This window comes from Callospermophilus lateralis, chromosome 11 (assembly GCF_048772815.1).
Source record: "Callospermophilus lateralis isolate mCalLat2 chromosome 11, mCalLat2.hap1, whole genome shotgun sequence".
In the NCBI taxonomy this organism is placed as follows: domain Eukaryota; kingdom Metazoa; phylum Chordata; class Mammalia; order Rodentia; family Sciuridae; genus Callospermophilus; species Callospermophilus lateralis.
Window position 1 is genome coordinate 44,742,726 of NC_135315.1, and position 103,107 is coordinate 44,845,832.

The following is a 103,107-nucleotide window of genomic DNA, read 5'->3' on the forward strand; positions in this document are numbered from 1 at the left end:
TAAGACTTAGAGGTAGCCGCTCTCATACAAGAATTGGCGTAGAGTAGGTGGATGAGGCCCCAGGGCATGAGTTCTCGGCAAGGCTCCCAGATAAATTGTGTTCTTTCTGCAGGTTCGTTTGACTTCCTCTAGGCCAGCTAAAGTTCTTGTTTTCACTGATTCATTCAGCAGTTATTGACATTGTATTTGCCTTGTGGCTGCAAATTCCGAATTCACAGACCAGTGGGAGGAACCAGGACACAATGACGAAGGAATGACAAATGTTGTGATGGGAAGCTGACAAGGATACTGAGAAGCCCCCTAATCCAAAAAGGCTTTCCAAAAGAGGTGGCTCAAGTTGAATGTCATAGGCAACCTGGGAAGGGTAGTCAAGGCAAAGGGAACAAAGTGTGCGGGGGCCAGGTAGAAGAATGAAGTTTTTCACTCTATTGCGGCTCTCGGGTCACCTATCCAGACTCCTGTAAGCCTTAAAACGTGCCATAGGTATCTCCTACCCTCATTGCCTTCTGCTTTCATGACCATCTCTTGACTATATTTCTGTGAACAGCCTACCTGCTGTTGCTCTTTAGTCTGGCTTCCCCTAATTACAATGCACACAGCTGTCAATGAGAGTTATCAAAAATATAAATCTGTTGTTACCCTGCATAAAACTTTTAATAGCCTTCAGGTGTTAAAATTCCCAGTTTGGCTCACAGCATAGAAATGGGTCACAATCTCATCTTAACTGCTCCTACATGAGCCCTGTGTTTCTTTTTCCTGGGATGCTCTTCCATCCCCTTTAGGATCCCACATTCAATTGTCTTCCCTTTCCTAACCACCCTATCATACCCTCTCTGTACCCGCAGTACTATGTCTTACCCTTTGCAAAAGAATTTTTTCATTTATAAGCTAGAGTTCTTCAAAGGCCAAGCATCTAACCAGGTGTGTGCTGGCACAGACTCACTTGAGACCCGGAGTTAGAGGCCAGCCTGGGCAATGTAACCAGATCCTATGTTTGAAAAAAAAAAAAAAAAAAGAAAAGAGAAAGAAAGAAAAGAAAAGAAAAAGCCAAGAATCTAATCTAAGAGGTGCTTCATAAATGTTTCATAACATTGTTATAAATTGTTGCATAACAGCAACAATTTATTCATGGATTACTAGGGCCAAGCATAAAGCTAACTGCCTTCTATGCATTATCTCATTTAACTCTTCACAATATTATGAGCCAGCATTTTATAATTATCCCTGTTTCACAGATGAAGAAACTGAAGTTCAAAGAGTTTAAGTAACTTGTCTGGAGATACACAGTTGCAGAATGAGGAGTTCACATTCAAATCCTGGAAGAAGAGAGCTCTGATCACTCTACTATGTCCTCAAATTTCTGGGATTAGCAAGGGTGACAGAAATCTACATTAAAAAGTAAGTCATTTCTGGATTATGATCTAATGAATAACAGATCTTCAGAACCCACCTCCCACACCCCTGAACCTGCTCTGGGAAATGGGGGCAGGGAAAAAGGCACCTTCCCTTCTGTAGATGACTCATCCTCACCCTGGTTTAGTCACAGGGTGTCACAGGAGCAGAAGCCATCCCAATATGAATTCTTGTTCTTTGGGAAATAGGAGTGCCTGACTTCATTTCCCAGGTTCAAGACAAGACCTCATCCAGAGGCTGCCTGTGAAGTTCCAGGCCCCCTCCTTAGAACAAGGACAAGACAAAATATTATGAAAAGATAGCTCACGTCTGTAATCCCAGTGGCTCAGGAGTCTGAGATAGGAGGATCGTGAGTTCAAAGCCAGCCTCAGCAATGGTGAGGCGCTTAGCAATTCAGTGAGACCCTGTCTCTACAAAAAAGAGGGCTGGGGATGTGGTTCAATGGTTGAGTGCCCCTGAGTTCAATCCCTGGTGCCAAAAAGAAAAAAGGTATGGGGATGTGACTCAGTGGTTAAGCGTTCCTAGGTTCAATCCCTAGTATCAAAAAAATAAATAAAAAGGAAGAAGCCAGGCATGGTGGCACATACCTATAATCCCAGAGACCTGGGAGGCTGAGCCAGGAGAATTATAAGTTCAAGGCCAGGCTCAGCAATTTAGTGAGGCCCTAAGCAACTTAGTGAGACCATGTTTCAAAATAAAAAATAGAAAGGGCTGGGATGTACCCAAGGGGTAAAGGACCCCTGAGTTCAATCCCCACACTATAAAAAATAAAAGTAAAATAGTCATAACTGAGTTGGAAACCCAGTCACTAAAATATGTCCCTTTTTTTTTTTTTTTTTTTTTTTTTTGGTACTGGGAATTTAACCCAGGGGTACTATATTACCAGCCTGTTTTATTTAGAGACAGGGGCTTGTGAAGTTGCTTAGGGCTTTACTAAATTGATGAGTCTGGCTTTGAACTTATGATCCCTCTACCTCAGGATTATAGGTGCATGCCACCATGCCCAGCTGTGTCCCTATTTGGGGCACAGAGAGTCTACAAATCTAGAGGCCAATGATATGGGATCAGAAGTGGCCTTGAGACAAGAACATAATAGGTCCATCCTGCCCCTTCTTCCTTTATTTTCTCTTTTCCCTCCCCTTTCCTTCATACCTAAGGATTTGTAGCTATAATGGCTTTTTTTGTCCCCTGATAAGCCTGAGACCTACCCTACAAAGTCAGTGCTTTCCTTCATTCCATTCCGAAAGGAGAGCCTAACACACAGTGGCTGAATAAAGAAATAAATGAAGAGTCAAAATGGGCTTCTTAAAATTGGCAGAGATCCCCTAGATTTCTCTCAGAATGTCTGCTGAAGTCAAAATTCATCCTTGGTTACCTTTCAAAAGGACAGAGTCACTGGACACAACAGTACATGTCTACAGTCCCAGATAAATACTTAAGAGGCTAAGGCAAGAGGATCACTTGAAACCAGGAGTTCAAGGCCAGCTTCGGCAACTTTCTTTCTTTCTTTCTTTCTTTCTTTATTTATTTGTGGGGCTGAGGATTGAACCCAGGGCATTGTGCATACGTGGTAAGCACTCTACCAACTGAGCTATATCCCCAGCTCCAAGACTGTATTAAAAAAAAAATTACAGGAGCTGGGGTTGTGGCTCAGAGGTAGAACACTTGCCTAGCATGTGTGAGGCACTGGGTTCGATTCTCGGCACTGCATATAAATGAACAAAATAAAGGTCAAAATAAAGTAAAATAACACCAATTTTAAAAATATAGAAACCAGGCATGGTGGTGCACACCTGTAATCCCAGACATATGGAAAGTTGAGGCAGGAGGATTGTAAATTCAAGGCCAGCCTCAGCAACTTAGTGAGACCCGGTCTCAAAATAAAAGGACTGAGGGTATAGTGTAGCTCAGTGGTAAAACACCCCTAGGTTCAATCCCCATACCACCAGAAAAAAAAAAAGGAAGAATCACCTCAGCTGATCCCTGCCTTATGTGTGTGACATCAATCATTTGCAGATGCTCCAATTTGCTAGAGAAGGAAGTGTTGTTACAGTTATAAAGTTGTAATTGCATGGAACTCAATGTCTATCTTATCTATGTGCTTCATGGAACTACTGTTACTACTGATAAGAGTAGATAAACGATTGTGGTGGTTTCATTTTTCTGAAAATAAAATTTAGGGGAAGGTATCAAATATATATGTGCTCACAGGATGACAACAGGCACCAAATAGTAATTATTGTTTGGTACTCATTGAGAACTTCTATCCTAAACTGGCATAATGGTTTGGTGCACACCTGTAATCCCAGGGACTTGGGAGGTGAAGGCAGGAGGATCACGATTTCAAGACCAGCCTCAGCAACTTAGTGAGACTCTCAGCAACTCAGTGAGATCCTGTCTTAAAATTAAAATAAGGGCTGGGGACATAATTTCAGTGGCAGAGACTCCCTGGGTTCAATCCTCAGAACTACTAAATAAATAAAGACTGAAGATGTAGTTCCTGGGTTCAATCCCCACTACAAAAAAAAGAGAGAAAAAGAAAATCCTAGGTGAGGAATCTCAACACCCTAGGCCCATAGCCTGAAGCCCCGCTCCACACCAAAGCTTTTCCTTGCTTCTAAGTCCTGCATGTGCCATTTCTTCTGCCCACAATGTTCCTACCCTTGGGAAAGCCCTTAACTGCCTGCTGATGAGCTGTGGTTGCAGCCTGCAGCACTCACTTCCTAGCTTCTTGGCCAACACTGTTTTTCCTTTGGAGAGTCATCTACTCTCTCCTACTCTTGGTCCTTGCGGTTGGGTGTGGTTATGGTAGCATCCGGCTGCAAGACAGGCACATGACCCAAGTCTGGCCAATCAAAATACAGTTTTCTAACTTCAGGGACTGGATTGGAGCTTAGCACCTCATTCAAGTTGGTCCACTGATTTCCACCTCCCAAGACTTTCAAATTATTGGGGAATGGGCACTTTCTTTTTCTATCCCCCAAGGCTAGAGCCACTAGCAGCTGCTGCTGTCACTTTGCCTTGAGGGTGGTACCTGCTCACATCGCCACAGAGAAAAACTAAGCCAAGAGACGATTTCAGATACTTCCCTGACAGTATCCTTTGAACACCTAGAAATAGTACCCCCATCCCAGATTGTTAAATTGCTAATGCTGACAAGTTTTCTTTTCTGCTTAGATCAGTTTGGAGTGGGTTTATCCCTTTTGACAGAATTGGGACTAGAGGACCTGCCTCAAATTTCTTCTTCTCTACAAAATGTTTATTGCTCTTGCCCACAGGAGCTGATCTCTCATCAGTGTGCCTTTGCTACTCACACCACCACACTGGACTGGGCCTCTGTCCGGCAGCTCAGCTTGCCCTGCCGAACTATTCAGTCAGGGCCTCTGGGTTTCTTTGCTCCCAGACCACAGCACTGGGCAGTGCATCCACAGTGCAGCCACTGGCAACTCTTGCTCTTGCCCCTAGAGGAAGCCCTGTCCCCCCCCCCCCGGCTTTTTTTTTTCTGGAAGACAAAAATTGCATTACAAAGTCCCTGATTGACCTCTTTCTTTCCTAATATTCACAAGGAGACCATGCTGGCAAACACATATTGCTTTATTTAGTGTTTCTCCAGATTGCAAAAGTGTCGGCAGTGGGCTGAGACCCCTGGAGGGCACAGAGGCAGCTGGGCAGCCCCCAGGCCCTCTGGGGCAGAGGGGAAGCAGCAGAAAGAAGTGATGCCCCTGCCAGCCCCTTCTCAAGGTCAGCCCCTTCCCCATGCACATAAGCCAGGCAGAGGCCAGGCCAGTACAGACTCTAAATCTTAAACTGGGTCAAAAGTGTATGGGAGGGAGTTGTCATCCTGAGGCATGAACTCAGGCAGACGTGTTCCTTCCAATTGGTGGCCCCCAAGGGTGATTGCTGGTCAGGGAGCCAGATGCACACTTAAGACATGACCCATGTTTTATGGGGTTCCCCTGTCCCTGGGAGTGGCAGTGAAGTGTGCTGAGGATGGGGCTGCAGTCCTAGTTTTGCCCCAACCTACAGTGTGACCTTGGTCAATGCCTTTTCTTCTTTGGGCCTCTGTCTCTAATTCTGTTACCCCAGGTGGCTAGACTATATAATCTGAGTTTTCCAAATTTTATGGTTTAAGACTTCTTTTCCCACCCCAGGATGCCCTCAGACTGGGGATGACAATATTAAAAGGGCATTTTTTATTTATACTGGGGCTTGAACCCAGGGTCTCACATATGCTAAGCATGGGCTCTAACATCAAGCTATACCTTCAGACCCTAAAAGGGCATTCCTAAGGCAGGAAGAAGGAAGGCAAAGGTGGTCTCAGCCCCCAGGTGGAGGTCAGAGAGGGCTGCAAAAGGTATATGTGGACAGACAGGCAGGCAGACAGACAAGGTGCCAAGGGAACGAGAAGAGGGTGGCCTGGCCAGGGGAGAGGGCCCACAGCCCAGCCCACCCAACCTCTCAGCTACATTTCTTGCCCTGTTTGAGTCAGGAAAAACACATCCAGTGTGCCTTGGGATAGGAAAATGGCTTTTTTTAAAAAATAGTTTCCTATAAAGCATCAAAAAATCTCAGAGAAAAATCTCAGCAAAAATTCCCTTCTCTCACATATTTGGCATCAGCATTGGGCTGGCATGGCTTGCTCTGGCCCTGGCTTTCCTATTGCTGTGGCCCGGCCTGGCCCACTCCTGGGGTAGCTCCATAGCCCCTGCTGTTTCCTTGAGAGAGGAGTGAGCAGGAGGCAGGAGGCTGCAGGTGGGCTTTGAGGTGTCCCTGGGTCCCTGTCTGGAAGCTCGAGTCTTTGGTAACTGGGAAGGGGAGAATGGGTAAGCAAAGCATTGAGAGTTCGGAGGGGGTCCAGTGGGCACCTTCATCACCGAGAATTCAGCCGTGGGGCCACCTGTAGAGGTGTGGGAAAAGTCAAAGTGGTGAGTGGGCAGCAGCTGCTCTGGGTACTTGTCCCAGGTTAAATACAGGCAATAGCAGACTAGGGTGGGGTGGGGTCTAGTGGCCTCACTTCTCAAGACTCTAGTCCTACTCCCATAGGAAAACTTGCTGCCTTAGCCACAAGCGGGGCTCTCCTCCCATCTAGGCCACTATCAATCAGCCTGGCTCTCCCCTACAACCTCATATTGTTAGGTGTTTTTTGTTTATTTTATTTGCAGTACTGGGGACTGAACCCAGGCTAGGGGTGCTGTACCACTGAGCTACATCCCAGCCAACCCTTTTTATTTTTTGAGACAGGGTCTTGCTAAGTTGCCCAGGCTGGCCTCAAACTTGTGATTCTCCTGCCTCAGCCTCCCAAGTTGCTGGAATTATAGGTATATGCCACAGCATCCAGCCCTCTGCTTCCATTTTTATGAGCTTCCTCATGGGAGTTCTCAAATGATCCCTCTGGCCCTTCATGGATGGGCAATGGGATAAAGGGGGTGGTGGTATGGTGCCCTTCGGATTGAGACCACGATTGAAATGCCCAGGCTCTGCCCAGAACTGCCAAGGAAAGCTTGGCTACTAGAGGCTCTACCCTAGTCCAAGGACTATCAGCAGGAAGTAGGGTATTGCCTGCTGGCCTTACCACAGCCAGGTGCCCATTCTTGGCCTTGGTGATAAGCAGCTCTGAGCCAGGTGTGAAGTCAATGATGCCATCCCTGCCAGGTCCCCCTGCAAATGTGATGCTAGAGGGAAAAGAGAACATAAGGACTTTTTCACAGAGACAGACTCCCTAGGGTGGGTCCCTGCCCTGTCCTTAGCTTCAGAAACAGCCCACTCACCACCTCTAATGCCTTACCTGCCCTGGTTGATGTTGATGTTGTTCACACGATCTGCACTGAGGGCTGTCTTGGTGAGTGTCTCAATCACATGGTCACTCTGTAGTACCACATCCCCCTGAATGGCCAAGACAGCTTTAGGAATCAAGCCTTGTGCCGAGCTATAGGACCCCTCCCACCTCCTAAACCCTAAAGGCTCACCTTCTGCTTATTGTCCTCACGCTGCACATGAAGCACAAAGAGGCTATCACTCAGGCTGCTGACAGAGATTCCTAAGGGGGGAGGGCAGAGGTCAGGGATCAAACATCAGAGCAGGGTCCCTCCCGACACAGCCTTGGACTCTGGCTGACCAGTCAGGTTGGCGTAATCGATCCTCTGCTTGACTTTGGCATCCTCCACGATGACCACAGCGCTGGGTGTGAGCAGTAGCTGCCGGGAGCGAGGCTTGTAGCCCTTGCGGTCATATTTCACTACTGGCACAGCATACTGAAGACAGAGGGCAGGGTGAGAGATAGGGAAGGGACTGAGTGGCTAAGCAGCTCCAGGGATGACCTTATGGCCATTTTTTCATTTTGGGGGAGTACTGGGGATTGAATTCAGGGACACTCAACCACTGAGCAACATCCCCAGCCCTATTTTGAATTTTATGTAGAATCAAGGTCTCAATGAATTGCTTAGCACCTCACTGTTGCTCAGGCTGGCTTTGAACCTGTGATCAGCCTACCTCAGCCTCCTAAGCCACTGGCATGCACCACTGTGCCCAGCTATGGGATGACCCTCTCTCTCTTTTTATTTTTTTATTTTTTTGGTGCTAGGAATCAAACCCAGGATCTGTGCATGCAAGGCAAGCAGTCTACAAACTGAGATATATCCCCAGCCCCTGGGATGACCTTCTTATCCTCCACCTGTGCCCTGACCCAACCACTTCCAGACCTTGGGCAACAGAATTGTGCTGGGCTAGGGACTACAGGCAGGGTCTCACCTGGATGGATTCAGAGCCTAAGGCCTGCAGCACTTTGGGACTGATCTCATCTGTGCCTGCAACCCAGATGGGGGAGAGAGTAGTCAGAGAAGTTGAGAGGGAAACAGGATGGTTTTGTTTGTTTGTTTGTTTGGGTTAGTGGGGATTAACCCAGGGGTGCTTAATCACTGAGCCACATTCCATATTTTTAATTTTGAGACAGAGTCTCACTAAACTGCCCAGGCTAACCTTGAACTTGTGATCCTCCTACCTCAGCCTTCCAAGTCACTGAGATTACAGGCATGTACCACCACACCTGGCCATGATGGAGGGTTGGAGGAATAAAAAAATCAGGGGCTCACCAAGCCGTGTACTGATGAAGAGTCTGGGGACACTCTGGGGGTAATTATCCTTCTTGCCTTTGAAGATCTCACTAGCCACTGCCTTTTGCTGAAGCTGAAGAAACAAGGGGAGTGGAGGAGTGTTATAAGGGGTGGGGAACATGGGGAGCATGGAGGCCCAGCCTCAGAAATCAGGAGAACCTCCCTTAGCTGCTCTCAGGTCCCAGGAAACTGGGACCAGCCACCAGTACTCTCTTTGCCTTTTCCCCAACCAACCAAGGCAGAGAGCTCCCCAGAAGAGTCATAACAGCACTGTTAGCATCCAGGCCTGACTTTGGGAATGATTTCCAAAACAAATACCTGTTAGGCTCCGGAGCCCCCAAGATTCAGTTTTGGCTTGGAATCTTAGAAGACTGATTGCTAAATATTCAAAGCTACTACAGATTATCTGAGTTGGGTGGGTGCTTTATCAATTCTGTGTTTACAAACACAAGGCACATCACCCATCAGTATCTGACTCCATGATTAGGGCAGACATTAACAACTGATCACAGTGAATCTGCAACCTTTACACATGGGGCACTGAAAAGCCTTCACCACTCAAGTTAAAACAGCCCACAAGAGGAACACTATTTGCCTCCAGCTTCTACTGCATGAGGTGATAGGGACCTGGGATCTATCTAAGGTTAGATGGTAAATCAGAAGTATAATGCTTCCCCGGGACAGCACTCTTCATTTGATGCCTGCTGCCCCCAAACCCCACTGGCTAGTCCTTGCTGCCTCCAGCTCCCCACACCTGCTGCTTCCACTCGGGGCTGATACTCCGGCAGTACTTCCACACCATGTTCTTCATGCACAATTCCCGTAGAAGCTCTGAGGCCTGTGGGAAAGAGAAAAGTCAAGAGTATTTACCTAGCCTGACTCTCTTCCCTCTGAAGACCTACAACATATGCCCACCAACAAGTCTTTATATAAGCAAGACCTCCTCAACTTGACAGTCCTTCTGGTCCTGAGCACTTTCTATCTAAAAACTCATTCTTCGTAGCCCTGCTCTCCTTCCCCTCCCTCTTTGGGCCCTCCCTAATCACCCCTCTGCCAAGTGTTTTGATGGTACCTAACCCAGCCAGGAGGACTCACTGACCTCGCGTAAGGCAGGTGGGGGAGTGGGCCAGGAAGTGTCCAGGACATTCCGGGGCAGTTGCCGTCGCAGGTTAAGCAAAAATGACGTGCGTACATGATCCAAGAAGAAGGCATTCTCAGGACAACGGGGTGCATGGCGCAGGATGAAGCCACGGATGAACCTGGGGGTGGCAGGCCAGGCAGGGTTGGGGTAAGAAGCCTGGCACTGGACCCCCCACCATATATCCCTTATCCTGCAGCCCTTCATCATGTCCCCATGCTCACCGCCGGATGGTCTGTGCCGCCCACTTCCTCTTGGCTGCCTTCCTTCGGCCCAGTGTTCCACGCCACCACGACTGGATGCAAATGGCTGTGGGGACCACAGATAGCTGACCTCTTATCTCCTTATCACAGTAGCCCACCCTAACCCAAGACTCTGCCACCCCAAATAACCCTGGGCCCCCAAACCTGATCGCTTCACCCGGAGGAATTTCTGCCGCCAGTGAAAACCCTTCCAGGCTGCTTGGATCTTCGTGGCTATGGTTGGGAAAGAAATTCAACTGGCTGGAGGTCAGGGTCACCAAGCCTGGCGCTGTCAGAACTCAATGAGTGGCATGAATGAGGGAGTGGCTGAATGAGCTACTGTGTGAAAGGACAAATAAGTTAAATGAGAGTAAATGAAGAAAAGCAAATGAATGTGGGAATATGCCAAGAGTTTGCATCCAGAGACCAGGCTGCAGGCTGGATTGTGGGCATTGGGGCTGGAGCTAGTAAGGAGGTGGGGGAGCTGAATGTAGGTGGGGCAGACTTCCTGGAGAAGAAATGCAAACGTAGTGATTTCTTCCCTGTTCCCCAGAAAGGACTAGAATGGGGCAGGAAGGGTAAATCTCCTTCTCACCAAGGCTCTGCCGACGGACCTCCAGGGCATCCTCTGTGGCAAACAGGGTCTTAGGGAAGCGTATGAAGATCTTGGTCCTGGGAGAGCAGCAATAATCAGCCCCTTGTTGCCACCTCTCATATCTATCCAGCCACCAGGAATGAGGACCACTCACCTGCCCATCTTATACTCTTCTGGCTTGTAGCCAAGATGTCTGACCAGCACAGCCACACCATCCTGGGGCCGTCCTGCCCATGTGGGCCATGTCTCTGGGCACAGTGATTTATATCTGGAGATAGGAGAAGCAACATGCACCTAACCACACCCCAGCCAACACTCTTCTCTGAAGGTCCCTACCAGCTTTCCCTGGGCACCTCCTGGGTAGTCCTACTGACTTGTTCACAGCTTATAGAGGCTGTGTGTGTGTGTGTGTGTGTGTGTGTGTGTGTGTGTATTTTAAAGATAAGGAAACAAAAGTATCCTCATCTACCTAAGACCAAGGATTAAAAAATGGCAGAGATGGGCTGAGTGCAGTGACACATGCCTGTAACTCCAGCTACTTGAGAGGCTGAGGAAGAGAGGATCATAAGTTTGGGCAAGTTAGAGAGACCCTGTCTCAAAATTAAACTGGGCTGGGGAAGTATTGGATGTTAGACCACTTGCCTAACACGTGGAGCCTTAGGTTCAGTCTCCCAGGGGGCGGGGGGAGAGGGTTGGGGAGGAGAAAAAAAAAAGTTGCAGAGATGGAATCATACTGATCAATTCCCCAGGCCTTTAACACAGAGTAACCAAACTGCTTTATTCTCTGAGTTCCCTGTAAACTCTGGCCCCGCTCTTTTCCATCTGTTTTGTGATAGGCTTGTGGATGCCTGCCTCCTGCACCCTCCTCGGGTACTTCAGGAGGACAAGGCCTAAAGGAAGCCTGGTGTGGTCTCTTCCAAGGATTACACTGGGCCTGCAGCATAAAGTGGTTCTCGGTATGGGTCCCACAGCAGCTCAGAACCTCTGCGTTCTCAACTCTAAAACCGGACTTTGAAGGCCTATGCTCCCTCGTGGAGCCTCCGAGATCCCTCCCGCCCCTTTCCTTCTTATGAGAGTCCTGCCCACCTCTGCAGGAAAGCCTCGTATTTGCGACGATAGGCAAAGCCAGCTCTGCGCACACGCAGGTTCTCCATCAGCCCCAGGTACTTCACCTGGTGCCGAATCAGCACCTCATCAAAGCGGCCTGGGGGAAGGATAAAGGGGTGGTCAGCCGCCAGTCATCCCTGTAGGGGAGGCCCAGACCCCGCAACCCCGTAGGGGCGGAGGGCCTACCCGGCTGTTTGGCATCGTTGGGCTTGATGCAGCGGATGTAGGCAGGCTCCTTAGACTTCAGAATCTCTACCAGCTGCAGGAGGCTCATTTTGAATTGGGTGGCCACCTGGCGAGTCCAGGAGAATAGAAAGTTGATCTGAGTGAGGCTAACGCCGCTCACCTCTGGGTGTACACACCCTACCCCTGCAAAGCTACTGACCCCTGCAGTGGCCCTCCTCTCTGCTTGGGCTTTACTTCTTCCCACTACTCCTCCCTCACAATAAAGGAAGGGGTCTGACTCTGTACACCTCTCTCTCCGACTGGGCTACAGACCTTAGCTTAGGAATCTCTCTCCAGCCTAAAAATCCTGCTCAGGCCCCTGGCAACCTCCATTCTGTATCTCCCTTTTGCAACCACTCTTCCCAGAACTTCAAAGCTACATTCCTAAACAGCAAATCCTATACCTATGCATTCAACTATTGTCTCTATATGTTGCTCTGCAGGACCTTCAAGGACCTCAGGCCTGTAAAGAAACAGACTGCTTAGCAAAAATTTGCAATCTCTTGTGGTTATATTAATAACAGGGGTGAATCAATCACAGTAGTGCATGCCTATAATCCCAGCAAATCAGGAAGCTGAAGCAGGGATTATGAGTTTGAGGTTAGGCCAGGTAACTTAGTGAGAGCCTGTCCCAAACAAAACAAAACTGGGGATGTGGCTTGGTGTTAGAATACTTGCCTAAAATACGCAAGACCCTGGGTTCAATTCTAGAACCAGAAAATAAACAAACAAATAAATAAACAATAGTGGTGTGTGCCTGGAGGTTCTGGGAATACCAATTAGGGACAACTCATTAGTCTGTGGATATAAAGGGAATCTGGAAAGATCTTCTGGCAATGAGATTAAAAGGATAAGTAGGAAATGGATGGACAGAAAACAGGACAGTGGTCCATGTCAGCACGTCAGGAGGCTAAAGCGGGAAGATCTCAAGTTGAAGGCCAGCCTAGGCAACTTAGTGAGACCCTGCCATAAAATAAAAAATAAAAAGGCATGGTGGTGTGTCTCAGTGGTAGAGTGCCACTGGATTCAATTCTCATTATTTCAAATAAAAAGAAAGAGGTAGAAATATCAGTCTAGGAAGAGAGATGGCCTTAGCAAAGGGTTGATATATGCAGGGAGCTACAAGCATACAAGAATCCAAGTGAGGTTACAGAGGCAAGCAGTGGTAGTATCATCAGTAAGTCACACTGAACACATTGGATTTTATCCTGAGGAAACTAAGGAGCCAATGAGAAATTTGGAGAGAGGGAGTGACATAAAAAGATATTCATTTTGGAATATCTCTACAGATGTGTGGAAGATGGATTGGTTAGCCAGGAAATCAGGAAGGAGGCTGGCTGGCATAGAGGAGAGAGAATGATCATTAATGTGGATCAGTGGTTATATGGAAGGGATGGAGAGGAGGGAGTTGAGAAGTAATCGGGCAATAAATAAGATCCAGTGGTTGGAATGGGGGAGATGGCTAGATCCCCAGCCTGCAGGACTAGGTAGAGGGTGATGCCTGTCTTGAATTAGGGACACAGAATGAGCAAGGCTAGGGGTCTGAGCAACCAAGGGCCCACTTGTGTGTGTTGTGGGGAATCACCAGATGTATGAATTTGTGGTTTTCTGGAGGAGCCTGGGCAGAAGCGGGTAGGCAAGCAACCTAAGTGGGAGACATGGGGTCAGGAGGGTGAGGGTACACAGGGTGAGGGAGGGTGAACAGCAGCAGGGAGCAGGCAGGGTCCCGGGAGGGCAACACAATGCCTTGGTGCTTTGCCTGGCAAGCATGTCTCTGCCTTCAGCACTCTGGCTTCTACTTCCCTCCTAATCTCTTTATTGACTTCTCTGCAAGCTCAACAGACACGTCTCTGCCCTTAGCTCCGCAGAGCTCTTCTTGCATCAAGCACCACTGGCCACACCTGCCATCCAGCCCTTCCCCTGTGACGTTCCTTTCCTGCTGACCTCCTTTTTTGGCCTATGTGTGTCTGTGTTGGACCCTCTTGCTGCCTACAGTGCCCCCTCCCACTACAGGTCCATCAGACTAAAAAGCACTTCCTCATTCTGAAGTTATCTCAAATACTTCCATTTCCAGGGGCCCTCCCTGACCTCCCACCAACCTCACCTCTAGAGTTGGCTATCCCCTCTCTTCTTCTGTGCATATTTCTGTAAGAACACCTATTTTTTCTTTTTTGCTTGTCTGTGTGTTCCTGGGGATGGAACCCAGAGCCCCCTAGGTGCTAGGTAAGCACTTTACTACTGAATTACATGTCCAGCTGCACATTTTTGTATCCTCAGTGCTTAGCAATGTCTGTTACAAAGTGTCTGATAGGTGAACACTCACAAACACCCACATGGAAAGGTGTACACACATGGATTCCTCCACAGTAACAGGCATACACAAACAGGTCCACACCTAAGAGACAGGTGGACACTCAGGCATACATTTGTAAGTAGGCAAAGATGCTCCAAAGGGCAGCTTCCTAGAGACACACACAGATGTGCACATGGGCACCAACAAACATGCTCACATGCACAATGCCAACTCCAGGCCCAAGTGGGCACTCATCCATGCTCAGGTACACACACGCTCCCTCAGGTCCCATAGCCTCCGCACCGTCTCTGGCCGCTTTTTATCACTGAGTTCACTCCGGTCGAAGCACTGGCTCATAATGGGATTCTTTGAGCTGCACATGGTCTGTGGGGTCAGAACAGGGGGTTAAGGTGGGAGCAGAGGCAGACACAACAGATTCCTGGGCACAGGGGCATACAGAGCTGCCCCCCCACCCAGTTACCCCCACGTTCTCCTCACCTCTTTCAGGTTCCGGAAGAGAAGGTCGTTGTTTTTATCCAGAAACCCTGGAAGGAGATGGCAGATGAGGGGTGAGGGAGTGTCCCTCCCAGTCCCCAGGGGTATCCAGTTTCAAGATCCTCACCAGTCACGCTGTAGGTCACCTCCCCAGCATAGTGCAAAAGGCGGAACTCCCCACGGCCCAGGGATTTCCTGGTCCGCTGGTCAGCCAGCTTGTGCCTGGGGGTGACAAGGACATGAAGCTACAAATTGCTGACCCAAGTCATGCCCCTGCATGCTGAAGAGACCTTGAGAGTAGGAACCAGCACCCAGTAGGGAGCAGACATGCCCCGAGACTGCCCCCACAACCCACAAGTCATGTGGCAGACATGCAGGGGGTACACCCTGTGTACCCTCATCCTCCTGACCCCACTGTCTCCCACATCAGCCCCCCTGCATGATCTCTGAGGTTCAGGAAGGTGGCCTGCCTTGCCCAGGGTCACACAGTGCCAGGACCTAGGCCTCTGGACTACCAGGCACACAGGGCAGAGGGCTAATTTCATTGCTTCCAGCTGCTGCTTTACTATGCCCAAAGTGAACTGCCCACTGCATTTTCAGAATGGAATTTGCCAAGATATTACTTACACTTTAAGTATGTTTGTATCCTTTAACCTATTTTCTGCTTTTAAGAACTGTTTCAGGGCTGATTTTGGCTCAGTGGCAAAGCACTTGACTAGTATTCATGAGGCCCTGGGTTCCATCCCCAGAGCTGGAAACAAAAAACTATTCCAAGCAGATTAACCAGAGATACAGGCAAAGATTTAAGGCACAAAGATGTCTGTGACAGCCCTTAGTTATTCCAGCAAAAACCTGGAGGCTGGCCAGGGGCTCCCAAAGGCCAAGTAAAAACCACAGGGTATTCATGGGTTAGAACCACTGGAGGAAGCATTTTGAAAAAAAAATTCTGTTTGATGATATAGGAGAACACTGAGGATCTAACATTATTCTGAGCCTTATGCACAATAAGTTCTTGACTATGAAAAAAAATGTATAGAAAAAAGCAGGAAGGAAATGCCTTGAATTGTTAACAATGATGGCCTCTGGATGACAGGGTTACAAGAGACTTTTGCACATATTCCAGCCTTTTTTTTTTTTAATTTTTATTTATTTGTATGTGGTGCTGAGAATCGAACCCAGTGCCTCACACATGCTAGGCGAGCACTCTACCACTGAGCCACAACCGCAGCCCCGCAGCCTTTTTTTTAATGAGCAATATTATTTTTACAATCAGAAGGAAGCTTTTTTTTTATTGTTTGTTTTTTTAGCTTCTATTTTTTTCTTAGCACCAGGGATGAAGCCCAGGGCAGCTCTACCACTGAGGGACACCTCCAGCCCTTTCTCTCTCTCTCTCACACACACACACACACACATATATTTTCTGGTTGTAGATGGACACGATATCTTTATTTATTTATTTTTATGTGGTGCTGAGGACCGAATCCAGTGCCTCATACATGCAAGGTATGCTCTTCCATTGAGCAACAGCCCCAGTTCTTTTAAAATTTGTAACTATTTATTTATTTAAGGCACTAGAGATTGAATCCAGGGCACTTTACCACCAAGCTATATCCCATAACTTTTTTTTTTTTTTTTTTGGTACTAGGGATTGAACCCAGGGGAACTTTACCACTAAGTTATATCTCCAGCCCTTTTTATTTTTAAAATTTGAGACAGGGTCTTGCTAAGTTGTTTAGGGCCTAGCTATATTGCTGAGGCTGGTCTTGAATGCGTGATCCTGCTGCTTCAGCCTCCCAAGCCACTGGGATTATAGGTATATGCCACCACACTCAGCAACACCCTGTCTTTTTTATTTTGGGGCAGGGTCTCACTAAATTACTTATGGCCTCACTAAGTTGCTGAGGCTGACCTTGAATTTGAGATCCTCCTGTCTCAGCCTTCTGAGTTGCTAGGATTACAGGCATGCACCACAGCACCCAGTCCCCTTTGTTATTTCTTGAAATAGGGATTCACTAAATTGCCCAGGCTGATCTCAACTTCAGATCCTCCCAAGGATCAGAAGTTGGGATTATAGTCATGTACCACTGTGCCTAGCAGAAGCAAGTTTTTAATGTTATTAAACAAATAATAGTCAAAGCTTTGGCATTCAATAGCCCCAGGACTAAGTCTCAGCTCTGCAAGCTAGCTGTGAGATAACCTTGGGCACTCTGAGTCTCGCTATAAAATAGGGAAAACATCAAGAATGTCTCCTTAAAAGATCATTTATAGGTTAAGAGATGATGTGCACAAAGTACACAGGACAAATTGAGTCAAAGATGCTTGCTTCTGTTTCTCTCCCTTCTTGCTTTTAAATAAAAAGCAAATCTCAGTAGGGCTTGATGCTGCATGCCTGTAATCCCAGCAGCCTCAGGAGGCTGAGGCAGAAGGCCTGTGAGTTCAAAACCAGCCTCAGCAATTAAGCAAGACTCTGACTCTAAATAAAATATAAAAAGGGCTGAGAATGTGGCTCAGTGGTTAAGCACCCCTGAGCTCAATCCCTGGTACAAAAAAAAAAAAAAAAAGTCCCAAATAAGGAAGCTAAACAACAACCAAAAAAAACTTAGCAAGTTTCATTCTCTTAAAAAAAAAAAAAAAAAAAAAAGGAGGAAGCCTTGCTCTAGAAATGGTGGCTTTGTGCAACTTTCCCTAACTTAGTACTTTCCCTGTGGCTGGTGGGGTTGTATGTGGGAGGGAGTGTGGGGCGGTGCGGCAGGCGGTGGGATGAAACCCAGGTTCTGGTAGGCATGTGCTCTACCTTTTGAACTATGCCCCCAGTCCTATAGCAGAAGTTAATCACTATGAACCCAGCCTTCCACAGGATTTGCCCCAAGTGGGCCCTTGCCCCAAAAACCCTGCCACCCTACTCACGTGAGGAAGTGTGGATGGTGCTTGACAGTGTCCTCTAGCTTCTCCAGGAAGGTCAGGTCTGTGGCCTCCCCTGGGCGCAAACACTCCTCATCCTAGAGGAGGGAACGGTGTGAGGGAGGTACTAGGGGAGAGGCTGGAAAGCACAGAAGCTTCTAGGTACTGTGAGGGGAAACAAAGATGCAGGGGAAGGAGCAGAGCATAGGGAGCCCCCACAGGGAGCTTCCAGACCAGGCCAACATCCATCCATCTCACACTGCCCAGCCCCACACCCTGGCCCTCTGTGGACCAGCCCGGAGAGAAAGGAAAAGGGGAAGATGTTCTCCCATCTGGCCCATAACATGAGCAGAGGACTCACCAAGATGGAGATGATGCCCTTGAACTTCTCCTCTACCAGGTCACAGATAATCTTATTGTTGAAGTACTGAACAGGCTCCCACTGCAGGGAAAGGGAAGGCGGACATCATCGTGGGGTCCCACACCTTCTCCCAGAGTCCCAGTGCCTGACTTCCTGTGGCACAGGGACACCTCAGGCTCACACGCACCGCGATTCCCTCGGCCTCGTACTCTTCCTGTTCTGACTTGAGTGTCAGTTCAATGAACAGCTGCTGCAGCTTCTCGTTACAGTAGTTGATGCAGAACTGCTCAAAACTGTGGGGAAACAGAAGAACCCATAGTCGCATCAGAGGACAGAGGGCCAGGGCCAGGGTAAGGACAGGACAAGGCCCCTGAGCAGTCAGGTAAGAGATGCAGAGCCAGACCCAGGCTGGCTGGGGGATCATTAGAATGACAGGCAGGGGGACAGAGGAGAGGGACCAGGACAGTAAGACTAAGTGGCTGGCAAGGGGTAAGGGCAATGCTGACCTGTTATGCTGAAACACCTCAAAGCCATAAATGTCCAGGAGCCCAAGAACCGTGGTACTCCGCCAGCTGGGGCTCTCAGCATCCTAGGGCCAGTCATTCAACCAAGAGCATGGGTCTTGGTGTCTGCCACCCCAGCTCCCAGCTCTAGCCCTCCCTGACAAGCCTCCCTGACTGCCTCGGAAGCAGCGTGGACCAGGTCCTCACCTTGGAGGCCAGTGACCTGTTGATCTTCCCAACCAGCCAGGTGAAAGTGCGACTATACACAGCCTTGGCAAGAGCATCCCGTGCATACGCAGCCTGCTCCAGGTTCAGGGGGCTCAGGAGCTATAGCAAAGAGTGAGACTAGCATGAGTGCCTTCCATTCCACCTCCCCTTTGGACTCAGGAAGAAGACCAGGAAGTCCTGACCAGCCTGTCCTTCCGCCTCCAGTGAGCCTGGGTGTGGAGAGTGGTGGTGGTATTGGGACATCAGCGGGGGACAAAGTAGCCACACCAGAGAGAAGGTGGTATAGGAAGAAGTGATCATTCCTGGAGATGGGAATCTTGATCTAAGCCTGACTTTGTCACCCTCTTCCTGTGTGACTTTGGCCAGCTCACTGTGCCTCTCTGAGCCACCCATCTTCTATCCCTCCAGCACTGCTGAGAAGACCACTGAGCAGAACACAAGGAGGGAGAATGATGGGAATGGGAGCTTCCTGAGAGTACCTGCACCTCCCCGCCAGTGACAAAGGCTTGGCTCACCTCTTCTCCCTTGGCGATGATCTTCCTATGCGTCAAGGCTTCCCGCAGTGTTGAGCCTTCCACACCAAGGAGCTGTCAAGGGACAGTGGGCACAGCGAAGGTGCAATCACCCTGCCCCTCCTGCTCTCTCTTGCCCTCCACCCACCACACATACCCTGGTTATGTATTTGAGCTGGTTCTCAGTGGTGACCTGGGCATTACTCTCCTCATCAGCAGCAAAGTGGATGTTGCCTAAGTGCAGGACACTAGCCACAATGCTCAGCAGGTCCTGGGGGAGCAGAAAGGTGGCAGGTGGTGATTATAGAGGGAGAAGGGAACCCCATGAGGGGGACTAGAGATGGTCAGATGGAACAGGGGATATATGACAAAGCGTCTGGGAAGAGGAGGGGATTAGAGGCAGAAATTGGCTTTAAAAATATAAGCTGATTTTGGGGGGATTGTAGAAGGAAAGAGAGAGGGTCCCCAGAGGAGCCCTCACCTCCACTTCGTCCTCGGTGAAGTCGATGACTGTCAGCGCCTTCCTGACAACCTTCCAGTCACTCTTGTCATTGATGGAAGAAACTTTGGCGCACTGGCCCTGAAGAAAGGGCAAAGCTGAGTTGTCAAGCCCTGGCACTGTGTCCCCTGGGTGGCACCTGTCTTGCCAGCCTGCCAGCCACTCACCTTTACCAGGTACAGGTAGTTCTGGGGGTTTCGTTCCAAGCCCAGCCTGCGCAATGTCTCCTCCTCACCTCCCTCCAGCAGCTGGTAGAAAACATGGAAGTTCCGCTCCCCATGATTCTGGTGTACCACTCGGGACTTCTCCAGGAGATAACTGAGGATATGGCCACCTATGGGGGCACCCTGTGGACAGGGCATGGCAAGGGGATAGGTTAGGGGGACTGAGGAATAGAGCTTATCTTTCCCTTGCTCCCCTGCAGACCTAGGCTCTAATTACAGCTCTGCCACTAGCTGTCTGGGCTCAGGTACATCACCCTCTCTGGCCTCAGTTTCTTCATCTAAGAAATGGGCAGGTTCAACTCCATGTATTTGATAGCTTCATTTGGGTACCTGACAGGTATCTTAAGTTCAACAGGCTTGACATTGAACTCCTGATCTCCCCACTCCTCAAATTAGCTCTTCTTTTGTCTCCCCATCTTAGTCAAGAGTAACTATATCCTTCTAGTTGTCCAAGCCAAGAAGCTTGTGGTCCTCTTGGATGCCTCTTTTTTTTATCATTTCCTCGATTCAATCATATTCAGTCCTGCTGCCTTAACCTTTAAAATACCCAGAATCCAACCACTGCTTACCACCTCCACTGCTACCACACTGGACTTAGCCACTGTCATCTGTCACCTCCATTATTACATCAGCCTCCTAACCGGTTTCCCTGCTTGGCATAGTTCCCTTACCAACAAAGCAGCCAGAGTGACCTTTTCAGTAAGAAAGTTGGATCACAACGTGCTTCTGTTCAAAACCCTCTGATAAAACCCCCTTCCACTCAGAGTTCAAGAAGTTCTCGTAGGGCTGGAGGTAGTTCAGTGGTAGAGCACGTGCTTAGCCCACATGAGGCCCTGGGTTCAATCCCCAGCACCTCCCACCCCCCCACACACATGTTTTACAAAAATCCAAAAAGGACTGTACCATATGGCCTTCCCTCCTATTCCTTGGCCTCTTGCTCTCTTCTCTGGCCACAGGTCTGGCCTCCTTGCTAACCTTGAGCACACCAAGCATCCTCCCACTGCACGGGCTGTTCTGGCTGCCTGCACACTCTCCTCCAGGTAGCTGCCCCGCTTTCTCCCATCTCTGTTGAGCATTTACTAAACCACGACTTCTCAGAAAGGCCTATTCTATCTGCCTTATTTAAAATTACAACTGCTCCTCACCCTTAACCTCATTTCTGCCATGTCCTAAATTATTATTTTTCTGTTTATTGCCTATTACCCCAGGAGGCAGGATTTATGTCTGGTTTCATTGCTATGCCAGCAGTACCTGGAACAGTGCCTGGCACACAGTAGGTGTTCAACAAATATTGAGCCTACTGATTGGAAAATCCTGCCCTCTCTTGTGATACACCAACAAATACCTTAAAGTCAAACTGCACATCCATGTACTTCCCAAATCGGCTGGAGTTATCATTCCGAAGGGTCTTGGCATTTCCAAAGGCCTAGGAGTGGATGGTGGAATTAGAAGCACCTAGCATTCGCTCCCTGTCCCTCCCTCCCTTCAGATGCTACTGTCCACTCACTTCCAGCACTGGGTTGCTCTGCAGCAATCGGTCCCGCACAGCACCCCCTCGCTCAGGGGCTGGGCAGGTCTCTGCATAGAACTGTAGTAGCCGCTTGGTGGCCTCTGTCTTGCCTGCCCCACTCTCCCCAGAGATCATCACCGCCTGGTCCCGGCGTTCAGTGCGCAGTGCCCGGTACACAGTGTCAGCCACTGCAAACCTGGAGCAGAGACTCATCAGAGAATTCAGGGAGTAGAAGATAAAGTGGCTGCAGGTGAAGCCCCATGGACAGGTAGGAGATGCAAGAGTACTCCCATATTGAATTGGAGTTTACTTGTGGATAGAATTAGGGGATACTCTTGAGGTTGGGAGTTGGGGGTCCCTCAAGGGTATGGACCAAGGAAGATACTTCATAGTAGAGGATGGGGCCACTTTCAGGTGGAAGATTGTGAGGATCACTCCACTCTAGTGGGAGTGTTGGGGGGTCACTCAGGTGGATGTTGGGGACCTCATAGGCAGGGCTAGGAGGTCCTCATGAATGGGGATCAGAGGTCATTAGGGTTGACAGGCCATGTCCAGGTAGAGTTGGAAGAATAAGTCAAAAGTGTAAGCTGGCTTGGATTTAGGGGTCCCACTCATTTGGAGCTCAGAGATTCATCTCTGGGTGAGGACTGGAGTAACTCTAGGGTAAGCCATTGTGGGGTTCCTCGCAGATGTGAACAGTGATTCACCCAAGGGGGATCATTTCAGAGTGAGGGTTAAGTGGAGTTGTTTTACATGAGGATGGCAGGGGAAGTAGAGATCACTGCTGAAGGGTAAGGAGTCACTTACAGGTGGGGTGGCACTTCATAGAAACTGACACCACGGTAACGCTCCATATGCTGCCGGCTATAAATCTGTAGGTCTCGGTAGGGGTTGACAGACACCAGGACGGGGCCAATGTAGGTCTAGGGGTTGGGGAGGAGAGTCAAAAGTTTGTCTCAGAGGCCCCTAATACCTTCTTCCCCCCCCCAGCCCTGCCTCTGTGCCCCCAGCATCACCCCCCACCTCCCATCTTCCCATTTAGCCTCACGTAAATAAGGTTCTCCCGGAAGCGCCGCCGCAAGTTCTCAATGAAGGCAGCCTCGCTGGTGAAGTTCTCCAGCAGCACAAAATCTTGCACCCCCACCCGGTCACGGGCAGTCAGGGCACTCTCCATGGTTACCCGCACCCCGTCACTGCCCAGGGCCTGTAGGGAATGAGCCATGGGAGAGGGTCAGAGCCAGCAGTTAAGGCTACTCTCCTACCATACCTGTGAGCCCAAGGGGAGGGTAGGGGCATGTGGACATAGAACAGAGAACCTGCTGGGTATGGAGGGCCCAGGTAACAGGAGTCTAGCACACAAAAGATATGGGACCACATGGAACCAGGGCCTAGCACACAGGAGTACCCAGGACCCAGCGGACATGGGAACAAGACCACGGATTTCAGGAAGGCACTGGTTTTGTGTGGAGAGGTGGGTCCTGAGAAAGAACTGCTTGGAAAAGCAGAAAGAATGCTATGTTGACCTTGGACAAATACCCTCCTCTCTAAGGGTTGCTTCCTTCTCAAGGAGGAGTTGAATTAGACCAGGTGACCTCAGGTCCCTGAGCTCAGGGCCACGTGTGACAGGTGCTTTGGAGGACAAATTCTCAGAGTGAATTCTGCAGTCAGGGTGGGGCCACTTCTCCGGCTCCCACTCCTCAAAGCTCCAGGAGTTGAGGGTTGCTTAGGGACTAAGCAAGAGCTCCTCCTCCAAGGAGAGGGATTTCCCCAGGGGCCTCCAGCCCAAGTGGGACTTAACACCCACCCCTGAAGGACTGGCTCTCCCTCCCATAGCTGGGACCACTCCCTCCTCTCCAGCTGCTGGGCTCCTCAGAAACCTCCTCCACTGAGAGTCCTAAAAAGCCTCAGGAGGCCCGGGTTTTACCAGGGAAAGCCCAGCTGCCACTGTTGGACAGGGCTGGGGCAGGCTTAGCAAGACCCTCATCCCATACCCAGCGCTGAGATTCTTCTTCAAAGAGAGTCTGGGGTCTCTCAGAAATTGACACCAAGAGTGCCAAGGGTCAGAAAAGGGTAAGGTGGTGGTGGGGTGGGTGTAGATCCCAGAGAGATCAGCAGGTCTGTTCTAACCACAGATGGCCCAGATCTCCAGCTAGGGGCACCCTCCTCTGGGGCCTGGCACTCCCAGACTTATCCCTCACTGCTGCACTCCGATCCCGCCCGAAGTTGCAGCCAAATAAGGCTACAGTCCCCGCCCCTTTGCCCTAGGGCGAGGGGTCTAAGTGTTCTCAGCTGTCCCAAGGAACTATTCGCCTGGCCCTGGGTCCGAGCGTCCCGCGACCCTCCCCGCCTCGGCGGCCTCCTCTCCCTGCAACTTTCTGGGACGTTTTACCACCCGAAATTCCTGGGCCGCGCCCGCTTCCTGGCAGGGCCGAGGCGGCGCCGCTAGGCGGGAGGCCCGGGACCCCCGCCCTACCCTCCACCCCAGCTCACCGACGCCCGGTAGCGCATCCTGCTTGACCGGCCCTGCGCCCCGCTCCTCTGCCTGCACTCTGGGTCAGGGGCTCGGCCGCGGAGGTGGCGGCGGCGGCGGCGTCAGGGAGGGAGGGAGGGACAGGCCCGCCCCCCGCGCCGCCCCCTCGCTGGCCTCTGAAGCGCGGGACCGGGACCTTGCCGGCCTCCCTCGGAGCCCGGACTCCGGGGTCCCTCTCCAGCTGGCGGGGGCGGGGTAGGGGCTAAAGGGGACCTCGGAACTGGAGAGGAGGTGGGCGGGGGCGGGCGCGAGAGGGGGCGGGGCTCCCCCCCGGGGCCGGTGCTCCGCCTGAGTCAGGTTTTCCAGGAGGGACGTCGTTGGTTCCAGGGTGGGGCCCGGAACCCGCGCGGCCGCCGCGTCTACACGGACCCGGAACTCACTTCCGGGCTCGTGTCTACACTACGCGGCCTGACCAGGCTCGGGACGAGGGCCGAGGTCCGTGGGTCCCAGAGGAAACAGGATTTCCCTCCCCCCAATACCAACCTCGAGTCCCGGGAAAGTTAAAAATAGAACGAAATGTCCAAATACGGCCGGCGCGCCTGGGCGGGCGGAGCCTGGGTGTGGGACCTTGTCCACCCCCATACACACTCTGGAAGGCGGGCCGCGAGTCTTTAAGCCCAGGGAAAATTTCTTTAGGTCCTTTCGTCAGCGTGGATCGCACAACCCAGAGACAGGGGCGGCCACAAGGTGCCCCCTTTCTTTGAGCAGTGTCCTTGGCCCTTCTAGAGGCCTCAGTTTCCCTACTGGGAAGCCCGCGTCCGACCTGACATTTGAATCCAATACCCTTCTGCAACCTGGACATCCCACTCAGGCCTCTTTGCCCCAGGGATTCCTCCCCTTCTCCCTCTAGAAGGGACCTTTCTGTCTTGTCCTCCAGGATCTCTGCATTCCCTCTTCCAGGACGTCCTTTTTCTCCCCAAATCAGCCCCCAGCATCTGCACCCTCTCTGAAGGCATCAGCCCTCCTTTGGCTTGGGGGGCGGGGGGCTCTGGCTCAGATTCCATTAGTGGAGGAGATGGTGATGGCTAGAGCTTTCAAAGGTCGTGGCTGATTTTGTTTGTTTGTTTTCCCCCCAGTGCTAGGGATGGAACTCAGGGCCACGGTAGACAAGGGCTCTAACACTAAGCTACATTTCCATTCCATCCTATCTCTCGGAATCTGTTCTTCATCCTTAAAATGAGGTTAACACCTGCCAGAAGTGTTGTTGGAATAGGCTGTGATAAAACGCTGAGGCATTTCCCAGGCACTCAACACCGTTACCCTCTTCCCCTTCCTTCTCTCTACCACAGTCATTTCACACATGCTTGGAGACAGAGCGTCATACTTCTTATTTTGTGGGGAAAGCCCCTTAGGCGTGTCTGTCTGTCACAAAGAACTCCCAAGTACTTTACCCGTCCCTAGCCTGCCAGATAAGGAACCTGAAGCGCACACAGCAGACACTGACTTGTCCTAGGGGGGAAAGGCGGAGCCAGGACCCAAAGTCCCTGCACTCCCCACAGTCTGACCTGGGATCCCTGGAGAGGGGTTAAGGCTGCGGCAGGTGCGGGCTGCAGCCTCAAGGGGAAGGCTCATTACCTCGAAAACAACAGCCTGGCCAGAGCTAAGGCCCAGGGGGGCCCCCGCGAGGGGGCACCAGCTGGGAGATGGGGCCCTCTGGAGGGGGCAAGGGGACTGGGTGCCGCCGGCCACAGCTGGGAGATGGATGAGAGGAAGGTTCAGGGCGGGAGGTGGCGCTCTCCACGGTTCCCCCAGGTCTACAATCCAGAAAGGAGCCGGGAGACAATCTAGCTTGAAGCCCACCCAGGCGGGCGAGTGCCTTACAAGAAACAGCGGGAGAGGGTCCAGAGAGCCCCTAAGTGGGCTCTGACTAGGGCGAAGAGGAGGGGCCGAGTGAGGAGGGGCCGGGGGGTGAGGAAGGGCTGAGTGAGGAGGGGCTGAGTGAGGCGGCGCTTCGCGGCCGCAGTGCCAGCCCCGCCCCACCGCGTCAAGAGGCTGGAATGAGGAGAATCCTCGAGCGGAGGGGTCCAGCGGGCTTTCCCCCATTGCAGGCAGCGCCGCCGCATTCTCTGGATGCCCGCTCCCGCCCCTGCAGCCACCGCCCGGCTGCGGAAGGAGGGGGCGTCGCCGCCGCCCTGCGGGCCGAAGCGGGCCACAGCCCTGGCAACCCCCACGGGCCTGCTCCGCCTCTCTGGGCAGAAGCGTGAGTCCAGAGGAAGGGTAGGGAAGCGAAGAAGCTAGGGAGCGGGAGATGCCGCGATTAAGGCGACAGAGCCAGGCTCTTTCTGCGTCCTTAGCACGTTCTTATTTATCCACTTCATGAGGTCTATATTATTTCATTTTAGGGGGAAACTGAGGCTGGGTAAGTGAAGTGACTTGTTCAATGTCTCTAGACTTGTAAAGGAGCAGGATTGGAACCTGGGAACCTGAACACTCTACTTCTGAAGGGCTGCCCTAATGCCGACATTGTTTACAGGGATACCCTGCCAGGTTGTGACTTTCCTCAGGTGCCCCTGTCAGTGTCATGTGACTTTATTGATGTGTACACCATAGGGGTGGCAGCTATAGCCCCCAAAGCATGACTCTGGGCCTATGGGCTGGCAGCAGGCTGGGGTGCACCTGTGGTCTGAGTGTTCCAGGACTTAAACTTACATCCATTGAGGCAGCCTTATGGCCTCTTGGGGTAGTGGAAAGACAACTACTGCCTGTCTCACTGGCAGCTTGGTGCTGGGCACAGAGAAGGCACTAAATTTAGATATATAAATATAAATAAATTTAGATATATAAATCTTCAATCTAGGCCTGGGCTGCTCCACCAAGGACTGTTCCAGGCTTCAGGAAACTGTTGTGAGGGGAAATAGGAAGGAGAAGATAGGGACATTAGAGATCTACTCTGATTGCTCCAAGGACAATGTAGCTCCAGAACCAGGTATTTGTCCTGCCAGATATCTCTGCCTGGGGGTCCGGCCAAAGTAAACAGAGCACCTTGCCCCTAACAGAGCGCTGATCATCAGGACCTGGTATTAAACCCTTGGTCTCCTCTCTCACTCTTCCTTGCGTTAGTTACATTCTGCTAAAACTTCATTCTGCTCCTCTATGACTGCTTCTGTTCTGGACCAAGATAGCAGCTTCTTAACTGATCTCCCTGCCTTCCTCTCACCAATCCATTTTCTCATAGTAGCCTGTGCTATTTACAAATGCACATCTGACAATTAACATCTCATATTAATGGAGTGAAGGTTTATAGGGCACCCCACCACGTGCCAAGCCTGTTCTTCACACCAACTTCAAGTCCCAGCATATGAATTCCTGAGGTCACCACTGTCCTTAGTTTCCCCTACTGTTCCTGCATTCCTGTGTGACTGCAGTCCCTTCCCTCTGCTTCCCCTACCACTTCACACAGCCAGGAGGAGCTGCTGTTGCCCTGCCAGCCATCAGCCACACGTGGCTTTCTAAGCTGTGCCTTTGCACCTGCAGCTTCCTTGGCCCAGTACACTCTGCCTCACCACCTCACTGACTCTTAGTCATCCTTGAAGACAGCTCAGGTATCACCTCCAGAACCCCTTCCTGACTTCCCCCCAACACAGCCCTCTCCTTATTGCATTCAGCACTAATCGTCTGTTTCCTTTTCCAGTCTCTTCCAGGAGACTGCTCCAGTTCTAGACACACTCAGCCAGGCACCCAATTGGGATTCAGTAAGCCCCTCATGGGCGCCTAAATGAATGAATGAATCTCAGAACCCAGCAGTGTGAGTGAGGGGTCCCAGCGTTCGGAGTTGAATAAAGCCACGGGTCACCCATTCACTCTTTCATTCATCTTTTAAGCCCCCCACTCGCCACACTCACCAGCCGGCACAAACGGTCACGGGCGCTGCTAGCCCAGAGGAGGCGGTGGACGGGAAGGGGCGGGGCTGGGGTGACTTCTCCGGAACCCAGAGGCAGAGAAGGCTGCGGGAGAGGCCCGAAGGGCGCCTTAGGTGCCTGGGTCCCGCGACCTAAATCGCTCTTCCACGCCTTCACACTGTCCGCAAGTAATCTTAAGTCCACACCAAGCTGAGTCCCGGCGCCTCCGGACCCTGGGAGCCGCAAGTGCCAGGCCGAGTGGATCTTAAGTCTCAACCCGGCCAGAGACCCCCCGCCTCCCTCATCGCATCCGTGGGCCGGCGCCTGCACATTCCCCCAACTCACTAACTAGCGGAGACCTTCCGGGGCCACCCACGCGGCCGCTACCCGCCCCATGCCCTGTCCATCATACCTACCGGCTCGGCTCTTCGGGTGTGCGGGCGGGGGCCGGGGCACCCGGCTTGGCCGCCTCGGGAGTCCGTGGCCCGGGCACGTTTTCCCCGCCCAGGGCCCTCCAGGGGCCGGGCAGCCGCCTGTCGTCATCCCGGGCAGGGCTCAGACCCAAGCGCGCGCGCGAGCGCGCGCCCTCGGGCCCCGCCCCACCCTAGCTGGCCCTGGCCTAAGTAAGCCCTAGCCCGCATCCACTAAGGCTTGGTGCCGCACTCCTCAAACGAGCTCGCAGGATAAGGCGCGTCTCAGTCACAAGCGCACCCTCTCACACCCTACTCGAGCAGAAGATCCCGCTCTCTCTGCAGTGCTAGGTGGCAGGGTGCGTCCGCCCCTTCTCATGCTAAAGGCCCTTTACATCCCAAGAGCAAACCAGACGCTCCTTTGCGTGCTTGGCTAGGGCAGTACTTCCCCCATTTCTAACTACCTCTTCTGCCTTCACCCATTTCCCCTTCCATCCTATTTGCCTTGAATCCCGCAGTCCCAGTTCCGCGGTACTGGCGGAAACGGGGAGGCATTAATCCTACTACGCACCAGTTTACTTGCACTACTCCTTTGACCTCAGGGTAGCACCCTCAGCTGCTTGTAATGCCCAGTTCATAGTCCAGCCTACTGAGGTACAAGGAGCTGGAAGAAGTATGCAAACTCAGATCTCTGTTTTGAAAAATCCTGCTTCTGGGGCCCCTAATACTTTATCCCCTGCTTTCACTCACTCCTTTTCCAGTTTCTTAACCACCAAGGATCAAAACCCATCCTTACTGCTCATGTCTTTCCTTGGGGCGTGCTTAAGAAAACTGGCCCGGCCCAGGGGAGACACTGCCACCCTTCCTCCCAGCCCAGAGCATCTCAATCTTACAAGTTTGCATGGTCTGTGGGGATGAACCACGCGGATGATCTCCCCCGTGGGTATCAGCTCCACTTGCAGCGCCATTCTGCTTTGTGGAAAGCCAGTGTGCTGATCGCTGAGCCGGGGCTGAGAAGATCTGCCTGCTTGCCTACTGGTGCTGGCTGAGAAGATCTGCCTGCTTGCCTACTGGTGTTGGCCGATCCGAGGCCAGGAATCTACACTCTCACGCTGGGATGACCACTTGGTTCTGCTTCAACTCCAGCCCCAAGGGATATGGCTGGTCCAGCTCCTCAGGACACAGCTGGAGCAGTCCAGTCCAGGTCTGATTGAGAGGCCTGTTGGCCAGGAAGGTTGGGGCAGGAAGAGGAGGGGCTGAACCATGGAGGAAATGCCTGTTGTCCCAGGTAACCAGAGGAGCTGATGTAGTCACCCATGGGGGACCCTGAGCCTGTCCAGGTCAAAGGGTGGGAAGTCTTTTCCCTTTCTCCCAGCAGCTCCTTGGCTGGACTTTTCCCATTACCCACTCTCTGGTATTAGCTGGAAAGCTCAGTGACTACTCCCCCAACTAGAAGCTATTTCACCTAAGCCAAGAGGATTGCTTGATCCCTTAGTAGGCACTGCCCCTCTTGCATATCCCTACAACTTGGCTTTCTCTTGAGAGCAACAGATAAGCCACTTTTGTTTTTCAGATGGGGTCTTGCTCTGTTAGCCTAGGCTGCGCAAGCTTGACTGCTTCCCTGCACCCCCTCCCTCCAACTGGGGACCTTAACCCAGGGCTTCACTTAACTATGCTCAACCATTGACCTTCAGCCCCAATCCCAGCATCTCTTACTCCTAGGCTCAAGTGAGCCTTCTGATTTAGCTTTCTGAGTAACTAAGATGTGAGACTACACAGTGCATCCCTGTGCCTGGCACCACTGTGCCTGGCTACCCCTCAAGTTTTATTAGAGGCAGGGCTAGCCATCCTGGGCACAAGGGGCAGGAGGGCACTGTGGACAGGCTCCTGTCCTACCCTCCTCTGTCACCCAAACAGGTAACATTGGGAGGTTAGTTCCTGGGTTCCTAGGATATGTGCAACTTCTAGTGGTTTGCTTCTTACTCTTCCACTGTACCCCCTGCCCCCAGTGTTCCTGTTTTTCTATCTTTATTGTTGCTAAATCACAGCTGACACTTTCCTGGCCTTCAGGCTCCAGCCATTCCTTATAGGAAATGAGAATGGGGAAGTGGATGGGGGAAACAGTTTCCAGAGGGAGAGGTTGGCAAGGGAGGGGCTGGTATGCACTGGGCTTGTGCTGACACCAACAGCCCCAGGCAGGGATCTTCCCTAGGCACTTTCCCCTTACCTCCCCACAGCTTCCCACATTCAGAAAAGGCCTGCAAAGCTTCCTTCCTTCCTCTGGGAAGCACATCTATCTAGGGCAGGCTCATCCCTGGTGGTCACACAAAGGCCCTTATCAGCCATGGAGCCAGAAGCAGAGACCCAGCAAACACTAAGTCTCACATATTTCCTGTTTCCACCCAGCGGGTCAGGGGTGGGCCCAGAGCAGCCATATCCTGACTGGAGCCAAGAGGAGGGAGAGCAATCCCCTTCCCTTTTCCGCCTTTCAATCACATGTTGGTCTGACCCATTCCAGCGTGGGCGCGGGGGGGGGGGGGGGGGGGGGGGGGGGGCAGCTTTTCAAAAGAAGGCCAGGAGGGGGGGGTGGGGGGCAGCTTTCCAAAAGAAGGCCAGAACTGGAAAGTATGAAGGGGAGAGTGAGCAGGTGAAGAACAGGAGGACCTGGAGTCAGTTCCAGAGTTACATGAATTTGAATGGGTAGGTGAATATTCTGCTTTCTTTTTTGGCAACTGCCCTCTCACAATAATCTTGTGAACAAGTTCACCATTTGTATTTTACTGACAACTGAGACTCTTATGTGGATAGGGTAGGGTAGGACTGAATATGGAACACTGATTCAAACCCAGATGTTTAGATCTCATTCTTGTATTTCTGGTCCACTCCCCCCATCATCAAGGAATCACACGTGTTTAAACCGACATTTCTTATTATCCTCCAATAGAACAGACAGAACATGGCTCATTAGAAGCTGGGGAACAATTTTTAATCACATGGCTCCCGGGGTAGAGTATAGAATGTAGAACAACTGGAATGACTATTTCAGGTTATAGGATGGATGTTACAGTCATAGAGCAAACTCCCTGAAGTATCTTCTGGGAGAACTATTGAATCACCAGCAGCAGAAGGCATTTGGCAGGAGTGGGAATAGGCTATGTCCACATGGCACCTGGACAATGTTCTCTGAAGTACTTGGGTCAGGTCCTCCAAAAAAAAAATCTTTTTTTTTTTTTTTTTTTTAATAGTACTGGAGATTGAACTTAGGGGCACTTAACCACTGAGACACATCCCCAGACCTTTTTATGTTTTTTATTTTGGGACAGGGTCTAAGTTACCTAGGACCTCACTAAGCTGCTGAGGCTAGCTCTGAACTCACAATCCTCCTGCCTCGGGCTTCCAATTCACTGGGATTACAGGCTTGAGCCACCATCCCTTGACTACAGAATGTTTCAACCCCAGCTCTCCATTGAAGCTCTCTGCCTGCTTCCAATTCTAGGTTCCAGAGGGTCCAGACAGAGAAGCATTTTCTTGCTCAGGACTCATGACAAGATGAACTTGATCTGTCAAGGATCACCCTGGAAATCTGTAACTTCAGCTCCTTTGCCACCTGTCAATCTTTCATAAGAAGGTAAATGAGGCCATGGGCCTAACCTGCCTGCAGGAGCAAACCTAGGGTCTACCAATTCTCTCTGTTCAAGCCCTGGAGTTTTCTGGGCCAGACTCCACCATGCAAGGGGTAGATTGTGTTGGTAGGACCCTCACTGAACCCATTTACAACCACTACATAAGAGCCCGAGTAGAGGGGACCCTCCATACTCTCTATTTAGTCATACTGCTTCTATTGAAAGCAGGGATCCCAGATCCTCTGATCATCTCCCAAGGGGACAAGCTATGAGATGTCATGACTTCTGAAACTCAATGTTACTTTTGCCAACCAATCTATGGAGCCTGCACAAATGTGAGCATCTCCTCCTCCCAGGCTACCTGAGACCCAAGATGTTGTGACAAGAATGCAGGTCTGTGCCAGATGGGGCATGTGCCTGGCAAGTCTGTTTGGGTGGGACTCGATTTGTGGGAAATCAAGAAATGAGATGCAGGCTGGAGGATCCTTCTTCTATCCGGTGGACTGTCTCCAAGACTTTGCTATTGACAAACTAGTTGGTTTCAATCACATCTCAGCAACAAAAACCTGTATTTAAGTGCTAATACTAGAGCTGTGGCCTGGAGAGAACAAGTCTGGCTAGAGCTCACTTTGGGAGGTGGATAGGTGGAGGATACTTGGTTGGCTGAGGCTCAGGGGTTGGGCCCGGTTCACAGCACCCCTGGCAGTGGTAAGGCAGAGCTTGCTGCCAGCTCAAGCCTCCACCCTGGATTCACTCACTCCCATCTTGGCTCAGAACTTGCTGGGTCTCACCCAATGGTTCCTCCTCCTTCAAAAAGAAGCGAAGTGGAATCTGTAGGGATAAAACAGATGGCAAAAAATGGAATACAGGCCTTCCTCCATACCTTGCCATCATTTTCACTCCCCAATGGAGGCAGCCCCACAGGAATAGGTTGGCTCCTGGGCCAATGGCCTCTGGGAACCCAACGATGGGCTCAAATCCTTTCTAATAATATCTTTTCCTTTCCTCCACCAGCAGCTCTTACCTTGAAGGGTTTGCTTATCCCCACCACAGAATTCAGATTGTTGCTATAATAACAGAGAAGAAACTGATCCTCAGTCTCAGGGATATTGCTGATGTTCATGTACACCTGAAGGGAATGATGGATAGAAATGGTCAGTTCTAGGGCGCTTCCCAGCCCTTAGGGGTAATTTATCCAGCACTCTGTTCTTTCCAGAAGGCAGGACTGTTTAGACAAGCCCACCTGCTGAAAATGTACCTGGTTGTTGCATACAATGTGTCAAAATGCATTCTATTGTAATGTATAACGAATTAGAACAAATTTTTAAAAATCGTAAATAAAAAATATACCTGGTTGAGGTTGTCACTGAAAGAGATCTGGTTGTCCCTGACCCAGACATAGGACACGTAGTCATTAACATGGCGCATCCCCACCTATGGGGGAGGGAATTGGGTAGTGTCAGTAGTTGGGAAGGACATAGGACCTATAGAAAGGGAAGATAAGTCTCACTGATGGGGGGAAGATGGTCTTGCCATTATACTATCTTTCTTCCTTTCTTCCCTGCTAGCCCTTAGGACCTGTGAGATGGAAGACTAAGTTCTTCAGTGTCTCTGCCCAGTTCCCATGAACATCAGGAAGGATAGACCAGTGGCTATGGCTGGTAGGCTCCCCAATTTGCCCACACATCACCTTATATAGTCCAATCCAGTCCCAGGAGCTGCTGTGGAAGTTGGGGGTTGAGGAGTAGCTGACCAACATGTCGTTCTCCATGGTGCACAAACCATCAGGCATCATGGTGATCAGTGGGACAGTCATCAATGGTTTCAGCTACAACAGGGAGGAGAAGCAGGTTGAAATTCATAACACTATTCCCTCCTCTAAGGTAACTGTTCCTCACTATGCCCTTCCAATGCAGTACAGGGAGCAGGGATACCAGAGCGAGTGGGCCCAGAATTTTGTTAAGTCTATCCCAGCAGCAGAAGATCAAAGAAGGTGAGGTTTGGATTTTGGAGTTAGACCTGAGGTTGAATTTGGCTTCCCTGCTTACTAATGGCGTGAATGTAGGAAAGAGAAGCAGGAAGGAGAAAGGGCCAAAAACTTGTCAGGGGAGTAGCTGGCCCTGCCAAGGAGAATGGGGTTGTGTGTCAGATGGGCGACACAAGGTGCCCAGTACTGAGGGTGAAAGCGGAGGGAGAAGGGGATTTGCTGAGAGGTTTAAGAAGTCGGGCAGCTGTTCTTAGGCCTCCAAAGGTTCTGACCTAGAGGCCCAAACCCAATTTTGAGGCAGGGATGCTCTGATAAGAACAGCCATAAAACCATGGAAGGGCACAATGATGTAGGAAAGAGAAACCAACATGAAAGCTTGAAGGCTGAGAGGGCAGCCAGCAGCTTGGAGGTCAGCACTGTCTTGGTTGTTTGTGAGATGGCAAGATACAGGGATGGAGGGAGCTCCTTCTGCAACTTGATCCAGATAGGTTTAAGACAAATAAAGGAAGTACTACTTCACACAGTAGGTAATAAGCGTAATGGAACTCATTAGTCCCAAGGGAGAGCACCAAGAGGAAACAGAAACCTATTCACAAAGGGCTTGAACATGTTTTTGACAGACAGAGCCATCAACGGCTCTGAAGAAGAGCTAGGATACCTGACCTGGGAGGGAGGGCAATCATGTCCTCCTACAGGTCTCCCCTGGGGGATTAGCTGACATTAGAATCCAGGCCTGGAGGGTTTGGGGATGTGGCCCAGCACAGTTTCTCCTCTACTGAGTGTAGGGCAGTCCAAGGGTTCACCTCTAAGTCAAAGGTGCCAGTGACAGGCTTATGGTCACTGATGCTGTACATCATGTGGCTGACATAGCTCTTCAGAGATAGGGAGAAGTGGGTGACTGGCACATTGGGGGTAAAGGGTCTGGTCTGGGGTTGCCGTTTCAGCCTCCACAGAATGCGGTCAGTCCATGCAGGCTTGCGTCTTTTCTCACTGGAGGTGGAGAAGAATGGGGAGAGAAGAAAGGATTGGCATGACAACAGGAATATGCCTCCACAAGCTTGCTGGAGCCCCTAACTTCAAGGTCTACCACAGGCCACAAGACTCCTTAGCCGTGGACCCTCTGAATAGGCCACTTTTTTACGAATCAGATTGTGACTCAGAAACATTCCATTTCTTTTTTTTGTTTGTTTGTTTTGTTGTTTGGTATAGGGGATTGAACCCAGGGAAGCTTAACCACTGAGCCACATCCCCAGCCTTTTTTCTATTTTTATTTAGAGACAGGGTCTCACTGAGTTGCTTAGGGCCTTGTTAATTGCTGAGGCTTTGAACTTGCAATCCTCTTATCCCAGCCTTCTAAGCCACTGGGATTATTGTTGTGTACCACCATGCCCAGAAAAAAACATTCCATTTCAAAGGTTTGCTTCTTTCCTCAACAAAAGCAGCAGAAGATCAAAGAAGGTGAGGTTTGGATTTTGGAGTTAGACCTGAGGTTGAATTTGGCTACCCTGCTTACTAATGGTGTGAATGTAGGAAAGAGAAGCATTTGGGGAATGCTAACTAGATGCCTATAATCAATATCATTATCATTCACCATTTGTAATTTCCCCAAACATTTAGTAAATGGTAGAGCCAGGACTCAAGGCTCCAGGCAGCATGTCCACAGAGTACATTCTCTTCACCACTAACTCACCCCTCTTAGGCCTCAGCTTCCTCATCTGCAAAATGGAAATAACAGTTGTTACCTCACAAGGTTGCTAAGATAATTAAATGACTGAAAGTGCACAAAATGTTTAGCACAATACTTGGTACAAAATAAATTCTCCACAACTTCAAAGGCTAAAGCAGGAGGACTGCAAGTTTAAGGTCAGCCTCAACAACTTAGCAAGATCTATCTCCAAAAAAAAAAAAAAAAAAAAAGTACTAGAGATGTAGCTTAGTGGTAAGAGCACCTCTGGTTTAATCCCCAGTACCAAAATAAACTTTCTGCAGACCTTGGCCATTGTGATTCTTTGTTCTCAAGTCAATTAAGGGGCTGGGGTTCTAACTTATTGGTAGTACATCCAGTACAGGTGAGGCTCTGGGTTTAATCCTCAGCACCACATAAAAATAAATAAATAAAATAAAGGCATTGTGTCCACCTACAACTAAAAAACAAAACAAAACAAAAAAATTAAGTCAATTGAGAGACCTACCACCTACTCTTCACTTATCAGTCCCTGAGAAACATGCCCTAACACAAAGTACTTTCCTCCCCTAGGTAACTGAAGTCAAAGATGGTCTCTGAGCCCTTACTCAGCCCAGCCCAAGCAACTACTGAGTTGTTTGCTAAGGCCAGTTGAGCCCCCAAGCCCTTATCTCCAAATGGAGACCTTGAGTCCAGAAATGTTTTGGGAGTAGGAAAGGAGAGAGGTACTCTCTACCCTAGAGTAGTAGATCCTGATCAGATGACTCCCTACTTTTAACACCTTTAAAAAACTGGTGGTGGCACATGACTGTAATCCCAGCTACTCAGGAGTCTAAGACAGATGATCACAAGTTCAAGACCAGTCTCAGCAACTTAGTGAGATCCTGTGGTCAAATAATATAAAAAGGACTTGGGTAAAGTTCAGTACTAAAGCACCTGCCTGGCATGTGGAGGGTCCTGGGCTTAATCCCCAGTACTATAAAGATCTTTAAGGAGTCTTCATTGCCTCTAGAATAAAGTACCCAAGTAGGTCCTTCAATGGGCTCAGGAGACTGACTTCACCTGTGCTACCTCGTCTCCCACTTTCCCTACACACATTCTACCCTGGCAACTCTCTCAAGCCTCTGGACCTTTGTGCTTTTTTCCTACCTGGTATACCCTTCTTCACAAGGGAGAGTCCCAATTTCAACACTGCCTGTGATAAACTATCCCGACCTCACTTACTGCATCCAAAGTATTTTATGCCAGTACTTACACAAGTACATTATATTGTAATTTTCTGTTTTCTAGTCAGCACATGACTTAGAGTGTTAACTCTAAAAACAAGGACTTTCTCTTAGAGCCTCCCGTGTATCTTCAGCATTAGTATAGACCCTGGCACATGGGTACTCATTGACTGTGCAACTACAAAATGACAAATTCAATTTCTCTCCTTGAAATACTTATCCACATTCAAGGCCCTGAGTTTGGTCCTTCCTTGGCCCTGAAAAAAAAAATACACCCATCTAATCTTTATTTTTGGCAGTGCTGGGCAGTGCAGACACTCTATCACTGAGCCACATCCCCAGCTCTATCCATCCAATCTTAATATATACCGTCCCATATATTCATAATCACTTTGAAACACTATTTTTGTATTTTGCTTTATTCAATTACTTTTTTTGGGGGGCAGTACTGGGAATTGAACCCAGGAATGTTTTACCACTGAGCTATATTATCCAGCTTCTTTTACTTTAAAACAGGGCCCCACTAAGTTGCCCAGTCTGACTTGGAATGTGTGATCCCCTTGCCTCAGCTTCTCAAGTTGCTGGGATTACAAGTATGTACTACCATGCCTGGCTCAATTACTATTTTAATATTTGTGTGTTTGGTACTGGGGATTAAATCTAGAGCCTTGTGCATGATAGGCAACGCTAGACCACTGAGCCACATCCCCAGCTTTTTATTTTGAGAGAGTACTCATTGATTGTACAACTTCAAAACGACAAAATGCTCAGGCTAGCCCTGAACTTGTGATCTTCCTGTCTTAGCTTCCCCATTGCTAGAATTACATTTGTACACTACCAAAATCAGATCAATTATTATTAAAAATAAACATTTCCAGGGCTGGGAATATAGCTCAGTTTGTATAGTGCTTGCCTCTCATGCGCAAGCCCTGGGTTCAATCCCTAGCACCAAAAATAAATAAATAATAAACAAACAAACATTTCCAGTCATGTAAGCAGCAATAGTCTTCCAGCAATTGAGGAGGATAACATCATGGTGAACTCAAGACTCGAGAATCAGACAAGCAACAGGAGAGTTCTATGCTGGTTATTCAGAGTTATGTGCCCTTTAGGCAAGTGACTTCACCTCTCTACACTTAGTTTCTTCAACTCTAAGATGGGGTGACAACAGAACTTACTTCAAAGACCAATCATGATGATTAGAGATTAAAGCACATCAAGAGAATGGTCAAGAAGCATTAACTCTGGATAAACCACAGTCTGCGTGTTGGACCTTTGCATCATCTCCAGACTTGGAAGAGTGTTCAGAGGTTACTGAACATTGATTGCATTCCCATTCCGGGGACTAAATGCCTAGCAATGCTTAAAACCTAGTAATGAACTATACTAATGTAAATTCTGTCATTCAAAGCATCCCCACTCTCCAACTTCCCTGTAATGCTTAACAGTCAGATCTGTTGTCCCATTGGGATCTTTCCCAAATTCTGACCACAGCCTGTCTCTCCTGCCTGTCCCTTTTTTTCATGAGCTGGTTCAGGCTCATCATTGGGTACCTGTATTGTTCATTATTTCTATCAAGATTTACTATATGTCAGGCAACTAAGGGAAATGATACATAGGATTGGCAAGAGTTTTCTTTCTTTCCTTCTTTATTATTATTTTCATGGTACTGATGTTTGAATCCAGGGGTACTCTACCACAGAACTACACCCCCAGTCTGTTTTATCTTTTGATCAAGTTGAGTTGCTGATGCTGGCCTTGAACTTGCCATCCTTCTGCGTCAGCCTCCTGAGTTGCTTGGATTATAGGTGTATGCCATCATACCCGGTGACTTAAAAAAAAATTTTTACGTTTATTTTTTAGTTGTAGTTGGACACAATACTCTTATTTTATTTATTCTTATATGGTGCTGAGAATCAAACCCAGGACCTTGTGTGTGCTAGGTAAGCACTCTACTGCTGAGCCACAACCCTAGCACCCCCATTTTTTTTTTTTTTTTTTTTTTTTTTTTTTGGTGTGCTAGGAATTGAACTGAGAGCCTTGTACATGGTAGGTAAGTACTCTACCACTCAGCCATACCCGCAACCCACATAGATGGCTTTTAAGTGTCTCACTAAACTCTGAGCCATAGTTAACCCATCAGGCACTTAATGTTTCTGGGACCCAAGACTTAATGAGATTTGATCATAATATCTTCTGCTTATTGCTTGTGGAGAGGTTGTCTGTATTAATAACGGCAACTGTAACAAAACCCTAGTGCAATCCCTGACTCTAACAGCATTTCCTGCCTGCCCTGCCCTCAGCTCTTTCACCCTCCTGTAATAGAGCAGACCTCCTTTCTCATTACATCTTGGCTCAGGGACATTGTAGTGGCTTGTCAAAGCTACATATCATGCCCTGCATACAAGTCACCCATAGTCATTTTGTACACCCAGATAGGCCAGGATCTCTGATGAGTCAGTCTCCCCTCAGGCATCTCTTATCAGTGCTGCAGACTTGAGTGCCTGCCCCTCTTCCTACTGTCAACCTTGTTAACTCCTTCAAGGTACTCTCTTTAGCCAGGTACAGTGGTATATGCTAATAATCCCAGTGATTTGGGAGACTAAGGCAGGAGGATTGCAAGTTCAAGGCCAGCATAGACAATTTATTAAGATCTTGTCTCAAAATAAAAAAAAAAAAAAAATGGGGGAGGGTTATGGGGATGTGGCACCTTAATAGAGCACTTGGTAAAGTAAGACCTGGGTTCCATTCCTAGCACCACAAAAAAAAAAAAAAAAAAAAAAAGAAAGAAAAGGTATTCTTCTTGACAAATCTGATCAAACCTCACTAGCTACAGCTGCCAGTCTCCTTTGGCACTTCCGTAGAGTTCTAGAAACCTCCTGGCTAACTCCTGGGCTTCATAGCATTTGTCTAGATCTCCCTGATAGACTGGTTTAATTACCATGACTTTTCCTTTTGTCCTCTCAGACGAATGCAAATACATGTTAGACACTGCCTTATATCAGGGGTATCACAAATCAGATTCACTCTCTGGTCTTTGGGCATTCATAGGAAATAAGAAAAGCAAACTGCATCTTAAATGCATTATTAAGGCTGGGTGTGGTGGCATACCTGTAATCCCAGCAGCTGGGGAGGCTGAGGCAGGCAAGAGTTCAAAGCCAGTCTCAGCAAAAGCAAGGTGCTAAGCAACTCAGACCCTGTCTCTAAATAAAATCCAAAATAGGGCTAGGGAGGTGGCTTAGTGGTTGAGTGCCCTGAGTTCAATCCCTGGTATCACCCACCCCACCAAAAAAAAAATTAAAGAAAAAAAAAAAGAATTATGCTAAGGACCAGGTATAGTAGCACACACCTGTAATCCTAGCAGCTAGAGATGTGGCTCAGTGGTTAAGTGCTTCAGGGTTCACTTCCTGATACTCCCCACTGCCCCAACACACCAAAACAAACAAACAAACAAACAAACAAACAAACAAACAAACAAACAAAAACCTAAGGGATGCAGGTAAAGCCATCTTCTTATTTTTTTTAATGTTTTTTTTTAGTTGCAGATGGACACAATATGCTTCATTATTTATTTATCTATCTATTTATTTATTTATACGTGGTACTGAGGATCGAACCCAAGGCCTCATGCATGCAAGGCAAGTGCTCTCCATTGCCCCATCTTCTTATTTTTAGATACTAGGAACTGAAACCAGATGGGCTTTTACCACTAAGCCACATCCCCAGCCCTATTTATATTTTATGTATTTATTTATTAGAGACTTGTGATCCTTCTGCCTTAGCCTCCTGAGTCACTGGGATTATAGGCATATGCCTGGCTGGCAAAGCCTTTTGCACAATAACTAGTAAATAGTTAGTGCTTAACAATGTCATTCACAATAAGTAATAAAGTATCAACCTTGTCCTTATTAAGTATTTGCTGTCCTGACTCCGCCCTCTTTTGCTATTGCTGGTCCTGGAACTTGCTATGCACTTGCTCTGCCAGAGTTATACCCCAGTCCTTAGCTATGAATTCTGAGGTATGAGAGGTTAGAGGAAAGCATTATGGAGTCCAGATATTTAGATGTGAACTGTAGCTCACTCAATAGCTGAGCCACTTGGGGACTTTTACCATATTTGAACCTATCTACCTTGTCAGATCCTGCCAACTACTGCAGCCCAGACCCAGTCACTTGGTTGTCTCCTATGGTACCCTGAGGGAAGGAGGGAAAGGGGTGCTTGGCCACAGGGCAAGTGAAGTGTTGACTTTCTTTTTTTCTTTACAGTGCTGGGATCAAACCCAGGACTTTGCACATGGTAGATATGCATCCTACCACTAAGCTGTATCTCTAGCCTGCAAGTGAAGTTTTGAAGTCCAATGGTAGAGGTTCTGATCTCCAAGACCCCAGCCAATTCCACTAAGGCCATACAGCTTCCATTTTGGTTCTCATTTCCAATGGATGGCTGCAGAGAATGGTAGTCTCTTTGAAGCTGTGGTGCTGCCAGTTAGCCAGAGCCTTTTTTCTTTCTTAAATACTTTTAAAATTGTAGACAGACATAATACCCTTATTTTATTTGTTTTTATTAGGTGCTGAGGATTGAACCCAGACCCTCACCCATACAAGGCAAACGCTCCACCAACTAAGCTACAACCCCAGCCCAGAGCTGGTACCAATCAATCCCTGGTAAGACTGCCCTCTTACCTCCTTTTCTGCCTGCTCTTTTGTCCAGGCTGGGCTCTGTCTGCAGTGTTCACTGCCTCTTCTTGTGTGATCATGGCCCCACCCCATCTTGCTTCACATTCCTGAAACAGCTCACCCTCTCCCCCTTTCTTGGTGAGAACATTCTGGCTTGGCCATATCACTTCAGAATCATGCCTGGAGTTCTATCTTTTGCTCTGGTCTGCTGTGGAGATACCTGTTCACTCCTTAACTTCCAGGAAACTGGGCTGCCCTGCAAGCAACTTCCACCTGCCTCATAAGACACTCCTGCTAAAAGGAATGAAGAAGCTGCTCCAGTGAAACAAATAACCTCAAAGTGTGTAAGGGGTTCTTTTCTTCAAAGAGATAAGTCCATGCCCTAAATTGGGTTAAGGAACTATTTCCAGATTGCTTTTTTGCACCTCTGACTAATTCTATTTGGTAATTACCTGGTCCCTTCTCAGCTTCTTAGAAAGGTATTCAGTAAAACTACCACCTGAAGATATGAATCTCAAAATAACAATTGCAGTATACTGTTATAATCCCCATTTTATGGATTACAACACTGAGGCTTAAACCTTTTTAGAGACTTTGACCTTGCTCAAACTCATATCCTGGCGAGGGCGGTACTGTATAGTGCAACACTACATGTACTGTTTCTGTATTGTTTCCCATGAAATTCTCCACTGTTTATCTCCTCACATAGGAACTGGCCTGCTCACAGGTTGGGGAAGGGATGCTTAATGCTAGTAACTGGTAATTGGCTGAACCAAGTTTTCTGCAAGCTGTTTGGGGACCAGAAGGCCCTGGAAAGAGAAGGCAAGGACTCCCAGAATATTGAAATACACTCCCTCCTAAGTCAGGGTAGACTCCATCCTTTCCTCCCACCCTTCCTCCCCGCTCCCCTTGTGAGCACTGGCTTTCCTTCCTGCTCTCCCTGAGGACCATCTGCATCAGCTTCCACTGTCAGCAGGCAGTGCCTCATGTGGGAGGTAGGAGGTCTCTCTCCTGAGGTGATGGCTGGGTCTAGTCCTGCTTTCCTAATTCTTCTATTCTGGGCAGCTCCCACAGGCACTGGGACTGACATAATTTGGGCACCCATTTCCTCCTCACCTGGTGTCATAGTTGTTGGAGTTCCTATCAAACTTGTAGGTGGGTGGGAAGAGCAGAGGGCCCTCCTGGAACTCCCTGAGCAGCGGGTCGTGTTTCTTGGCAATGGTGAGCTGCAGATGAAGACACAGTCCTCATCTCTCCACAGTCCTGACCCAGTGGCTCAGCCCCATATTCCATTTTCTCACTGCCCCAGTGGCTACCTCAGTGGCCCACCCCAACACCCAGGGAGCAGGTCAATCCTGACCCCACAGGCCCAGGGGAAGCAGCTGCCAGCTACTTCCTAGTCCTTGGACTATAGGAAGCAGGCTTTGAATTCCACCTATCTGGAAGTTACTAGTAAGTTTATGTCAGAAGGAAACCTGGGATAGCCATGGTTCCCCAAAGGAGTGATATCACATCTTCTAGGGGGCAAATAAGGCTGGGGCAAGGAAAGACAACAGGGATATGAGTGGGATAAGAATGCAAGGACATGCAAGGTGTGCGGTTATAGGGCCATGGCAGACCAAAGGACTTCTGGCTCTCTATTCTAGAGCACATAGGAGCCTCCTCCAGGCAAAGATTAGGCACTGAAAAGATGGCTGCCCCACCCCAGGTGTGAAGCCCTGCTAGCCAAGACTCACCTCCCCAACTGCTGGCTGTCTACAGGGGGGGTAGGGGTGGGAAGAGACCACCCCCCAGGTAATCTGAGCAAAGTTCTCTGTAGAGTATATATGGACCTCCACATGGGCTCAGATTAGATACCTGCTCTTTCTCCCACAGGTCACTGTAGCACTGATTTTTTATGGATTGCCGAACAAAGTGCAACCCAAAATCCTCGATCCGGAAGTTCATGTCTCCGAACCACAGAATGAGGCTTCAGAAAGAAAAGAGGGCAGCTTGAGGGTTTGAACAAGGTGAGCAAATGGAGAGCAACAGGTGGCATGGGTCTGCTCAATACAAGGGGGTGCTACAGAGTAGAAAGCTCCGGGGGAAAATGAAAAGCCAGATGCTAGATGATCAGGCCAAGACAAAGATATGCAGGGTCAAGCAGGACCTCTTTTTTTCAGGGGCGTTCTACTGCCAAGCTACATACCCAACCTTTTTTTCAATTTTGAGACAGGGTATTGATAAATTGCTTAGAACCTCACTAAGTTGCTGAGGCTGGCTGTGAATTCGCAATTCTCCTGTCTCAGCCTCCCAGGTGTGTGCCACTAGGCCAAGCTAGCAGAACTATTCTAGATTATCATTATTCAAGCTGAAGAGACCAGTCTAGGGGAGCATATGGCAAATATGGAGCAGACTCTGGCCCTCCCTTCCTCTTTCTCTATTGGCTATCAGGCTGAAAAACAGCCCTCCGGGTAACCTCAGGGACCCCAAGCTTCTTGATCTGGGATGTTTAGAAACGTGCAGGGTTTCCAGGCAGAACAGAGGGGCTGAAGGAAGGGGACCTCAGGCAGGCAAAACTGGGTGGGACAGCAGATGAGAAATCAGCAGAAGGGGGAGAGAGGGTGGGAGATAAAGCACTACTGACTGGCTGGGGGTAGATGATGCTAGCCTGGGTTGGTGTAAGGGAGAGGGCAGGGGTGACAGTTTGCAGCTCCAGGCTCACTCATGGTCCAGGATGTTGGGGATTTTATGTCCCTCAAAATTCTGCATCTCTAGGATCCGGTCAAAGTGCTCCAGTCGCTGGTCATTGTTGGCCACATGGGGAGGTAGGTGGCAGTTGATGATGCTGACATAGTAGCCATACAGTTTCAGGCAGATGATGACTCCCCCTTTGTTCCCCTGGTAGGAGAGGTGGAAAGAAGGGTGGGAAGCTACTCTGGGTAGCTTTTCCCATCCTAGACCCAAGGGGAGATAGTCTTACCTCCTCCAGAGGTAGACACACAGATTCCCAGTGTAATCTCTCCACTCAGAGAGCCCAGTCCACCCAGCCAGGGGTCTTAGAGATGCCCATCCCCTGAGGTATGAGAATGAATATGGAAGGTGCTGGGCTGGATGGGACACCAAATTCACCAGGATTCACTTTAATCTTCTGTCCAGTTCTAAAGCTCTTAGCTCTCCCAGTTCATGCCTCACATAACAGCTCAGTCCTTACCCAGTACCCGTAAAAGCCAGTAGGAGTGGTTTTTGTAGAGAGGATCTGGATGTAGGGCAAATGTTGATACTTGGCAAACACCAGTAAGAGGAGTCCCTGCATGCGGACATAGGAGATCTGCAGGAGAGGGCAAAGGTCATTTATTAAACTACACACACCAGGGCTGGGGATGTGGCTCAAGCGGTAGCGCGCTCGCCTGGCATGCGTGTGGCCCGGGTTCGATCCTCAGCACCACATACAAACAAAGATGTTGTATCCGCCGAAAACTAAAAAAATAAATAAATGTTAAAAAATTCTCTCTCTCTCCCTCTCTCTCTCTCTCTCTCACACACACTCTCTCTTTAAAAAAAAAAAAAAAAAAACTACACACACCAAGTTCATCCCTGGCAGACCTGGGGCTAGGGGCTCTAGAAAGCCCCAAGCCCCACACAAAACCCTAAGCTGGGGTCTATGGTATGCAAGTTTAAGACTCAGACTTTCATTCCTTTCCATTCTTTCCTCCAGCTACCAAATGGTGCATTCTGGGAGCTGAAGTTTTAGCTTCTGCTCCTGGTCCTGGAGGTGGAAAGGAGAGAAGATAAGGCTGCCAGAGTACCCTACTATCAGGAGGGCACGAATCTTCAGTCCCAGCCCCACACATGCCTAGATAATCCTCTCACTGATGCTGACCTGAGATTCTTTGGGTACCTGGATGTCTCTCATCCTATTTTCTCATTGATAAAGCAAGAATAATATTACATCATAGAAGCTGTGGAGGTCATCTGATAGCTATTCTCTTTTTGTTCAAGAATTTTTTAAAGTAAATGCAGGGAAGGAATATGAGAGATACTTCTAGAGTGCTGGAAACATTTTGTTTTAGGTTTTTTTATTTTTATTTTTTAACCAGGAATTGAACCCAGGTGTGCTTAACCACTGAGGAACATCCCCAGACCTTTTTATTTTATCTTACTTTAAAATTTTTTATTTGTTTTCATTAGTTATACATGACAGTAAAATACATTTATGCACTTTGATATATCATACATAGAGGGGATATAATTTCTCATTTTCTGAGTATACATATTGTAGAATCATTATTGGCATGCAGTCACACATATACATAAAGTAATAATGTCTGTTTCATTCTACTATCTTTCCTATTCCCACATCCCCTCACCTCTCCTCCCTTCACTTCCCTCTACCTAATCTAAGGTAACACTATACTAACCCTTTTTATTTTAAGACAGGATCTCCCTAAGTTCCTTGGGACCTTGCCAAGTTGCTGAGGCTGGATTTGAACTTACGATCCTCCTCCCTCAGCCTCCTGATCCGCTGGGGTTACAGGCACGTGCCACCACACCCAGCTAACATTCTGTATTTTGATTTAGCTGATGGCAATACAGGTATATGTACTCACGTAAAAATTCACCAAAATGTATAATCATTTCTGCACACATTCCTGTACACATTCTCACTCAGTTAAAAAACCCTAAGGAAAGGCTACAAAAAGTAAACTATAGATTGTGTATAGTCAGACATTCACAAAGGTAATGCACAGGGGAGGACAGTAAGTACAGAGGACATGTACTCTTAGGTTGGGGAGAATTACTAACATCTACTGAAGTACTTCATATCTCTTTGCCAACTTTCTAAGTAATCATTGTCCTTGCTTTGCAGATATGGGACTTAGATTCAGAGAAGCTAAGGAACATGCAGGACTTTTCCAGGATTGCTAAAATGCCCATCATATGTGGCTGCAGGAGAGGGGTGGGAATGGGTCATTGCCAGTGACCTTCTCTCTTAGGTTCAGGCTGTCTACACCCACCACCCGAGTAGCTGTTTCCGGAGCATGAGGTGCAGAGGCCAAGGAGGAAATCCCCGGGTGGGGAGCGTGTACTGGAGCCTTCCAGGAATTATGAAACTTGATCCCGCAGGCCAGGAGCCCTAACTCAGTGGAGGAGTCAAAGCGGTAGAACCCCCAACTCAGGAGTGAGAGCAAGAGAGGAATCAGAACCTGAAGCTGCTGCAAATGGAGTATATATGACAATATAAGTAAGGACAGGGGTAGACTATGAGGCGCTGACTCCCAGGGTCAGGACAGCAGCCAAGAAACCGATAAAGATTCAGGAAAGATTCAACTTCAATCCTAGCCCACAGAGCATGTTTGGCCCACTAAGTTTCACCAAAATGATGAGGCTACTTTTTGTGAAGAAGCAGCAGGAAGTAGGGGGCAGGGAGGATGGAGTGGGGGCAGGATAGGATCAAACTGGAAGAAAGGGTGGGACCATGGGGAAAAACAGGAGGCTTCTAGAGGATGTTGCAGTTGGAGGAAATGAAGTAGGAGGAGCTGAAGAAGGGACTGACAGGAGGTGGCTGGGAGCCCTGGAACAGCAAAGGAATTAGTCCCAGGCTTCTTCACCTATGACTGTCAAATCCATACTTGAAGAACAGGCTGTAAACAAGGCTTGCCTGTCTACCTGTATTCATGCCTAGAGGAAGGAGAGGCATCCATTTTGAGTGCCTGCCTTCAGGCTGGCCTCCCAACCTAAGGAGAGCATATGGGTGGAATGGGTTGTATCCCTGCCACAAGCTGAGCTAATTTCCTTGGCTCAATTCCATCCTACCAATCCCTTGCCTGTTAGCCAAGGCACAAGGAGGCTTATAGTCTTGAGAAGGGAATGGGTAATAAGAGAATTGGTTCTGCCCTCTGTGAGGAGTTGACTCCAAGACTGCAGGAAGAGGCCTCTAGATAGATTTGGAGGGAAGCAAGGGCTAAGTTGCTGGCATTTTCTAGCCTATGCAGGAAGTCTAAGTCTTATAGTCCCTTTTCCTTGAAAGGACACAAACTTTTCTCTATCACTCTCAGGCAATTGAGGGTCACAGAATTCATTCATTTTTCTTTCTTTCTTTTGGCAGTAATGGGGATTGAACTCAAGAGTTTTGCATATGTGAGGCAAGTGTTCTACCACTTAGCCACATCTCTTCACAGGTAACAAAATTAATTCTGAAAAATAATAGCTACTCAGAGGAAGGAACAGAGAGAATTCTGGCATTTTCAGAAGCTGTGATCTAGGTGCTTTGAAAGGAAACATGTTTCAGGTGTGCAAGGCAGAAACAAGAAGAACCAGCAAACTAAAGTCTTCCTATGGATTCTCCCAAAATATACTGGTTTCTTAGACCAAGAGCCTTTTCCCCCATACCTATCTCCCCTCTCTTAATCTGTAGGCTCCTGGGAATCTGACATACATGTCTCTTATAAAATAAGAGGACTCCTTCTGATATTAGCAGGTTAGCCATGGGATACCTGTCAAGTCTTGGAGCTCAATAGTATACCAACAAAATGTAGTAGTTAGAACATGGATGATTAAGTTTGGACCTGGATTCAGGTCCCAAAAAGCCCATGTGATTCCTTGATTCACTCCTTCCTGTTGTCCTTTGTTCCTCCCTCCCTACCTTCCTTTCTGTACTAAAAATTGAACCCAGGGCCTCATACATGCTAGGCAAGCACTCTACTGTCAAGGTACATCCCAATCCCTTTTTTATTTAGAGATAGAGTCTTGCAAGGCTGGCTTTGAACTTGAGATTCTCTTGCCTCAGCCTCCTGAGAAGCTGGGATTACAGGCATGTACCACCTTACCTGGCTAGCCCATGTGATTTCTGAGCTTTAGCTTTATCTGTAAAACAACCCCATCTCAAGAGTTGCTCAGATTTTTTTTTTTCCCTTTGTGGTGCTGAGGACTGAACCCAGGGCTTTGTGCATGTGAGGCAAGCACTCTACCAACTGAGCTATATCTCCAGCCCAAGTTGTTCAAAGTTTAAAATAAAGTATGTAAAGAGTTTATTTATTTATTTTAAAGAGAGAGAGAGAATTTTAATATTTATTTTTTAGTTTTTGGCAGACACAACATCTTTGTTTGTATGTGGTGCTGAGGATCAAACCTGAGCCGCATGCATGCCAGACGAGCATGCTACCGCTTGAGCCACATCCCCAGCCCAAGAGTTTATTTATAATATGCTGAGCACAGTGGTGCACACCTGCAATGCCAGTGCCTTGGGAGGCTGGGGCAGGAGCATCACAAATCCAAGGCCAGCCCTGGCAACTTAACAAGACCCTCAGCAACTCAGGGAGACCCTGTCTCAAAATAAAAAGGCCTAGGGATGTAGCTCAGTGATAAGGTCTCCCAGGGTTCAATCATCAATACCAAAAAAAAAAAAAAAAAACCACTCTATAATTACTAGCAATTATTAACTCAGAGATTTTAGTCTGGGAAGTGAGTAGAGTATGCAGGGGTGGGTACTGAGGTATTAATAAGCCCTGCTGTTCCACCACTAAGAAATTTCCCAAGGTGACAAATATTTAAGTGTGAAACTAACCTCTGGAGTTCTAGCTTATATCTAGGTACCTTGGAAAGGCAGAGACAGGCAGGAGCCCCGGGGAGTCAGAAGCACAATTTTAATAAATGAGAAAAAGCATGAAAGGTTGAGTGGGTGTAAGAGGAATACATCAGACTGAACATTTGGGGTAAGAGGAGGTGAGACACATTTCTTAATTGCCCATGAACTTGTATGTTACCTTAATGAAGTTGAGAGGGGAAAGTACATCCATGAAGAAACTGCTCCATGGGTCTTCAAAGGCAGTGTCAGAAAGGCGGCTTATGATCCCAGAGTTCATTTCCTGCAAACTGACCATCCCAGGTTAGAAGCTCATTCCCTAGCCTGAAGAATACTGCCTCTGTCATAGTCATTCAGTACTGCCCCAGGAGACTTTCAAGTTCTGGGTTCTGATGAGCATGATTTCTCTTTCTCCCAGCTGTCCTGTTACTGATGTTCAACCCTGGGCCATTGCTGACCCTGGATAAGAAACATGAAACTGGCTCCAATGAGGCTTAAAGTTCTTTACCTTTAGATTCCAGAGTAAGGGAGGACAGGTTACAGAAATTCCCCAGAGAGAGAGAGGAATGGGTAAAGGAGCCCTGAAGACACCTACCCAATAATATATATGTCCAGATTCATATCTTGTATGTTCAGCTGAAGCAGGTCACTGAGGTCTAGAGGGGGTGCTGCTGAGGCTACATTCCACGTCACAACATGTACACTGTGGAAGGGATGAAAAGAGAAGTCATGGAGAAACGGGGGTTAAGACCTTGTCAAGATAATGGATGGGGTCTAGGCATGCTAATGGCTGCATCATAATCCATTGTAGCAATAATGGAAAATGTGTTTCTATGTCTTCTGGTGGTAGCAAAATGAACAAAGAACTACATAAGCTATTCATCTTCATTTTTGTTCCCTGAAGCAGGAATCTCTACTCTGAACTGGCTCTTCCATACAGGCCCAGAGCTGTGCATACCTAGCAACACTGCCACTATAACAGCAGAGATGACAAAGGGAACTCAAAGACTTTTAGTCAGGGGAAGAGATGAGGGGCACTGAATAGCCAGCCAGTTATTAATCCATCAGCTCCTTTTGCCATCCATGCTTCAGCAATCATCAATGGCTCAGTCAGCAACTTCCTATCCCCACTCCTCAACCAAGGGGTTCCTAAGATCACCAGGAAAATCCTGGGAGTTCAACTATACCTGGTGATAAGCCTCATGATTATAAAGACAGGGAAATTTCAAAAACAACAGAGATAACACCACATTCCCTTCCTTGCTCCTTCCTAACAAATTCATGGAACACAACAAATCCTGCCAAGCGCATCAGGGAGCCTAAGGAGAAGCTTCTAAATAACAGGTTTCTCCACATCTCTCTATAAACTACCCTCTCTTGAAAAAGTCATCAACTGGTTAACATTCTCCATCTCAGCTCCATAAGAATTCCAGGGAAACAAGAGAACTATATCAGTGGCTCTCAAAAACACTACATCCCATCAGAAGCTCAAAGGAGGTAAAGAAATCTCTTAAAGGGAAATTACAGCAACATTCCAAGGATGCCCAGACTGTGCTGAGTACAGAGCAAGCAGGAACTGCAGACCCTGCAGAGACCAAGAACAGCCACCAAGCCTCTTGTGAATCCCAGGAACACTGTGAGTACGAATACCTTCAGCAGTTAAAGATCTGGAATGGGGGTGGGGGTTAAGAGGGGTAGATGGAAGAGAAAGGCAGGTTGTTCCAAAACATCTGTTCTCCACCAGACCCTGTTCTTAGAACATGACTTGAAGAAATTTTTGGCCAGCTTAAAGCTATGAACATAAAATACAAAACCCTCTCTATGAAAATAAAATACAAAACCCACATTCTCAAGAACTTTGAGATTATATACTTGAATTGTTTATTATCTCCCCCTGCTGTTCAACAAAGGATTAAGGAAGGCAAAGCCTCCTGTTTGCCCAGGGACTTGTTCTAAGTGGATGAAGAACAAAATTCTTGTCCCCACTCTTGATGATTAGCAGCAAATCCATGCATCGTGACTTACACTAAGTGGTGATTAGCTTTGTTCCTCCTGAAAGAGCAAGCATAAGACCAGGCTTCACTTCACTAAAAGATCTTACCTAAATCTGATTTCGGATTTCCGGAGGTCATAATGGGATCAGGCAGATCCCATGGTCTATGTGCTGATGACAAGCAGGATCAAGATTTCTACCCTAAAACTGAGTGGCAAATGCCTTAGTATGTCCTTAATTAGCCCAACACAGCTGTCTGCTCCAAAAACCAACAGGGCACATGAATGGGAAGCCTCTGCAGGAGCGAGCTCGACCGTCTACGTTGAGAGGACGTGCGAGGCTCGGACCCAATCTATTCCATTGGACACTGGCCTAATAGAATTTGAGAGAGCCTCCAAACCAAGCCAGTCGTGTAGCTCTGGCCTCTTCCTTCCGGCTCTGGTTCCATCCCCTAAGCCCGCAGTCCCGATTGGGTTGAAAGCAACAATCCCCTGCCGGAGCGGGCCGACCTGCTCCCTTGCGTCCTTCTCACCTAAGCTTCTCTCTTTTCTTCCCAGGCATCTTCCGCAGGTTCAAGGCCGCCATCCCCACGCTGTGACCAGGCGGGCTCCCGTCTCCTTTCCCCAGCAGATCCCAGCCAGGGAAGCCCCTCTAGAGGCTGGTCTTGCTCTCTCCGGGTTGTTTTTCTTCCGGATTCTGACGGTCCGCCTCGGCTTCCGTAAGAGGCGGATCTTAATACGCCAAGGGCTCCGGGTGGTGCGGTCGAGGGAAGAGGCGGGACTCCCCAACAAGCGCGAAATGACCAGAAGCTAAGAAAGGGACTCAGGGGATCCGGGGACGTAAAAGAGGCGTGTCTTGCCTGTCATCATAACTCAACGCAACACTGCCCCGGCAGGCGAGCTGAAGGACCGCAGCCGGGCCGCCGCTCCCAGCCTGCTCTGCGCTAGGCCAGCCGGGAACCGCTTCCGGCGGAACTCGCCCGCACGCCCATGCGAGTTTCCGCGCTCTAACTACGCGCTCGGGTCGGGTACGAGGCTTCGCGCTCAGCGCTTGTTGTCCTTCCAGCCTCGCCACACCCAGACACCCAGGGGAAAGACGTGGGTGGGGACACGCAGTAGCCACGGTCCTGCCTGAAACCCGGTTTCTCCCTCACTACAGGTAATTCACTCAGTCCCTAGGCATTTCACTTTGGTCGTGGAGCGTCTGCATTTAGTTCTTTTCTGCCGCTTTCAAGTGGCTCTCTTTCTTTTGGTACTGGAGATTTAACCCACAGGCACTTAACTCCCAAGCCCATCCCCAGCCTCTTTTTTTTATTGTTTATTTTGAGACAAATCTTGAGACTAATTTGATGCCCTCCTGCCTCGGCCTCCGGAGTCGGTGGGATGAAAGGCGTGCGCCACCGCACCCGTGTGGCTTTTGCTTTTTGAACTCATTTTCCCTATTACTAAACATGGGACATTTGGGATTCCTGGACTCTTGAAGATGAGCTATCAATGAAAGAAAATAAGCCACTGCTTATAGATTAGGTCTAGATTCAAGACCAAACATGAAATGGAGATTATTTACTTTGCCTAAGATTCCTAATAATTTTGTTCAAGTCCCTGGTTCTTAATCTTTCTTGGCGGCAGCAGGTAGGAAATGTGTGGGATTCATTTGAGAACCATGCCTTCTCACGGCAAAAAATGCACGCAAGTTTACAAAGCTACATGAGGCTCACAGACCCTAAAACCAGGGTAAGGACTCCTACTTTAGTCAGTAAAGTGTGGCCGGTTGTCCACAGTCCCAGGTATTCTAGAAGCTGAGGCAGGAGGGTCGCTTGAGCACAAGGTTTGAGGCCAGCCTTTGGAACACTGAGCACTGACACACACAAACACACACACACACACACACACACGTTAAAAAAAAAAAAAACTGGGCTGGGGCTGTACTCAGTAATAGAGAGCTTGGCTAGTGTGAGTGAGGCACTGGGTTCAATTCTCAGCACCACATAAAAATAAATAAGTAAAGGTATTGGGGAAAAAAACAAAAACAAAATATTTTCTACCTTAAATGTTTTTGCTTGGTAGGGTAGATAAGAGGGATATGTGAAGAGGAGAGGTAAAGAAAAGCAAAAAAGTAAATACTATCAGTAAAAAATGGCTAAATTACATTCAGATATGCAGTGTTACATAAGTAAATCAACAAGGGCTTGTATCTTTTCCCCAGTCCTGCTCTGGTGAAATGGGGAACATCTGAAAGAGTTTGAAGATATTAGAGTTATATGGACATAAAAAATCAATAAGATGGACTCCAGAAAGCTCTGTCTAGGATTTTATTAGACTGCTTTTTTTTCCCAATATACCTGTATTGGAAGATTGAGACAAAAAGGCACAAACTCACATTAAATAAACAAGGTAATCTAATCAGTTCTACAAAGTGTAGTTTGTAAAAGAAGGAGCACTAGGAACCAACCAAAATAAGTCAGGGAGTCCTGGTATGGACTGTGAAAGGAGAACATGGGAAGATATACACGTGCCCACAATACTGACCCTGTCCCTGACCTCTCTCAATGAGGAGGCCCAGCAGCCCTTGTGTAGAGGCATTGCTGCTTTCATTTGGGACTAAGACCCTGGAAATCTAATGGAAGCAGCTGGTCTGAAGGGGCATGGCACAGCGGCAGGTGTAATCCCTGGAGCTAAGCCTTTGCTCATCATAAGCCCCTCTGAGTGCTCATCAGTTTTGGGGTGGAGAAGGAAAGAAGGAAGGGGCCACTTAAAAGAAGCCAACACTGTTGCCCAGCAGCAACATCATCCATAGGGATGGATTAGAAAGAGACATCCCTCCTTTTGTTTGTGTGGGCAGGAGCCCCAGATCTAGGCTGGTCTTGAGAAATTCCAGCTCATCTCATTTAGATGCTTTCAAACAGGGCAACAGGTAGAAGTGGGAGAAGCCAGAGAAAAGGCAAACGAAGAGTGAGCCCCCACCAGAGCTGAAGTGATATGTGTAGATCTCAAAGAACTGAACAAAGGAGGCTAACATCTGCTGATCCTCACACCACATAAACAACTGTCTACTTAGAGTTTCAGTTTCTCCCAAGAAAACCCACACCTGGACTTCACCTAGTTGATGAATGAAGAAGAAAAATCTTTAAGCACAAATATAATAATAGCTAATATAGAGCTTGCAGGAAAACATTTAAATTTTTCTCCTGTAGGAATGTCTCTCTTCAACTTTTCCAATCCAATCCAATCCAATACATGCTCCTAGCAATTGAGATGCTGATCACCAGCTGAAATGCCCCAGATCCATTACCAAAGACCCTACAAGGTGAGGAGATTAATACATAGGAAGGTACCTATAATGAGATATCTCCTGGTCCCAAAGGGACCTCAATGAAGGTCAGAGCTAACCATGCTGAGGGATCTGAATCTGTCTACCCTTGCCCTAGGAGGGCCACAGGGAAGCATCTGTCAGGAGGATATCACAGGTGCAATCTGTGAGACGCTCCATTATTGCACTTAGAAATGAGTAAGGCAAACACACAGACAAAACTTAAGGGTAAAATGTCCCTTCCCACTTCTCATTCTAAACAGATTTGTTTTCTCTCATTAGCAGAGGGACCCAGGCTGGTATGGGTTTGGGTCACTGCACACTCAGGCCAACATACTTCACAAGGCTTGGGAAATGTCAGGTGACACCATAGCTATCTCATATTCTCCCATCAAGAAGGCATACTCAGGTTCTGCTGAGTCAAGGAACTGGGAAGCACTCAGCAATTTCTACTTCCCTGGAGCCTGGACTTGTTCACTAGTCTACTTTAGTGGAGTTCTTCCACTACGATCAGTGCTTGCTTCTGATTGTCCAGGACAGAACTCAGTATGGGTAGAACAAGCTGGGTTCATGATTCCCAAATTTTCCAGTGATTGGAGACAAGAGGGTACATGTTCTGCTGGGGGAGGAGGGAATTTTTGCATGCTCGTTTTGTGCAGCATGAAAAGATCAGGACTTCTGCATCCTAACCAGCCTCAAAGACAGAGGACAGGGATCAAAGAAAGCATAGAGAAAAGAAGATTATTGCTGAGTGGCAGCACCAGCCCAAAAGGGAAGAGGAGCCTAGAGCTAGTTCCTCAGGGGTCAGATGGATTGGTATCTATGGGGCAGATTCAATTCTAAGGGCCACGCCGGACAATTCCCTCCAGGTGGAAAGGTGACCAGGGTGTCTTGTAGGCTCTGCAGAGAAATTCAGACAGAGTGGGCAACAGAAAGACCAAGAAATCACGCTTGTTTGTAAGAACAGTGGCCAGAGATGCAATGACCAGGGCAGGGATTATTCATATGGGTTAAATTTTCTTTAAACAGAATCTGGGCCTTGGGTACCTCCTTCGTGCTTAGTACATTGTAACAATGGGTAACTGGGAACAGAGGTAAGAGTTATGAAGCCACATTGCTATTCTGTGGAACTAGGTGGGGGAAATAGGGGAGGATACTGTATTTCTAACTCATCTTCTCTCCCCAGGTGAGCATTCAAAATTTCAAGGATCTGCCCAGGAAGCAAAATACCTCAGTTTATCCCAAGGCTGAAAACAAATGAACTTAAATCACCACATCACAAAAGGCAGCTAACTTGAAGACTAAAAATGTCACTTGGAAATAAAGGTGGGGGCATACCCAGAAATGGGGCAGAACACAATGGAGAGAGAGGGAGGAGGTGTAAATACAGCAGCCTATACACCACATATCTTAGAGGAGCAGGCTCCCGTAATACCAGACGGTCTATTTGTTCACAATATTAAAGGGCATCTAGAATTAGCTACAGTAAGGAATTGAAAATTGCCTGAAGAATGGGCACAGAAAGGCTGCGTCCGAAGATGGCCTGTCACTCAGGAGGGTGGAGCTGCTGGGCCTTCCTGTTGACCACTGTCTTGCGAAACTAGAAGAGAAATACAATTATTAAGGAAGCAACAGAGGAAAACAGAAGCACATTGTAAATCATCTTGAATGGAGGAATTTCAAAAGGAGGAAGGATGCTAGTTGTGGGGAGGGGAGTGGGGGAAGAAGGCACTAAGGCCCCAGCAGTGACTGAAAGCTGGCATTGCAGCTATCCTCTTAATCCTACCCTTCTGTCTCCCAGAAACTGCTTTAAGAACATGGGACAGTGAGTGTACACAGAGGTTTGCATCACTGCTGGTGAGACTCTGGTGCTCCTTTATTTTTTGGTGCTATAGGTCAGCCAGTTTATTTGATTAAGTAATTTTCATTCAGAGCCTAATCTGGGAGCAGAATCAAGTTTTCCTTCCTAGGACCAAGACCACTCTAAGCTGCTGAAATAACCTGAATCTGGAGCTAATAAGAGGAGGAAACTTTAGGAAAAGTGACAATGTGAAACAAGGGTCACTCCTATTCCTGTCCTGTGATCTGGGCAGAAACTCTCCTAGCATATGAAATGCTAACTCTATTGAAGACAGCTATTTAGTATGGGACAGGGGGATATAAAATAGGCAACAAAGTGCCAGATACAGTGATGAATGCTAAAAGAAGCTGTCTGGCCAACAAATTGACCAGGGAAATTGAACAGGGCAGGGATGTGAGAACTAGAAAGTCTGGCATGAATAGTACAGGAAAGTCCCCCAACATGCCACCTTCAACTATGGCTCAAGTTGCAAGAGGGGAAAGTGAATGATGAACTTCATTCATTATTGTGAATTATAAACTTTGCTTCTGTGTCCACAACCCTCTACCCTTCTTGTTACCACCCTGTTAACATCTATCTATGTGAGTCTTTGTAAAATATGTCCCTTAAGTGTCCTAACAAACATAAAATCCCTTTCATTACAACACAAAAGCTTGCCATTTACTATGACAGTCATTATCATTACTAGAATAAAGGATGAGGAATGAAGTAAGTTTTCTCACTCCGTAGTGAGTTGATGAGGTTGTAAGGACCCAAACTAATTGCAGCTTCTATGACCCAGTGAAAAATATAAAGTACATACAGTGCAGAAGGGGGAGGGGAGGCTTTAGTCATCTGCTGTCATTCCTTTCACTGGGTCCTTTTGTCTCATCTGGAACAGAAAAAGCAACAAAAATTGAAGGCTGATGTAACTCCACCATAAATATGTATACTGCCAAGAGATAGGGTAGAGCATTTTTATGCACAAAGCAAAAACTGGAAGGGCAGAATTCTGCATATATATAGCCAAAACTATATCATTTATAAGCTCTGTTGTTGGTCCCACCATTCATAACAACTTAGTAATTTGCTAATGCAAAGCCAGGTTCCATTCTCTCACTGCCTTTATTTATTTATGTATGTGTATATATATATATAACCAGGGATTGAACCCAGGGACATTTTTACAGTGAGCTATATCCCCATCCCTTTTTATTTATTATTTTGAGATGGTCTCATTAAGTTGCTGAGGCCAACCTTGAACTTGTGATCCTCCTGCCTTAGTCTCCCCAAACCCAGGGCTTGCAGGTGTGTGCCATCATGCCCAGCTTTCACTGTCTTTAATAAGATGCAACTTTCTATCAGGGAATATGATGGCTTCCCCCACTTTCAGAGATGAGTTTCATCCTCCACCGAGGGTACCACTGAAATAATTCAGGGTTTTATTTTTACAGTAAATGTCCTAAGAATGGTTATTTCCTGCTTCCTGGGGCCTAAATGACATGAGAAATTAACTAGATATTTTGCTATTCCTCAGTCACAGCCATGATAGGCTTTACATACAGTTGAAGAACATGAAAACAGAAATACCTGGAACAGAAAAAGCAACAAAAATTGAAATCCCTTTTTTTTTGTTTTGTTAGCAGTGGTGTCCACTAGGAAATGAGGCCCATTGGACCAATGGGATTTTATTATTATTATTATTATTTGTAAATGGACACAATACCTTTATTTTATTTGTTTTTATTTTTATGTGGTGCCAGGGATTGAACCCAGTGCCTCACACATGCTAGGCAAGCGCTCTACTACTGGGTCACAATGCCAACCCGGGCCAATTGGATTTTTATTTTTTGGTGGTACTGGGGATTGAATTCAGTGGCCACTGAGGTTATGTCCCCAGCCATTTATTGCTTTTTTTTACTTTGAAACAGGGTTTCATCAAGTTGCCCAGGCAGGTCTTCTGTCTCAGCCTCCCAAATCACTGGCATTACAGGCATGTGCCACGTGCCTTACAGAAAACCATACTAGATACAGGAGGATCGCAAATTCAAAGCCAGCCTCTGCAGGTTAGCAAGGCCCTCAGCAACTTAGCAAGACTCTGTCCCCCAAAATAAAAGGGGCCAGGTGTGGTGGTGCATTCCTGTAATCCCAGTGGTTCAGGAGGCTGAGGCAGAAGGATCTCATGTTCAAAGCAACTGCAAAGCGCTAAGCAACTCAGTGAGACCCTGTCTCTAAATTAAAGATACAAAATAGGGCTGGGGATGTGGCTCAGTGGTCGAGTGTCCTGAGTTCAATCCCCAGTACAAATAAATAAATAAATAAGGTCTGAGGATGTGGCTCAATGGTTAGGGCCAGGAACTTAAATAAATTCAATATAGAGTAATGATAGAGCAGCATATTTTGCTGTCATAAACATGTACATAAAGAAATTTTGAGGGATAATATATGCTGGAGAGGATGTGGAAAAAAAGAAACACTAATTTAAAGTTGGTGAAATTTTCAACCACTATGGAAATCAGTATAGAGGTTCCTTAAAAGATTAGGAATGGGCTGGGGGTGTGGATCAGTGGAAGAGTACTTGCCTAGCATGCATGAGGCACTAGGTCAATCCCCTGCACCACATTTAACAAAAATAAAAAGGGGGGGTGCTGGGGATGTGGCTCAGTGGTAGAACGCTCACCTCGCTCATGTGTGGCCCTGGGTTCAATTCTCAGCACCACATAAAAATAAATAAATAAAATAAAGGTATTGTGTCCAACTACAACTAAAAAAATATTTAAAAAAAGGAAAAAAGATTCTCTTAGAACAAAAGCAGAGAGGGAGGAGAAAGTGGGTGAGAAAGAAACTACTCTCTTACAAGCACATATTTCATGGGCATAGAAATAATTTTTCAGGGCAAAAACTAATCTCTTGATCCTTTTTTTTTTTCCCTCAAATTGTTGGGTCTCACCCAAGAATGGTGAGCCTGGCCCTTCCAGGGACTAGATTTATCACAGTGGTGACTGTGGCCTCATGGTGTCCCTTCAAAACAAAAAAACCAATGAACTAGACGATTATTCATTGGTTTAAAGAATAACTCATAATTCCTACTACAGACTTGCAATTAATCATGAAATACTGAATACCTGTATTTATTCCTCCCCAAAACCCTACTACGATGGAGGAAAGAAATTAAAACAAAAAGATATAAAACCACAAAAACAACAGCAGAGGCAACAACAGCAAATAAAAGATGGTAACATTCTGAAGATGGAAAAAGGATGGATGAGTAGTAACTAATTCACAGAGCAGCAGAGGCTGACACCTAAGTATCCTTGAGGACAGGGAGCCAAGAAGGAACCTATTAGTTTATGCTGCAGGTTCTCCAAAGGCTTGGGAACTGAGCGCCAGGTCATTCTGCAGGTGGGAGTGCCCAGTGGGTTGAAAACAGATGACTTATTTGAAAGTCTGAATAGAGAACAGTTAGGTCCAGGTGTACTTTCTCCTTACTCTCCAGGTCAAGCAACCACCCCACTTTAGGCCACATCAAAAGACAGGAAGTTCACTCAAGATGCAAAGGGAAGCCTAGACTTGGGACCCCAATTCAGTAAGGGGCAAAGTAGGCATGGTGCAGAAAATGAGGGGATTAAATTAAGGCCAATGGATGATACATTGAATCTGCCAGGATCCTTTCCCAGTTTGGTTCCCAAAATATTGGCTACCTAACTACCCCTATACAAGAGACTGGGGCTGGGTGTGGTGGTGTATGCCTGTAATCCCAATCGCTCAGGAGGCTGAGGCAAGAGGATCGTGAGTTCAAAGCCAGCCTCAGCAAAAGTGAGGTGCTAAGCAACTCAGTGAGACCCTGTCTCTAAAAAAAATACAGAATGGGGCTGGGGATGTGGCTCAGTGGTCGAGTGCCTGTGGGTTTAATCCCCGGTACTAGAAAAAAACAGAGAGACTGGGGAGTCCTCTCTAAGCAAAACGCAGTCCCTCAAAAGACTCCCCATTGTAACTACCTGACTATCCCTACAAGGAAGCCCTCTCATTGGTTTGATGAAAGCCCCTAACATTAAAAAAAAAACAGTCCAAGGGGCTGGGGATGTGGCTCAAGCAGTAGCGCGCTCGCCTGGCATGCGTGCGGCCTGGGTTCGATCCTCAGCACCACATACAAAAAGATGTTGTGTCCACCGAAAACTAAAAAAATAAATATTAAAAAAACTCTCTCTCAAAAAAAAAAAAAACAGTCCAAGCAAACTGACAAAAGAATTCAGAGGAAACAGAATATTCAGGGAGCAGAGAGAAACCTCAAAAAACAAAAATGAAAAAAAAAAAAAATCCTATGGCTTTAGAAACTGTAGCTTTAGAAAAGGAAGATAGTGCATGTAAGGAAAAAAAGGAAGATTAAAAAAAAAAAAAAAACAGAACAAGAAATTTGAAGTTTTTTTTCCTTTTGTTACTGGGAATTGAACTGAGCATCCTGCACATGCTAGACAAATGCTCTACCATTGAGCTACAGCCCTAATCCCTTTTTATTTTTTGGATATATTTTAGATAATAAACTATCCATTTTTATTATTATTTTCCTCTCCTGCATTGTAGTAGGGTTTCGGGAAGGAATAAATACAGGTATTCAGTCTTTCCTGATTAAAATTGCTCGCACTGGCCTTGCCTCAGCCTCCCAAGCTTATGCCACCATGCTAGCTTAAAATTTTTAAAAATTCACCAGGCACAGTTATGCACACTAATCCCAGTGAATGAGGATGATGAAGCAGGAGGATCACAAGTTTGAGGCTGGCCTCAGCAATTTAGTGAGGCCTAAACAACTTACCAAGACCTTGTCTCAAAATAGCAAAAAAAAAAAAAAAAAATTTTTTTTTAACTCAACAGATGATAAGTTAACAATTGGAAAAAAGTCTTCCAGAGGGTAAACAAAAAGAGAGAGAGAGAGAGAGAGAAATAAGAAGAGTAGAGAGTTTCCGGGTGTGGTGATGCACGCCTGTAATCCCAGTGACTCTTGAGGCTGAGGCAAGAAGATTACAAATTCAAGGCAAGCCCCTGAACTTAGAAACTTAGCAAGACCCTACCTCAAGATAAAAAAGAAAAAAGACTGGGGATGTAGCTCAGTGGTAAAATGTCTCTGTCTGTGTTCAATCCCCAGAACCAAACAATTAGAGGGTCAATTCAGGAAGGCTAAATTCTGACTAATAAAAATTCCAGGGCTGGGGATGTGGCTCAAGCGGTAGTGCACTCGCTTGGTATGCGTGCGGCCCAGGTTCGATCCTCAGCACCACATACAAACAAAGATGTTGTGTCCGCTGAAAACTGGAAAATAAATATTAAAAAATTAAAAAAAAAAATTCCAGAATGAGAACAAAGAAAACAGAGGGGAGGAAAATATCAAATAAACAATAAATAAAAAATAAACATTTTCCTGAACCAGAAATCGTTGAATTCAAAGGCTAATAGAGCAGAATGAATGAGAATGGACCAATACCAATAGCAGCCACATTATCATGCACTGCATCTCCCACTAACCACACCAAGCCAGCCACAGAAAGACTCAAAAACAAAGCTTGTCTTTATATGTTTATATCATTGAGTTAACAAAAAGAAAGAAGACAGTTATTAATTTTATTAAAAAAATTATCCAAGGAATGAATGAAAATCTAAGTCGACTACAGGCTTCAGTTGGGAAAAAAAATGGCAAAGTCATAATATAAGCAGTGAATAATGAATTAACCAAAACTTGTGATATTGAACAGTGGCAAGGGGAAGTATTTGAGTGATGCGTGGCATAACAGGGTGAAATCTCCCATAAGGAAGAAGGCAACAGTTAATCTTAAAGTTCAGAAATTAAGAATTAAACCGAGCACAGTGGTGCACGCCTATAATCCCAGCAGTTTGGTAGGCTGAAACAGGAGAATTTCGAGTTCAAAGCCAATTTTAGCAACTACAAGGCACTAAGCAACTCAGTGAGACCTTGCCTTGAAATAAAATGCAAAATAGGGAAATAAAATGCAAAATAGGGCTGGGGATGTGGCTCAATGGACGAGTGCCCCTGAGTTCAATCCCTGGTACCAAAAAAAAAAAAAAAAAAAAAAAAAAAAAAAAAAAATTAAGAGCATAAGCATATGATTTAGAAATATGCAATGAACAAAAGAAACAACCATAAGAATTACATGGGACTACTTTTGTGGAGTGGGGTCCATGTAGAAAGCTGCTTCTTCATCAGCCTGGGATACTACTGAGTCATCCACCCCATCTCCCATACTGGGGGTTAAACCTACTGAACAACATCTCCTTTTTATTTTGTTTTGAGACAACTTTCATTATGTTGCCCAGGATGGCCCTGAACTTGGAATCTTCCTGCCTCAGTCTGGGATCACAGGTATATGCTACCACACCCAGCCACTATCAGAGTGGGTATAAAAATAAACTTTGAGAAAACAAATATACACATTTTAGTAAGTGTGATGGCTGGGGATCAAACCCAGGGCCTTGTGCATGCTAGCCCAACAAATAGTTGTTTTTTTTTTTTAGGTATTGGGGATGGGGATTTAACCCAGGGGCATTCCACCTCTGAGCTACATTGCCAGCCCTTTTTTATTTTTATTTTGAGATAGGGTCTCCCTAAGTTGCTTAGGCTGGCAGTAAACTGAAAATGCTCCTACCTCAGTCTCAAAAGTCACTAGTATTGTAAGCATGAACAATCATGTCCATCAAATTTATTTTTAGATAGAGAAAAAAATTAGGGGTTTAGTTAGCATACAAAGGTTCTATTCAGTTGCTAAGCAGGTTAAAACATGTTCCACAATGACACGGATTTGGTTTGTTTTTACTTATTCTGCAAATTAGTTTTAAAATTCTAATTCCAAAGAGTTTCCTGCACTTGCAGTTATTCTCGAGGGCAGTGATAATCTAAGCATTTGGCATAATCCGCCATGGAATGGAGAAACATCAAAAAAATGGAGTGGGAGTTAAAAACAAACAAAAAACTCTCCCTAACCCCTAAGGTTCTCAAATTTTGAATGTGAGGAAGGCAGATCCAGTAGATCCTCTGGAGATAGTTCTAGTTCCAAGAATTTGAGCATTGCTTTCTTTTTGGTGCTGGGAATTGAATCCAGTACCTCATGCATGCTAACATCAAGTAACTGAATTCTACCCAAGAAGCAAAAGGAGGACAACAAACACATGAACCCCAATGTACTTTACACTGGCCTTTGTTGGGCAGTGGGGAGTTAAAGCTCCAAGCCAAACCTTAATGAAAATCTCCATGTTGCTCCAGTTGGTAACTTTTCTTTTTAGTCACGACTAGGGTGACCAAAAGATTCTAGCCTCTCTCTCATACAGGCAAAATCGCCAGAGCCTTGAACTTTCAAATCTCCTACTTCCTGATGATCCTTAGCAGAAGAATTAGGACTGTGCCCGAAATCCTGTTACTTCACTGCCAAATGCAGCTGAATGAATTACCAAAACATCCGCCTTCAGCAGGAACCAATTCAGGGTAGCACCTGCCAGTAAGTCAGCCCAGGAAGAGTGGTATCCTGGACGGTAAGAACAGTTGGGGTGGGGGGGCGGCTCCAGAGGAAGGAAGGATTTCTGCACCCAAGATCCACACTAGACCAGCACCATGAAGTACAGAGCACCTGTGTAGCATGGGACACCAGGGGAACCCAAACCTGGTCCTCACTTAAGGCCTTGCCAGAGAGCTGGATAATGCTATTCCAAATAAGGTCTTTGCTGGATACCCAGGCTTCACACCAACCCCCACTAGGGGTTAGGAGGGAGAAATCAATAGCAGTTGTTAAGAAACAGAGCTTCTTGCCTGGCTTTTAGCCCTGAGAGGGCAGGGGTGCCCCAAATAACACATAAGAGGAGGAGAAAAGGGGAGTGATTCAGAGTTATGACTTTGTAGGCTAGGGGTACAATTCAGTGGTAAAGCATTTTGCCTAGCAGCACAACAAGGCCCTGGGTTAAATTCCCAGTACTGTTAAAAAAAAAAAAAAAAAGCTGTGGCTTTGGGTCACACATTGGGCTTTCCTGCTGCCTCTATCACCTGCAGGTCCAGCACAGCCACACTGAGCTCCCAGAGCCTCTTCCCTTGGCTGACAGTTGACAGTGCCTCCTCATAGGACTTGTGATGATGGCACTAGGTAGTGTATGTAAAAGCCCCTAGAACAGTGCTTAGCACACAGGGGGGAGTGCCTGTTATTCACTGACCACCTCCTCTAAACAGACCTCTCAGGGAAACCTCCCTAAATGAGGCATAAGGGCTGGGTCTCCTGATTCCATGAAGTAGATAGCCCTTCTTCTGGGATCTATGCCAAGGCCAAAAAAAAAAAAAAAAAAAAAGCAAAAGTTCCAAACTCTAAAATTAGCTCAAAACAACCATACAGAGCAATGAGCTTCTGTGGGTGCTACTGCTGTCCTCTGTGGGTATTGTGGGTGGTATTCGTGGTTCAGCCCAACTTGCCTCCTACCAGGGTCACCTCCAACTCTGCAGCTCAGCATGATCCCTCACCTGGCTCTGAAGTCACTATAGTGGCTGTATCATTCCCTTGGCACGTAGCATAGATGACTTTATTTGTCTCTGTGGATATGCCAAGACCTTAACTAGACTTTACATTCAAGAACATGGGCTATTTTCTTCCCTATGGTTCCCATATTGCCTGGTAATTCATCTTACCTTTAGCAGACTAGAACTACAGGGCAGTGGCCCTTAGTGAAGTGTCCCAGCATGACAGTTTCCCTAATATTCACAGATTTCTCTGAGAGCTGCAGAGTCTCCCCTGGGATCCACTCACCTCATCTAGCTGTCTCTTCGTCTCTTCTTCCATCCTTCGAATGTCATCCATGGTCAGATCAACCCACTTATCGAGCCAACAGAACAGCTGCCTGTGGAAATTTGTAAACAGACGCTTCTCTTGCTATAGAAAGGAGGGAACCAAGTTAGAACAAGAAGGGGAAAGCCACCGCCCTCCTCGCCACAATCTCCATGCTAATAGCCATATTTTACTGGGGCGGAGTGATATCTGGATGACTTATCTGGATTAGCCATAGGTCAGTGACCTTTGCCTTCATGTGTTAAACAGGTAAGGCTTCAAGCATGAGGGAGCCCCCAAGAAAGGATAGATGCCTACTTTGCAGCTAGGCCCTTTGCCCCAAATACTACCAACAGGCAGCCTATGATCATGCTCCTAGTCAAACTAAGGCCTCCAAGCAACTGTCAGACTTCCTCCTTTTGTTGTTGTTGTTGTTTGTTTGTTTTTTAATTTATTTTTTAGCTTTTGGCGGACACAACATCTTTGTATGTGGTGCTGAGGATTGAACCCAGGCCGCACACATGCCAGGCAAGCATGCTACCGATGAAACCACATCCCCAGCCCCTAATGCCAGGTTTTAACTGGCCAACAGCTATGAATTGTGACCCAAGAGTATGTGTCTAATTCAGAGAATTAAAAGACTATAAAATTGCTTAGGTCTGCCCAGTTGAGTAACTCAGGGCACTAGAGAATTTGGCTTACAGTATCTCTTGCCTTTTGGCTTCAAGAAAAGGGAGACTGAGTTTTATTTTTAGTTCAATCATAGCAAGACCCTTTCTGTTTCCTTCTTTTTCCTTGGTTTCCTTCCCTGTTGCATGTGGTGCCCCGAGATGGACAACATTAAACTGTAAGACAGTTATATGCAAGGGAAAATGGGGATCTAAAAAATTAAACTGTGAAATATTATTATGCTGGCAACCTATAACACAGGTCACATGTGTCGTATGATCTTTTCTTGTTGGGCCAAACATCCACCACACACACACACACACACACACACACACACACACACAGGTCTCACCTTGTCACCCTTGTCACTTACCTTATGTATAAAATTTTCCACTTTGTTCTGCAGGCCCCACCACTTGAACTTGACAGTAACCAGTTTGTATGCACACATATATGGGCAGTCTTTCTGATTTACAAGTTCTTGCTGCATTAGAAACACAGCCAGAGGCAAGCCAGTAACTAAGAAGAAAGACCTTAGGCTGTAGGGTAGACCAGCCCCAACCATTCCCTCCTCCATGGGGAGGCCCACCCACTCTGTGCCTGGTCCCCTGGTGGTAAGGATGTGAACTGCACCTTCCAATTTGGGCCCAAGGGTCCTCGGCCTGTTTTCACAGATTTAAATTTTGCAGGGTCTTCCTCTGCCTTGTAATCCTGAGAAGTTGTGGAATAAGGGTTAGAGGGGAAGGGAAAAAGAGAGAAGGAGAGAGGAAGATGTCAGATTTTCATTAAAGTATACTTCATATCAGGTCTTGATGCTGCTGGCATATAGCAAATAGGGGAAAATGTTATAAAACAAGATGTAGAACTGTTTACATTTGCCTTAGAGCAGAGTTCCATGTAATTCTTTTCTGCCAGGGTTTGTTTTCAATTTTACCAGTATAAAACTGTCACCAGATTTTCTGAGCAGGCACGTATTTCCAATTTTAAGACAGATTTTCAAACCTGGGTAAGCATCCAAATTGTCAGGGAAGACTTTCAAGATACAGATTTCTGGGTCACCCTACCTAAAACCTAGTGAGTAAAATATCTGCAGGTGAGGACAGCAGCATGGATTTGCTTTCTTTCTTTGTAATCCCTGAAGGTAATTTTAAAACATAGCCATAGCTCAGGACAACTGGCCATCATTTCTGAAATCTTGTCTAATCTCCACTTGTTTTAATAAAATTACTATTAGAAGTGTTCACTGTCTAGGACCTAGCCTTGTAAACATTACTGGTCAGTCTCACTTCACTGACTTATTTAATTTTTAAATTTAAACTAAAATTTTAATCTGATGCATAAAAACATAAAATTATACATATTTATGGATGCCATGTGATATTGATACACTGTATACTGTAATGTTTGAATCAGATTGAACCTATCTAGGTCCTTAAACATGTATAATTTCTTTATGGTCAAAACATTCAAACGGGCTGGTCATAGTACCACATGCCTATAATCCCAGGGCTGAGGAAGCTGAGGCAGGAGGATCTCAAATTCAAAGCCAGCCTCAGCAACTGTGAAGCATTAAGCAACTCAGTGAGACCCTGTCTCTAATCAAAATACAAAATAGGGCTGGAGATGTGGCTCAGTGGTTGGGTGCCGCTGAGTTCAATCCCCAGTACCCACCCACCCCCCACCCCTGCAAAAAAAAAAAAAAAAAATTCAAACTCCTTTCAATACACTATCATTATCCATAGTCACTCTACTGTGTACGCCAGAACCTCTTATCCTACATACCACAACTTAGTCATTGATAACCTCTTTCCATTCCTCCCTCCCCAACATCACTGATTCATAATACAATCAATCTCTGTGTTAATTAATCACAACAAAAGTTTAATTTTCAGCTGGAACTCCACATTGACTAATGTGGGCTCAGGAAAAGCAAACTTAGTATACTATCTTAGTATTTACTTGATGAAAATAACAAAGATAATATCTCACACACACACACACACACACACACACACACACACACACACACACACATACCTGCAAACACAAAGTCTTTTCCCAAACTATGGGGATTATTTGTGTATTCAAAATAAAAATAAAAACTTCTACCCTATCACTACCTTCCTTTCACACACACACACTCTTTTTTTTGTGGTACTGGGAACTGAATTCAGGGCTTGGTGCATGCTAGGCAGGCACTCTTCACTAAGCTACCTCCCCAGGTCTCCTTCTACTCTTAGAACCAGAGTTGACAAAATAGTCAAAGAACCTTAGTTTTTGCTAGTTTAGTGTTTGAGAAATACTTGGGTATGTTCAGTTTGAGAAAATTCATCAGGCTGTACATTTATGACATACTCATCTGGCTAGTCATACTTCAGTTAAAAGCTTTTTGAAAAATTAACCAATCTTTTGAGCACGGGGTAGGGATGTTAAGCAAGGAAGCACAAGATGGTTTTCTTATCTTTTTGGAAATGCACAAAGTGAACTATCTAAAGTGCACACAGTGACCACAGGAAAAAGGTATCAGACCCCTGGATACAAAAAAGCAAACATTTACTCCCTATCAATGGGCAGAGTTAAATTCCTGTCTCATGATTCCAACAAGTTCTCTGTCAAAAAAGAGCAGTAATGAGTGAAGGAGCATCAAACCCTTCTATTCCCTAAATAGATACTTCCTGGGAGCATAAGGGTAAACAAGCTGGACAGACCTGGTCCTTGTCTCATCAAGCTATGGTCTAGCAGTGGACCAACCTTTTCCAGCTAAAATATTTGTTACTCTGAAAAGCTACTACCAGCTTCTTAAGACAGGAGATAAGTCTTTTCCTATATTCTGTTCCTCTCATTGGGAACATACAGAACCTAAGAGAGTGCTCCAAACAGGCAATAAATGTTTTAAAATTACTGGATTCAAAAAATAAATCTGAAAACTAGTGCCTTGATTTTTCAGGTTAAACATCATTTCAGCAGGTCAAAACATTCTACCAATGGCATCTACACTGTCTAATAATAACTTCCAGAGGCCAAACAGGACACAAATTTGGGTTGCTATTTCCCCAGTGGCATCCCCAACTCAAGACAAGGGGGAATTCTAAATACTAACTTTAAAAATAAAACAAATAAACTGGGCATAGTGGCACATGCCTATGATCCCTGCTAATTGGGAGGCCAAGAGATCAAAAGTTCAAGGCTGGCCTTGGCAACTTAGACCCTGTCTCAAAATAAAAAGGATTGGAGATGTAGCTCCATGGTAGAGTTCCCTGGATCCAATTTCTAATCAAAAAATCCCTAACCACAAAAATAAATGAGTAAATAAACAAAACAATGCAGGGAATGGTGGCAAACACATGTAATCCCAGCTGGGAGGCATAACAGGAGGATCAAAAGTTCAAGGCCAGCCCAGACAACTTAGTGAGAGCTTATCTCAAAATTAAATAGATGGACACAATAGCACACACCTGTAGTCCCAGCTTGAGAGGCTGAAGCAGGAAGATCATATTTGAGGCTAGCCTTGGCAACTTAGTGAAACCCTGTCTCAAAATAAAAAAGCCAGGCATGGTGAGGCACACCTGTAATCCCAGCAGCTTGGAAGGATAAGACAGGAGAATTGGGAGTTCAAAGCCAGCTTTAGCAAAAGCGAGGCACTAAGCAACTCAGTGAGACCCTGTCTCTTTAAATACAAAACGGGACTGGGGATTCGGCTCAGTGGTTGAGTGCCCCTGAGTTCAATCCCTGGTACCAAAATAAATAAATAAATAATAAAATGTTGGTGGGGGGTTGGGGGGTATAATACAGTAATATTAGAGTAGTAGAGTGATCCTGGGTTCAATTCCCAGTACCAGGAAAAAATAATTAAATATTTTAAAATTTAAAAAGGGACCAAGGATATACCTCAGTAGTAGCATTTGCAAGGTTCTGGTTCAATCCATAGTACCATAAAAAAATAAAATAAGTAAAACAGCAAACAATAAAAGAGAGAACTTCCTTTTGAGTCAAAAGTGACTTCTCTAATAGAAGTCACTTCTACATCCAACATCTTTAAGTAGTTCTTACCTTGCTAAGTACTTGACTTCGATCTGCAATGTCTATATATATGGCTTCCACATGTTTCCATGCCTCAGGCTCCAGTTTATGCACCTGCAGAAAGAAGGGGATTTCCTTCAGGCTATATGTATAAGGTATCCATAAACATAAATGAATTCTGTGTTTATACTTGGGTCCCATCCCCAAGATATGTCATTATGTATATGCAAATATTCCAAAATCTGAAATCTAAAACACTTCTGGTCCAAAGCATTCCAGATAAGGAATAGTCAGCCTGTACAAAGTTATGCAAAGGAGCTGGGTACAGTGGTATATACTTATAATCCCTGGCAATTTAGCAAGATCTTGTTTAAAAAAAAATTTTTTTTAAAGGATTGGGGGTTGTAGCTCAGCATGTTTGAGGTCCTGGATCCAATCTGCAACATCACCAGAAAATATACATATAGGAATAGGACACTGGATTTTAAGTAGACATAAATTAGAGAATGAAGCTGATTTTTTCAGGCTAAGTTCCACTTCCACAGGTCAAAATATCCTTAGGACTCCTAGGTGCATTTTAGACCTATCTCAGCACTACATTGTTTCCTCATGTTCCCCTTAGTAAAGTCTAAATATTTCTGGAGATGTTGCCTGCTTAGCCACACATGCTTATTTTAATCATGCTGTACAGATACATAGTATGAAATTATAACACAAATTCAAAATGTATGGAAAGGATACAATGAAGAGTAACTTTCTTGCTTGTTCCCCAGGCCCACTCTAGTATAGACACAGCTGCTACAATCAATCCCTATGCACAGTTTTTATTTTTAATACAAAAACTAGAACATATACACATTTGTTAGTATCTTGCTTTTTTCGTTGAACAACATATATACACTTTTTAAAAAAAAATTTTTTTTTAGTTGTTGACGGAACTTTATTTTATTTCTTTATTTATATGCAATGCTGAGAATCAAACCCAGTGCCTCACACTTGCAAGGCAAGTGCTCTACCACTGAGCCACAATCCCAGCCCCTGAACAATATATTTTTATTGGTGAATAATTACACATAATGGTGGAATTATGCCATACTTGTACATACACATAACATACTTTGATAAATTTCATTCCCCAGTTAACTTCCCTTTCCCTCTCTCCCTTCCTTCCCTTAAACAACAAGCTTGAGGATTGTTCTTTATTGTCTTTTTATTTTTGATTTTTGATTCTGGGGACTGAATCCAGGGATGCTTAACCACTGTGTCACATCCCTGGCCCTTTTTATATTTTGTTTTGAGACAGGGTCTTGCTAAGTTGCTGAGTTCCTGAGGCTGGCCTTGAGCTTGTGATCCTCCTGCCTCATACTCCCGAGTCGCTGGGATTACAGGCATGAGCCACCATGCCCAGCTCTTGTGTTGTTTTTAATCTTTGGTTACACAAAGAATGCTATAATGGCCAGGCATGGTGGCATGCATCTGTAATCCCAGTGGCTTGAGAGGCTAAGGCAGAAGGATCGAGAGTTCAGAACCAGCCTAAGCAACTCAGTGAAACCTAGTCTCTAAATAAAAACACAAAAAAGGGCTGGGGATGTTGCTCAGTGGTTAAGTGCCCCTGGGTTCTATCCCTAGTAAAAGAAAAAGAAAAAAAAATGATGCTATAATGTATTTCTTTGTGTATGTTATGACACATATGTGAGAAAATAATTGTCTAGTAAATTCCTAGATAGGGAATTGCTAAGGCAAAGGATAGGTGTATTTTAGCTGGGCACGATGGCATGTACCCATAATCTCAGCTACTCAGAAAGCCAAGGTGGGAGTATTACAAGTTTGAATCCAGTCTGGGCAATTCAGTGAAATCCTGCCTCCAAATAAACAAACCCCCAAACAAACAAACCCCCAAAAAACAAAAAGAGCTGGGGGCTGGGGATATAGCTTAGTGGTACAGCACTTGCCTAGTATGCACAAGGTCCTGAACTGGGAGAAAAGAAAAAAAATGTGTATTTTAAAATTTGTGCTCTATAGAAGCTATAATTTTTTTTTGTTTTATGCAGCTGGAGATCAAACCTAAATCTTTATGCATGCTAGGCATGCTAGGCAAGCCCTCTACTACTGAGCTACATCTCCAGCCCAGAAGCTGTAATTTTGTTGTTTTAGAAATACCACTCCAGGCCTGGGGATATAGCTCAGTTGGTAGAGTGCTTGCCTTGCATGCACAAGGCCCTGGGTTCAATCCCCAGCACCACAAAAAAAAAAAAAAGAAAAAAAAGAAAGAAAGAAAGAAAGAAAATCCCGTTCCAACGGGACATAGTATTCCACTTGCCCATAATCAGAGCAACTGGGATGCTGAGGCAGGAGGATGGCAAGTCTGAGGCCAGCATGGGCAAATTAGTCTCAAAATAAAAAATTTTACAAAGGGCTGAGGATGTAGCTCAGTTATAAAGTGCTCCTGGGTTTGAGACCCAGTACTATAAATAAATAATGACAGATTGATAAACAGATAAATAAAATACAGCTCCTGTGCGCCAGTAACTGCATTTTAGACCTATCCCAGCACTACAGGAAGGTGCAGTAAGGAATCTCAGAGATCACATTTTGAAAATCAAAAATGGGGCAGTCTTACCCTGGGGTAAGACAGGTTTAACAAGAAGCCCCGGCTTTCCTGGCCAGGTGAAAGAGGATCACAGAGAGGACCCCATGGTCGGGATACAGAAGCTATAGGACACAAATTTAAGATCCTGTTCTGAATCCTGGAAACTCTTGGGAACCTTGGGAAGTACTACTTACATTCTCCTGGGTGCCAAGATCTGGTTTGTGCCAGGTTTCAATTTTAATCAGAAAGTCCTCTTTCATGTACTCATTCTGGAAGAGGAAAAAGAAAACACATACACACACTTTACACTCACCAGGTTCATAGCTGGAGAGTAGGGTCTCCCATCACTGGACCCTGGGCAGCCGGAAGAATTCAGGCCTTGCCTGATAATAATAGCTAACTTCACTGGGGACCCATCATATGCAAGACATGCGTCACCCCAATTGAATCCTCACTCCAGCTTGTGATGTCTATGGAATCATCCTCATTTTACAGATGAGGACAATAACATTCACAAGTTAGGTGATGCAGTCAAGGCCAGAGATAGATCATCACAGAACTGGCTAAAAAGCAGATTGTCTGACTTTAGAGTCCATGTATTTAACTAGTCTTCCATATTACTTCATGCATAGGGTGCTAATGCTTAATTAGTATCATGGAGAGAGTAAGGAAGACTCCAACCAACAAAAATCATTCATCATGGCCTTTTTCTCCCCAGCTAGCCTTTGGCTGAGATAACCCTTCATGTTAATTATTGTCTCCTTCTCTTAGTGCTTTTTAAAAACTACAACTGTAAAAGGGGAAAAAAACAAAAACAAAAACTGTAACTACTAAAAAGAGGAAAAACCCATTATCATCTCAACAGGAATTAAGTTTCCTAGAAGAGACAATGCACTTGGATGAGTATGCTGAAGGGTGGAAAGGTGTGGACAGTGACAAAGGGGATGATCACAGAAGAAATATCTTGTTGACTTCACAATTTGCCCAAAGGTCAGTGCTCACTGGGTCAACAGATGCTCAATAGGAAAGGAATGTCACAATCAGGCCAGCTGTACCAAAATTTCTGTACAACCTAGTAGGCATGACCTGAGGACAGTAGGGGAGAGACTTGAGTCATTCTGTACATATAAGACCCAGAGATAGGATGTACCTGATAAAGCCACAAGTCAACGCAGTTTAAAGCAGGAGGTCCCCCTGCCAAATGACAAACTCTTCATCAGGACTGAAAAGACGCCTCAACAACACCAAAAGAGAATATCCAGGACTTCTAGTGCATTTATTAATTTTTTTATTTATTTTGTGGTGTTGGGGGTCACACATAGGGCCTTGCACATGCTAGGTAAGCAATCTACCACTGAGCTATACTACCAACCAGCCCCAGCTACGTTTTTATTTCTTTTCTTATAAATCATCTACAATTTCAAACCCCCTGATAATACTTACTGTAATAACTGCTCCAAGGCAAGGACATGAAAATAAGAGAGAAAAAAGTTAATGAGGATTAATAAGTATCTGTCCCTCACCCCAAGGGACCACAAATAACAAAGAGCTCTCAAATCCCATGGCTTATTCCATAGTCACCTCCAGGACCCAGTGAGTTGGGACTGTCTCAGTGCACCAAGCCCCGCTTAAGATTCTCTCATACAAAACTCCCAGAAGACCAAACCTGGAATTTAATTAAAAAAAAAAAAAAAAAAAAAAGCCACTCTGGGCTCCTTGGGTTCTTTCCAGCAGGACAAGGAAAGGGACTGTCTGTGATCAGCTTAGATCTTGTGATCCGTTGGTTGTCAGAAAATTACCTGGGTGATTGTCGAAAATCAACTGGGTGCCCCTCACTTCCACCTCCTGGGGCAGATCGGGGCACTCTGGGCCAGTTGCTGTCTATCTGCCCACAGCATCCTTCCTCTCACTGTAACCAAACCTCTCATGTTCTGCACACCTGCTCATTGTAATAGAACCCCCTCGGAAAGCATGGTTTAATTATTTATCAGAGAAAATTACTGCAGTTCTCATGTCACTGGGGAACAGACCAGCTCTCCTCCAGTTCATTTTGTACCCTCTGAATTTAGGAGCTACTTCAATTTCTGATGGATGCTACATATTGGAAATTATACAGGGCTAACAAACCCCATCACTCCATAAGTGAAACTAAGGCTACCTCTAAAACTGAAATGAGGAATACTTGAAATATACAGGATATAATCTGCCATGTTTAAGAATAACCCAAAAGACTGTCAGTGATCTCCCCAATTTAATGAAAAAAACCTTAGAAGCAAGTACCAGATTAAGATTATAACTAGACGGACGCGGTGGCTCATGCCTGTAATCCCAGCTGCTGAGGCTGAGGCAAGGGGATTGCAAGTTCAAAGTCAGCCACAGCAACTAAATGAGCCATTTAGCAAAACTGTGTCTCAGAATAAAATATAAAAAGAGCTATGGTTGTGGCTCAGTGATTAAGTGCCCTTGGGTTCAATCCCCAGTACCAAAAAAAAAAAAAGAAAAATAGAAAAAGAAAAAAGATTGTAACTAAAAGGCCTACCCTGGGCTGGGAATGTGGCTCAAGCGGTAGCGCGCTCGCCTGGCATGCATGCAGCCTGGGTTCGATCCTCAGCACCACATACAAACAAATGTTGTGTCCGCCGAAAAAAAAACTAAAAAATAAATATTAAAAAATTCATTCTCTCTTTCTCTCTCTCCATCTATTAAAAAATAAAAATAAAAAAAAAATAAAAGGCCTACCCTGAAACAATTGCCCTAGTAACAACTTGAGAAAACCATGTTATGAAAAGGAAATGATGGGTTTAATATCCATCAGAGGAATGTCCAAAGAGGCCAGTTAGGTAGAAATTCTGCAGTGCTGTCATGAGAACACAGCTCCATCACCATGTTGGAAATGGCAAGTGTCAGGCTGGCCTGCTTTGATGACACTAAACATTAAGCTTCTCTAACCACCTTATTCTGAATCCATGTTCTGTAAGAAAACTTCTAGTTTGGCCTCTGAGGGACAGAATGTGCTAATCAAAAGTCTCAGGAGGGCTGGGGATGTGGCTCAAGCGGTATGCGTGCGGCCAGGGTTCGATCCTCAACACCACATACAAACAAAGATGTTGTGTCCGCCGAAAACTAAAAAACAAATATTAAATTTCTCTCTCTTAAAAAAAAAAAAAAAAGAATATTAAAAAAAAAAAGAGTTTCAGGAATCTGATCACCTAACCAAGTGAGCATTTTTTAAATTACACATTAGTATTCTGATTATAAATTTGCTTTCCATGTAGAAGACTCTATCCCTAATCAGTAAACAGGAATATCTGGTTTTATTACTAAATTTGTATTTCAAGATTGGCATTTGAGATTTTTATACATTAGTGTTTGTGAGACACTGGAAAAAAAAAAAAAAAGAAAACACTTAGTTTGTTTTCTTTTTCTTTTTGGTACTGGGGATTGATTCCAGGGGCTTCTACTGAGGCACATCCCCAGTCCCACCCTACCTTTTTTTTTTTTTTTTTTGTATTTTATTTAGAGACAGGGTCTCATTGAGTTGCTTAGGGCCTTGCTAAATTGCTGAGGCTGGCTTTGAACTTGCTATCCTCCTGCCTCAGCCTCTCAAGAAAGCCGCTAGGATTATAGGCGTGCATCACCGCACCCAGCTTAAATCCACTCAGTTCTGAAAAATGGGATTTCTGAACCCATGTGGCTGATGCCAACGTGGGTGACCAAACAATCTCTCCCAAACCTTCTTTAGCCCCACCTTCCCCTCCAAATATCTCTGCACTTACAGCATTCCCTTTTCTTCAAACTGCAATCCCAGGTACACAGAAAGCCTCAGGAAACCCTTTGCAGTTGGAAAATAGGGCTTTCCAAATAAGACTAATAAGGAGGGGGGAGGGGGGATAGTAGAGGATAGGAAAGGCAGCAGAATACAACAGACACCAGAATGGCAATATGTAAATCAATGGTTGTGCAACTGATGTGATTCTGCAATCTGTATATGGGGTAAAAAGGGGAGCTCATATCCCACTTGAATCAAAGTGTGAAATATGATATATCAAGAACTATGTAATGTTTTGAACAAACTACAATAAAAATTAATTAAAAAAAAAAAAAAAAAAAAAACAAATAAGACTAATAAGGCCTCACATATGCTAGGCAAGTGCTCTACCACTGATCTCCACCCCCAGGAATAAAGTATTTTAAAATCCTAACCTAGCAATACTGTATCTAGACAAGAGTTGAGGTCAGAGGGAGGAAATGGAAGAAGAAACCACTTTCCACTTTCATCCAGAGAGCAACCCACTCAAACCCATTTCCCTCCCATCTCAATCCAACAACTTCATGGAAAAGAGGCAGAGAGAAATTAAGAAAACAGAAAGAGCTGATAGTGGTGTATTCTCAATATGTTTTCAATCCTCTCAGAATAAGATTAGAGCCATCCAAAATGCTTGGGGTATTTTACTCCATACTCTTTCATCCACCTCTCCTCAAACTTTGATTTAGTTAGGTCAAGAAGATGTTTGAGGGGCTGGGGATGTGGCTCAAGCAGTAGCGTGCTCGCCTGGCATGCGTGCGGCCCGGGTTCGATCCTCAACACCACATACAAACAAAGATGTTGTGTCTGCCGAAAACTAAGAAATAAATAAATATTAAAAATATTCTCTCTCTCTCTCTTTAAAAAAAAAAAAAAAAAAGATGTTTGAACTAATAACTACTTTGCCATTGACCCCCCAAGGAACTGCAAAGTTCCTTTCCTGTTTATATCTCTTATTTTAAAAGAGTGGGTGTCTAACTGAACAGATCTAAGACTCAACATATTTGTTCTGTAAGAAGGTGGATGTGACTGTGAGGTCAGCACCCATGAGGTCTATGCATGAGGTCCTCCCCTCACTCATTGTCCTCTTTATGGAGTATTTGGAAATTATATTTTTCTTTCTGTCAAGGATCAATACGTGAACTAACATTTACTGTGTAGAAAAAGGCCTATGCCAGCTGAAGCACTCCCTGAGGCATCTCTCAGTTGGCACAGACTATGTATCTAGAACCTTGCCTCAGGCATGGAGGAGTCCACACTGTTTGTTACCTCCATGCCAAGTTAACTAAGATTTTTACAATGCATGCTCACTGCAATTCTTTTACACATCAATAAAATTCACCTTTGGCCCTAGACCAGACACATCCTGCCACACTGCCTACTGCCTTTTAAAAACATGTATATGTCTTCTTTCTAAGAATTTAACAGCTTCCTGTCCAATGCTTAAGGAATAGTGAAGTTTGCATGTTCAGCTACAGCAATAAAATCATGTGTTATACATCTCAGGTGCCACCAATAACTGTACATCTCCTAATACAAGGTTTGTTGTTTTTTTGTTTCATTTTTTGTAGTTTTAGGTTGACAGCATGCCTCCTTTATTTTATTTGTTTATTTTTAAGTGGTGCTAGAAACTGAACTCAGGGCTGGGGATGTGGCTCAAGCGGTAGCGCGCTCGCCTGGCATGTGTGCGGCCCGGGTTCGATCCTCAGCACCACACACAAAGAAAGATGTGACTGCCGAAAAACAAAAAAATAGATATTAAAATTCTCTCTCAAAAAAAAAAAAAAGAAAAAAGAAATTGAACTCAGTGCTTCACACATGCTAGGCAAGGGCTCTGACCCTGAGCTACAGCCCCAGCCCTGATACAAGGTTCTTGAACCTGTGTACAAACATGGAGGACTGAAGAGAGCAATGACTTTAATCATTCCCAGCATTCTCAGAATAAGAATCACCTGAGTCACCTAAGGATCACATCCTTATCAAATACGATCTAGGGGGCTGGGGATGTGGCTTAAGCGGTAGCGCGCTCGCTTGGCATGCGTGCGGCCCGGGTTCAATCCTCAACACCACATACAAACAAAGATGTTGTGTCTGCCGAAAACTAAAAAATAAATATTAAAAAAAATATATATATATATAATCTAGGGAGTACCAGGTCATAACAGATAGTAAGTGAAGCAAACAGGTACACAGAGGCTGGCAGGAGGATGCAAGAGCTAGACTGTGCCAACAAATGAAGGTTGTTAGGATAAAAGGTCATCTGCCTCTCAGACAAGTTCTATGGCACCTCTAGGATTCATATCCCCTGGGATATGAATTAGTGCCAGCTTGGGCCCAAAAGATCTACTTCTAGATATCCCTCAAGACTTAGGAATCTTAGAAAGCTAGAAGTCTAAAATAATCAAAAGGAATCCTAGAATGTCTAGACAAGTACACAAAGTTCTTTATGGAGGTCTTACTCTTTCCTTTCCAGAAACTCCAGCAAGAGGCTGGCCAATATTAAGAAAATAAATCCACTCTCACCCTCAAATACAGAACATGCTGATTCAGCATAAGCCATCAATTTGGAGTTCTTAGCAGTGATGATCCCACCATCCCAGCCTCTAGCTGAAGAATCTGCCATGCACACTCCACGTGTATATGACACAATTTGGGAATTGCTATTTCCAAATTCTCTTGTCATTAAAAATTAGGCATCAATATCTCTTTTGATACCTCTAGGCCTAGTTCTTCTTCAGGGCAGAGAGGTTACCCTACAGGGCCTTTCCAATGATTGCCACCCAAGAGTTCCTGGATCTGAATGATACTTTTTAAGTCACATATAAATATATCACAGTAACACTAGAAATTTCAGTACTAACAAAAAGGGAATGGTTTACAAGGCCATAGTATATAGTCATTCTCAGTAACCACTGAGGATTAGTACCAGGATCCCCACCCCTCCACCCAGTATACTAAAATTTGTGGATGCTCAAATACCTTACGTAAAATGGCACAGTATTTACATTTCATTCTATATAAGTTAAATCATGTCTAGACAAATCATAATACTAATATAAATTTTATATAAATAGTTGTTATTCTGTATTATTTACAGAATAATGACAAAAAATAGTCTGTATATATTTAGTAGAGAGACAATTTTTATTTATTTTTTTTTTGGAAGTGCTGGGGATCAAACCCAATCTACTTACCTACCTATGTTTTGATACTGGGGATTGAACCCAGGGGCATTCCATCACTGAGCTACATCCCCAGTCTTTTTTATTTTGACACAGGTCTTGCTAAGTTGCTGAGAGTCTTACTAAGTTGTTCAGGTTGACCTTGAACTTGAAATCCTCCTGCCTCAACCTCCTTAGCTGCTAAGATTGCAGGTGCCTGCCAGTGTGCCCAGCTGTTTTTCCTATGTATTTTTTTTTTTTTTTTTTGTGGGGAGGGCGTTACCGGGGATTGAACGCAGGGGCATTTGACCTCTGAGCCACATACCCAGCCCTTTTATGTATTTTATTTAGAGACAGGGTCTCACTGAGTTGCTTAGCACCTCACTTTTGAACTCTTGATCCTCCTGTCTCAGCCTCCCAAACCACTGGGATTACATGTAGGTACCACCAGGCCTGTCCCTATGTATCTATTTATTTATTTATTTTAGTTGTTGATGGACCTTTATTTCACTCATTTATTTATTTATATGTGGTGCCGAGAATCAAATCCAATGCCTCACACATACTATGCAAGCACTCTACAACTGAGCCACAACCCAGCCCCTCCTATGTATTTTTGATCTATGGTTTATGAAATCCACAGATGTAGAACCCACAGGTATGTTCAGCAAACTCTACATTCATATAATGAACCATTATGCAGCCACGCAGTCATTATAATTTTGCTTTTTTTTAACCCCCCACCCCAGTACTGGGGATTGAACCCAGGGCCTCAAGGGCAAAGCTACAACTCTAGCCCTTTTAATGTTTTCTTTCTTTTTTTTTTTTTTTGAGAGAGAGAGAGAGAATTTTTTTAATATTTATTTTTTAGTCTCGGCGTACACAACATCTTTGTTTGTATGTGGTGCTGAGGATCGAACCCGGGCCACACGCATGCCAGGCGAGCGCGCTACCGTATGAGCCACATCCCCAGCCCCCCTTTTAATGTTTTCATTTTGAGGTAGGGTCTCACTAAGTTGTTCAGGCTGGCGATCCTCTTGCTTCAGTCTCCTGAGTTGCTAAGATTACAGGCATAAACCACTGTATCCAGCTATAAATTTCAAACAACAGACTACGAGTGACAGGGAAAATGGTCTCCATTTGCTGAAGAAAAATGAGCAATTTAATAATTAGTAATCATAGGATCTAAATTTTGTGTAAAAAATGTGTCTGGAAACTGGATGTGGTGGCACACACCTGTAATCCCAGCGGCTTGGGAGGCTGATATAGGAGGATTGTGAGTTCAAAGCCAGCTTCAGCAAAAGCGAGGCACTAAGCAACTCAGTGAGACCCTCTCTCTACATAAAATACAAAATGGGGCTGGGGATGTGGCTCAGTGGTCAAGTGCCCCTGAGTTCAATCCCCAGTACCAAAAAAAAAAAAAAAAAAAAGGTCTCTGAATATTTTAAAAGCTCAGGCATGCTAATCATTGACTGCCAGGTCATGCTGGACAACATTGACACTCACCCCCCAACTTCATCGTTTCACTGGTTAATCTGAGAAATGAAGGAGGGACACAAAGCCCTAATACACCCCCACCCCTGGGCCTATTGCCCAAGTCTTAATCCACCTTGGGGCCCAAATTCCAGCTTCTACCAAGACTGCACTCACCAGTTCTGCAATATGGGTAGGCATTCCATGCTTTTTCATGTATATTCAGTGCTCCCTCTGGGGCCAGCATTCGAACAAATGTGGGTACCTTGCTATAGTGAAATAAAAGGGGGTGATAAAGAGAAATGGAGGAGAGGAAAAAGAAGACAAAGGGCTTTTATATCACATTCTTCAGGTCACAGGATAAGCTTCTTCAATGGAGAGTCGACAAGCAAATTTCCATGAGATAAGCAGGTTTACTAGTGTATGTGAGAAGCATCTGCCAGACCCTGACACCCCAGCTTGATTGGCTACCAATACCACCCAAAACTTGCCCCAGCACCCACCAGGAAAACGACAGCATATGAAACCTTAGGCTAGCTGCTGTGGTTTATCAGCCATTACATTCCACAGTTTTCCATTACACATTTTTTACTGCTCCAGGGCATTGTTCTATACTTAGGTGTAAGGATAAGATACAAAGGAGATACATCCACATGTATACTACCTGTGTTGGTCTGAACCTACCAGTCTAGGTTAATGGGTCAGGGTGACTAGCTGACTAATTTAAGAATATGATATCCAAGATAATCTAGTCTATTTTATAAGCTTTTTAAAATTTTTTGGTACTGGGGATTGAACTCAGGGGCGCTCAACCACTGAGTCTTATTCCCTGCCCTATTTTGTATTTTACTTAGATACAGGGTCTCACTGAGTTGCTTAGTGCCTTGCTTTTGCTGAGGCTGGCTTTGAACTCAAAATTCTCCTGCCTCAGCCTCCCAAACTGCTGGATTATAGGCATGTGCCATAGTGGCCAGAGATTATTTTGTAAGTTTTTATTTTTCCTTTTTTTCAGTATTGAACCCAGGAGTGTTCTACCACTGAGTTATATCCCCAGCCCTTTTTTATTTTGAGTATTGTTAAGTTGCCAAGGCTGGTCTCAAACTTGAGATTCTCCTGCCTCAGCCTCCTGAATCACTGGATTACAGACATGTGCTACCATTTGCAGTTTAGTTTTGTAAGCTCCAAGAGGACAGGAGGGTCTCAGGGTTTTCTACCTCCCAAGACAAATATCTTCTATTCAATTTTCCTTTCAGGATGCAGAACATGAACTCAAATTTTGTTTTATAAAAAGGCACACGTATTCCTTTCTTCCTTTCTTGGTTTTTAAATGCTCATCTATAAAGTCTTCAATAGGCTCTTGCAATCTCATCAAATTTAGTGGCTTAGGCCCAAAAGAGAGATCTCCCCCAATAGAGCATTACATCAGAGCAAACCTCTGAGATTCACCCACGCACTGCCACATTCATTCAGGAGACACTTCTCTGTCCCAGGCACCAGGATATACACAGAAACCAAACAGTCCAGAGGAAAGTATAATTAACCAGCCAAATGACAACACTGAAAGTATGTGTTCTAATGAAGTGAGCACAGGGTTGAGGAGGGTGGTGAGCAGAGCACTATATGAACATGGCAGGGAACATATGAGAACCCAGTCAGGATGTACAGGAAATTCAGGATGATAAGGACACATGGAATAGGGACTGTATAGGACCAAGCTGGACAAACAGATGGGAGTAGGGTGGGAAAGGCTGAGAGAAGGAAGTTCAGAGAAGCAGACATGAGGTATGAGACCAGGAGTGCAAGGAAACGCACAGCGTCCAGGTCATAACAGATTCTGTAAGTTATGTCAGGAATATAGACTTCATTCCGAGGGCAAAGGGAAAACACTTATAGCTTTCAGGCTACAGAGTGACAGATATTCCAGGCAGAGCATTCATAGCTATGCAGAGAACTGGAAGGCAAGGAGATCAGTTGAGAGTTGCTGAAGTCATCCAGGTCAGACACAAAGGAAAGAAATGGACGTGTTAGAGATGGTAAGGAGAGAGAGTCAAGAGAAGCTGATTTGCTAGGAAGTCTTTTGTCCTCATGAGGACAGATGGCAAAGGCAGTCATTGTGGGCCTCACCCCCTACCCAACAGTTGGCTATCTTGGTATTAAGGAAAGAAAAGAGGTAGCAGCTCAACATCTATTCTCTCCCCTTAAGGAAGATGGTATGACATGGTTCACAATCCTTATGTACATACAACCCCAACTCCCCGCCACTTCAGCTGCACCACTGAGTCCTGAGGAACCAACTGGTCTCTTCTGCTTCAAATACCAACCTCCTCATCTCTTTTCAAAGTCCTCTTTAAAAAATACAAATAGACTCTGAGGAAGGCACATTCTTTTGTTTAAAACAAACTTTTTTGGGTAGTTATAGATGGACAGAATCCCTTTATTTTATTTATTTTTATGTGGTGCTAAGAATCGAATCCAGTGTACCTCACACATGCTAGGCAAGTGCTCTGCCAATGAGCTACAGCCCCAGCCCAGGAAGGCATATCTTTTTTTTTTTTTTTTTAATATTTTTTAGTTGTTGATGGACCTTTATTTTATTTGCTTATTTATATGTGTTGCTAGGAATCGAACCCAGTACCTCACACATATGAGGCAAGCACTCTACCACTGAGATACAACTCCAGCCCCAGGAAGGTGTATCTTGACAGCATTATTTTAACGACTGTCAATTCCTCAGTAAGGTCTAGTTGGCAGTCAACATCAACTGAGAGTTCGGATGGAGGACTGGAGGACGAAGGGTGCAGCAAGAAGGAAGGGAAGTATGGCATCTCTCACTGCATTGCTCTCCTCCTGCTCCAGCCCTGCAGAATCCTGCATTCCTCTGGGTTAATACTGTTCCAGTGTCAGAGCAGCAGATACAGAAAATCAAGGATTTTTACCAAATGAAAATGAAAATAATGTCAGTTCTATTTAGTGACTAGGAATTAAGATTTAGGTTTAAGATGCAACACAATATAAACATACTTAATGTCACTGAACTGAATTCAAAATGGTGGATTTTATGTTATGCATACTTTACCATGATTAAGTTTTTAAAAATTCATGTTTATTTTTCCAGTTCTGGATGGTTTCTAAATAAGCGTGGAGGCTGGGTTGTAGCTCAGTGGTAAAGCACTTGCCTAGTACGTAAAGCATGGAGTTCAACCCTCAATACCACATAAAATTAAGTAAATAAAATAGAGGCCCATTGACAACTAAAAAAAATATTAAAAAAAGAAGAGTTTGGTTTGATTTTCATTCGAGCTGGTATATGTTTACTATTATTTGCAGTCCCCTTTGGACTGGCTCACAGTTTACTAAAATATTTCCTTTTTGGTTAGGGATTCAGCAAATTTTTGTGAATTTGTATGGATTTATATGGATTCTGGATACACAAATCAGTTCAAGTGTCATTAAAAATATGTATGCCTTTGATTGAAAAAGAAATTCCAAAATTTCTCTGGCAGCTGATTTCACAATACCAGAATTTAAAACACTACTTGACCAAGCAATTATATTTTTAGGAACACTTACTATAGGATGACACACACACAAGTATATCCAAAAAGATTTATGAAGAAGTTTTACTGGAGTATGCAGATGTCTGGAAATGACTATAAATATAACTACTTCTCCAAGAGAGGATTGGTTAAACAACTTACAGCACATCTGTACAATGTGATATTAGGAATACTATGTGTACTTTAAAAAAATGAGGCAGAATATGCTGATAGTGAAAGGCAATTATAACACATAACAGAAGAGCAAAGAACAGAACAGTATGTAGAGTACAATTTTATCTATGTAAAATAACAAAGGAAACACTATTTTAACCAACTGTCAATTCCTTGGTAAGGACTAGTTGTCTGAGAGTCTGGATGGAGGACTGGAGGACAATGGAGGGCTATTCTCACAGACGACAGAAGGGCCCACAATAAACCAAACACTCACCTCTCGGGGACAGGGAGCCTGGTTAGGTAAGTATAAACTTTTTTTTAATTAACAGAAATCTTTAAATAAACTAATGAGTACCACCTATGCCCACTCTCACATGTGAAGCAAACTTGAACAAACAGCTAATAAATTGGAAACCGCGCTCCCTCTCCAATTAACCATTACCATCATTTCTAAACCGGGCCACCTTTCTGCCCTGCTGCTGTGGTCACATACCTCTGTAGGTGGTAGATCTTGTGGGTGTACTGGCCTTTCTCACCATCCTTCTCATAAGGTTCATTCACCAGGACCTCCACGCCTTCACCACCTCCAGTTTCATTTTTGCTGGCCTCGGCCACAGAATACAGCTGCCCCACTTGATACTAAAGGAACAGAGAGACAGGCATTATTCTCAATAGTTACACATGGTGTAGCTGCTGGTAACTGTCAAAGTAGCCCTGGGGGCCCCTCATCCAGGAGCTTATCCTGGAGTTTCACACCAGGCCTTACCTACATCTACCCAGATCAACTGAGAATGCTATTCCATGGCCTCTCTTCAGCCATCATATGTGTTTAATCTCATCCTTCCCATTTCTCACTATCCATTGGGCTTAAAGAGGCAGAGGAATGTTGTTAATTTTATATCACTATCCAGAAAACAGATTTTGGAGTCCAAGGTAGCTTACTCTGAACCTGTCTCTGGTATTAAGACCCCAAAATAGGATCTGGGTCAGTTGCTAGAAATTTCTTTATCCCATTCATTTTAACAGATCCTGAGACATGACTTCTTGTCAAAGAAGGATGCCCAGTGCTCTCAAATGACAACCTTTGCTATAAAACTGGCTCACCTACTTGCTTTATCTCCAGTGTTGAGGCCCTCACCCTGATAGGAGATCAAAGAATAGTCTTTCAGACAACCAAACCTCCCAAGGCTTTGCAAATTCCATGTGGGGCTGAAGCAAGTATTCCTGCTTCCCTTGCTAGATGGTACAGATTCCTTCCCCAGTCTGTGCTGGCTGGCCGCCTACTCTGGGTTGGCAGTTACTAGATGGCAAAAGCCTGCTTTTCCTTTATTTGGGTCACATGCCACCCTATCAAGTCACCAGTCAAGATCACTGGCCTCTTCTAACCCCCACAAGACAGCTTGGTGTTTGGGCCAATGACCTGGGCAATGCCCAGACCCAACCCTTCTGCCCATTTCTCTCTGAAGTAAGCTGTCTCAAGGAAAAAATACAGTGAAGAGAGAATGTACAGCAACAGATGATGCAGGAAGTTACACCTATACCAAAGGATTTGTCTTCCCCATCACTGCCAGTGCTAACCAGGCACAACGTTTTAGGTAGGATGAGGAAAAGAAAAATAAGTACTTGACTGCCCAATATGTTGTTGGGTGGAGATTAAGGTTTCCCTCATCTAAACTCTCTACTCTCGCTTCCCAAACTCCTGGTATTCATAGGGGTAAAAAACAAGGTTTTTTTTTTTTTCTCTTTGAGATTAAAACTCTGTTGTACCTCTGGGCATGTGCCACTGTCACCACTACTGGCAAGAGCAAGATGCAGTGACTTCCAGGGCAGCTTCACCTCACACTTGGAAGCCTGATCTACAACAGCTTCCTAAGCACAACAGGAGCAAAGTCTGGAAGGCAAAACAGCAGACCAGAACAATTCACTTTTCTTTTCTTTTCTTTTTTTTTTTTTTTAAAGGGGAAGGAGGATTTTGTGATGAGACTTGATACAAGGATTCTTTAGCTGTAGAGGAGTGAATGTTATTTTTTTTTTTTTAAGAGAGAGTGAGAGAGGGAGAGAGAGAGAGAATTTTTTTAATATTTATGTTTTAGTTCTCGGCGGACACAACATCTTTGTTTGTATGTGGTGCTGAGGATCGAACCCGGGTCGCACGCATGCCAGGCGAGCGCGCTACCACTTGAGCCACATCCCCAGCCCCGACAATTCACTTTTCACCACAGAGCTCAAAGAGCCCTAATTTCCAAAGCAAAAACCTAGCACAAAATGCCAAAGAAAGACCCAGGCAAGTGATCAAGGCTCAGTTAATCCCATAAAGAGGAACATTTGGGTGACAGCCAGTCACCTTGACCCTGTAAATCCTAAGCAACATCAGTGCTGCCTCAATGCCCCCAGAGAACCCTAAATTGTTCCTGTGCCTTTCCAGTTCCACTACCTAACTAAGGCACACAAAAAATCCCTATCAAGAGGGTCAGAGTCTGACTGAGCCAATGTTTCCTAAGAAGGAGCAAGGAACCCTGTTTCAGAGCAGGACATCTAACCACTAACTGGGAATCCTACAGGGCAGGCTGGGGAGAGGGCCTAGAGGAGTGGATGGGATTGCCAGCTAGTGCTGCTACTTGGGGAGGGGGACCCCAGGCAGACTAATTGTCTTCAATGGGTTTCTTTTCAGTCGCAGGAATCAGAGGGCAGGCTGTAAGAGGATCAGCCTGTTGGCTGGCATCTTCCCCCTTTAATCTCTCTTGATATTCTGATCCTTTAATCCCATGAGACACATGAAGGCAGTTTTGCTAATCCAAAGGGGAAAGTAAGACCAGCCTGAACAGGTTATACAGTGAGGGACACTCTTCATGTCAAGAGGGTTCCCTTTGACATAGTTGCTCTGAACACCTGGGAAAGCTGCCAGATTCAGATTGAGTGATGGCAGAGGTTGCTGTCAGACCATTAAATCAGATAAGGAACTCCAAAGAGACCATAGTCCTCAGCCTAGGACAATGCTCCCCTAATCTTGAGATGTGTTCTCTTGTCCCAAAGAACTAAGACACTCCATCACTTTAACAATCTGGGAGTGGGAGCCCAGGAAGATATTGTGGGTAGGTCAGAAATACTGAAACAGTACAGCTATTGGTTCCACCCACATGGCCCTCTAGTATCAGGTACCACAGGGGGACACTGCCATGAAATCTGGAAACAAGAAGTAAAGCAGTCCTGCCCAAGGTGGGCTGGCCTAAGTCAGGAACCACTTATGGACATACCCATGTCAAATAGCCAAGGTTTTCTTGCTGTGATGCAGGATGTCTAGAAACCCTGGGCAATGTGAGTCCAAAGAGACTAGCTAGCCAGAAGCTAATTCTTCCCCCAAATATTGATTCAAACCATCAGGATGTTTATAAAACATGACCTTCTCTTTTCTTTTTTGTCTTTTCCTCCCAAATCAGAAGCTGCAAGGGCCTCAAGTCCTGGCCTCCAGTTTAGGAAGTGAATCCACCAGTCACATGATACTGGGCTATTCCCATGGGAACCATGAGTCAGGATGGAGTTATTGACAAATACTCAGAGTCAATCTGTATTATTCTTCTTCAACTCCCCATTCAAGCATCTTCTGATCTTCTGGAACTAAGATTCAAGCCATCAAAAGAACAGCTTCAACCCTACCAGGCCACAAGCTGCTTTCTTGTCAGGTGACAAGAAACAGGCCAGCCATCACCACACAGAGAAATTAATCTTAGCCAGTACATACTTCCCAAGCTTTTGCTTAGAGTTTAGGCTCTGACTTATCTCACCCTGCTCCACCACTTCCTCAAGCCTGCAAAAAGAACACCACAAACTAAAAACTGCCAGTGTGGATGCTCTCAACATAAGAGTTCCTCTATCCCTCTGCTTTCAGCTCCACCATTAATAATCAGAGTTCTGGGGGCTAGGATTGTGGCTCAGCGGTAGAGCGCTCGCCTAGCACAGGCGGGACCCGGGTTTGATCCTTGGCACACATAAAAATAAAGGCATTGTGTTGTGTCCATCTATACCTTAAAAATAAATAAATAAATAAATATTTTTTTTTTAAAAATCAGAGTTCTGGAACCTCCAATCTTACTACAGAACAGCAGAGAGATGTTCTTGAAAGTTCCTTGGTTTACAGCACTTCTCAAAGACATTTTCGCCCTTCAGTCCATCAAGAAACTCCCTCTAAAAAGTTTCTGTAGAGACTTTACTCTAAAGAAATCCCAAGTTCTTGGGAGACAGCTTCCTAAATAAGGGATGGGATGATCCTATACAGCAGAGAGGAAGTCACTGGATCCCTCCTAAATTTCAGAGCAAGGGACATGCTAGGCCTTCCTGCTTAGCCTTTCAGTATGGAAAATTTATCACTTGGTTCTTTTAATAAAGATAACAAGGCCCTAAAAGGAGTTAAATTAACCCCCCTTCCCAAAGTCAAGCCCTGTCAGCTTAGTACCTGGTTCCCAGTCCACCATTTCTCTTTCTTTCTCCCTCTCTCCCTCCCCACACCCCCATTCCTCCTCCCTCACTCCCTCTTTTTTTCTTTTTTCTTTGGGGGTAGGGTCTCGCCATGTTGCTCAGGCTAGCCCTGAACTTTGGGGCTCAAGTGATCTTCCTGCCTCAGCATCCTAAACAGTTGGGACTACAGGCACGCACCAACACACCTAGCTTAGTCCCAGCTTAGTCTCATTTCTCAGACTTCTCAGAGCCCCCAGCTCATGTTCAAGCTTGCTTCTGTCCCCATTTCCCTGGTTTCCACAGTTCTTATAAGACATGCAAGTCCACCACTACAGACAATCCTCTAGGAGGCCAATGCCTGCTCACCCCTCTTAAAGGGTCAATTAGCTCGAATATCTGTCTCATCTAAAGTGCTGCAGGCTCTGCTGGCCTAACTTCAAAGATCCAGTTCCTACTTGGAAAAGAGTAGAAGTTATCACAGGAGCTCACGCTGGCACTACAGCCCATCGACTGAGGGCAACATATTGGCTGACAAACTTCACCCAAACTCAAGTTTCACTGGAAGCCAGGGTGGGGCCTATGGATTCAGAGGAAGCAAAGAACAAGGCTGAGCCAGGAGAAAAGAATGGAGGAAGTTCACAGAAAGGGTGGATCAAGGGAGGCTCTGTGACAGCTTTCTGCTATCTAAGAGAGGAGCTCTGAGTCAGCATGGCCTATGAACCTTCTTGTGGCAATGCTGCTGCCAGATCTGCACACACCGGGACATGAGACCCAAGAACCATAAAAGGACAGAGGGTAAGCCAAGCCCATGTCACTCTCTGCCCGCCATAAAAGGAGGATTCTGTCTTGGTCTTTCTAGCAGTCACCTTGCATGGCAAGGGAGGGCCTCAGAGATTTCCTGCTCTGCTGGTTTGTTGCATAACCAGAGAGAGCCATGCACACTTTCCAGTCGAGTCATGGAGGTCCCAGAGATGTATACACCTAACCCAATCATAATGTCCCAGACAGGCACAGTCCCAGCGGGTAAAAAGGGCTGGTATTCAAAGTACAACAGCTTGAGGCAGGTTGTACAAAGTTGCCCAGCTGCACCAACCAAGTGTTTTCCTTCAACTGAAAGCAGCACCAGAAAAATTCACATTGAACCCTGATTATTTCTATGTTAGAACAAATATGCAAACTACATAAAGAGTATGACCACTCCTAGTTCAACTGAGTCAACAGTCACAAAAACTTATGCACAACTATATGCAAGAAAGAAAAAGGACTTACCTCATCTACAGACACAGGCAGGATGACTCGACTACAAGAGAAGGAAAAAGAATGTCAACTTCAGGCTCTGAAACCTTCCACAGGCTCTTAAAGCATCATGTTAGAACAGTATTCAACATTTTGTTGCATGACACTATATTCATTGACAAAAATCCAGCAGGAAATAGGACCCTCTGTGTCTCTCTGACATTCCATTTAGAACCCTGTGATTCAATGCAAACCTGAATCCCCACCAGCTACTTCCTAGGCCTCTGACTCACATTTAAAGCTGTCTTCTTCTCCTTCTTCCTCACCCATCCTATCTCCCCTGAGTGTAGTAAAACAGAGATGTTAACACAAAAGGACCCAACATGATTAAGATTCAGACCCAAAGAATCAGGTTCTGGGGGTCTGCATCTCTGTGGACCCAACAACAGCCCTTAAGGTAAAGGATGGGAAAGGGCCAAGTTCCTTGGAGATTCAATCACCCTAAGAGTATATATACTAACCACCTCTGCTCTGGAACAGATACTACAATACAAACAACCACCAAAGAGGATGTCCACCCTGACCTCCAGAAGCTGTCCAAATACACCCCATTGATCACTTTCTTCTTCTCCATTTCAATGACCACCAATTGTTGGAAGTATAAGCAATAACCAAATGGAGAAGCCATAGCCAGCAAGGCCTCTTGAGGGACAAAACTCCACAGAGGTGAAAAGACTAGTGACACTTCTCTAGGTGGCTTGCATTTGTAATGCAAATCAATGGCCAATCACCAGTTCAGTGCTACAAGTTAATAGAGTTAAGAGAAAAAGCCTTGGATGTGTCCTCTAAGTCAAGTTAGTTTTGAAGCTTAGATTTTCAGTCCTTAGAGCCTTGCTGGAACCCGCTGGGCCCTTCTGCTTCTTGTATGCTTGCTTGGTGAAGCATGAGCTGCTATGTCCTCCTTCCTATGCAGTGGGTTCAAACAAGTTTTCTTGCTCCAGGCTGGTAAACAGCTTACTATTTATTTCCTAGTTGCAAAAAGGTCCCCCAGGAAGCAAGAAGCACAGAGGTGTCAGAGGAAGAAGCACACAGAGGGGTTGGAGGAAATCATCACAATAAAGGCCAAGCAGAAAAGTAACAAGAAAAACACAATGGGCTCCAAGTCTTTGCTGCCTTCCTCCAGACCTACTCAAATAACATATAAATTCTCCAGTTTACTGGATGCTACCTCTAATGCACTCCTCCCGTTCAAGAAAGCCGATGGTGCAGAAAAATACCCCCAAGTTGGAGGCCAGAATTTCTGCACCCTTGGAAGAAACTTCCTAGAAAATAATGCATCTTTTATCTTCAAGAACACAGCAAAAATCACGTCCAAGAATTTGCAGAAATCAAATTATGGAGAATCCTGTTAGAGGAAGTGTCACAAAAATCAACAGGGACAACCTTCAGACCCAAGTCTCCCCACAAAAGACACTGGTATCAGCCAATTCCTAAAAGATGCTCTAAGGCTGCTTTCATTACATCTGCACTCCAGACATTTCTCCTGTGCTCCTTAGGAACAAAACCACTTTAGCAGCAATAGAGTACAACTCTAAAAGACAGGGCCACAGAGGCACACTGGCTGAGACTGGAGATATGCTCACTATAGTGTGACCTTCACTCGCACTGTTCCGGAGCTGCAGCGCTGCAGACATAGCCAAATATCTCCGATGGCCCCCTCCTGCCCTGTCCCCTGCCCAGGGAAACATACCCAGGGCACAAGTCAAGCAGGAAGGAAACACAGGCGGCTCTGCATCCCGGCACCTTGGGCCTTTCCCTGGCAGGCATCAAGGAGAGGAGAACAAAGAATGGGCAAAGAGTGCCTCCCTTCAAAACTCACTCAGATCTCTTCTAAAAGACCCTTCTTTCCCCTGCCTGACGTTCTTTTCAAAACTACAGTTTTCTACAGATTCTAGGAATAGGAAGGAGGATCAGAAAAATGGGAAAAGCCTGTTCATTTAGACACACATTAAAATACACCATATTCTCTTTCTTGGAGAAACTTGACATCCTACCACCTAAACCTCTGAGTTTCTGGCTGCATAACATCAGATGGGGTGTCAAGAAATTGAGGTGACAGGACCTCCAAATAATGCTCTTCACATGAGGTGTCAAATCGGGATGACACCTGGATCTCTTCTTTCTTTGTTATCCAAACTCCACACTACATCCTAAACACCTCCAAGAAGCAAGCCAGGAAGAGATGGACAAAGTGCCTTCACTTAAAAGTGGGAAGCCCTCCATACACCTGCTTGGCTCACAAGAGTTTTATGGGTTTCATTCTACTGGGACATCTCCCACTTCTGAATTTCTGGGGCTTTTAGCCCAATGTTGCCTACTTGCCCTCCTTCCAGGGAAGCACAGTTTCACTGAAATTTCTACACACATACACACATCTAATCTCCCATTTGGGGAAAGGGTGTCCTGTGATGTTTACTTGGAACCATGAATTTCAGGGATGTATTTGAAAGATTAAACAATCCAGACATCCCCACCTCCAATCTCCTGCAACACTTGCCAAAAGTCACCAATTTCTCATCCCAATGCATTACTTAAAAATTCCTTCACCCTTCCATGTTACTCCTCAACTAAAGGCTTTATGGAAACAGACTTGATAACTCAAAGAAATTTCCCATCCCTTAGCACCAAGACTGAGAATCTCCTAGAGAAAGACTTCCCCTGCTCTGGACCCTACCACCTCCAACTCACAAACATACTCTCTGGGCTATCTATGCTTATAATTTTCTGGCCATCTTCCATCACCATAACTCCCTCATATTACTTTGGATACTGCCCAAATATATTCTGAACTCCTCACTCAAGTGTTCCCAAGTTCAACACAGGCATCTCAAGCTTTTCCCAGTGTCTCCTCTTCTGCATTTACCACTTGGGCACCGTGTCATTCTGGCCTCCAGATCTCAGCCCCCTCTGTTCTGTTCTATCTCCCTTCCCCTGTCACCCAAGCCTGGCCCTGATCTCCTAGACCTCTGGGTCCATTTATTACAATCCTTCCCCTAGAGTCAAGGTGGCCACTCTACATACTCCAGGTTCCATCTCAGCACTCCTCTTCATCATTTCAACTCCCTTCCAAGAGCTGTCATATCTGATCTTCCCTGCCCCTTACTGCTCAGCCCTCCCCACCTCGGGCTAGCTCACCAGCTCTGCCTGCCCTTGTCCCACTGTTCCTTGGTCCCTGAGACAACTCCTCCATCTCCCGCAGGTCCCCTCAGCCCCTTCCACAGTTCCAGCTGGTTCCTTCAACGCTTCAGCCCCCGCTGTAGGACCACCCCAGGTCTCATCCAGTGCTCTGGATTCCCTCGACCTCTCCTCATGCCCTGCCGGTTCTCACTGTCCCTTTGACCCCACTTCAGGCCCTGTCCGGCCCTCATTGTCCCCTTGGACTCTCCTCAGGCCTATTCAGTCCTCACTGGCCCTTGGGCCCCACCTCAGGTACTGTCCAGCTCTCTTTAGCCCCTGTGGCCCCACCTCAGGCCCCGTCCGACCCTTAAGGTCCCCTGCGCCCCTGCTGGGCCGACCAACAGCCCATTCCGCGCTCTCCATCCTCTCCACCGGGCCATCAGCCCCCTTGGTCGTCATCTCCGACCCTCCCTTCCTCCTTGCTTCCGCACCGCGGGCCGGTCACTCACTACTCCTTGAGCAGCACCATGTCGCTCCGCGGCTCGGCGGCTGTCCGCTGCCCGCCCGGCTTCCCGCCCGCTTCCCGGCGGCCGCTCTCCCCGTGGCGGCCCGGCCCGGCTGCCTGTGCGCTTTCGTCGTGGTCCGCTGGGTCCCCACCGCTCTTGCTGAGGCCGCCGCGCCGGCTCCTGCAGCCCTGGCCTCGCCGCCTCCCGCGCCGCTGCCGACGCCGCCCGGAGCTCCGGTTCCGCAGCGCCGCGCGGGGGCGGGGCGTCTCTGCGGCAACCAGAGCGTCACACGCAGAGGTGCGCGCTGACCTCAGCGGGAAGGCGGGACCTCCCCGGCCCGGCCCTCTCTCCTTAAATGGGCAGTGGCGTCAGCGTAGGCATCCGAGGTGGACCCGGGCGTGCCCTAGACCCGGGTAGTAGGCAGGGCCGATGTTCAGGTGTCCCGCAGGGTGTCCAGTGTGAGTTTTGTGCTGCAGGAACGAAGGTACCTGTGTGATGGAGCGTCCTGGTGCGTGGGCTGAGACCCAGGAAAAAGTTGTGGCAAAGAAAAAAAGGAAAGAAAGAATGTAGGGGGGCTGGGGTTGTGGCTCAGCGGTAAAGTTCTCACCTAGCTCAAATGAGAAATTATACCCCAATGACTCAAATGTATGAATTGCCAAGATCATTGTAATGTCATGTGTAGCTAATTAAAAAAATAAATAAATAAATAAAAAGTTCTCACCTAGCTTGTGCGAGGCCCTGGATTTGATCCTTAGCGCCACATACAAATAAATAAAATAAAGGTATTGTGTCCAACTAAAACTAAAAAATAAATATTAAAAAAGTCTCATTTAAAGAAAGAAAGAAAGAATGTAGGGCTCTGGGTCTGCTCAGTGGTAGAAAGCTTGCCTTGCATTCAGGAAGCCATGGGTTCATGCCCAACACTGAAAAAAAAAAAAGAAATTACATAATAACCTAATATGTGGGCAAGTTTCACTAAGTATTTGACTTTTCACAACAACTCTACCAGAAAGATACTGTTATTGTCCCCATTTACAGGTGAGAAGGAGTTAAGAGATTTGCTTAAGTCTGCAACTTATATGGGATGGAGCTGATTTTAACCCAGCAGTTATTGTGTCACATCATCCATTCTATAAATATTTGCAGAGTGCTGTCTGTGTTTTGTTTTGTTTGGTTTGGTTTGGTACTGGGGATTGAACCCAAGGGCACTTTACCAGTGAGCCACATCTCCAGGGTTTTTCTAATTTTTTGTTTTGAGACAGAGTCTTGCTAAATTCCTTAGGGCCTTGCTAATCTGCTGAAGCTGGCCTCAAATTTGTGATCCTCCTGCCTCAGCCTCCCCGAGTTGCTGAATTGCTGGGATTACAGGTGGGCCAGCAAGTCTGTGCTTTTGTTGAGAGGGTGAACAGGTAGACACCATTCAGCCCTTAGGGAACTCAAGGTCAAAAGGAGGGTGAATAGGCAATGGCTGGAAGTGACAGAATCAGGTGATTAGAATGAAGAGAGTTGTGAGAGGTGTGAGGATTTCTAGCAAGAACACATTCCCTTGGAGGGGCACCTAATTCAGTGTGAGGGGTGCATTCAGAGAAGGCATCCAGGAGAAAGAGATCTAAACTAAGATCTTGAAGGGGCCAGCGAAAGAGTGTAACGGCAGAGTAAACGCAAAAGCTTCAGACAAGAAGGAAAGCATGGTCCAAGTGGGAGACTAAAAGAAGTAACTGAAACATCAAATTTGGGGACTGAGGAGCTGCAGGAAGTGGGGTAGGGATAGGTGTGTGGTGATAAGGTATTTGGAATCCACCCTAAAGGCCTCGGGAAGGTGTCACAGGGCTTTCTCAAAGTGATGTCAGCATGATTAGTGTGTAAAGACTAGGATAGTTGAGGGGAAAAGAGGAATCAAGTGGCCCAGAGCAGAAGCCTAGAGACCACTTAGGAGGCTGCTGCTAAAGTTCAGGGAGCATTCAGGAGGTCCAAAGAGCAAGATTTAGCAGGGCACAATGGCACATGACTATAATCCCAGCTAACTAAGAGACTGAGGCAGCAGGATTCCAAGTTGGAAACCAGCCTCAGCAATTTAGCAAGACCCTTCCTCAAAATAAAAATAAAAAAGGGCTGGGGATGTAGCTCAGTGACAGAGTGCCTCTGAGTTCAATCCCCAGCTCCACAAAAGTGTGTGGGGGCATGCCCTAGACTTTGACTAAGTGGTTGAGAGCTCACAAAGTGAAAGGGAGGAAGAAAGCAAGGAAATGATGGGGCTGTCTGGCCTGGGGCTTGGGTGGACAATATTGCCTTCAGAGAACACAGGAAGGCAGATTGACATTGGAGAGATAATGACTCCAGAGTCTATGGAGCTCAAAGGGCCATTCAACCTAGGTGGTGAGTGAGCTGCTCAGGATAGGGACCTGGAAAGGGAGGTGCGGGTGCCATATGGTTGCCAATTCATGCATGACTGGTGCTCCAGAACCACCCTGAGTATTGTACTTGTTGGCCACTCATTCATCAAATCCTAGAGTAGAAGCAAGGAAGGCTCCACAAATCCAACCCAGGCCAAAAAAGGAGACACGGTGATCTGAAGTCCAAGATTAAATACCTGGTCCCTGCTGCCCTGATCCTCCACCATCGGGCTTTTCTTTCTGCATTGTACCAATGAATAGTTCTTTGAAAAATGTCATGTGCAGGCTCTGTCCAGGAAGTAATCAAATCCTGCCTCCTGGGAACGTGCAGTTTAGATAGGGAAACTACATTTACTCACTCAATAAATATTGATTGAGCACCCTGGCCCTCATCTAGGCCTTTTTCTAGGCACTTAGGATACAGGGGTGACCAAGCAAAATAAGGTCCTTCCCTTGCTGAGTGGAGGGGAGCATAATATAAAAAAATGCAGAAGTGCCTTTCAGGTGTGACAGATTTTTTTTTTTTTCCTTTTTGGATAATGGGGATTGAACCCAGGGGCTCTCAACTACTGAGCCATATCCCCACCCCTTTTTATTTTTTATTTTGAGACAGGGTCTTGCTAAGTTGCTTAGGGCCTTGCTAAATTGCTGAGACTGGCTTTGAACTTGTGATCCTGCTGCCTCAGGGCTCCCAAACCACTCGATTACAGGTGATCACCAGATGCCCAGTTCAGTGGTGCCTTCCTCAGATGTTATGAGGAAGCTGAATTGGGTGACTGGCTTTGGTGGGAGGCATTCGTTGGGTGATCAGGAAAGACCCTTGAAGTAAGCAATGTTTAGATGAAATCTGAAAGAGGAGAGGAATTATTGCTAAACTGGCTCCGTAGTTGAAGCAAGTTGCTCTATAGTTGAGGTGTTTGGAGGGCTGTCCTGGGCACTGGGGGAAATGAAAACAAAAACAAAAAACATCAGAATCCATGAACAACACCCAGTGGCTCAGGAGAGTGAGGCAGAAGGATCGCAAGTTCAAGGCCAGCCTCAGCAACTTAATGAGATCCTAAGCAATTTCATGAGGCTCTGTCTCAAAATAAAAAATAAAAATGGACGGGTGTGATCATGCACACCAGTAATCCCAGCAGCTTGGGAGGCTCAAACAGAATTTCGAGTTCAAAGCCAGCCTCAGCAACTGTGAGGCACTAAGCAACTGAGTGAGACCCTGTCTCTAAATAAAATACAAAATAGGGCTGGGGATGTAGCTCAGTGGTCAAGTACCCCTGAGTTCAATCCCTGGTACCAAAAACATAAATTAATAAAACTAAAAATGGCTGAGGATGTTGCTCAGTGGTAAACTGCCCCAGGTTCAAATCCCAGTACCAACCAAAAGGAAAAACAAAACAAAAAAATCCGTAAAATAAAGCCTCTGGCCTCCTGGAAGAGGCCATAGAGAGTTTGGTCATCTCTCACAGAAAACCATCACTAGCAACTGAGGCAGTTCATGCTAAGGTGACCATCTGTGATGCAAGGATCGGCACTGAGGAAGGTTGAAGATGGTACAGGGAACATCTTGGGACATGAGGGACTTAAGCCAGATTTGGCCAGAAAGAGTGGAAAGTGAGGTGGCCCACAGGTAGGGCCTTGAGTGCCAAGTGAGAGGACTGGCCCTGTGTTCTGTGAAGTCATTTGAGGGCCTTCGGGAACCCCCTTCGGCATTCCCAGATTCAACCATTATGGAGAAGTCACAGCTCTTGCTTCATCTCTTTTCTTTCCTGAAGTATTTCGAAGCCCATCTCAGATCTCATTTCACCTCACCCCTCTGTGTCTCAGTGTGTGTTTTATTTTTTTGGAGGGTATGGGGAGTCCTGGGGGGATTTAACCCAAGGCCAATTCACCACTGAGCCATATCCCTAGCCCTTTTTATTTTGAAACAGGTACTTGCTAAATTGCTTAAGGCCATATTAAATTGCTGAGGCTGGCTTTGAACTTGTAATCCTCCTGCCTCAGGCTCCCTAGCTGCTGGAATTACAGGCCTGTGCCAGCATGCCCAACTTGTGTGTTTTAGAAATATGGCTATTTTCTTACAAATTCACAGTGTCATTGTCATACTTACCAGGATTAAGAATTCCTTTTTATTATTGCAGTAGTAGGGATGGAATCCAGGCCTTGCCACATGCTAGGCAAGCATTCGGCCATTGAGCTGCACCCTCAGCCCTAATTGTTAAATAGTATCTCTTCCCCAATTCATTTTCAAATTTTCATGATTATCTAAAAATTGTTATAATGTCATTTCTTTTAGACAAATGCAGTATCCAAACAAGATCTGCATCTTTTTTTTTTTTTCCCACATTTTGAGAGTTCTGGTTCTTATATCTTTTTACTCCAGCAAATTTGCTTCACCTATCCATTGGGTTAGCTTTCAGATACAAAGGTCACATCATTTTCCAATTGTGGCCACTGTAGGCCACTGGCCCACTGACACACTGGTGACTAATGCATTGGAGCCTCAGCCCTATCAAGTCCTATGTGACTTTGTGCAAATTACTTAACTCTCTGTCCCTCAGGCTTTTCATCTGTAAAAAACGGAGACAAAAATAAGTGGGGTTTCTGATTCTTCAGGTGAGGCAATATACCTAAAGCAATTTTGTGCAGTGCATGGCAAATTTCCATGTTATTATTATTATGGGGAAAGGGTGTTCCAAAGAAGGAGGGATGGATACCAATATTCCTCAGAACTGCTTCTGAATGTTCCAGGCCCAAAAGAGGAAGGAGACAAAGACACCACTCGGGAGTGTCACCACTATCTTTCTGTTTCTGTCTGTCTTTGCCTTGTTCCCTGACTCTACCTGTGCGGATCTCTTTATCTCTTTATCGCTCTCCTTCTCCTCTCTGCATTTCTCTGCTTCTCTCTACTTGTCTTATGCGCTCTCCTTTTTGGACCCTTCTTTATCTCTGTGCCCCTCTCCCCGGCTGCCTGTGGCTGCCGTCTTTGTTACCAACCCCAGCAGTATATCTTCACCTTGTGTTTCTTTCACCTTCTCTTTGCAGCTGTCTTCTTTCCCCCTGTTCTCTCTCCCTCCTTCCACTCCCCTTCATCTTCTGGCTCCAGCCCCTGCAGAGTCTCCTGGCTGGACAGTCCTTGTAACCACCTCAGTGACAGCTGCCCCTGTAACCCAGCTCTGCATATCTCAGGGAGACTGTGTTTCATGGTTTCCATCTTCTGCTCTGTCCCTTCCTGGCTGGTGACAGCATGTTCCTCTCCTAGCCTGTCTCTATTTCAGCTTCTCTGTTTATTTCTGTCTGTCTCTTTTTCAATTTCATCCCCACAATATTTACCGAGCCGCCACCATCCAAGGAACTGGATGACGGGATAGTGCTGACCCAGGTAGGCACATGCCATCTTTCAAGGAATACCCACTCTGCTGGGGAGACAGGCACCAGACAAAGGCACAGGCCAACATGTGACCCTGGCTGCCCACCTCATCCTGCTGGGCACAGGAGTTGGCGAGGACTTGGGCCTGTGAGGGCAAATTGGCTCTGTTCTGAGCTTCCCTGACAATTGCCTGTCCCTAAATAGGGACTGTGCACCACTCAGGAAACCAGATCAGAGTGTTTAACCCATTTGATCACTCAACGGCATGCACTGTGAGCCAGGCTGGGGGAGACAAGTAAAAAGAAAAGATCCCCAGCCTACGCAGGACCACAGTCTGCCGTAGGAGGGAGAAAAGAGTAGCGTATGATAGGCAGAGGAAACCAAAGGCAGGTGGCCCTGGTCCCCAAAGAAGGCCGGAAAGATTCCTCACTTTCTCCTCTTCTTACCTCTGACAGGTTTGTTCTACATAGGGTTAAAAATGATTTCAGCAGCTGTGATATTTTTTTAAAAAATTCTTCAGAACTAGCATTTGAAAGGGAGAATATTTTATGTACAACTCAGGATTTCCAGCTTCTCTGGAAAAAAAAAAAAAAATCAAGCTGGGCCCAGTGGCGCAGGCCTGTAATCCCAGTGGCTTGAGAGGCTGAGGCAGGAGGATTGCAAGATCAAAGCCAGCCTCAGCAATTTAGTGAGGCCCTAAGCAACTTAGTGAAACCCTGTCTCTAAATAAAAAATAAAGAGAACTGGGGATGTAGCTCAGTGGCTAAGCATCCCTGGGTTCAATCCCCAGTACGAAAAAAGAAAAAGAAAAATCAGATCTGGCAAAACAGTGCTCATCTCCACACGTCAGTAATTGGCTAGAGCCGTGTCAAGGTTGTCCCTCCAAATGGGGGCTGCGGTATCCAGTTCCCCATCCATTCCCCTTGTGTCCCTGACATGGAAGTCAAGTTCTAGCTGCCCTTGAATGACCACAAGCTTATGCTGTGGCTCTTCTTACATTAGAGAAATATTTTTTTTGTTCTACCTCCATTAAAAGTGGAGAAATGAGCCAGGCATGGTGGCACCCCTGCAATCCCAGCAATTCAGGAGGCTGAGGCAGAGGGTTGGAAATTCAAGGACAGACTTAGCAACTTAGCAAGACCCTCAGCTACTTATTAGACCCTGGCTTTATATAAAAAAATAAAAAGGGCCCAGCGTGCACGCTTGTAATCCCAGTGGCTAGGGAAGCTGAGGCAGGAGGGTTGTGAGTTCAAAGCCAGCCTTGCAAAAGCAAGGTGCTAAGCAATTCAGTGAGACCCTGTCTCTAAATAACAAAATAAGGGTGGGGATGAGGCTCTGTGGCCAAGAGTCCTCGAGTTCAATGCCCAGTACCCCCAACACCAAAAAAAAAATAAATAAATAAAAATGACCAGGGTTGTAAATCAGTGGTAAAACATCCGTGGGTTTAGTCCCCAGTCAAAAAAAAAAAAAAAACAAAAAAACCCAAAACAAAGCAAAACCAGAAGATTGAGAATACTCCATATACATATATTAAAAAAACATATTGTACTGTCATGTATAACTAATAAGAACTAATAAAATATTAAAATGTCAAAAAAAAATATAAAGTGGGCAAACAAAAGGTAACAATAAGAACCAGGCCCAGAGCCAGGGGCGGTGGCGCACACTTGTAATCCCAGTGACTCTGTATGCTGAGGCAGAAGGATTGCAAGTTTGAGGCCAGCCTCAGCAACTTAGTGAGACTGTGTCTCAAAATAAAAAGTAAAAAGGACGGGGGTGTGGTTCAGTGGAAAAATGTTGTGAGTTTAATCCCCAGTACTCCCCCCCCCCAAAAAAAAAAAAAAATCAGGCACAGTGGCACAAGCCTTGTAACACAGCCACTTAGGAGGCTGAGGCAAGAAGATCACAAGTTCAAGGCCAGCCTCAACAACCTAATGAGACCCTGTCTTAAAAAAAAAAAAAAAAAAAAAAAAAACACACACAAAAAAAACATGGCTGAGGATGTAACTCAGTGGTTGAACTCCCCTGGGTTCAATCCCCAGTACTGGGGAAGGGGGGTGGTGGGAAGAAAGATAATGACAGAGAGATGTGGCAGAGCCTTTGGAGTTTGCAGTCCTAACAAGGAGCAGCTACTGACTGAGGCAGGGGACTACCCCTCATCCCTGCCTGAGCTGCCCACCCCTATTACCCACACCCTCCCCTGAGCTTCAAGCTCCCTCCACCCTAATAGGGTCAGGGGCCAAGTTCTGACAATCAGGCAGTCCCCCCCACCCACCCCTTGGCTCAGTGAGAATGGGAATCTCCCTGGGGCTTTTCTGGTGGGGCCCAGGGTCTTTCTCCCTCTTGCCACCATTGCCCAGGGCCCTGGTGGGCAGGGGGCCAACTTGGTGGGAAACCGGTAGGAGAGGCAGTTCTTGCTCCCTTAAAACCAGGATTCAGCAGCAGCCCTGCGCTTCCTGCCAGGAGGCCCCTCACTCTGTCCTGCCCCATTTTCCCAAGGGCAGTGCAGAAAGGCAAACCAGCAACCACAACCTACAGGAGGGCGTGGTCAGGGAGGGTGTGCTCAGGGAGGGCGTGGTCAGAGGGCGCACCTCAGACAAGGGAACAGGGAATCTGCGGAGATGTGCGTGATCCAGGGAGAGAGACAGAAGAGCAACCAAGGAAGAAGCAGTTCTTAGTCATTCTCAGCATACATTTATTGAGTGCTTACTGTGTGCCCAAGAGTAAGCCAAGTGCTAGAAACAGCAAAGGGACAGGTTGGAGTCAGGGTCAGCAGTTGAGTTGCCCGTGATGCCATTGACCCTGGTTAACATGGGGAATAGATAAACCGTTCAGGCACCACGCTGATGGACTGGGCTGGGCCCTGGACCCTTGACCTGGCCTGCCTAGATGTTCCTTCTAGCAACAGAAAGGGATCTAGTGAGGCAAAAGCCTCCCCTCCCAGGTGCCAAGGCACACAGTCAAGCTCCTACACACTCCTCTAAACACGCACACAACCCGACATACCCAGAACACATCTCAGACTTGTGTGCACACACAAACATACAACACACACACACACACACACACACACACGGAGTCAGAGGCACAGCCAAGCGGTAGCCAAGGAGGTTCTCCCCCGATGGCTGGGATCTGAGTCACTCTGCTCAGTATAAACCTGCCCAGTACTTAGAGATGACCTTGGGATGCTTTTTGGCCAAGTCTCTTACCAAAATGTGAAAGACATAAAGGAAACATCGTCGAGGGAAAATAGCTTAAGGCTTTGCCAAGAAAGGGATTATGGGAGGAGTGGGGTCAGCAGGAATGGACCTCACTTGCTTTACTTGGCCATGGTCATGTCATGGTCAGAGCCGCCTTAAGTCAAGGTCCTGTCATATGGAAGTGGGGGCAGGGACCTCGCTGTGCTGTCTGCTCTTTGTCGGCCATAAAAATAATGCCAGTTTGGCAGCCTGCTCAGTGCCAGGCACAACACCATGCAGGTACTTTACCTGCATGTACACCTGGCTGCTCTTCCCAAGCTGTCTCCTTGACAGAGATGGAGCCTGCCTCTGAGAAGGGTCAAGGTCAGGGAGCAATCAGTGCAGAGGCCCTGCTTGGGTGGGGGAGAATGACTAACTTCTTCAGTGACCAAGGGGCACAGGCGGTGGCTCCATGCTGGCAGGAAGAGGCTGGAGCTATGGCAGGATGCCCTCACGGAGGATGGTG

The 103,107-nt window shown here is 46.2% G+C and overlaps 3 protein-coding genes across 6 annotated transcripts; all 3 read right to left on the reverse strand.

Moving 5' to 3' along the window:
* Positions 1-4,989: 4,989 nt before the first annotated feature.
* On the reverse strand, positions 4,990-29,328 carry Myo1c (myosin IC). 4 transcript variants are annotated; one of them, XM_076871348.1, is made up of 33 exons: positions 28,141-28,251; positions 27,728-27,829; positions 22,404-22,559; positions 22,163-22,278; positions 21,353-21,551; positions 21,191-21,271; positions 19,789-19,968; positions 19,604-19,702; positions 19,280-19,393; positions 19,126-19,197; positions 18,590-18,709; positions 18,386-18,468; positions 18,067-18,172; positions 17,880-17,960; positions 17,525-17,616; positions 14,745-14,839; positions 14,621-14,667; positions 14,426-14,506; positions 11,791-11,896; positions 11,584-11,701; positions 10,652-10,765; positions 10,498-10,574; positions 10,068-10,136; positions 9,885-9,969; positions 9,622-9,781; positions 9,277-9,360; positions 8,502-8,595; positions 8,161-8,216; positions 7,529-7,664; positions 7,380-7,450; positions 7,199-7,296; positions 6,986-7,085; positions 4,990-6,310 (listed from the first exon to the last, which is right to left on the reverse strand). In XM_076871348.1, the coding sequence occupies exons 3-33, from the start codon at positions 22,527-22,529 to the stop codon at positions 6,284-6,286; spliced, it is 3,087 nt and encodes a 1,028-aa protein (XP_076727463.1). In that variant the 5' UTR covers positions 22,530-22,559; positions 27,728-27,829; positions 28,141-28,251; the 3' UTR covers positions 4,990-6,283. The 4 variants fall into 4 exon arrangements, with proteins under 4 accessions (XP_076727463.1, XP_076727460.1, XP_076727462.1 ...); XM_076871345.1 differs by lacking the exons at positions 27,728-27,829; positions 28,141-28,251 and adding an exon at positions 29,028-29,328; XM_076871347.1 differs by lacking the exon at positions 27,728-27,829 and having other exon boundaries at positions 28,141-28,266.
* A 1,770-nt stretch (positions 29,329-31,098) lies between these two features.
* On the reverse strand, positions 31,099-51,660 carry Inpp5k (inositol polyphosphate-5-phosphatase K). Its single transcript, XM_076869984.1, has 12 exons — positions 51,420-51,660; positions 49,490-49,597; positions 49,076-49,184; positions 44,524-44,640; positions 44,035-44,210; positions 43,188-43,299; positions 42,447-42,556; positions 34,548-34,734; positions 33,448-33,585; positions 33,108-33,191; positions 32,782-32,886; positions 31,099-32,588 (listed from the first exon to the last, which is right to left on the reverse strand). The coding sequence occupies exons 1-12, from the start codon at positions 51,470-51,472 to the stop codon at positions 32,508-32,510; spliced, it is 1,380 nt and encodes a 459-aa protein (XP_076726099.1). The 5' UTR covers positions 51,473-51,660; the 3' UTR covers positions 31,099-32,507.
* A 1,524-nt stretch (positions 51,661-53,184) lies between these two features.
* On the reverse strand, positions 53,185-93,863 carry Pitpna (phosphatidylinositol transfer protein alpha). The gene is made up of 12 exons (XM_076869776.1): positions 93,646-93,863; positions 89,993-90,023; positions 84,765-84,910; positions 80,736-80,827; positions 73,563-73,570; positions 72,314-72,388; positions 69,560-69,643; positions 66,143-66,220; positions 65,883-65,993; positions 64,823-64,945; positions 56,860-56,928; positions 53,185-55,796 (listed from the first exon to the last, which is right to left on the reverse strand). Exons 1-11 carry the CDS (start codon positions 93,663-93,665, stop codon positions 56,884-56,886), a joined length of 813 nt encoding a protein of 270 aa, XP_076725891.1. The 5' UTR covers positions 93,666-93,863; the 3' UTR covers positions 53,185-55,796; positions 56,860-56,883.
* Positions 93,864-103,107: the final 9,244 nt, after the last annotated feature.

Bases quoted from the DNA above. Each gene is read 5' to 3' on its own strand.
- Inpp5k (XM_076869984.1), bottom strand. From the start codon at position 51,472: ATGGCGGCCTTGAACCTGCGGAAGATGCCTGGGAAGAAAAGAGAGAAG. The intron at 44,641-49,075 runs GTAACATACAAG...CCTCTCCTGCAG, and splicing joins CCCCTCTCAACTTCATTAAG to ATCTCCTATGTCCGCATGCA. The intron at 33,192-33,447 runs GTGATGTGTGGG...CCTCCCCCATAG, and splicing joins ACTGGATTGGACTATATAAG to GTGGGGATGCGCCATGTTAA.
- Pitpna (XM_076869776.1), bottom strand. From the start codon at position 93,665: ATGGTGCTGCTCAAGGAGTA. The intron at 84,911-89,992 runs GTAAGTCCTTTT...CTGTTCCTTTAG, and splicing joins TGCCTGTGTCTGTAGATGAG to TATCAAGTGGGGCAGCTGTA. The intron at 56,929-64,822 runs GTGAGTGGATCC...TTTCTGTTCCAG, and splicing joins CGAAGAGACAGCTAGATGAG to ATGAGACAAAAGGACCCAGT.
- Myo1c (XM_076871345.1), bottom strand. From the start codon at position 29,102: ATGGCGCTGCAAGTGGAGCTGATACCCACGGGGGAGATCATCCGCGTG. The intron at 9,361-9,621 runs GTCAGTGAGTCC...TCTTTCCCACAG, and splicing joins CCCCACCTGCCTTACGCGAG to GCCTCAGAGCTTCTACGGGA. The intron at 7,297-7,379 runs GTGAGCCTTTAG...TTGGCCATTCAG, and splicing joins GTGAGGACAATAAGCAGAAG to GGGGATGTGGTACTACAGAG.